This window comes from Falco rusticolus, chromosome 19 (genome assembly GCF_015220075.1).
Source record: "Falco rusticolus isolate bFalRus1 chromosome 19, bFalRus1.pri, whole genome shotgun sequence".
NCBI classification, from domain to species: Eukaryota; Metazoa; Chordata; class Aves; order Falconiformes; family Falconidae; genus Falco; species Falco rusticolus.
This window is the reverse complement of record NC_051205.1, coordinates 5,224,292-5,362,746: the sequence shown is the minus strand read 5'-3', so window position 1 is coordinate 5,362,746 and position 138,455 is coordinate 5,224,292. Positions and strand designations below refer to the sequence as shown.

Below are 138,455 nucleotides of genomic sequence, written 5' to 3'. Positions count from 1 at the left end.
GCAGTCTAGCACCGGACGATGGGTCTTGGCAGCCTTTTTAGCTCAGAAGCAGCAGAAAAGGCAAAAGCAAACTCATCCAGCCTTTGATTCCGTAGCAACAGCAAAAAATCTGAATGGCTCTGCGGGAGCAAGGACCCTCTTTGGTCCCTGTGCAAGCCTATGGAGACCTTGGTGGTGGACCACCCTGGGAGGCAGCAAGGGGGCACGAGGTGTGGCAGCACGTACCGTAGTTTTGGCTTTAAAGATCTCAGAGGTTGCAGGGACCCCTGTGAGGGCTGGAGTTCTGGAGCTGATAGCAACAGAGGAGCTTGCAGGATGAATCACGGTGGTGGTGATGAGCCTGGTGCCACTCATTCTGCAAGCAGTGAAAACAGTCAGAGCATCAGCAGAGGTGAAAGCCCCCAGTGCTGGCATGGCTCGGGAGCTGAGTTATCTGCAACTATGAAATACATAGATAAAGAAGAGAGAAAACACACCTGCTTTGCTGATAAGGTAGGAGCAGGAGTTTTGCTTTATTCCACGGTGAATTCTTTCCCAGTCAACCCCAGCCACATCAGAAAGATATGGTTTGGAATATCCCACATAAAAAAAAAAAAATCAACCTGAATAATTTCAGCTTTTTATCCTAGGTGTTAATAAAAGAGTTTAAATAGCTCAGAATTTCCTGGAGGACAGAAATGGCATTTTTGTGACCTGACAAAGAAGATGTAGATTTATAGCATTTCTTTTTTTACTCAGAGAATTATTATCAGGGATCACTTGCTTTTTTTTTTCTTTTGTTTTCCTTCAGTGATCCAATTTATAAGCTGCGCATCCAGCTCCCAGAAAGCACAGTGGTTTTATTTGCCATTTCTGACCCCTGGACCAAACGAGATGGTCTAGCTCCCCTCCCGATACCTTGCTTTCTGTTCTTTAATGAACATACCATTGACTATAATTATTACTGCGTTCTTATTATTCCTAGCACTCAGAGCGGGCAGCCAAGTGGGGTGTCTTGTGGCTGCACAGAAGGAAAATCTGAGGCTGTGTATATATATATATATACATATATATATATGTACACACACATCTGCAGCCCGAGGAAGTGGATAGACACTTTGCATGGCAGGTGGGAAAAAATGATACCCAAAGAGCCTGCCACAAAGCAGATTGTGGATAAATACATGTAAGAAATTAGCCAGTAATTAGTTCCTCCTGTGAACACTCATTCCTTGCAGCCAGACGGCTCCACAATCCACGTTATACTCAAAAGTAAGTTGTTTCTTGTGATGTGGTCAATATTAGTAACGGGAGGGAGGGGGAAGGTTTGAGTCAGAGGTCTCTCTGGAGAAAGGATTGATCAGGGCAGGAGCAAGAGATTCTGGGCTTGTGGTCCAGGCTCAGTGTGTGGGTGGAGGATTCTCCACCTCCTTGGGTGAGAGTGGTAGAGGATCCTCCACCTCCTTGGGTGAAAGTGATAGAGGATCATGATGGATCTTCCCCACCTCTGCTTAATACAACTTCTTTTAAGATGATTTTAATGGAAACTCCAATTTTCTTTGGATGCGTCAAATCAGCTGCACTGGAACAAGGTGAACGTTGAACACTTTTTGTTTGGTGGCTGAACCAAATCCGTGGGTAAATTCTGACCTGGCTGTCCCTAAGTATTTTGGGAGTTCAAAGATTTTCTTCCACACTGAGGAAACCTTTGCAGGTCTGCTCTTCTCCAAACACAGGCTAGCAGATTTAACTTTCCTTCTCCAGTTTTGCTAGGCTTGTGTCATCGAGGTGGCTCGAGGAAACTCCCAACCGCAGACGACATGATCTGCGAGTCTGCTGAGAAGAAATGAAGGGCACCCAAACCCAAACCAGCCATGCAAACCGACTGGCTAGTTGGGTGTGAGCTGCTGGGTGTCTGCATGCAGCTGGTCCCGCGTCAGCTCCTGAGGAGCTGGACGGTGCGCGCCGTGCCACGACAGACCCATGGGGCAGGGTGTCTTCAGAGCGGCAGGAGCTGGAATTGCTGAGATGTGTGTTTGAAGAAGTAGCAATTCCTCCCTTTCTGACTGCAGGGAAATGCAAGTTATATTTTTTTCCTGGAAACACCCTCGTCTTTAGCACAGTTTGGAGCAGACGGAGCAGGGTTTCAGACCTGGACCGTCTACTTATCCAACCTATTGACTAATAGGGCTTATGTGCTAGTTGCACATGGGAACAAAAATCCCACCGGTATTCTTCAGGTGAACCCCAACGGGGAATCCTCTGTCTATACCCAGCGCTTACTGGCCACAGTCCAGTTTAGTAGGCGGATTTACCCTTTTTTCAGGATTAAAGGAGGCTCGGTGTATTCCTCAGTGGTGAATCACTCCGGGTCAGATTGTAGCTGCAGGATGAAGACTCACATTATACAATTACTTCTGCATTTCCCCAAAAGTGATGCAAATGAGGGGGAATCGCTCCAGACGGCAGCTTTTTGCAACCTTTAGGCACACACTTTGCAATGCCTCTGTCACTGTGCAAATGGACAACCGCTGGGACACAGGCACTGTCAGGAACCCTGGTGCTGAGCAGGGCACGGAACACAGCAGGCATCAAGGATTTGTACCATCAAGAGCCCCTCAGCTGCTCAGCACCATTGCACAAGAGCAACTGCCCGCTCGGAGGAGCCCAGATGTTGACCTAGAATAGCATAGGAAACAGAACCTCCACCAGCTTTCTTGAAGTGGGCTTTTTTGTACAACAGAAATTAAATTAACAGTGTTATTATGTGAAGAAAGCAGCCAGGTGGAAGGTAGTGGAAGCATAAAAACCTTTTTGCATTTTAAGGTGCTTTTCAGTTCTGGGTTGCACTGGTTTTGGCTGGGGTAGAGCTAATTTTCTTCATAGTCACTAGGACGAGGCTGTGTTTTGAGTCTGTGCTGGGGACAGCGTTGATTACTCAGGGATGTTTTTGTTATTGCTGAGCAGCACTTACACAGGGTCAAGACCTTTTCTGCTTCTCACCCCACCTCACCGGCAAGCAGGCTGGGGACACAAGGAGCTGGGAGGGGACACGACTCACCGAAAGGGTGTTCTATGCCATATGGCACCACGATCAGCATGTAAAGCAGGGGGGAGCAGAAGGAAGGGGGGGATGTTTAGAGCAATGGCATTTTGTTTTCCAAGCCCCCATCAGGCATGCTGGAGGGAGTCCTGGGGATGGTGAGCCCTCACCTGCGATGGGAAGCGGTGTATGAGTTTCTTGTTTTGCTTTGCTTGCGTGCGCTGCTTTTGCTGTACTTACTAAACTCTCTTCATCTCAACCCACCAGCTTTCTCACTTTTACTCTTCAGATTCTCTCCCCATCCCACCGTGGGGGAGTGAGTGAGCGGCGGTGTGACGCTGAGCTGCCGGCCGGCATTAAACCACGACATGGGGTCAAGAGGACCCAGTGCACCTGAGAAACAGAGTCTGAATGCTCAGCACCTGGGACCTCTGCCTTTGGAGAGGAGACCATGAGCTTGCCCTGCAGTGCTTGGCTTGTGATGGTGATGAAGGGTTTGGGTGGGAAGGAGGTGCTAAACCTCTGCAGAGCAACAGGCAATTATGCCAAACCCAGTAGCAATCTCATAAAGCAACTGGTTCTCTTTATCATATACTCTTGGAGTAACTTGAAAGAAGTCACTCAAAGGGGGTATGACGTTTTGGGGACAGTGCGCCTCGGGTGTTTGTCAGTCCTTAATTGAAATGAGGACAATGAAGCCACAGTTGTCGTGCTCAGTAATTAAAGGGAAAGTAAAGCCATCTGTCTGTCCTTTGACAGGTAGCCTGTCTGCAGACAGGTATTTGTGATGCTGAGCCTCGTGGTGACGGCATTTGCAAAAACACCTGGGAGAAAAACCACCAAATGTTTTCTATGTTAAGCCAAGGAGGAGCTGGAATGCCAGGTGTGCAATTATTAGGATGTCTTGAACACCAAGCTGGCTTTTGGTCATTGAGATTTCCACATGCGTGCCATTTCTGGATGCAGAACAAGAGAGGCAGGTGCTTAACACTCCCTGGTATCACACGCAGCGCCCGGCAGGTGGATTACCCCATAGGATATTCAAGCAGAAAAAGCAACCACATAATAACAAGAACAAAGAGAATAACGAGGCAAAACACCGATGCGTAGATGTTGCTTCAAGAAATTACTCTGGAGTTCCCCAAAGGAATCTCCTCAGCATCCCCACTGAGCAGAGGAGGAAGACAGGTGCCTGATGGATCAGGATCACCTGGGTACAGAGCTAAGAGTAGCTGCTAAATGAAATCGTGAATTTCTAAGATCCCACTCAGTGCAGTTTCTTCTGAAAGTTGCAGATTTACCTAATAACGTATTTCCTTTTATCCTCCAACAGAGCGTGGCCAGGGAGTCTTGTTGGCACAGCTATGAAAAATCTGATTCCCAGGAAGATTTTCTCTTTTCCATTCCTCTATCCTGGTTTTGGCTTTCTTTTACAGTTGGTGAGCACTGGGTTTTCCTGCAGCGCGGGTTCCCAAGTCTGGTGCGAAGGACAGTGATAGTGGCCCAGTTGGATTTCAGACTCAGTATGGGACTTCTCCAGCCATGGAGGAAAGAGTTCCTTAAACCAGGACATTTAGGTCAAGAAGGGAAGGAATCCACCTTAGAAACACTGTGAAATCAAAGCGTGACTGTGCATCTCCAAAGACATGGTGATCTGGTGTGCTGGAGGACATAGCTGTGGCAGAGGCACGTTCAGCTTTGGGAGGAGGGGTTCCAGTCCGGAGGTATAATCATGACCGTTGCTTGCCTTCATCTTCCTGAATGTGTGGCTTGCTAGCAATCCAGCGAGTTAATCTCTGGAAATGGAGGTTACAACCCTATTGGCTTGCTGAGCTGGGCAAATAAAAGCTGTGGTGCCCGACGTTTCAGGTGGGTGCTCTCCAGGGTAGGTCGCACCGGGGCTCTAGGTACCTCTGGAAAGGGTGTTTCTGAATGTTGGGGCTGTGATGAATAGAAGTCGGTTGCAAATTCCTCTATGACAAGTACTGCTCTTTATCTCTAGTTAACCCAGTGGAGACACCCATAATACAGAGTTATGCACTAAGCTGCCACCTCTGGAGTGACACATCCCGAGTTTTTTTGCATGTTGGTGGCGAAATGAATCACAAAAGTGACTCCAACCATTCATTACGATAATAGGTATGTTCTCGAGAAGCTGTACCTGCTGTAATCTCCTTAATCTGAGTGTCCATCTGGAAAGTTTAATGAATAGGTGCCCATAAACACAGCATTGTTATTTCTCCTGGGTCGTATTTGTCCTTTTATTTTGTGGAGGCTGGTAGCTGTGTACAGATACCACCTCTGCTCTTGTATCATGCCCCCGTGGCCCTGCAAAGCATGACTCCTTGTGTCCGGGTTCTCCTGCGCTGGTGACTTTAGAAAACAATCTTTTGCTTGATGATATGAAACATTCTTATTGACTATTCATGGAGCCCATGGCTCCAGCTTCAACTCGGTGACTCGTTTTTAGGTAGCTGGATTCAGCTAAGAGGACTCCCACGCTGGAAGTGGTTTTAGTCTTCAATGTTATCTCACCTGCCAAGTCATTTTTACAAGGCCAGTCATAGGGTTCGCTCTCTACTGAACGTCTCTCCTTGTCCCTCCCTGAGGAGTGATGCTTTTCAATTCAACCCAGCACAGAGATCTTATTGTTGATAAAAGCTGCATTCTCTGCTCTGCTGCCAATAAACTGCACACAAGGTTTGTGCATCGCCTCTACTTCACTTTCATTTTTAGAAGAAACCTGTTTATAAATTTGCAAAATTATTTCATTAACCAGACGCACCAAACAGCTTGTTTCTTCAGTCGCTATTATACGTACTCATGTGCACACGCAGACATGGATTTACAGACCTATCGATGGGAACTAGTTGAAATTCAGTGGCTGAATTTCCCTCCTCCCACACTCTCCCTGTTCCCTCAGCTGCTGGAGGGCATCTCTGCAGTCCCTGGCTGCCTCGGTGCAGGAAGGAACATGCTTTCTGGTTAAAAAAGCCTGTACCGTAGCAGAGACAACTGTCCCGTCAAACAGCAGAGCAGCTGTCCCAGCCTCAGGACCCGGTGTGGTTCTCCTGGCAGCTTCTTACTGGGTTTTCCCACCTCTCCCAGCACAAACCTTGCTCGCGCCCTCGGCCCCCTCCTCAGTGACAGTTCCCTGGTCCTGGCCAGGACGCTTTCATCGTGACCCTGCCACACCGATTCCACCCCATTACTCAGAGCCCTAATAGTCCATCGGTCCCTGAGCGCTGGCACGAAGTTGGTCCGATGATGCAAAAGAGCCTTTACAAATTCCTGTGCAAAGGAGGAACATTTCAAAGGAAGGGGGTGGACACCTGTGGTGTTTGCTATGAAACCTATTTGTCTCTTGCAAAATAAGAACGGTAAATAAGAGCTATGAAGGAGGGTTTCTCAGCTTAGGTCACCTGGTAACACCATCGAAATAGAGATTTTTAAAAAAATCCCAACAGCTGCCCTGTGCTGCTGCTGGCACCCTGCCTACTGCAGCCAAACACCCCGCGGTCCCAGGAGCTCCGTTGGACAGACACATGGAGCTCAGCCTCCAGTGCCCAGGTTTCCCATCACACAAATAAAGAACTGCCCGGAATATGACCAAGTTGCTCTGACTGAAACACCTGGGTTTGCTGCCAGGGCACCAAGTGCGGCAGGTGCATCACAGCAGACACGGGCAGGGTGTGCAGGTTCCTCACATGAGACATTGCCTTTGGGAGCGATGCTCTCTTCTGCTTAGCTTACTGCTGTGATACCCCAACATCTCCTCATCAATACTGGTGACGTGACCGACACTGGTCACCCACGGTTTATAACTGTCCAACAGAAAGCCTGCAGGAGGTGGGGAAAGGTTTTGGCAAGATCTTATCTGGCAACACTGCAAATGCAGATGGTGCATCTGGGCAGTGACAGCTGATGCTCCAGGAACAGCCTGGAAAGAACCTCAGGAATTCTCTTGTCCATCTTTTTGCCCCAAAGCAGCATAAATGACCAGGGACAAGCTGGGCTAAGGGTGAACAGCTACTGTGGAACAAAGTTACTGGGAGGAAAGCAAGGTGCCCAGTGGCAATGGAAGGAGCCCAGACCATCATCTCTAACCTGGTCCCCACAAATCCACCATCTGCTTTGATGTGGGAGCAGAATCAAGCTGCAGTTAAGAGACCAGGAACAGCCACCTTTGGAGGGCTGGACCCACGAAACCAGAGGGAGATGTCCCAGGGGCCTCATTAGCCATTTTAATGGCGACTTCATGGTCCTTTTTGGAAGGAGCCACAAAAACTGCCCAGCCTGCAGGGAGAGAGGGAGAGCACCAGCGCGGCCAAGCCCTGCCAGCCCTGTTTTCTCAGGAGATGGTCTTAAAGAGCAGTTTTGTCCCTGGGAGAAAGCAGGCTTGGATGGCTGGGTTGTTACAGCCAGAACCACAACAGGAGCTTGGGAAACACCCTAGGCTCTCCTTATCTGCAAGGATGGCTTAACAAGTCCCAGTTCAGTAAGGTGCTTAAGCGGAATGAATTCATCTGGGTACATGTAAATCTCCAAGGCGTGAGTCTCATGGAGGACACCACAGTTCAGGGCTAAGGACCTCAGCGGTTTTCCCAGTAAATATTTGCTGTCAGCCTGAAAACAGCGGTTTCATCCCTTCCTTGCCAAGAGGAAGGTTAGTCCCTTTCTACAGCTCCTCAAACACTATCTGACCTGCAATCAGGCAGGCCAATGCACGGAGACATGTAGAAGCTCTCCACGATGGTGGCATTTGTGTCTGACTTGAGCCAGTGCTGTGCGTGTGTGAGGCCGAAGAAACAAAAGTGATCGCAACCCTTCTCTTCAGGAGACCAAATCGCATCGGAGTGCTTCCTCCTTTGAGGCTGATGTAACCAGCTCAGGGCTTCCACCGCGTGACTGTGAACCGGCTTTGTGAAAGCTCAGCAGATGGAAACCACAGGCGCTGCCCTGATGAACCGTCTGCCTCTGATGTGCAAGGCTGGGCACCGGGAAGAAGCCACTTCTTAGGGCTGCGAGGAGGAGCCAAAGGCTGAAGTGCAGGCTTGTAGCTTTCGATCCGTGGGGAAACAGCCTGGCAGCACATCATGTGTAAGAAGGGATCTCAGGGCTTGCAGCTGGTGGAGGAACGTGGATGGTTGGCCCATGGGTGGCATTTTCCCTGCTTTCTAACAAGACCGGGGGCTTGGAGGGTCCACAGCCCTCAGATGGTGCGTGTTTCACCCGTGCGGCACAAGGCACTCTGTGGTGGGGGGCCAGGCAGAGGTACGGAGGGTAGCAGGGACCTAACCCAAACCAGGTCTGGATTTCTTACAACTGGAAAAACCAGCAAGTTGCTGACCTCAAGGATGAAGGGCCGTGTCTTTCCTGCCATGCAAAGGAGCTGGAGTCTCCCTCTGTGCTCCTGCTGGGTCGCAGAGCTCGGCGCGGGGACTGCTCCTGGTCACATCCCCGATGCCTCGTCCCTGCTCCACCGCAGCTGCCCCAAAGCATATGCAGGGCTGAGGCAGTCAGAAAGGAGGACTACAGCCTCTGGTGCTGGTAACCTCACAGCCTGGCTTCTCCCCATTTCTCAGGTTGCCCACAGTTATTCCCACCAAAAAGAGTTCATGGAAGTCACATTGTATGGACCTCCCGAAATGCTGCACGATGCTTCAGCCCATCTGTGAATGCCCTATCCCCAGGCAGCGCCCCAGGCTGGGCTCCAGACCACGCACCCAACTGTCCTCTGCCATGCTTGCAGCAACACGTCAGCACAAAACAAAACAAATATCCAAAATATTTTCCCCCTTCACTTACTAGCAAGAGGTCCCGGTGCTTGGATTACCCCGGGCAAAATGGCATGAAGGACGCAGTGACCAAAAGCTCATCAGCTTTCTCCAACTATCTCAATCCCACAAATGAGAGTACATCTCATTGCAACATGTGCATCCTAATATACTCAGACCGATGCAGCTACAATAGAACTACTCCATGATTATAATTGCGTAGAGTATTTTGTAGTTAATTTCAACCCTTTATGCGACCTGTAAAAAATAAATAAATAAATCTCTCTACTTGGAGAGATTCCACAAATATTCTAAGTTGTCCTAATTCCTTTACATTACTTTTAATACAAGACAATGTATTTCAAGTAGCACTGACTAGGAATCCTCCCAGAACCAGTTATTTTTGCCCCAGAAAAGATGCAAAGACTTCTTAGGGCAAGCTATGCAATCCCTCCTGATTCTGTGATTAGACCCCTTTGTTAAGGCAAAAAAGGAACTTTATTTGTTTCCAAGCAAATTCAAAAAATCTTTTCAAGAATCTTAATTAACACTGTACAGTAGCTTCTCATTAACAGATATTACCAGAATAATTTAATGTCAAATAGGCGTGTCAGAGGAATGCGAGGAAAAAAGTTCACTCCGGCTAACATTTCTCAACCTGTTTGTAGCACTTTGTTGCATCTCCAGCTACCATCCACCTGAATTCCACGTACCGCAGTCACATCACACCGGGACACTACACACCATTATCAGCTTCCCCACGGCACACAATTCGGCAATAAATCGCTGTCTGCAGCAGCGCATCGCCAGAAATGCCTTCTCTTCCCTGCTGTGTATTCCAAGGGGCACACGGCGCCCAGCTGTGTGTGTGAACCCCCACGTGCCAGAGCATCCCCCTCCCCCGACTGAATCCATCCTTGGCACCATCTCGCCCAGCTCACATCAGCGTCCTCACTCCATCAGCAGGGAAACCGCCAACCCCATCCCGCTCCGCTCCCGACCCGCGAGCCGGCAAACAGGGCGAGACTCACAGCCATACCCGCGAGAGGAAGAAATGAATGCTTACAAGAACGCTCCCGACAACGTCGGTGCTGTGCTTTGGCAGATACGCCTTCCTTCCCTCCTATCGCCACCGGTCATTGCTCAAGAGCCAGCCTCGAGCTGTCGAGAGACCCTGGGAGAGGCAGCATCGCCACGACATTGTGCAGGAGGTCCTGAAACATAATTAAATGCTGTGGTGAAACCGAACCGTAAACAAGCCATGAATAAAAACCCCTTGAATTATTTTGCTAAACTATAATTACACAATAAGGAAGCAGATTAATTAAGTAAAATATAAGTCCTGAAACTGAAGCTTGCAAGCAAAGCAGTTTATTTTAATTTCCACATTATTTCGTATGAGATAGAAGTGTTTGCTGTGGGTTTAAAATGTTGGAAGCCATTTCTTGCTGCCAGGCAGACCAAACCCAGTGGATAAATTAAATTTTTGCATCTCAGGCACCTCCTGAAATGTATATAAGGAGAAGGGCTCTACCTCAGAGAAGCCAAAGGAGATCTCCTTCTTTCACTCCCTGCTCCTCTCTCGCTCTTCTGCTTTGCCGTTACCGCTTCACCTCCCGCCTCCCCCCGCCACCATGAGTCGACAGTGCTACACCTCCAGCTCCCTCCTGGGGAGACGGGGCTTCTCCTCCGCGTCCGCCGTCTGCGGCCTCGGCAGGGGCAACAGCAGCTCAGCCTCTGTCTGCCAGCCGGTGGGACGGAGATGTGGCATCGGTGGCTTCAGCAGCCGGAGCGTCTGTGACCTGGGGAGAGGGCAAAGGATTTCCTTCGGTGGCAGCTGCCGCAGCGGGGTCTACGGCGGTGCCGGCGTTGGACGTTGCGGTGTGGCTTACGGCGGAGGCCGCTTTGGCGTGGGCACGGTTGTGGGGTTTGGTAACTGCGGAAGCTACGGGGGCTTGGGCAGCTACAGAGGTCTCGGGGACGGCGTGGCTATCGGAGGCTACGGGGGCGGCATTGGCATCGGCCTCGGCGGAGGTAGATCGGAAGGGATTCGGGGCGTCAGCATCCACCCGGAGCTCCTCAAGCCCCTCTGTGTGGGGGTTGACCCCGAGGAGTGCCAAGTGCGGACCCACGAGAAGGAACAGATCAAGAACCTCAACAACCAGTTTGCCTGCTTCATCGACAAGGTGAGACCCCGCGTGTTGCCTCCCGTCCCCAGGCTCTGAAGGATCCACTGCCTCGAAAGAGGCCACGTCAGCAGCTATTTCTGCTGGCACCCTGGTATTGTAGACGCTTCTGATGAACCGTGGTGGTCCTGACCTGGAGACTGTTTGGATTTAAGCCTTGCACCGCGCCAATCACACCGGTCTTTTACCTTTCGATGGTCACCAGTCTGCTAAATAGCTAAATCAGGAGCAGCTCCTGGGATATGGTGAATCAAAACCTGTGAGAGAAGGGATGGAGACGTGGAAGCTTAAAAAGGCAAAATAGGAAGTTTTGTAACAAATGTATAATCTGCCATTGCTATCGCACCTCTATAAACGCCAAAGGACTTTTGCATTTTTAAAATAGTTTGTGTGCTTCATCAAGGAGCTGTAGATAGATGTCTAGCTAAAATGAGATGAACAAGTTTAACTTCTCCATCCCTCCATCCCATGGATGAAATGATTTGGTGATTTCCTAAACAGATGTAATTTATCACTGTTTTCTGAACTGAGCCTGAGGGGTTTTGTTATGTTTAGAGGTGTGCTATAGGAAATCATTTCTCAAAAGGCAGAGAAACCTTTGCTCTGCCCGATCTTGATTTTCCTTGGGAGTTGCTCTGCAGCTGGAAAAACCAAACCCACGTACGAGGAACGACTCCGCTTCCTCCCATTTGAAAAATGACTTATTCATGATCCATAAAGGTTCTCAAGTACTGGAGAGCTCTTTAATCTAGAAGTGAAAGGCATGATAAATACCCGCGGTTAGCGTTTAAATCAGATACATTAAAATGAGATCCTGGATGGAGCTTTTAGTGCCAGGAGACTCATTCCTGTGCTCAGCCCCTCAGGGGTGGCAGTGGCTTGGACGTGGTGTTTGGCCGAATTGAGCTTCAGGCTTGGCCTCAGCAAAGAGCAAACACCCTGGCGTGGTTCAGCTGGTGGTACGAACCCTGGGTGGGACTGGGTGTAGCTCAGGGAAGATGCTGGTCTCACCCAGGCTGCAGAGAAATCATCACCTAACCACTTGCGTTTCCGATTTTATTTTTGCTTTTTCCTTTTGGAGGTGGAGGAACCCAAAGCGCATTTGCCTGGGACAGGAGGGGGTTGCGTGACTCTTGCATCTCTTGCTTCCCCAGGTCCGGCTGCTGGAACAGCAGAACAAGGTGCTGACCACCAAGTGGGAGCTGCTGCAGCAGTATGTCCTGCCAGCTTCCAGGAGAAACCTGGAGCCCGTGTTCGAGAATTTCATCTGCAACCTGAGGAAGCAGCTGGAGTGTGTGCTGGGGGAGCGGGAGAGGCTGGAAAACGAGGAACGGTGCCTCAGAGACCTGGTTCAAGAGTACAAGTGCAAGTAAGTAGCGCGCAGAGTGAAGCTGCGGATGGGGTTCGCGCTGCCCTGAGCGGTGTTCCCAAGCGTGAAGCCGATGCAATCGCACTGGATGGGCCCAAAAACTGGGGCAGCACATGGGGAGCAGAGCAGGGCACACCAGTACTGGGCTGGTTGCCTGTACTGGGCTCCCACTGCTGCACCTCAGATGCTGGTGATGGACTGGGAGAGCTTTTCAACCAGTGTTTCCCTAGGGAGAGGGACAAGGAACCAATTTTTCTCTCCCCGATGCTCCTGTACACAACTGTGGTTTGCCAAATCTCCCACACCACCTATGCCTGTGGCTCCCCCAGATCTCGTGTTCCCAGTGCCATCCGTTCCCACAAACCCCCCTGCCTATTTGTCTCCACCCCACGCTTTATACACATCTCTGTTGGGGTTCATTCTCTCTTCCCAGAGGGAATGTGGGAATTGTTTTTTTAATTTCAGGTATAGATATTCCTTAATAGTTCCCCATGTGCTCTGCTAAGCCACGACCCAGGACACTTGGTGGCCGGTGGTTTACAGCACAGGATGAAAGAGTAACCCTTTCTCCAGAGGTCTTACAGCCACGCATCTCAGATGTTTTTTCTTGCTGAGGCACCACAAAGGAGGTCAGGCTCATAGAATCACCTTGTGAAAGTTCTCTGAGGTCCCAATTACTCGGCCATTACGCACTGACTTTCCTTCCCATTGCACCTGGGAGTTTCAAAGGTTGCTCAAGCTCCTGACCTCCCTTGGGGCACTTTGGCCACAGCCTCCCTGTACACACTCAGAGCCAGAGCACAGTTCTGGATGCTTCAGAAACACGTCACACGAAGCAGCAGGGCTAAACGAAGCAACCCAAGCCTTCAGCGGAGGTACAGGGCTTTGCATTTTTAGTGGTTTGGCCTGATTTACTGCCATCTCGCTCCAGCCACCGATCCTGCTGGCGAGGACTATTTAAAACTGCTGAACAAAGCCCAGTGGGGAGGAAAGAAAAAGCAACAAAGCAAAAAGCAAGAAGGAGGTACAAAGCAGATAGGGAGAGGCTTTGGTTTTACTCACACTCCCTGCGTTCTGCGTTGGCTGCTTGGGTGATGGGGACAGGAACCCTGGGCTCAGCATCCCTCCTGTCTACTTTCCTACTGCAGATATGAAGATGAGATCAACAAGCGCACGGCTGCGGAGAATGAGTTTGTGGTCCTCAAGAAGGTGGGTCAAACTAGGGACAATGCTGGGGAGCCCAGCTGAGGGTGGCAGGTGCATGGGCAACCCTGGGTGTGGGGCCAGGGAGGGACAGGGGGAGTCCTGGCATCATGACATGTCCTGAGTCCCAAACCAGAGGCACCCCAATGGAGTTGGAGAACCCCCACCATGTGGTAAGCACATAGAACACAAACCCAGAGAGTCTCGAGGGCTGGGAATAGGGAGGTTTCCTCCGCAGCAAACAGAAAGCGTGGGCTTTGCCACAGTCCTTGTTTCTTCCCCTCTTTTCACCCAAATCTTGGTGTCTCCCCAGGATGTGGACTGTCTCTACCTGACCAAGGAGGAGCTGGAAGTGAGGGTGGGTCTCCTGCGGCAGCAGCTGGAGTTCCTGAAGTGCATCTATGCTGAGGTAAGAGCTCCCAGCTCCGCGGGTGCTGCCCTGGGAATGATGTGTCACCTGCTCCCCCCTCATGCTCCCACACCAACACCAAGTGCAGAGAAAGGTGCCTTTTCTGAAAACCCTGAAAAAACACCCCAATAATCTATATATCTTGAAATCTATATGCTTTGATATATATATCTGTGCTTGATAACGACACTATTGGCACACCGGTAAAGGCAAAGTGTGCTCCTGCCTGTCTTCTATAAAGCTGGTCGCAAAGGGAGGGACCTTTGGCATGGAAAAGCCCCTGGAATTCTAATCCAAATCACCCCTGGGAACCAGAAAGACATCTCAATCTTCAAAACCAAAATTTTTTTTTAGCACTTAATTCCCTAAACTACTTTAGTCAAAATATTTTGGTGAAACTAACAATTTAGACACAAACAGTTATTAAAATGTAACAAGTTTTTAAGAAAACACAGAGTTGGGTTTTTTTTGCGTGTGTTTGCACACAAAAAAACCCCTCTTTGTGTTTGCACCTGTCCTAGCCCACCCCCAGGTGATGGGACCCAAAGCACTCACCCCTGAGGGATTCACAGCCCAGAAAACTGCTGGCGCAGCCAGAAACATCCACTTGCAATGAAGCGAGTTGCTCCACCAGGATTCCCCACCCTTCCTTAGGGAACTGCATGCAGCAATCCCATATTGTGCCACCAAAACAGGTCCCAGCTGCCGGCTCTTGCTCGAAACCAGTCACCCGCCTGGGGAAGCCAGTGCTCTAGTTGAGCGTTCGTGGGAGAACCTTGTCCCACCCTCCACCTTCTCCCCGGTCCCCCCTTTGCCCGGGGTACCCGCACACCTGGCTCGTACTGGGTGGGGGAAGGGCACCGACATGCGATGGGTCTTGCAGGAGAGAGCTCAGCTGGACTGCCAGCTGTGTGACACCTCTGTCATCGTGCAAATGGACAACAGCCGGGACCTGGACATGGAGGGCATCATCAAAAGCGTTGAGTGCTGCTATGAGGAGATTGCCCAGAAGAGCAAGGCTGAAGTGGAGGCTTTCTACCAAACCAGAGTGAGTATTCACACGACCAGCACAAATGGCAATAAAATCCCTTGGCCAACAAAACTCTTAGGACTGTTTCTGGCCTCCATGATGCAATTTAAACCTCCCCCACGGTGTGCATGCACTGTAGTTCGCTAAAGAAAGTCATGACAAAAAAACCCCAAACCCAACCTTAAAACTGTGGTTTGAGACATTCCTGTAAAACCAGAGTGCAGCAGGTGACTGTTGCTCCAGTGAGGTCTCTGCACCCATCAGGAACACCATCCCCTTCCCAAAAGGCAAATGCTCAGGACCTACCCAGGACTGTTGCCTTGCCTGGGCTGAGGTCACGTCTCGGTGCTTCCCTGGGAGCACCGACATCGGTGCAGCTCTGGAGAGTCACCACCTTCCCTGGAAGGGGTGACGGGTGCGTTAACGTCATCCTGTTCCCATGCAATAGCTGGAGGAGCTCCACAGCAGCAGGGGCAAGTTCTGCGATGACCTGAGAAACAACCAGAGTGAGATAGCTGAGCTGAACCGGATGATCCAGAAGCTGCAGTGCGAGTCGGATAACGTGAAGAAACAGGTAGGACAAAGGGCTGAATGCTGCACGGGCTGCGGGGAGCGCAGCCTCTCCAGCAAAGGGCTTAATCCCCCAGGTCCCACCCCGCTGAACTGCAAAGAACACCCCTACCCCAGCTTAAGGCTGTGTTTGTAGCTTCTCATCTTCTGTCCATGAACAAAGCAGCAGATTTTTTTGTCATTTCTCAAATAAGCAGAAGCCAGATGGTTTGGCTAGGAGAGAAACAGTGCTTGCTGCATGCTTCCTCCTGGGGTGCCACCAACAGATCCCCTCCCCTTCACCCCAAAAAGCTTGGCCATCACATGGGTCCAGCCCAAATCTAGGCTCTCTGGCAGTTCCTAGCTGAGAAACAAGGGGGTACATGAGCAACCCTGTGGGATGCCTATTAATATCAGCCCTGGCCACCCCCTTGTTTCTGTCCACAGATCGCAGCTCTGCAGACAGCCATCTGCGACGCCGAGCAGCGGGGTGACTGCGCCCTCAAAGATGCCCGGCAGAAGCTGATTGATCTGCAGACTGCACTGCAGCAAGCCAAGGACAAGATGGCATGCTTGCTGAGAGACTACCAGGAGCTGCTGAACGTCAAGCTGGCCCTGGACATTGAGATTGCCACTTACAGGACGCTGCTGGAAGGAGAAGAGAGCAGGTAGGAGCATCCCTGGCTGTACCTTGTCACGAGAGCCAGCAAAAACCCAGCAGGAGAAGGGAGAAGCAGTGAGAAATGCTGGGTGGAGGCAGGTCCCCATGGGTGCTGAGGGGAGCATCACCCCTTTTTCTTCCCATGGGTGCAGAGGGGAGCATCGCCCCTTTTTCTCCCCATGGTTGCAGAGGGGGGCATTGCCCCTTTTCCTCACCACAGATGCAGAGGGGGGCATTGCCCCCATTTCCTCTTCATCCTCCCAGGGCAGCTGGATCGCAGCGCACCAAGCACGCTGCAGTCAGATCCTCTGCTTGTGGTACGAAAAGAGGATGGGATATGAAGGTGTCTGTGGGATCTGGGGTGCCGCAGTGGGCAGTTTGGACCAGCAGATCACACCTGGGTGGACAGAAATGCTGACATTGCCTGCAGGGTTTCTAAGGAGGCAATGGCTGGGCAGCACCTCTGTTTGCTGGTGTGTTGGGGAATATTTCCCTAAATACATCTCTGATACATTTCTTTTCTCAACAGGATATGTACTGGCAACCCTGTGAGCGTTGGTAAGCTAACGAAGCATTCCCTTAATTTCCTTACAAGTCTTTTAAGCTTCTAATAAGCTGGGTTTTAGCTGCTCGGGGAGTGACTGAGCCTGTTTCTCTCCCACAGCTGTGGTCAGCGGTGGTGGCACCGTCGGGGAGTGCCGATCTCTATCAGGAATCGGAGGCAAATGCACCGTCAAGACAGGAGGGGCTGGTGCGGGGTTAGGGGTGGTCTCCTCCTTCGGCGTCGGTGGTGCCGGCTTTAGCACCCGGAGCGTGGATTGCCTCCCCAGGGTGGGGGGCGGCTTTGGGGCGAGGAGCGCGGTCAGCTGCATGGGGCGAGAAGTCATCCCGGGTGCGGAGGGGGTGCAGTGCGCCACAGGTGTGGGCAACCTGGGCAACCTGGGCAACCTGGGCAATGTCGTGTGCGCCGGCGTGGAGCAGTGCAGCCCGGGAGCCGTCATCATTCCCGGGGCAGGGGTCTGCGGCACTGGGAACAGGTACAGCACGGCTGTGCGCGTGGTCAGAACAACCCGGTAGAGACTGGGGGGGGGGGGGGGGGGGGCAACAACACGTCACATTTTAAAATAATCAGCATTTCTGCAATAAAACAGTATTCCCCTTCCTTCTGACAGCTGTAGGGATCACACAACCATGCGCTGCCCATGCCCACACAACTAGGCTAGTCGCTCTGCCAAAAACTCTTTGCATGATCAAAACCCACTTTCTCTTGCATGTCTGTCTTGGGGGAAACTTGCCCCCAGGGTCTCAGCCAGGTGAGATTTTCATTTTCATTTCAGACAGTCCATACCTGTCTTCACACATCCTTTTGGCTCTTAAGTCAGTCTCCTCTGCTTGACCGCTTTTCAGCAGGGATTTTCTTTCCCTAATGCAGCTATTGCAAAAGGATGAAAGGCTTGGTCATCCCAACTTCAGAAAGAAAAGCCACATTTTAATTGTCCGAGATGGAGCTGCAGCTATTATTTAACTTCTTTAATGACACCAGAAAATCCAATTTTTCCTGTTGACGAGAGGGTTGGTAATGCTTATGCAAATTGGTCCAAGTTGCTACACCAAGTTTGGTAGAGCAGATTTTAATTACACACCGACGAGCACCTTATATTTCTGTAGTTAAATGCATGCGTTGTTTTTCCTGTGTGTGTACTAGATAGACGGATTTAATGCTTTAATGTGTAAGTGAACAGAGTTGATTAACCTTCGCTTACTCCAAACTTTCAGCTGTACCTTCAATAAACTACATGCATAATTCATGCTTTGCTTCATGGGCTTTATTTCCCTCCCTGATATTACAAAAAGCACAGATATTTTCTCAAAGACGAATCTCCAGATGGGTGGGGTTGGTTGCTCACGAAAAGTGGAGCTTTAACAAAAGTTTTTTTGAAACTTTGCCTGCTCCCCTTCCTGATGCACTTTTGCATACCTTTATTCCATCCAGAGATTAGTGGGGCCACAAGGAAGTCTAGAAACGCGGCGTAACCCAGGATGTGTAACTGCTCGTGGGATGCGCAGCTCGCTCGGGATCTCTCACGCTGTCTGGGATCTCTGGAGGCAGAACAAAAAAGCAGTCAGGCCCTTGTTTAAAGAAATCAGTGAGAACCAGCTCAGGTAGTAACAAAAAGAAAACAATCCCACACCCCACCCCTGAAACCCTCTCACAAGAGTAGGCTAATTTTAAAAGAAAGCAAGTGAAAAGCGTGTCCTCCCGAAAGCTGTTCTTCCTCGAGCGCCCCACCTTCCTCAAAACACATGAACTTACACCGCGAGTAGGATGCGCCCCGGCATCCCCTCCAACACCCCTTGCAGGGAGGGGAACCCCCTCTCCCATCATTTTAGGAGGATGGGGTTTGGGTGGGCTCGGGTTGCCCCCTCCCTTTTCTCTGCCAGGGTGCCCAGTTTCCAAGGGACAGTGACCACCGAAACGTCCCTGTAACGTGGCTGGGAAGGGCTCCCCACACTGGTGCTCACCACAGCTGGATGCGCAGCTGGATGCTGGGAAAACCAGCCAGCCCGGCCAGCTTCTCCCCTCCCACAGCTCCCCTGGAGCCGAAAGCCTCTGAGACAACTGTGCTCCGAACCACCATGTGGAGGAACCTGCCTCTCCTCACCCAGGCTGGAGCAGCACGGGGGGGTGGGGTGGGGTGGGGTGGGCAACTTCATGTACTCCGTGAAAGGTGCCACATCAAAGACCAGGCGGTGTCACTTACTCCCTGACATCCTGCTCCGCTTCCTAGACTTCAGTGCTGACCCAGGTCTTGCCTGTCCCAAGCCCTCTGTGGCTGGAGGATGAGTTGACCCATCCTGCCAGGCTCAGGCTGTCCATGTGGGTGGGATGGTGATGGACCCAGCACCGACTGAGCATCTCCCTCTGCTCTGTTGTGCCGAGCGTGGTGGATCCAGGCTTCCCACATCTGCAGCACTTTTCTGATGGAAAACAAGACGGTTTATTGGATGCGATCAGCAGGTTTATTTTTTAATATTTTAATAATTAATAATTATTTTTTAATAAATGCCGTGCCTTAGCAACTCTGTCTGGGCTGGGGGGGCTGGTGAAAGCCAAATGGGTCAGCCCTTGCTGAGAAGGCAAAACCCACCCACCTAAAGAGGATGCTTTTTGAAATAGTTTTCTTCATCTTTTCCGTCTCAATGCGTACAACTCGGACTTCGTCTCATTTGTATGTAAATAACAAGCAGAAACACCCAGACGAGAAGCTTCCAGTGCCCCAGCAGCTCATAATTTATGTTGATCACCCTCCTGCAAAACAACCCCTGCACAGCAAACCCCAGCCGGCTCCCCAGGGGACCAAAGCAGCCCAGCAGCTCTTGCATTTCTAGGAGAAAACCTTTAATCATCCCTGCCCTTCTCAACCCCCAAGTGTTGCAAAACCCCTGTTTTCTGCTGCCTGCTTGAAGATGTTTGTGTCGATCAGGCTATTCTGGAGAGAAAAAAGGCCAGGAGCATGTTTTTTGGGGCAGTTTGGAGGCCATATCATGCTTGGTGTCACCCTGGACATGCTCCTTGGGTAGATGGCAGAGTCTATTAGGGTTGATCTGAGCTGACAAATGCAAAAAAGCCTCTCGGTGTGGAGCCCACAGGCCTCGGCTCCTTCACACAATCAACCAGCCCAGTACAGAAATGGTGCATTTTTCACCCAGCCTGTGCATCGCTTGCATACCTTGCAGACAGTGGGCTGAAGGAAGGAGTGTGGGAGCCTAAAATGACAATTCCCTCTTCCTTGTTGGCAGCCCCACCTTTAATCCCATTATATTCATTCAGCTCTAATATCTGATCCGAACCTGTTTGTCAGCTTCAGGACAATCTACCTTCACTGGGGTCAAGAAAGCATGAAGACAATCTCATTTTCCCATCACACCTGGGCTTTGAATTTTATGCAAATAGTCAAGGCAATAGATAGTCATGAATTTCAAGTGACATCCCAGGCAGATTCAGGCCAGCCTTCTCCAAAGAGAAACAAGCCGACCTGAACCAGCTGGGAGGCTTGCACTGCAATGGGAAATTTCAGTGGAGTGACCCAACTCTCCCGGTTTAAGCCTGCCTGGCAGCGTTTCTCCAAGGATAATCAGGTATTTGGTCTTCTGCATTCGGCAGAGCACGAAGCACCTGCATAATCTTTCTTCCAGAGATGCCAGTGGGATTTTAGCTTGTACTTAATGGTTTTGTAGCACTAAGGCACATGAATGTGTTCTGAAGGGCATGTAGAGTCCTGTCCTGCAAATACGTTTAAGCTCCAGTCATGTGCACAGCACGGGCAATGCCACTAGGACAGCAACATGCCAAAACTGAACGGAGCTCTTAAATGTGAAGAATAAAATACTCTAAACACTGCAGCTGAACAAAGTCTGAGATGCCAGAAAACATCACCACACCCTATTGCATTCGCTCCTCTTCCCAAGGACTCCAGGAAGTAAAACAAGGAGAATTTGTGGGAGTATTTTTCATGCTGGTTAAATCTTTGCTTTTGGCAACATTTTGAATGGAAAGGCTCAAAAATCTTTAAAAGAAATCACAACTGTAAAGATCTAGAAACTCAAGCCTGATTGCATCTTAATGTCAACATGCAAATAATATCCACAAAATATTTGTTCCACAAAGCTGGGCAAAGTGTTTTTCAGAAAATCTGCCTCCTTCATTGAGATGCTTTTTAGAGCGAGATGCAAATGCATCGGTCACATCATCAGGTGGCTGGAGACACTGCAACAGCAGCCTCAGGGGTGGGATGGAGTTGTCCTCTGGGGATGCCAATCTCTCTAGAAAGGAAGCCTAGGAAACCTGTCATAGACTAGATACCAAACACTAAGCAACCAAAATTTGAGGTGCCATTTAAATATAGCGTCTCAGAGGAAGATCATGGATCAGGACCTCTTTGTGCTGGTCGGCTCAAAAAGATGGTCTCTGCCTAGCTGGTGTGAAGAGGCAGGCTGGGTAAATTAGAGCGCTGAACGAGATGTCAAGCTTCATGAACATCACACCCACATGCTGCCTTCAGGGGAAGAAGCCCTGTGAAATATTTTTGGTCAGATTTAGCCATTTCATTCTCACTGCCTTTCACTCAAGTTAATTCAGAGGACTCTCCACTAAGCTTTATACCGATCTACTGCATCTTACAAGTTGCATAGGGGTATCCAGGTAGCTGTTTCTCTTTTTTTCACCCTTCTTTATCTCTTTTCTTTTGCTTCACAGCTAGGAAATTAAATAACACCTCTCTGCAAGCATACAGAGGCTCTGCACTAAGGCTGGGCTCTCCCTGCCAAAAATCAGGGAGTTAGATAACTCTTCTAGCTGAGCTGTTTGAGTGCAATCAGTGCTTAACAAGTTTCAATCAGACAGCTGGCTGCTTGGCATGTCAAAACCATGAAGGCACTAAATTGATCACTGGACTTCCATGCAACCAAGCCCAGATCCCCAGAGGGATAAAAAGGGCATCGCGTGCTCCCTTCCACCAGAGAGCTGCACTCGCCCTGTGTGCTTCTTCTCGCCACTGCCCGGCTTTACCTCCTGCTGCAATGAACCGGCAAACTTACGGCACGAGAGCGGGAGGTGGAGGCAGGTCCTACAGTGCTGCCTCAGCTATTGTACCAAGTGGTGGCAGGGCTGGCTTCAGTTCGATGTCTGTGGCACGGTCTGGAGGAGGTGGAGGTGGTTTTGGAAGGCTCATCGGAGGAGGAGGTGGTGGTGGTGGCGGTTTTGGCAGCAGGAGCCTCTACAACCTTGGTGGTAGCAAGAGGATATCCATTGGTGTTGGAAGCAGCTTCCGAGCTGCTTTTGGGAGTGGAGCTGGTGGTGGATCTGGCCTAGGAGGTGGTGGTGGTGGTGGTGGTGGACTTGGTGGTGGTGGAGCTTGTGGCAGTCTTGCACTTGGTCTTGGTGGTGGAGGTGGTGGCTATGGCTTTAGTGGGGGTGCTGGTGGGCTTGGTTTTGGTGGAGGTACTGGTGGGCTTGGTTTTGGTGGTGGACAGGGAGGTGGTGGAGGATTTGGCTTTGGTGGAGTGGGGGGGATGGGAGGATTCGGTGGAGGGCTGGGTGGTGGCAGGAACCCAGCAGGATTTAGTGGTGGCCCACATGGCGTTGGTACGATCCAAGAAGTGACTGTGAACCAGAGTCTCCTGGCACCACTGAACCTGGAGATAGATCCAGACATCCACCAGGTGCGAAAAGACGAGAAGGAGCAAATCAAGACCCTCAACAACAAGTTTGCTTCTTTCATTGACAAGGTGAGGCTTCATTGAGTGCTGTGGCATCATGGTAGAGAGCCAGACAGTCTTGTAGCTACAAAAATACAGCTTCATAGATCTACAGTCTGTTGCACGTTTCCTATCTGCAGGTCTTCATTAAAGTAATCAAAAAGAACATTCTGCTAAACAGTTACAAGGCAGAAGACGAGATTAGAAACTGGTAATAAGAGGATGAGATCTGGGTTTTGTGCCTGAGAAATAAGATATACTAGCTCAAATGGAGTAAGCCAGTTTCAAGTCCAGATCTAGCTGCTTAACCCAGCTCTCTCTGTGGGGAATCACAGAGGGTGCGTTGGTCCTTATTGCTTTATTGCCTGCGAGCTAAAGTCCTTTTTATATTGGCTCAGCTTAAGTCCTTCCTTGGCTTTTACCTGGGTAAATATGTAGTATATACGAGCAAAAGGAAAGGCAATTAAGTACTTGCCTTTTAACCTGTAGTAACCAGATCTTAGCTTTAATGAAGGGAGATAAATATCTCTTACAAAGAAAGAAAAACCAAAGGATGCTCAAGAAAGCAAGTGATGAAAGAGCTGAACCTGTGTTTTCTAATGATTGTTCATTACTTTGCAAAATTAAAATGTGTTTGAAGAAGACTGTCCACTGAGGGCAGATTTGCTTGGCTACTGAGTGGGCTAGCACAGCCCTAGACAACCTGGAGGGTAGTCACAGCTGGATTTAACGCTTTTGGCTTGGGATTTCCTTGGCTTGTGCTATGCATCAGTCCCCATCACTGATTATGGGCCATGAGCGTGCTGACAGGTATCCGTCACTCAGCCTTTTCTGCTTCCCAATGCTCAGGTTCGCTTTCTGGAGCAGCAGAACAAGGTGCTTGAGACCAAATGGACCCTCCTGCAGGACCAGGGTCAAAAAACCAACTCAGGCAAAAACAACCTGGACCCACTCTTTGAGGCTTACATCAACAACTTGAAACGGCAGCTGGCCAACCTGCTCAACGAGAGGGGACGCATGGATGGGGAACTGAAGAACATGCAAGACCTCGTGGAGGATTTCAAGAACAAGTGAGTGCCTGTTAGCAGCACATCCAGGCACCCTGGGGTGAAACGGGATGCAAATGGTTCAGGCTGTGTTAGGCAGTAGGATTAATCTCACTTAAATTTAGCTTTCTGAAAGTCAAACACCCAGCCTGAGATATTCATCAAACTTTCTGCAGGAAAGGGGAAAAAAATACCTCCAGCTGGTGCTGTAACCTGTAATGCCCCTCTAATACACCACTCCTGTGAGGCGCTTCTCCCTGCAGAGCCCACCTTCCTTGACAGCAGCAGAAAGGTGGTCCGTTGACGTTTTTCCAACGAGAAAATGCAGATTCAGCCAGGACACACTTGTGATCACATTTGCAAAGGAAAAGAACCTAAACCAGCTTTACCCCTCCTGTTCCATTAAAACAAAATGTCATTTCAACCCTTTGAGAAATGGGATTTTCCAAAATTTGAGCTGGGTGGTTTCCAGAAGGTTAACGTGGAAACACCGTATCCAGCCCAGATAACCTTGCCGTCCTACCTGTACAACTTCTCTGATTACTGAGGTAACAATCCAGCATGTCTTTCCCTTTATCCTTGCAGATACGAAGAGGAAATCAACAGACGCACGGCAGCGGAGAATGAATTTGTGGTGCTGAAGAAGGTGGGTGAGACAGGAGGCGTTACGGATGCTGAGCTACCCCCAGCCATGGCACAGGCTGGGACTGTCCTAAAGGGTGGGAGGGCTCATGGAGCTTCATGCTCATCCTTTAAAAGCTGTTGGTTGGGTTATGGTTTTGGGGGGAAAGGAGTGGAGGGGCTTGGAGGATGGAAGTGAATTCTTGTCCCACACATGCTTGCCTTGGCAAAACAGACCATGTAGAAACAAAGATGGTCAGTAGCACCAGGTGCTGCAGATGTCCCCACGGTTGCTCTTTTCCAGGATGTGGATGCTGCTTACATGAGTAAGGTAGAGCTGGAGGCCAAGGTGGATGCCCTGACTGATGAACTCAGTTTCCTTCGAGCCCTCTATGATGCGGTACAGACACCCTCCTCCCCTGATTCCCGTCCTGTTGTCCCCCTCGGACAGTGACTGCCATCATTCGTGGCATTTGAAGAGGTAAGTGCAGCTGATCAGGATCCCGTGTGCTTCCCTGCAGGAGCTGGCTCAGCTCAGCGCACAAGTGTCTGACACTGCTGTCATTCTGTCAATGGACAACAACCGGGACCTGGACCTCAGCAGCATCATCGCTGAAGTCAAAGCTCAGTACGAGGATATTGCTAACAGGAGTCGGGCTGAGGCGGAGGCGTGGTACCAAACCAAGGTGAACAGACCCATAGATACATTTCTGGGCAAAATCACTGCTGTCCCTGTTTGGGGCTGTTTGAGCCACTTCCTGTCCACCTGGACACCTCAGATGGCTTACTCTTCCTTCTGAACCACAGTTCGAGGAGCTGCAGGCCACAGCGGGGAAGCACGGGGACGACCTGCGCAACACAAAGGGGGAGATCGCTGAGCTCAACCGACTGATCCAGAGGATCCGCTCAGAGATAGAGAACACGAGGAACCAGGTAGGAATGGCAGCAGGAGCCCCATTCTCTGGTCCTTAGGCACCGCAGCTCTGCTTTACTAATTAGGGACTTTAGCAGCCACAGAATGTGAGGTAGCTCATTAAACATGTTAAATTCACTCCTGAAAAGGGCACCATGCTCTAACACATGTTAAATCATTTTTTCCAGGCTGGCGTTCCAACTTCAGCAATATTAGCTATAGATGAACAGCCTCAGTCATAACCTTTTTCATTAACACCCCACCAGAATGGTTTTCTTCCTTGGATAACACTTACCCCAAAAGAAAAGCAGCTTTTAGGAGTCCCAATCTCTCCTCTTGCAGTGTGCCACCCTGCAGACGGCCATCGGAGACTCTGAGGAGCGTGGGGAGCTGGCCCTCAAAGATGCCAAGGCAAAGATGATTGACCTGGAGGATGCTCTGCAGAAAGCCAAGGCTGACATGGCCCGGCAGCTGCGCGAGTACCAGGAGCTGATGAACGTCAAGCTGGCCCTGGACATCGAGATCGCGACCTACAGGAAGCTGCTGGAGGGCGAGGAGAGCAGGTGGGGGCAAAATCCCTGCAGGAATAACAGCAGCTGTCGCTTTGCCCCCACCAGTAGTTGGTCCCCTTGCCCGTCTCCCTCATTCTGCTCTAACATCCCCTTTATCTGCCCCCCCCAACAGGCTGAGCGGAGAGGGACTCAACCCCATCAGCTACTGTAAGTATCGCAGCGCTTGTCTTGCTGCGGGCCCGTTGGGAGCAGAGGCTGTGAGCAACCTCGGGGGGAGGAGGGTTTGCCCCAATATGAGGTGCTCAGAGCCCTCCACCAGCATTGCACAGGGGACATGAGCTGGGCTTGTCCTGTGGGTCAGGGTCCTGATGACGGTGCTTACCGGGACTGGGTGACTGCCAAGCAGATGTCCGACCTCTGGTGGTTTCTTCTTGCAGCTGTCATCAGCTCCAGCTCTGGCATGGCTGGTGGAGCTGGGTTAGGAGGATTTGGTGGACTGAACCTAAGCGGAGGAGGTGGTGGAAGCGGCTTTGGTCTCGGAGGAGGCGGTGGAAGTGGCTTTGGTCTCGGAGGAGGCGGTGGAAGCGGCTTTGGTCTCGGAGGAGGCGGTGGTGGTGGAGGTTACAGCTTTGGCAGTGGAGGAGGACTTGGACTCGGGGGTGGCGGTGGTGGTCTCGGAGGTGGATTTGGAGGAGGCAGTGGTCTTGGCATTGGAAGCAGTCTTAGCTACGGAGGAGGTGGCAGCAGCGGTCTGAGCACCAGTGGAGGGAATTTCAGCTCTGGAAGTGCAAAAGGCGGCACCAACCCAGGTGTGAAAATCGTCTCCAAAACCTCCTCCAGCAAAAAGAGCATAAAAAGCCAAAGCCTGAAGAGTGCTACACAGCCTGAGTAAAACCATCACCAGACCCTCCCCAAAACCATCGCTCCTGCATTACTCCTGCATCGCTCCTGCGCATCACAATCCCCTTCACCCACCTCTGTCCTGGCTCCTCGCACCATAGCTCTTAAGCTTTTGGATCACAGGAAAAGCAGTGGAGCACATGTCAAACAGCTCTCTCAAAGTACCTGCAACAGGATTAAAAGGAAAACATGGGCCTGAGTGATTTTCTGAATGGGGAATTGGTTTTTATGTTTGTTTGCTTTTAATAAGGCTGAGCAGCTTGTTTGTAATTGAGGCTAGCTGGCAGCCATACGCTCAGACGGATCAGATAGCAGCGAAGATGCCGTAACTTGGGTTTTCAGCTCAGTCCGGGCCCACAGAAGCCCAGGGTTGGGCTGGGAACTCGGCTTCGGTTCAGCCTGCTCTGCCTTCACCGCTGGGATGAACCAGATTCACCCCTTCAAGTTCAGTCACTCGTCTTTACTGGAGATGCGGGTTATTTTTCTGCTATGTAGAAATACCCCAGGAGGTTGCTGAAATATCCCAGGCAGCGGTTTGCAAGTGTGGGGCCCCTCTGAAAACACCCCTTATTACGGGAGCCCAGAGCCCGGTTAAGAGTCACTTCTGAGTCATGTCAGCACGACGGAAAATCCCTCTTCCCATTCACAGCTGAGCTTTGGAAAACATGTTTCTTCCAGATGTGCTGAGCATCGCAGCTGCGTGAAGTCAGGCACATGAGCCTGGCCAGTGGTTCAGGGCATCAGGTTAGGAAAGCAATTGGAGGTGCCTCCATCAGAAAAGTGCCACCCACAGGGATGCAGGTGCAACTTGCAATGAGCTTAAATAAAAGGAAACCCAAACTACTCCCCCATTCCTGTCCTTTCTCTTAAATGAAAGTTTGTCCAGAGTGGCACCTTACACATAATCTCATGGGTGTATTTTGTCAGAGGAGCCACCAGTGACTAACCGAAACCATGTGGAAAAGGGCTTGTTTTCTAAATTACAGGATTTTTTAATGCTAAATAATAACTGAGGCAAAGCATTCTTCAAAAGCAAGATAGGTGCTTGCAGTTGAATTGGATTGCTGTCCCGTCTCATGCTAAGTTCTGTTGGAATGGCTTAAAAAATGCCAAAATCATCCAACAGTCCAGGTCGCTCTGACTTTCCCCGCTGTCCTGGTCACAGCAGTGGAAGTGAAAGTCTGAGACAGTGAAAATTACACTGGAAAAACTGCCTGCAGGGCCACGGCCACACTGCTCCTGGGGGTATTTCAGCATCTCCATGATGTGTAGCTTTCCCTGCCAAAAGCAAGACACTTGGCAAACCCAGAAGGGCTGTCAAGTTTCAGCCCAGCCCGTGGGGAATGAAGCAGTCAGGAGCAGGAGCCCAAGGGCACACCAGTGCCCAAAATATACTTTCCCTTTTCTGATGGAGTTGAGCCCTCTAGCCTTCTACCATGTCTTATTTTTTATTTTTGTGAAAGTACCATTAAAAAAGAAAACTGCAGCTTTTTATACTTCAATGATAGTGATATGACACTGTGTTTTCCTTCTTCTCTCTGTTGGAACATGTCCAATAAAACTGGATTGTAATTTATTTGCTCCTACATCTTTTTATTCTGAACCAGAACCAGTAGCGTGAAATATCCCCAACCTTCAGCAAAGTGAGCTGGAGGGGGCTTTTGCTTTACTTTGGGGGAAAAGTTTCAAAGTTCTGATAAAATTATAATTAAAAGCTTGAAACAAATTTAAAAATGGAAGAAAAAAAGGAGAAGGAGGGTGGGGGTATATCCATTAAATGACAAAAAAAATTTAAACACTGTTCATTTCTTAACGTATGATCGGGGTTAATCCAAAAGCGTTTCTTCCATGGGAGGGGGGGGTTTCTTCCATGGAAGGGGGGGTGGGGGGTGGGGGGGTTGCAAAGCTCTGCTGCCTCGGGCAAAAACCTAGTGTTTGATTTTTGTTTTTTTTTAAAAAAAGATGTAGCAAAACCAAGCACATACAGGGCTCTGGGGGAGGATTTTATCAGGAAGATCTAGACTGAGGATGGGTTTCAGTGAGCTGGAACACAGCGACTCACCAAGCCATACAGGTATTTTGGTCAGCCGTCATTGCAAAAGGAGAATAAAAAAAGAGAAAAAGGCCGGGGGGGGGGGCGGGGGGGGAAGCCCATCAGACAAACACTCACCCCTTATTACATTTCAAAGAGTCAGACGCTTTGCTCTTCCCTGACCTCTCCACATCCCGGCTTTACATAACTTGCACAGCACATGGGAAGGAGACAAGCAAGTACACGCCAGCCCAGCGGGTTTGCAGGAGGCGCTCACAACCGCTTCAGCAAAACCTCGCTGAAACCCAGACGCACCGAAACACGGCAGCATCGGGTCTCCCTTCACCCAGAAAACCAAAGGAGCTGCAGCCAGAAAAACCAAAGGCTGGGGGCAAACCCCAGGTCCTCCATCCCTGCTGTCGCAGAGGATGTCACAGACAGACAGGCCAAAAATGAGTGAAGGTTAAAAATAAACTCTGAGTCACCTCAATTTCTGTACTCACCTGTGCAAATGCTGAATTACACGGCACAGGTGCGAGGAATTAATACAGCTAATGACAGCCTAACCTTAACTCACCTTAAAAGTTCTGAATGTCTGTCTTCCAGCCTGCTCTGAAAATGAATAACGAGCAGATAACACAGTGCCGAAGTGGTGCTCGCAGGCAGCTGATCTCCTGCAACCATCTCAGCTGGCCCTGTTCCTCCTCCCTTTGCTCTGCACCCCAACCCCTGCAGTGCCCCCACCCTCCAGGCAACCCCCCTGCAGCCTCCCAAACCCACATCCTCTCTGCAGGCAACCTGAGGGGGGGCAAACAGCCCCCCTGCAGCCTCAGGAGCACAGTGCATGCGAGTGACACAAGCCAAGCAAGGAACCTGCGTGGGACTGAGTGATTCTGCAAGAATTTCCCCTATTTTGGTGCCTAAACCATCATTTGCTTTACCCTTCCAAATCCTTTGTAATATTCTACTTAATTACCGTTGTCTGCAGCAACAGGCTTTCCTAGAAAAGCTGGGGAGGTAATGACTGCCTTAAACATGAATGCTTTCTCTTTGCTTTAATTAAAACATTTGCAGCCGGTGCCCTGGTTCCCAGGTGTGACTTTGCATAGTTCTTTGGAAGTCAAAGGCAGCTCCCTGCCTGGCCCCCCTCCACAGGATCCGGCGCACATACGCCAACTCACATCTACAGGCTTCGGAAAGCAAACCTCCACACCTCTGCTGTGCTTCTAACACAATTTATTTATTTCCAGTATCAGCATAACCTCAGCAGTGTTATCGCTGAGGTTACCCCGCTGCTGCGCATCACCTGCGCAACGGGAGCACGGGCACGGCTTTCCCGGCACAACTTGGCATTACCAGCACCCGGGAGGTTCCCACATCTCCACTCCCGGGGTGAGAGCACCCCCTTGCTACCGCCCTGCCATCTCCCTTCCAGCGGGAGGGTGCCTTGCAAGAGCCCGTCCAAGGATAGGCTTCCCGATAGCTCGCTGACGCGCCGCCAGTGCCAGTGACTCACGCTGCTGGCAATGAGCAGCGACAGCAGCACTTGCAGGAGGCGATAGCTGTGAGCGCTGGCTTTTTCTGATTGCAACAAGAGAAAAAAACCCCAACCAACAATACAAAACAAAACAAAAAAAACCCCTTCTGCTCAGGTTCTTTCAGGTTCCCAGACAGAGAAAACGGCAGTTGGAAACACGTCAACAGCAACAAGCTATGAGATGCAGCAGATACCCTTAAGCTGCTCAGTTTGGATTAAGCTCCTGTACTTATTGCTCACGTAGTTGATTTTGAGAATCCTTTTGATTTAGCTGCTCGGGGTGGTGTTCACTATTATTTTATCTGACGTACAGGAGGGCAGCCCTCGCAGCACAAGGATGTGGCTGGGCAGAACCCCATTTGCAGGAGTATTTTGGTTGGAGGGAGGAGATCTCTTCTACCCTGTGCCCAGCTCTTCATGGACACAAGAGAAGAGGTCCCCAGCCCTCCTGCCTTTGCACTGTCCCAAAGCACGACCTGGCCTCATCACGGGGATTGAAGCTCCTGGGAGAGGGTCCGCCCAAGAGCCCAAGATCAAGAAGCAAAGGCTATTTTAGGAAAATCTTCTGACTGAGTGATCTCAGCAGAGTGAAGAAGTGGGTGGGAGGGAGCCGGAAGAAAAACGCATGAATTCCCCTCTACAGAACATCTTGGAGAGCCAGCACTGATGTGGAAACTTCTGCTTAAATACAGGGGGGTGGAAAAAAAGTGATAAAAATACCACTTCACAGGGAGCTTTTGAACCCTGAGCTTGACAAGGAGATTCAAAAGAAAAGCAATCATGTCAAGCATCTTTTTAATAACTATTTTATCAGTCTCATAGTACTCCTTAATGTAACTTGAAGCTACTTTGGATTTACTTGCTGTCTTTGAAAGCAAGAAGGGTAGATAATCTTTCGGTAAGATCCCCAAAAAATACTGCCATGAGACACCTTCCACTCCACTCAACTCTGCAGGCCCACGATCATTTAGATCCCTTTTCCAAAATAAATCAAAAGAGCTGTGCTGATGAGTAAAACCACCTCCAGCCCCAGCTTTTCCAAGCCAGCAACGGGACCCTGGCATCCCGGAGAAGCCCCTGTCTGTGCTGCCTCGTTTGCTGGGCAGTGTGCTGCACCCTAAACTCCACCTTGCAAAAGCTTCAGTGCGAGGAACCTTGCTCAAGCGAGCGAGCCCTCGGCTCGCCTAAGGAAAACTGGCTCCCAGGGTCTCAGGAGAATCGTGTTGTATCCTGCCCCTGAGCGCAGACCTCAGCGAGGCGTCCCATTCAATTCTAATTTCATGACTCAGAGCGGCAGGCTTTGGTGGAGGGGGGAGCTCCCTCACTCCGTTACTTTCTTGCCTGCAAACAATGCATTTTTCGGCACCCCGCCGTAGCCTAGGTGTGTTTGACAAGGCAAGTTGCTGCAAGGCACGTCAAGTTCTGAATTCCTGTGCCAAGTTTTCCAAGCAGATAAAAGAGGAGGCTCCAAAGCTCTCCCATCACAGGGGTTTCTGTCTCCATTGCCCTCTGCTCTCTTCCTGCTGTGCGGCTTTTATTCACCAGCCTATTTTTTCCACCTCTCCTGCTCTTTGCATTTCCAATTGAACAAGCCACCATGAGTCGGATCTCTTTCAGATCATCTACTGGAGGGGGCATGAGGGGCTTTAGCTCAGGCTCTGCTATCGTAGGAGGTGGCGGTGGTACCAGAAGCAGTTTTAGCTCCGTCTCTGTCTCCAGAGTTGGAGGAGGAAGAGCCGGAGGTGGAGGCGGCTTTGGAGCTGGTGGTGGCTTCGGCAGCAGAAGTCTCTATAACCTAGGAGGAAGCAAAAGAATTTCCTACAGCTCGGTCGGTGGAGGTCTACGGAGCGGAGCTGGTGGCGGATACGGTTTTGGTGGAGGAGCTGGCTTTGGTCTTGGCTATGGTAGTGGAGCTGGCGCTGGTTTTGGCTTAGGAGGAGCTGGTGGTGGTGGCGGCTATGGGCTGGGCAGTGGATTTGGGCTGGGAGGTCCCGGATTTGGTGGTCGAGGTGGCCCCGGGTTCCCTGTTTGCCCACCCGGTGGCATCCACGAAGTGACTGTCAACCAGAGCCTCCTGGCACCCCTCAAGCTGGATATTGACCCAGAAATCCAGAAGGTGCGAACACAGGAGCGGGAGCAGATCAAGACCCTGAACAACAAATTTGCCTCCTTCATCGACAAGGTGAGAGTTTGGTTTAACATCAAGCTATGCATATTATCAGTTGCCTCTGGGAAAAAAGAGCAGGACGAAACATCCTTTGGATTTAAGGTCTTGGCTGAACTAACTCCAGCCAACGAAGAGCGCGGGTTTGGCTGAAAACTAAGAACTGTCTTATGTTCCTGCTTTGCAAGGATGAGTTTTTCAGCATCTTGTTTTACTGAAAAAGTAAATCCCCCACCTCCCTGTAAGAAACATCCCAGGGGCTGGATGGATCTTCTATACTGGTTGTAAAATGGCAAAGTTCTACACAACTCAATGGGATAACACCAGTTTAAACCAGTAAGGTGGGCTGAGCATCTGGTTGTGGGGTGGGGTGGGGAGAAACCCCTAAAGTTGCAAATACAGGTGTTTGGCCTGTTTTTTTATCAGTCTCATATTGCTCATTAAGCAATAGCTCTTGAAAAATCTTGCTAAACGTTTTGGCTACTTTTGATATGTTTGAGAATCCGGTGCCCTAAATTAGGAAGATCCTAATGATTTCCCCATGACTGTCCCAGCATCTCCTGATCTTTTCTATCTGTGTGGAATGACCCCTCTTTTTTTCCCTGGCAGTGTTTTTTTTTTTTTTTTTCTGTGCATTGTTCACATGGGCTTCAGCACGTGCCTGCTTGTGTTTCTCCCCAGGTGCGCTTTTTGGAGCAGCAGAACAAAGTGCTGGAGACCAAGTGGAGCCTCCTGCAAGAGCAAGGTCACACCGTCACCAGGAAGTCCCTTGAGCCCCTTTTCGAAGCCTACATCAACAACCTCCGGCGGCAGCTGGACAGTCTTATGGGAGAGAGGGGCCGGTTGGACTCTGAACTGAGGAACATGCAGGACATGGTGGAAGACTTTAAGAACAAGTAAGGAATCATGCTCTATAACATAAATGATTAACAGACGGGAAAATCCGGGCAGGTGGTTCATGGTGGCTGGTGCATACTCTCTGTTTGCACTGGGTTCCTCTTCCAGTTTGTAAAATGAACGTATAAAAGGAGACCCCGGTCTCAGAATTACCTCTAGTTAGGTCAGATTTCTGACGTGCAGGACCAGCGTTTAGCACAGAATTCATGCATCCAGGGGAAGCTGTTCCAGGGTGATGGAGGTCGCAGTCTGATGCCTTGAGTGTCCCAAAATAATACACCTGGAGACAGAAAAACACGTAACTGATGAGTACAATGGAGGTGCAAAAAAGGAATGACACCTGGCCATAAACTGCAAGCCCCAACTCCCCCCCCATTTCTTTTTTTGCAAAGGAAACCCCAGCCCTGCTGGAGGTCCCCAGGCCACCGGCCCCGCTCGGCTCCCAGCACGTGAAAGATGCTCAGCTCTTTTCTCTGACCATTGGCAAAGAAAATGATTTCCCTGGGGAGGCAATTAATCCCCTCCTGCGATGAGGCATCCAGCGGAGGTGGGATGACTCACCTTCAGGAGGTGCCGGTCGGCGCCTGCCGACTACGAGGGACATTTCGGTGTTTTTTTCAGGCGAGGCCACGCATCTTCAGTTGGCTATAGCCGGGCGAGAACAGTATCCCCCTTATTTGGCCAGGTCTGCCCAAGTGCAAATTTGAGAAAAACACACTGGAGGCCTGAAAAATGTTTATATTAGTTAGGCACGTGAGACTTTTTTTTTTTTTTTTTTTTTGAGTGGGGGACGAGGAGACTGCACTCATTGCTGACAGGGTGGACTGACGTAGCTTCAGGTGTGTTGCACTCGGGCGCGTTTCAGGTTTGGGTACGTACTATAGGCTTTTAGAAATACCGATCAGGCCAAAAATAACAGATGATACCATCTGGATTTCACAGCTACTGCCTGGGAAAGTGAACGCATTTTATTTCAAGTCTAGAGCTGGTTCCCAGTCCACCGGCAGATTTCCACTTCTGCCTGTGTCTGCTCAGAGATCCATCTGCAGGGATCTCTCTGCCAATATTGGTTAGAGACTGGCACAAACCTGCCTCTAAAAGCCAGGTCTTTGCCTCAAGAGCCTACATGTTTTGTCTACTCTCTAGCTAAGCCCTGCCCTGATTATCTGATGAAAGGATGTTGCTCACAGCCATAAAAAGTTCCACAGAAATACAGTCTGAGGCATAACAATCTGCTCTTGCACAACCGTGACTAAAGAGTCGTGGACTTTTTTTTTTTAATTAAATGCCCCAGTGGGTTATTCAAAGCCATTAGCATTATTATAATATCAAATATCAAATTGTAGCATTATTGTATATTTGTAGGCATTGTCATGCAGCTTTGTTGAAAGCCTTTTGCATAACTTTGCTTTGAGCAGAGGTCACCGAGGCTACCTGCTCCTGCTTCCTACCGAAACGAGCTCTGGATCTGCACACATTTATGTATGAGCTTAACTTCAAGGGCAGTGATTAAAATCTGTTAATTTTAGCTAGGACTACTCACACGATGAAGTCTTGCAGGTTTGGAGTCAGTAAGCATTTGCTCTGCATCTGCTCTGGACTGTAAGCAGGCGGGAGTAAGGAATATACCCGTGAGCCACAACTACTGGTTTGGGACTGGGGTGGTCCTATCTCTGCCTCCCATGCCGGCTTTGCTCTTCGTTTCCACCAAAACCCTCTCGCTCTTGTATCCTAACAGATATGAAGATGAGATCAACCGGCGCACTGGTGCAGAGAACGAGTTTGTGGTCCTCAAGAAGGTGAGTGAACTGGGCGTTATGGGATGGACAATGAAATCAACTGGGCAAGCACAGAGTTCAAGCAAAGCTGATGGGAGCTGGGGTCCTTCAGCCTCACGGCTGGGTCAGGTTAGGACATTGGCACGCCTGGGGGTACGTACAGGCTGGGCTATCCCAAGGCCATGAATGGGCAGAAGGTTCTCCATGCTGATGGAGCTGCCCTACTTTCTGAAGGTAGCTCCCTTGGCTGCAGTTGCAAACCACCCAGCCCACCCGGGCTCAGTTCAACCCTGTCTCTGCTCACATGCCCGTGAGTCAGAGCTTTGCCTTCTGCCCAAGAACCTGGTTCTGGCTCACAGCAAACATCCAAAATCACGTTAAAAAAAAAATTAAATACCTTGATCATAGCAATATAAAAACAAGCCTGAAGACTAACAGTCCTGGAAGCAGAGAGATGGTCCCATTGGTGTCCTGAAGTCCCTTTGGCTTGTGGTTTCGTCAGAAGTCTTTGTTTTCCTTTTCTTTAGGATGTGGATGGTGCTTACATGAACAAGGTCGAGCTGCAGGCCAAAGCAGATGCGCTGGCAGATGAAATTAACTTCCTGAGAGCTCTCTACGAGGCGGTAAGCTGAGCCCTCCCCCCACAGCACCCTGCCATGCAGCCCCCCATGCCCTGCAGCTCTGCCCGCCACGCTCGGTGCTGTGCAGCAGTGAAACAGAAGGCGGTCACTGCCTTTTGGAAATTATAACACAGGCATAAGATAGGAAAGGGTAGAGGCAGAGCAGGGGAAATGCAAGAAAATGGCTTGGCGGAAAGAGCTCCCAAGCCACCTCTTGCCCACGTGGTTTCCACCCCAGATACAAGACCATTAACTTCTTTTTTTTGCATCTTCTGCAGGAATTGTCCCAGATGCAGCAGCAGGTATCCGACACCTCCGTAGTCCTGTCCATGGACAATAACCGTAACTTGGACCTCAACAGCATCATCGCCGAGGTCAAAGCGCAGTACGAGGACATTGCCAACCGGAGCCGGGCAGAGGCTGAGGCTTGGTACCAGAACAAGGTGGGTAACCAGGATTTCTTTGATTCATGGGGTGTCACAGTAGCTGATGGGAGGCAGGACTGATGAGGAAGGATCACAGCATCACACCAGAGAGGAATTTATCTTCCTGTGTGCGTTGCAATAGGCTCTTGCATACAGATCCCCACTGCATGCTTGTGGACCACTCACTACGCTTACCAGCCTTATGTTCCTTGTGAAATACAAGGTGAAATCAAGGGGACAAGATGCTTAAATGCCTTGACCTTGGGCTCACAAAGGGTCACTGGTAGATCTGGCCTTAAACGCAGAGCACTCCTCTTTTCCTTCCAGGTTCTTAGTATTAGGTGACAACCCATAGATGCTCCACACAATGCAATAGCTGCCACCTTAGCATATGTTGATAACTAGGGCCAAATGCTGTTATCCCATGGGCAGGTTGCTCAGAGGAATGTTGTCCCCTGCCCTTTAACCTGCATCCAAACCCGTACTTTGTGCCCTGAAGTCCCCTCATCCTTCTCTGAGCCTCAGGGTACCTAACCAGTGCTCTCCTCCTTTCTGCACATCAGTACGAGGAGCTCCAGGTCTCTGCTGGGCGACATGGTGACGACCTGCGTAACACCAAGATAGAAATTTCAGAGATCAACCGGATGGTCCAGAGGCTGCGGAACGAGATTGAGAGCGTGAAGAAACAGGTAGGAGGAGGATGCTCCTGCAAAGCAGCTGCTGCACGGTGGAGGGCAGGTGGGAGGTGGTGGGTGGCGCGGCAGAAGATGCTCCTGGCATTGGAGTGGAGCTGAAGGCCAGGCTTCCCTCCCGGTGTTAGAGCAGGCATGGACACCTCTGTCTTTGCCCACTAGAGGAGGTCCCACGGTGCAAGGATGTGCTGTGGTAGCTGCTTTCTTGCTGAGGAAGCAAATGGTGAGGTACTAGCCTACACCAGCAAAGGTGTGTAGCAAAGCAAATGGATCTCAATGTCTCTCCTCTTCTTTGGGGACAGAATTATGGCTGCAGCTCCCCAGTCACCCTCACTACAACACCTTCCCATCATGAATTCTCGGTGCCATCCTGGCAGCCACCACCCAGTACCTGGCACACCGTCGCAACACTCAGGAGAGCAGTTTGGGGTAGCCCAAGTTAAATAACTCCTGTTCCCTCGATTGCAGTGTGCCAACCTCCAAGCTGCCATCGCCGAGGCGGAGGAGCGTGGGGAGATGGCCCTCAAGGATGCCAAGGCCAAACTGGCCGAGCTGGAGGATGCTCTGCAGAAAGCCAAGGCTGACCTGGCCCGGCAGCTGCGCGAGTACCAGGAGCTGATGAACGTCAAGCTGGCTCTGGACATCGAGATCGCGACCTACAGGAAGCTGCTGGAGGGCGAGGAGAGCAGGTGAGGGCAAGCACATGGACCTGTTGTGTGCTGCTTTTTGGAGCAGGACGCATCTCCTTGGGCTTAAAGGGACAGCTCACCCCAAGGGGCTGGAGCACCAAGTGATGTAAAACAAGGGCTGAGAGAGAGGGATGTTTTAAATAACGAACGTTGTAGGAAAAGATTTGTTTCTCCAGCTCTTGGCACTTGATGCACTAATAAAAATGAGCGATGTCACCTTTCATTGGTGATACCGACATAGCCCACCAGAGGAGAGTCCGTACTGAAGGCCATGAAATTAGATGATCCCAGTGGCTACCACTGTATCTCCTCTGCACCTCGGTGTTATTGCTTACCTTCCCCTTTCCTGACAGGCTTGCTGGAGAGGGAGTTGGAGCCGTGAGCGTCTGTAAGTATCCCCACCTTCCACCCCTGCTTGCTCACCCCGTGCCACAGGGGTGATGGTGCAGGTCCCCCCACCCCAAGGACCCAGCAGGACCCTAAAGCGGGTCTGCGCTGTGTCCCCTCCAGCTGTGGTCAGCAGCTCCAGTGGGATGGGCTACGGCGGTGGCAGCTCCCTGGGCATGGGTGGAGGTCTCGGCATGGGAGGCGGCGGATACAGCATGAGCAGCAGCGGTGGCGGCTTCGGAGGCGGGAGTGGAGGGTTCGGCGGGGGGCTCAGCTACGGTGGAGGCAGCACCTTCAGCTCCGGGAGCAGCCGAGGTGTCAGCTCCAGCACGGGAGGCAGCGTGAGGATCATTTCCAAGACCACCACTAGCAAAAAGACCACCAGATAAGGATGGCGAGCATGGGGCCCCCCTGTGGGGACAACGGCGTGTTTTCTGCCTTCTGAAAGCAAGTGCTGCCCTAAGAATCAATGGTGTAAATAGCTGCGCTAGACCCTCTCCTTCCTCCGTCCTTCACCCTCCACCTTTGGGGCAGCGGGGGGAGACCAGGACCCCACCGCGAGAATCTGGAGTGCCTCTGGCTAAAGCATAGGTTGTAACAGGTCACTGACAGGGCTTTGGAGAGCTGCCGTGGACCCTGGTGGTGGCCCTCTTTCAGCACAGTCCTTGTCCTTCCCTTGTTCCCCCTGGAGCCACGCATTGGAAGCGAAGTGGAAGCACTTTGCTGAATGGGGACCGCCACGCTCGGCCACGCGCATTCGTTTCATTCATCCTGAACCAAGGGTGACAGCCTTGTGAGCCACACTCCCGGGTCCTCAGCAATGAAAATAGCTCCAAGACGCTCTAAAAGCCTCTGCCCACCACACACGTTACAACCGCCAAATGTTTTGTCCGCAACTATAGTTTTTTTCTCAGCCCCTTCTGTTTTCTCAGGCACCTGTGGGAAAGGTTATTGCTTTCTGTGTATATGGATTGCCGCACTGATTTCCAGTTCCTTGTCCTCACAGCTACAGCCTCTCACTTCCAGGCCTGCCATGCTGTATGGTTCAATAAAAAGCATTTGTCATTTTTAAAATCTTGCTGCTTTTTGGCTTTTCTTCTCCGTTGGCAGCCGGGACTCTGTAGGCAGCTCACGAGAAAGCATCGTTGCCTTGAGGAAATAAAGCAAGTTTTGGGACTCAGGTTCTGCAGAAGGCTGGGTTGGTTTTTTTTGTGTGTGTGTGGAAAGGAGGGAGGGAGGGATGGAGAACCGAGGCACGAGGAGGAAAAGCTGCCTCAGGTCTGAGCCAGAAGCTGGATGAACGCCACTGTGGTGGTTTACTGCAAAGCTGCCCTTTCTCATGGAAAGGAGCGAGAAAGCGCAGGGGGGTGGGAAAGCAAGGTGATTCCCAAAGGCTTAGCTGGGAGTCATGAGTGAACAAATGGGGGGCACAGCTCAGTGGGGCCATTAGTTCATACCAACAGCAGCAAGTCCTGCAGAGGAGCCCAGCTCTGGCATCAGCACCACGTCAGTGATGCAGCAAGAGCAGCATCAAACCAGGAGAGGGATGTAGCAGTCGAACATCGCCATAAGCAGAAAGGGCAGCACGAGCAAAGGGGTGGGCGCAGGGCAACACGCCTAGCATGAGGCATGTGCAAGTATCTCACCAAATATCCCGGCTGATCCGCTGGAAGGGCTGTGGTAGGACCTCAACTTAATTTTGAATGAATCTGGGGTCTCCCAAGGTGCTCGCAACACCCAGCCTCCCTGTCCCCATCCAGCCCCCAACCCCTGGGAGGTGTCAAAGACTTGCCTGGACGGAGGGTTTCAGCCAGGCTCCCTCCCGTGGCTCCGTGGGCACCCCCTGGCTCTTGCTCCCTGCGAGGCCGTAGGGACAGGCGCAAATCCCAGCAGCAGCAACTGGGGAGCATGGTGCGAGGTGGGAACCCAGTCCCAAAGACAGGAGCTGGAGCATGGACCAAAGGTGGGGAAAGGGCCCAGGTCAGGAGGGGAGAAGATGCGGAAGGACCCGCAGCTCACTGGGAATGCTGGTCCCAAAAAGGAAACTGGTTGGTGTCCATGAACCAACCCCTCATCCCCTGCAAACTCCAACTGGGGGGGCACCTCGGTGGGGCCCCCAGGGAGTGAGGGGAGAGAGGGGCATCAGCCATGTCTGCAAGGCAAAAGCACCTCACGCACGGCGTGCTCACCGCAGGGAAACCCCTGCCGAGCCGATGGGACCCCGCGCACCCGTGGTGCTGTGCAGGGGTGTGCAAGCACTGGACACCCAGCCTGGTGTCTCCAGCAGGTGGGGACCCAGAGCAGGAGAAAGGCATGTGCCACCCTGCCTGGGTTCCCAGTCCCCATGGTCCTCCAGCGGGGCTACTGTGGGGCTCGTGCCCACGAGCCTCCCCTCCAGCGCAGGGCAAGGGGCAAGGAAACGATGGTTTTGGGAAGCCGGGACAGCCTGCTTGCATTGGAGGAAGGTTTGTGAAGGTTGAATGGGTTGAGCTTCATTCATTTAACAATTTGCATCAGTTTTCAAGCAGCTAACCATGTTTCTTAGGCTGTTTTAAGGAAATGAGAGCAAAGCTTGCAAAGCAGAGGCATTTGTAGCAGGCAGGGCATCCCAACTGGGCTGTTGTCACAAAACTATTTTTTGTGGGGGTTTTTTTGTTGTTGTTTTGTGGGGGTTTTTTTGTTTTGTTGTGGGTTTTTTAATTATTGAAAATGTCGAGTATAAGTTTGCTTTGTTTTTTTTAACAGAAGCATGTACAATATGTTGCTTTGCCTTCAGCACATGGACCACCACCACCACTGAACCCTCCATGAAACTCACTGGTGAGCCGTGCTGCCAAGACCTCACCCTCGCCCTTACCTTACCAGCTACGTACTTATGCAGCACGCGGGCGTCTCTGCAGCCTCCGTCAGGCTGCTGCTGGGTCCTTCTCCCACAGCCTGAGGATGTTACTGAGCCCGAAAAAGCACCGAGCAGCTCTGGGTTTCTTTCTTTTAAGATCCCACCTGGCACCTCTTCTCTGAGAGAGCAGACAGCAGGTGCAAAAATCATTTTCTAGTTACCTTCTGATTTGCAGAGACCTGGAAAACTCACATATTTAAATCAAACTTGACAAAGTAATTGTAGCTGGCAACTTAAACATTAGGCAAAGTACTTTTTTTAAACCCAACATTTAATTTCAACTTTTTCTATGGGAACAATCCTGTCTCTGGATTGCCTAAACATCTCCCCTTAGCATTTCCCAACCAAAACTTTGCAGCTTTTTGACTCAAAAGCAGAATTTTCATCAAAGAAAATTATTTTGTTTTAATTTGCAAATGGCTTACACAGCCTGCAAATGAAACAAGGCATGAAATGGCTGCAGGGAAGGTAACACAGGACACAGCAAAACCAGTGGCGGAAGAATATTCCCAGCTACCATCTGGAAGGCATGTTCGGTCTGAGTGTTGCTATTTAAACAGGGCAGCAATATCCCGCTGCCCAGAGCGCTTGGAGATTGGAGGCTGGCTGCACGCCGTGCCAAGCGCCGCGGGACAGCAGTGCGGACCTCCGGGCTCACAGGCAGCACAATATACCACCGCGTGGTAAATAAACATGAGGCCCCATCGAACTGGTGCACTGTGACTGGGTACACTTCCCAGGACACGTGAATAATCCTTATTTCTCTTACCAGCTCTAAGAACAGCATTGTGCGGATCCAGTTTGTTTTAGTAGGGAGAAATTAAACTCCACACAAGTGCTGCGGCTCTCCACAAGGAAACTTGAACCGGCAGCTGCACTTGGTGCAGGATGGAGCTGAGGGACATGCCACGTGCAGGCAAAGAGCTGATCCAAAATAATGGGACTTTCCAGCAACGCTGCTGCCAGGGCTCAGTTTTCTTTATCGGGAGAAAAGATGTACCCTGGGGCCGTGAGAAAGGACAAGATGCCACAACACTGCTGCAATGACCTTCGGTATTGAAAGATCTTGCTTTCTACGTGGAGCCTGGTAGAGGTCACGGCAGCCTTGTTCAGGGATTAAAGAGAGGCTCAGAAAGCATTACAACACAATTTGGGATATTCAGATTTCTTCAGGTACCACTATCTAAGCACCAGTGTTACACACAGAGCAGGATGAAGGAGGTATCAGCTAATTCCCGCCTAAGGTCAGAGGCTCTTCAAGATGCAACAAGCCACAGGGGGAAGTCAGACCTCCCCACCGTGTATAAAACATCTGACAACAACAACAATAATGAAGGCAAAGTTATTCCAAAACTCTGGGCTGCATCGGTGTCTCTGTGCTAGCCCAGAAAACAATTATCTGGAGAAAGCAGGTCACACCTACACTTCAAAGTCATCTAGTAGTTACAGCTGACTGGCCTCCAGATACTGCTGGGAACAGGCTCAAAGGACTGCAACACCCATCACAGGGCAACACCTATGGGAAAGCTTCTGAGGAGCTCATCCTAATTCATCCCTTCGGGAAATGAGATTCACGGACACTCGCCTCCTGCTCGGGAGGTCCCTCAGAGCTGCCCGTCCCCACAGCACAGGGATGCTGTGAGTTGCTGGTGCCCCATGGAAAAAGTTCAGGGTGACCAGCAGGACTTCATTAACTTGGGACGAAATAGTAAATTACGGTCAAAATGAGTAGGGTTTGAATTTAGGTTAGCAGCCCAAGTTTAACCCAAAGGCTTTAATTTAAGCAATTAACCTAAATTACAGCCTTGACTTTACTGATAATTAAACTGAGATTAGGTAGCACAGGTGAACCAACCCAAGTTAGTAAGACACACTCTAATTTTATGGATATATGTATTTTCGCAAACAAAACACGCAGAGGCAATTCTGAAATTTTCAGCCTTGTCCGAGAAAGGGCATCCATCACCCAATAAAGGTTTCCAAGGGGGATGCTGGAGAGGAGCAGCAGTGATGAAAAGCTGTTGGAGGTACTCCCTGTTCCCTGGCTAAGTACATAGAAAATGGTTCCAATTTCTCATGAAAGAGGCTGGAGTTGCCTTTATTGCCCCGATAGAGTCAGAACTCAGTTTCCTAATCTCAAAGGATAGTTATTACCTTCATGCCAGCATGGTGCTAGAACCAAACTCAGCCAAGACTTTACAACATGGTGCAGAGATCTCCTGCCTCTTGTTCTGGGACTTGCACCTGCTCCTGCCTGCCCCCTTTGCCTAGCCTGGTAGGAAGAAATGAGGAGGAGAAGGGGACAAAAATGCTTTGGAACCCACTCAACCTTGCAGACGGCCTCTGCCATGTCAGGGGGGCTCTCACCGGTGGGACCTGCCCAAACATGGCTCCCTTTAACTGGGGGGGAAACTACAGAGCAGCTTGAGCGAGCACAAGCTTTATCCTCTGGTGAAGGAGAAAAAGTCTGTATCAGAGCAAGCTATCTGCATCAGAGCAGAGAATTCATTACATGCCTAGAGCTGCAGGGTGCATGGGAGACACTCCCCCAGGAGCTACCTGGAAACCCTGTGTTTCATCAACAGAGCAGGGTGGGGGCCCCCCTGCCATCACCCCATACCCCAAACCTGTAGCTACAGCTCCTTGTGCTCAGAGTTCTGCCTTTTGTAATTACCTCTCAAATTCCTTCCAGATGAGTGACAACCACATCACCTCCACCCTAGTGCAAATGTGAAATGGAAAGAAATTAATTTCTTTTTACTTGGTTGGAGGAGCTGTATTATTACTATTATTAACAATGGACTCCAACGCAGTTAGCATATTCTTTAGCCAAAAAAAGACAAGTTTCATATGTAAAAGGAGCCTGAGGGGAAAAAGGAAAGTACTGACGCATCACGCTGTTAGTAACCAGGGTGGGTTTCAGCCTGGCGAGCTCCGCTCACACTGAGTCAGCCATCTGGTCTACCCACAGTGTGTTGCTGAAGGTGGGAAGCCATCTCCAGGGTCCTCTCAGCCCCCCTGCCTGAGGATGGGAGAGTCTGCTGTTTGGTGGTGCTCTCCACTGTCTACACAAGAATACAGAAAGGTTTTCAGATGGTCAAGTGCGACCGATAGCACCTGAGAGAGCAATTCCCAAAGACAGCATGGGCATTTAAGAAGGCTGGCAACTTTCCTCTGCCTTTGAGTATCTTCCTATCCAGGACTTGTATCTATACGAAACAAACACGCTATGCAGGGGGGGATCAATCTCATGCATTCAGGTCATGACATCTGTCAACTGGTAGGCAAAACCATAAGGCTGATAAATAATCCACTGCCTTTTGGGTGCAGACCTGCTGGTTACAATCCATCTACTTCCAGTTCCCGTGGATGCAAACGTGCAGACAGTCAGACCTGGCGAGACAGCCCCACTGGGCAAAAACTGCAGGATTAAGCCCTTCCTTACCATAAAAGCACAGTCTTGTAATAGATACCAAAATAAACTAACAAATACTATTTATTTCCCCCCTACATTTAAAAATCCAATTGCAAATGCAATCCATCTGAAAGAAAGCAGCTGGGGGAACAACGGGGACGCAAAGTGTTTCTGGAAGTCTCCTTTACCCAGCTACCTTGCAAGACAGGGGCAGAGTGAAGCACAACACCCTCCACCATGGTGATTCCTCAGGGTTACGTTATCCCTGTCCTGCAGCCAGCAGCCGCTCAGACTCACAGACATCACGAGAGGAAGCTGTTCAGGGGGGATGCACTGGCAGGTTCACCCTCTTGTATAAATAAATTACGTATGAATCACCTTTTCCTGAACAACCCGAAACACAGCGAGGGCCAGAAACACTTGCTGTCCTTCAGAATGAAATATTTTCCACATTTTTCTATTCAACTTGTTACTCAAACTGCCTGCCATAAAAAGCGCAAAGGGCTGCGTTGGTACCTGTGGCTGAGAAAGGAAAGATCCAGGATGTCTTACTGTGTCCAGATTGATGTGGATCTGGGCGGAGGGAATCCTGCAGAGAACTTTCCTAGTGGATTCAAGCAGACTGGACCACACTTTCAGGTGTGCAGTGCTGAAAGAGCTTGATTCAATCTTCGGGAAGTCTCATCGTGTTTGTAAAGCATGAGGTGGGAACAGCCCCAGAGCACCCCATTTCCATCGAGCCAGTGGATTCAAAGCAGTTCCCATTCCCACAATCTTTCCTCCTTTTTTTTTTTTTTTAAATAATAGATTTTTTTGTTTGTTTGTTTGTTTCCATCCTGCTAAAATACCAAAGTCCAAATCTTTAAAGCCGAGGTCCCAGCACAACTATTTGTGATAGAGCTCAATAGCAACTGTCAAAATCCACAGCTGAACAAAAGACCTTGTCAAAACACTCAATTTTCATTCACACATTTTTTTTTCAGCAACAGAAGAGTAAGTCCGCAGAAGCAGATTTTCAGAAAAGATCAGCTCAGGGAGCTGAGCCTTCATAGAGATGGAAGCAAAACTGTTTCTGCAGATACATTGGGGTGGCATAGAGGGGACCGTGCAGGACACATCACAAAAACCCCGAGCAGAGTGATTTACTGCCGAGCTTGCTGTGAAACGCTGCTCTGTGCGACGCAGACCCCTTTTGTCAAACACAGGGGACGGTGACTTTTCAGAGCCCTGCTTGTGAACAGAAAAGGGGCAAAAGCAATCCCAAGGGATGAAGTTTTCAAATGGGAGGTGTTGAGTGACAGGCATTTTGAACGGTGTTTTCCTCCTTGTGCCCAACGTGACTCATAGCAACTTTCAAACGCTTTGATATGGCGAAGAGTCTGGCTGTCTACAAAGACGGCAGAAGGCGACAGTTATTCCCAAACAATACCACTGTTGCTCAGAACCTGGCTATATTATTTCAGAAGGGCGTGTGTGCGGAGTGAGTTCACTCTCCAGAATGCTGTTGGACATGCCAAGCCTAATTAATCAGAAAGATGATCCACCTCATCAAACCCATCCCAGTCTCATACATGCATAAAAGGCTCTCCTGAGCCCGTGGAGAGCACAGGTTCACCTTTCTCCTTTCCCTCCTACTCCTTGCTCCAGGCCAGCACCTTTTCTCCTTTATTCTTGCTGTAGCATCCATCCCAATCCAAAAGCCAGCAATGTCTCGCCAGTCCACTGTGAGGATTCAGAGGGGAAGAAGTGGCTTCAGCGCTGCTTCGGCCATCGTCCCAAACACCTGCCGCACCAGCTTCAGCTCATGCTCTGTCACCCGGGTTGGAAGCGCCAATGCCGGCAGTGGGTTTGCTAGGGTTGGCGGTGGCTTTGGAAGCAAAAGCCTCTACAATGTTGGTGGATGCAAGAGGATCTCTGTGGCTGGAAGGGGTGGTAGCTTCTATGGATCTGCAGGTTTTGGTGGTGGCGCTGGTAGCGTGTATGGTGGTGGCTTTGGCGTGCCAGCTAACCTTGGCTATGGATATGGTGCATTTGGTGGTGGCATGGGTGGCCCCGGATTCCCAGCTGGGGGCATCCACGAAGTCTCCGTCAACCAGAGCCTTCTGAAACCTCTCAACCTGGAGATTGACCCCAGCATCCAAAGGATCCGAAAGGAGGAGAAGGAACAAATCAAAACCCTCAACAACAAATTTGCCTCCTTCATTGACAAGGTGAGACACGAGCTTCCCTAAATATCTTGTCCTCATTTTTTTGATGGGGACCCTTTCCTTAGCTGCTTTATGAGCACATAAGCTGATCAAGAAGGAATAGAAGTGAGGAGCGAAACTGGGAGATGCTCAGTCTCTGGAAACTCCAGGGAACGGTACCTGCTGCATTGTGGTTGCTATGAATTAATCACCCAGTATTCAAGGTCCTCCTCATTTGCTGCTTGACATCTCATAGGCAGCAGATAAAGAAAGCTCTAGAAGACAATCCCACCCTTCTGGAGATGTTGGGCTCTCCCCACTGAGCATTGTAGCAGCCTGGCTAACAGTTTTTTAGATGGTTAAAGTGGGATATGAGCAACCCGTCTGAAAAGACCAACAAAGGAATCACATGAATTGGCACTAGGGACACATAAGCTTCTCATTGCTCGATTTTCTTCAAGGGCGTTTAAAGCTATTATTGCAACAGTACCGGTGTGTTTGGACTGTTAGTTCAAAATAGCAAAATCTGATCTGACACTGAAGTCTCTCCACTTCATTTCCTTGTTAACTATATTAGATGCACAAAAGCATCTGCTTGGTTTCTGCTGTGGTTGAGCAGCTCCCCTTTGGTTTCAAGGAAAATGCTACATTATTTTGGAGCTTTTGTGGGGTGGGGGAGCTATGCTGAAGGAAGGAGAAATGGCACTTCACTGTTGTTTGCTTAATAAGAGTGCAAACTCTGGTTTGCTCTTTATCTGATTTTGCATGCGCTCCTCATGCAAAATGCCTGCACCTTGTCGCGATTTAGCAAAGCACCCAAGGGGAAGCATGGTGTGAGAAAATGAGTAGTTGTTCTAGAGCTGCTTCGCAATACCGAGCAGGGTCCCTGCAGTCAAATGGCAAATTTCTGCTTCTACCAGATGAGAATTCTGCTATGAAAAGCAGCTGGAAAGGGTCCTTTCACCACCTCAGCTAGTGCCGAGATCCCACGTTTGCAAGGGAAGCTCTCCATAACCTCTGCTCTTTCAAAACATCTTCAGGATGTTTCTGCTTGCAGGTCCGATTCCTTGAGCAGCAAAATAAAGTGCTGGAAACCAAGTGGAGCCTGCTTCAGGAGCAGGGCATGAAAACAGTTAGGAACAACTTGGAGCCGCTTTTTGAGACTTACATCAACAACCTGAGGATGCAACTGAACAGTTTGCTGAACGACAAGGGAAGGCTGGAGGGAGAGCTCGTCAACACGCAGTACCTGGTGGAGGATTTCAAGAAGAAGTAAGTCTGTTGAGCCAGTGCTCTACTTACCTAGGTAGGTGCAGCCTTTCTTCATTCAACATCCTTAAGCCAGCTGGGGGATCCAGGAGAATCCAGGACACAGGAATTCCTGACAGCAAAGGCTGTGACATTTTCTCAAGATAAACGGTAATGGAGTAACAGATCCAAATACACAAACATTTAGGGAATAATTTAGCATACGATCAAAGACTTATTACCTAAATTACCTACCGAGGGAAAAAAAAATAAAAAAATTACACAGTAGGTCTGAGAGTTTCAGGACAGCATGCTTAATTTGCTTAAGTCAGGCAGAAGGAGTATGACTAATGGCCAGAAATAGGAAAAAAAGAACAGATACTTTAAAATTTTTTTGATGTACTTGTTTTAACTAGTTTAGCCTAGGAACATGCTCATGGTCTCTTATTCAGGTGTTCTGTGGAAGAAAAGAACATTGTATGCAAAATGTTCTTAAGGAAGTTCATTCCAGCAAACTAAAATCACCTCCGTCTGTTACTTGCCTAAACAAATGCTCCTTCTGCCTCCCTTCATTAGGTATGAAGATGAAATCAACAGGCGTACCGTTGCAGAGAATGAATTCGTGACACTCAAGAAGGTAAGAGCATCTGATGACTATTGGTAGAGCCCTAATCACCTGTTCATTCACAAATCCATCCATTCACATTCCAAAAAGGTTGGAGGTTTTTTTGCAGTTTCTTCCCTGGACTGCTACTGCAGAGATATATTGCTCCTGACTTGCTAATAGGAGTTTAACGCACATTACCTAAACCTCTTGTCCTCCAGGATGTAGATGCTGCCTACATGAACAAGGTGGAACTACAAGCCAAGGTAGATGCGCTGACTGAAGAAATTAATTTCCTGAGAGCCCTCTACGAAGCAGTGAGTGCAACCACCCCCCAAGACTTTTCAGCCCTCACTTAAGAGCTTCCCTCCCTCCTTGCCTCTGAAAGCCTGTAATTTCTTCCCGCAGGAGATGCTAACTCCTTTACTTCTTTAGAGTTGTACCAACCGTCTTAACTGTTCAGATAACAATCTGCAGCCTCTCCCAGGTCTGCATGCTCACCTGAGAGGATGAAAAGGCATCTCTCAAGTGAGTTAGCTCACCTAACCCCCTGTGCGCTTTGCAGGAGCTGTCTCAGATGCAGACCCAGATCTCCGACACCTCTGTTGTCCTGACCATGGACAACAACCGAAACCTGGACCTGGACAGCATCATCTCAGAGGTCAAAGCGCAGTACGAGGACATTGCCAACAGAAGCCGGGCAGAAGCAGAGTCCTGGTACCAAACCAAGGTGAAGAACCCGGGGGTTTCCATGCTGTTATCTTCATGTCTTGTCTTGAACAGATAAAGACTGACTCTTCCAAGGAAACCTGCTGCAAAATTGTATCTTGCACAGCAGCACTCCAGCTGCTAGCCTGGGCTCGAGGAGGGACCCGTGCTTTCAGGCACTTGGGTGACTCCCAAAGTGACGGATTTTACCTTGACCAGTTGTTCCTCTCTGTGACAGTACGAAGAGCTGCAGGCTACAGCAGGCAGGCACGGGGACGACCTCCGGAACACTAAGCAGGAGATCTCCGAGCTCAACCGCCACGTCCAGCGGCTGCGGTCTGAAATTGACAGCGTGAAGAAACAGGTAAAGGGCAGCAAACCCCAGTTTTAACCAATTTACCCCCCGATTTCCAAGGGAGAGGAAGGAAAACGTCAGAGCCAATTTAGACAAGTTTTTCTCAGTTTGATCCTTTTTCTCTCAAAAAGAGAATTCTCGCTAAAAATAAGCTGATGGTGCTGGAAGGCGACCTTGTGGTTTCAGGGCAGATAAAGAACAAGTTTAGGTCTTGTACGGGGAATTTGACCAGGGGTTTCTCTCCTGCAGTGTGCAAACCTGAAAGCGGCCATCGCAGATGCTGAGGAGCGCGGGGAGCTGGCCCTCAAGGATGCCAAGGCCAAACTGGCCGAGCTGGAGGATGCTCTGCAACAGGCCAAGGCTGACCTGGCCCGGCAGCTGCGCGAGTACCAGGAGCTGATGAACGTCAAGCTGGCCCTGGACATTGAGATCGCGACCTACAGGAAGCTGCTGGAGGGCGAGGAGTGCAGGTGGGTGGGAAATGCAACACGAGTCCTGATGGTGCAAGGGCAAAGCGATGTGAGTGCTGGAGATGCTCAGCATTTCTGAAATGACAAACAGCATGTTAGGGGTTGAGGAGTGGGGCAGATTATCCTAGTTAATGGAAATAAGATTATTCAGCATCCCTGAATTACGCTAAGCTTTTTCTCCCCGAAGGTCTCTAGGAAACATACCCTATTTTTCCCCACCCACTACCAACACACTTATCTTACCTCGTTGTGTTCTGTCCCTTAACAGGCTGGCTGGAGACGGCATCCCAGTGAATATCTGTAAGTCTCTAAAACATACACCACTGCCCCATTTAAGCATTGCTGTGTCTCTGCACCGAGCCGCCAATACCCAGAGAAACTGAGAGCTTTTTCCTTCTCCCCCTTGCAGCTGTGACCAGAACAACTGTGGGAACGGGATATGGAGGAGGAAGCAACCTCAGCATGGGAGGGGGAATCTGCAGCATGGGGAACAGCTTCAGCTGTGGAAGCGGTCCCGGGGTTAGCAGCACCACCCTCGGAGGCGGCAGCAGCTCCAGCGTGAAGTTTGTCTCAACCTCCTCCACCAGAAGAAGTTACAGAAGCTAAAAGTTTCCTTTCAGATGCCTTCCCTCGCCAGAAAACACCTTTGCGCTGGTTCTTTACTAAAGCATAGTCGGGGTCAGGAGGGTGAGGGCCACCTGCACCCCGTGTCTTGTTGCACAGGAGCCCCACTTTAGGAACCCTCTCTCCGCCGTGTTGTCTAGCATGCGTCGTGCAGGGCTCTGCTGTTGAACGTGGGTCCAACTGTTTTAAATTTGCAACTCGCTTGTTACAGCTCAGCAATTTTTGGCCGGATTTTGTATATAAAATATGTCCCATGACTGTTTGTCTCTCTTCACTTTCTGGTGTTTGTCTAATAAAAATGCATATGTAATTTATTCTATTTTGTGGTCCTTTTAATTAAAGGCAGGGAACAGCAAATGCAAATGCAGATAACAAGCACTTTTCCTGGGGCCCTGCCCAGTTGAAGGCTCAGACTTTTGCTCCTTGTCCACATTTCCTGAATCGCTCCATCAGCAGCCAAAACACACAGGCACAGCGGAGCACCCAGGGGAGGTTTGCCCTTGAATTTCGATGCTCTGCCCATCGTGCAGGTAAAACACCTGGAAGCTAAACACAGGGCACGCCAAGGCAAGAGTCAGGCTCAGGGGAAAAGGTCTGCGATATATTTACTGTGCAGCTTCCAGCCAACACAACATCCAGCAGCCTGGCTCCCAGGGGGTACACAGAGGGCACTGCCAAGCGTGTGATGTACCTGCATAAACTTCTAACAATAGGGAACTAATTTCTAGGGGAGTCAGAGCAACCACCCAACTTGTTCAAGTATATCAGTCCATCTCAAAACCCCTTTTACTGTGAGCCGTCTCACCTGAGCATAGGTGCCAGCAGCGCAAACATCTGCCCGAGCAGGTTGAAAACACTCCCTTCCTCTCCAGAGCACTGGCCACCCCGATTCAGGTGCTCAGCTTGGATCTCAATGCTGATGTTCCCTCTCCTTTGGGTATAAGCACATGGGGGATCTGGTCCATACACATTCGACATGCTACGTTGAATTAGATGTCACTCATCTGACAGCTATAAAAAAAAATATCCAAGAATGGGATAACTTGTTGGAAAGTGAAAGTTTTCAAGAGTCAATGTTTATTCGCATTCCTAGAATACATTGGAGACAAGATCTTGTTTTGAAAGAGTGGAGAAAACCCTGAGAGGTGTAGCAATCTCAGATGTGGCTCTGATTAATCAGGAGAAATTAATTGACAAGTAAAAGCAGAGCATCACCTGGCTGAAAGCTACAGAGTGACAGATCTCATTGCTGGAAGATCAGCTGAACAAATAGATGTGATCAGAAAAAAAAAAAGTCCCAACCCTCATCCCACGTAGTTCAGCAAGTTCGAGTAATGGATAGAGAAGTGCTCTTAGGAAAGTACTCGAAGAGGTGGGCAAGTAGGAGGGAACTGGCCTGAATGAGAGGCTGTATTCGGGTTTTCCTTCGAGACCAGCAGTTTCCCATAATTTTCTAGGATGCCCTGAACTCTGCGTGTCCCTCTCTGTATCCCTCAGGACATCTTCCCCAAAACTTGCAGGCTTGGTTATGGGTCTGCTGCAGCTCTTTCCTCCTGCTCCGCCACCTCTCCCTGCTGAGTACCCACAGCACCTTCCTGGGAAGGAGCGACACCCTCACTCTGAGCAGCAGCCTGGACAACGTTAAATGATGGTCTTCCTCACTGCTGCCCAAACACACCCGCTAACCCAAGAGGACAGAATGTGTGTAGCCAACGGGCACGTCAGAGGGATGCCACTCATTGCATCAACGCCCGCGTCATAGCACAGAGATTACAGAGCTCTTCACCTCGCACGGAAAAGGCTGGGGCCAGAACGTTTGTTCTCCCAGGGCACCTCTTTTCAAGCAAGACACAAAAAAACACCTGGGCAAAGGTTTGCATGTCTGGATGCTTGGCCAACGTACAGCTGCTCTTGCTCCAGAGCAGGGCTCTGGTCACTGTGTACGTAAACTTCTGCGTCTGGACAAGTTACATAGATACAGCGATGACCTGGGGCTTATATTTCAGTGGGAGGGGACAGCCCTCGTTAATTTGAGCACATCCCTGATTAAAAACTTAGTCATACAAAATGAATGGTGCTTACACTCAGGGGCTTGAATTTGCAGTGCATGGAGGGACTTGATTGCTAATTGCTACCCATAACATTTTTACAGAGTTCTTTAGGACAGTCAGTAGCTTAGTCACAGAAGCTCCTTTCTCTTAAAAAAATGCTGCTTGCTGTAACGCACAATAGCTGAAACACTCCCAGAACAGTTATTTTAGTTTTGTTCCAGAGCGTGTAACGGAAACATTAGAAGAATAGAGAGGAAAGGAGGAAGGAAAAAAGCCCCATACCCCAGCATGGCTGAAAGGCAAAAAGAGATGACAGGCACCTGCCAGTCACCCTCCTGGGACCTTCTGATCAAACTCACTTGCCTGCCCAGTATCCATGTGTGAAATAGCAAGCACAGGCTTGAAAGATGCACCTCTGAAGACCTGCGCCGTACCCTGCTGCCTGTGTGCGTTTTTTCAAGGGCTGGGGAAAGCCGTGACCCCCCAGCAATGTTCTGCAGGGGGCTGCCCCCTCCTCCGATGAGCAGGTTGGGCACGGGCCCCCACGAGAGAAAACCCAAAGGGCTGCAGGGTCCGAGAGAAATGTCCATCCCTGGGCATCCAGGCAGGACACTGGGAACGACTTCCAAACCTCTTGCTTGCTCTGGGGTGAGTGCCTGGGCATACAGTGCTGCCGTGCAGCGTGCACGGGGCGAGTCATGACACAATGTGTCTTTCACCAGAAAAATGCACTATTGGGCTTTTCTGGGCTGCTGTGGGAAGGAAGAGTAAAGGGAGTTGTCTGTGAGCAGTGTCGTAAGCCTGGATCCCAAGTGGTGAATTTCCTTGTGAGTAGGAGTTATCTGAGGGGGAAGACAAGAGGTGTGGGGAGGGCAGCCTGGGAACAGGCTTCGCACTGTGCAGAGACGAGGTCACCCGATGAGTCAGGAAACAGACCAAAAATCTGTGAAGGTGAAGCCCTGAGAAATCGCCAACTCAGGTTTTGTATCATCACAGACAACAGTAACTGCCTCCCAGGTCATATTCTGGCATTTCATCATTTGTTGTCAGTCTGAATCAGGGTGAAACGTAGACACTTTCTGCAGGAAGAAAAGGTCTGGGAACACCATTCATGAAACCACCTTCTACATCCTTCCCCTTCCCCAGCAGGTTTCTGGTAGCCGATGGTCCAAGATGTCCCCTAATACCCCATCACCACCCCAGCTTCCCCTCCATCCCCTTTCCCCCATCTGTATCAGTTCTGGTTTAAATCACTCTTGTTTAGGCACGAGAATAAGAGTCCAGAAGTTTTGACAAGTCGGGGCCTGAGGTGCTGATGTCCCACCCAGGTTTACTGCAAACCACAGACCCGCAATAACAGATTTCTCAGACCTTGGACCACCACACCATGAAATAACGTGCCTTTACGCAACAGAAGGGTTGATTCATCCATGAGACGGAGATGAGCGAGCACTTGCCCAACTTAAGGAACCATCTACTGCAGAGGGGAAAGGAGGGAGTGGGAAAGGGGTGGCTGCAAACAAGAGTTGAGCAGGCAGTATTTAGTGTTTTCTCAGATATTTCGACAGCCAGATCATGACTGTCACCAAAAAATGCAACTCCTGCACTTTGTGAGTGCTTCATAGATGCTGGTGCTCACGGTGAACTCACTGCCTGCATTGCTGGGTGTGCCAAGCCCAGTTAATCAGTGGGATGAGCACCTCGCCAGACCCATCCCCACCTAGTAAGGGTATAAAAGGGCCAGTCCCAGCCTGGGGGAGCACAGCTTCACCTTCCTGCCTCATCTGCCTCCTTGCTGCTTTACTCCTACTGCTCTGCCCCTGCTCACACCAGCTGCTATGTCTCGCCAGTGTGCTGCAAGGAACCAGAGCAAAACTGGCTTCAGCGCTGCTTCTGCCTTCATCCCAAATGCCAGCAGTACTAGCTTCTGCTTACGTTCTGCTTCCCAAGGTGGGAGCTGCAGCACTGCTGCTGGGTACGGAAGATTTGCTGGAGGTTTTGGAAGCAGGAGCCTCTACGGTCTCGGTGGATGCAAGAGGATCTCTGTAGCTGGAAGAGGTGGTAGCTTCTACGGACCTGCAGGCTTTGGTGCCGGCACTGGGATCTCCTGTGGCTTTGGTGGTGCAGTGGGTGGTGTCTTTGGGTTTGGTGGTGGCATGGGTGGCCCTGGATTCCCTGCTGTCCCAGCTAGAGGCATCCATGAAGTCTCAGTCAACCAAAGCCTCCTGAAACCTCTCCACTTGGAGATTGACCCCAACATGCAGAGTATCCGTAAGGATGAGAAGGATCAGATTCAAACCCTCAACAATAAATTTGCCTCCTTCATTGACAAGGTGAGACAGCGGACTTCTCGGTTGTGTTGATTCTTCAGTGGGGGAAGCACAAACAAGGTCACGTTATACCTTTAGCAGCAATTTGGCTGCTCCTGTACTATCACTTCTAACATCAGCAGCCTGGGAATAAAACCTGAGGGGTTCCAGCTTTGAGACCATTCATTCCTCGCATTAACGCTGAGATGAGACCAGCCAACAGGGGGAAAACCGTGACATAGGGTGTGAGGAAGCAGAGTTTGCAAAGAGAGCAGGGATGTTAACACCAGATGTGCAATTCTTGCTTGCTTGTATAAATTGTCAGCTGCTCCCCAAGGGCTGAGAGCTGCTGCCTTTCAGCAAGTGAATCCTTGCAGGACTGTACCTTGCCCCTCTAAGGAAAAACATCCTAAACCCCCTGTTTCTGAAACATCTCCTTTCTCTACCCAGGTCCGATTCCTTGAACAGCAAAACAAGGTCCTGGAGACCAAGTGGGCCCTTCTGCAAGAACAGGGCAACAAAACAGTCGGAAACAACATTGAACCCCTGTTTGAGACTTACATCAACAACCTCAGGAGGCAGCTGAACAGCTTGCTGACAGACAAGGAGAACCTGGGAGGGGAGCTGGACAAGGTGCAAAGCCTTGCAGAGGACTTCAAGAACAAGTAAGTCCATTTCTGGTCTGCCGGGGGAGCGAAGTGGGCTGCGACAGACGCCGGCTCTTTGTTGCATCTCTGCAAGCAAACAAGGAAAGGCGGCATTTTGGCTGGTAACATGAGTAAGACCCAGGTTTAATGTGAGACACGCTCTGTTTAATGAGACATACCGTCTCACTTCCCCACGGCTGGAAGTCACAGGCAGAAAGTCATAGGGCTAGGAGACCGAGGTACAGAACGCTACATATAAAAAAATAAGAGGCTGGTCCTGGAAATAGGAATTAACTTGTGTACAGGCTTAGACCAATCCTCCATTTCTATCCCACAGATACGAAGAGGAGATCAACAAGCACACAGCTGCTGAGAACGAGTTTGTGATCCTGAAGAAGGTGGGTGCACGTGTGCTGTGCCTCCCAGCCCTGCGCGAGCATAGCAAGAAACACCTTCTCCAGCTCTTGCTCTGCTTCTCTGAAAACCACTTTGTTTCTGTGATGTGTTTCCTCTTCTAGGAGGTGGACGCTGCCTACATGAACAAGACAGAGCTGCAAGCCAGGCTGGACTCCCTTATGGAGGAGATAGATTTCCTCAGAGCCCTCTATGAAGCTGTAAGCACCAGCTTCTAAATCCTTCTCCCAGTTTCCAATGTCCTCACCTTCCTTTCCCACTTCAGAGGCTCAGGACTGATTGTTCCTGCTCTGTTGCGCTAAATAATTCAATGCTTTTTCCATTTCACCCACTGTCTTATCTCCGTCTGAAACAGTCTTGGAAAAATCACCTTGTACACCCCCAGGAACACCTTGGGGGGGTTCCTCCCCCCGAGCAATGCTTGTGTCTCACCTGCGACTCACTGAAGCACCCGCTGCTTTTGCAGGAGCTGTCTCAGATGCAGACCCAGATCTCCGACACCTCTGTCATCCTGACCATGGACAACAACCGCAGCCTGGACATGGACAGCATCATCGCTGAGGTCAAAGCGCAGTACGAGGACATCGCCAACCGGAGCCGGGCTGAGGCCGAGTCCTGGTACCAGTCCAGGGTAAGTACCTGGGAAGGCTTCTGCAATGGGGAAACCCCACTCTGTCCCCCAAATCCCCATGGGAAGGTGGGTTCCACTGTGGTTTTCACAACACAAGATGTCAACAGATTTAACAATCCCATGAAGTTCGGAAGTGCTAATTTGGGATTGAAAACGTGCACATACTTCTGAGTGCAAACACCCACATCCCACCTCCTGCCTGACTCTAAAGCCAGTATATTTTACCTTGGGTGGTTGTTCCTCTCTGTGACAGTACGAAGAGCTGCAGGCTACAGCAGGCAGGCACGGGGACGACCTCCGGAACACTAAGCAGGAGATCTCCGAGCTCAACCGCCACGTCCAGCGGCTGCGGTCTGAAATTGACAGCGTGAAGAAACAGGTAAAGGGCAGCGTAAGCACCTGAGACTTCACTCCTGCTGCAGTCTGACCTCTTGGTTGTCCAGCCAGCTGCAGGGAATAAAAATAAATGCATCTCAGTGAGCTGTGCTGCATCAGGAGTGAATATGATAGTGTTTATCTCAGGGCAGTAACATCACTAAGAGTAACTTAATGTAATAGTAGTAAACCCAAGGAGATGTTAGGAGGTGTGGGCTGAGATTAAACCCAGGTTGTGACCTGGCTCAGAACATGGATCAAAATTCAATGATGGGGAAGATCACACCTATAGACGTTAACCCAAAGCCTTCTGCATCCAGACCAGGCATCACGACCTCAGCGTACAAAGAACCAGCCTACGCTCTAGACAAGGAATGCAACGACTATTTTTCCCCCACAGTGCGCCAGTTTGCAGACGGCCATTGCGGATGCCGAGCAGCGCGGGGAGCTGGCCCTCAAGGATGCCAGGGCCAAACTGGCCGAGCTGGAGACAGCCCTGCAACAGGCCAAGGCTGACCTGGCCCGGCAGCTGCGCGAGTACCAGGAGCTGATGAACGTCAAGCTGGCCCTGGACATTGAGATCGCGACCTACAGGAAGCTGCTGGAGGGCGAGGAGAGCAGGTGGGAACAACTTTATATCCCAGTTTCCAGAGGTGCAATGGAGTTGCGGACCCTTGTCAGGTTTAGAATTACCACATCCAGAAGACCTGAAACCTTTCCAAAGGCAAGCACTTGCCCGTGAAGATGAGCTATTTGGGAAGATGGTAGCCCTCCATGCAAACTTCCCAGCTTCCACCAAAAATATTCCAATGAGATTTTCCTGCCTTTTCAACCAGCTTCAACCAGTTCATGGGTTTCCCTTGAATTCTTACTGGCTCATTTTTCTCCCTAACAGGCTCTCTGGAGAAGGTGCTGGTGCAGTCAATATCTGTAAGTAACTTTTAAAGATGTTTATCTCCCCACCACTTGGAGCCCACTGCTTGTGGATGCCTCTAAAGAGGGTGTTTTCCTCTTGCAGCTGTGACCAGAACTGCTGTAGGAACGGGATATGGAGGTGGAAACTGTCTCAGCTTTGGAGGCAGCAGCAGTGTCGGAGGTGGGGTCTGCGCTGGAGGAATGAGCTTCAGCTCTGGAAGCGGGCAAGGCACAGCTGGGTCAGGCATGGTTGGTGGAAGCACTTCCAGCACGAAGTACGTCTCCACCACCTCTTCAACCAAGAGATGCTACTGAAGTCAGACATCAGCCCTGTTAGCTAGAGTGTGCTGAGCTCCCTCTCACATCGTGTGCAATCCTTACCCTGTTACCTGCAAAAGATTTGGAAGTCAAAGCTGTTTGCCCTTATTTATATAAAACGTGCCATACTCCTGTTTGTTCTTTGACTCTCTGAATTCCTCGTTTCCCAGTGTTTCACTAATAAAGGCATATGGAATTAGTTCTGTCACATTCTCCTTTAAATTCCAGTTACTTATAGGACCTTGGGGAAAAGTGGTTGACAGAGCAGAGCAGAGCTGAAGGTAAACAAAAGTCATACACATCAGAGCTGAGACCTTTCCTTTGCACTCTGCAACACCTCTTATACCCAACAGGAATATAGCAATTGGGTGTTCCATTCCCATTTGTGTGAGCAAATTTTTTTTAGCATCAGTATCTTCCACAAGATGGGAAAATATCTACTTTTCCTAGTAGGCACTATGGAAAATGTCCTTCTATCTTAATTTCTACATTACAGCATCTCAAACGTTTTCATGCCACCTTGATTGCACCCAACCCCTGTAATCTTTCAAGGTTTTATGTGATGAGTCATGTAGGGATATAAATCTAGTTTTCCCAAGAAAGCAAGTCCTTCAGCTCATGCTGTTCTGTACATGTCTCCTACCCTGAGACAGCTGGCAACTGGGGAGCAAAGTCAGTTTTTTCTTTAGCAAACTGCGTCAAACTGGCAGCTTCAACATCTCCAGATTCCCTCTTGTGGCAACTTCAGTCCCATCAGCCCTAAACTAAACGGGTCTTGACACCATTAACCAAGTTAACAGCAAGCCTAAAGGGAACTTCTGGATGTAAACTTTCCTCCCCCCACCCCACCACCAGTAATCCCCACTCTGAAAAATACAGGTTAGAAAATTTGGTTTACTTTTATGAGCCCGAAGGTTGCCAGCCCGTTGCATTAGTGAGCCTGGGGATTAACGGGTTGGGAAAGGTGGCCACGTGCCAACATACCAAACCCATTAGCTCAGTCAACCTGAGCGCGGTCCTCTGCGGACAAGCCCAGCTCTCCAAAAGAATAAAAGGCAGATGGGACTCCAGATGCAAACTCCCAAAGATTTCTGCTCACCTGCCATCTCACCTTGCCGTCCTAGGCTCTCGCCAGCGCCAAATGTTTGCCCAGAATTTCATCAGCATTGGGTCAGGAGGAGTCACTAAGAGTCTCAGTACTGCTGCTGCCACCATGCCTGTTAACCGAAGCAGCTTCAGCTCCATGTCCGTGTCCCGCAGCAGCAGTGGGGGCATGGGACGGATCACCAGTGGTTTTGGCAGCAGGAGCCTTCACAACCTAGGGGCAAACAAGAGGATTTCCATGGGTGGAGGGTATCGTTCTGCTAGACCAGGATACAGCTATGGGTCAGGTCACGGCGCGCTGGCATACAGAGTTGGTGGAGCTGGGTTTGGGTTTGGACGAGGATGTGGCCCTGGAGGTATTCAAGAGGTCACAGTCAACCAACACCTCTTGGTACCTCTTAACTTGGAGATCGACCCCAACATGCAGAGAGTGCGGCAGGAGGAGAAGGACCAGATCAAAACCCTCAACAACAAATTTGCCTCCTTCATCGACAAGGTAAGACACGTTCCACTTCATCAAGCCTGCCATGTTTGTCATTGTCTGTGGAGTAGGATCAGGATTGTTCTCAACATTGTAATTTACTTCTAAATCCTTAATGCACAGAGTTAAGGATTTTGTTGAGCTTGTTACTGCCGTATCCAGACCGTCTGTACAGCTCGCTTTATCAGACATCTGACACTGTGCAAATTATTTTTCCACGTTTCTTTGCAGTTGAAAATTGCTCCTGATTTCCAAATCTTCCTACCAATGATCTTTAGATGACATGCCCATCTCAAGCCCATTTTAAATTAAATGAAAGAAAGAAAAAAACCCCAACAACCAACCAACAAAACTCCCATTAAATTCTCCATCTCAAGAAAAGGGAGGCAGGCTTTGAGCTGACGATCCCAAATGACTTAAATTGTTCTGATGGGTTTCAGGTGCGGTTCCTGGAGCAACAAAATAAAGTACTGGAGACCAAATGGAGCCTCCTGAAAGACCAAAAAACCGTGAAAAATAGCCTTGAACCTATGTTTGACGCATACATCAGCAACATGAGGAGACAGCTCGAGGCGCTAGGAGGGGATCGGCTGCGGCTCAGCTCAGAGCTGAAGGCGATGCAGGATACTGTTGAAGACTTCAAGATCAGGTAAGCAACACACACAAAGAAACCTGTCCGGTCTTTCTTCACTCTGTCTCCTTGCTGGATGAGTTAAAAAACCCAAGGCAACCCCAAAACTGTGGGACCTCAGGAAGGACCGCAGCGACGTGGTTCCCCTCGCTTTAGCTGCTATGTAAATTGTCCACAGCAGCACTCTACCCATGGCCAGCTATACACAATTTTTTTTGCAGGGACAGGTGAACTTTTTAAAAGGCTCAGATGGTCAGTCATCTACAGGAGTTTGGGCTTCTCAAAAGCTTCATCTGTCCAGTGCTTAAGCTTTCCAGATGGTTTCAGCTCCTGCGTAGTCATTTTAATACAGACCAGGATGAAACCTGAATCTTAACAAGACTATTGAGCACTCTGAACACGCTCATTTCTTACTGATGGGTGTTCCTTTCCAGCAGAGAAAAATTGAAAGAAGAAAGATTAATTTTAAGTTTGTATTTAAGTGTTCCCCCCCGCCCTTTTAAAATTAATATAATACCCCTTAATATCGATGTATTGGATAGTTTTAGCACTTCTGAAAGTCAGGTGTTACCTTCCACCCCACAGAAAGTCACTGAAATCCTGGGTGAGGGTTTCAGCTCAGCTTATTAACCCTTCGGGCTGTCGGGAGGAGGCGTTTCCTCTCCCATCCACTCTTTGCACTTTGGAAAAACATCTACCAAGCGTTAGTGTCTGCTACCATGCCCACGAGGGATACACGGCTTAATGGATGTGAATAAGTAAGGAGCTTAAATTGTCAATCTGGAACCAGAAAAACAGGAGATGAGAGCGAGGTGCAGGCTGCGATTGCAAACAGGGCACGCGCACTCTGCCAAAAATCCCTCCGTCTCTTGTTCCCAGGAGAGCGTGTCTGACACTTTCTGCCACCCTCACCAACAGTGCCTCTAGCCCAGAAGTAGCATCAGAGCAGAAATGACAGCCTTGGGGAAGAGAAATCACCACCCACGGTCTACTGTGAGATGTTTTTTTATAGTTCTCTGTGCCTTCAGAAATGTTTAACACAGGAAAAAAAAAAACAAAAAACAAAAAACAAACCAACAAAAAAAACCAAACCCCAAACCCAAAAACCTGTCCTTTGCCATTTTGGCCATTAAAGACCTCAGGATATGCTACAAATCAGCCATCCAGATTTCCCCAATTCATTTTAGGTTGGGACAAATGATATTCTGGAGGTAAATCTCTTTCTCCATCAGCTCCAGAAGAAACCTCAAAGAACGGAGCCTGGCCAAAGCAGCCAGGCTCCAGGTAGCTGGGTGAGATGAGATGAGCCCCAGGTGTAAGCATAATGCTGCTATTAATCAGGTCAGAGAGTGTCCTGCTTCTGTCCTTGTCACACAATCCATGACAAAAAGATTTTTAAATTTTGAAAAGCAACTTCTAACATTAGCCCAACCTGGAGCAGCAAAGCGGCGCCAGGGATCGCTCAGCTGAGAAAAGACCCTTGGGTGCACCCAAGACAAGAAATGCTTTGAGAACCAAAGGTCACATCACAGAAGAGGTTCAGACTTTAATACTCTGCCTGCATCTGACAAAGCAGCAAATATCCCTTCTGCTTCCAGATCAGGGGATCTCTGGGCAAAACCTGTTACAGCACACGCATCGCTGGGCAGGGAGCATCACCTCGCAGCGTGGCCAAAACGCCTGCACTCACCAGGAGGATGTCACTGCTGCTGCCCCCACTTCCTAGGAATTTGTTCTTCTTACCTTCATTTATTTTAAACTTTGTGGATCCCAAAGTATTCTTCCCAATGCTTTGCTCTTCTGAGTCAAACACTAATCTGTACAGCAATTAGAAATTAGACATATGCCAAATTAGTTTTCCTCTTCTGCATGGCTAAGAGCTTAGAGACTCACAAATCCACATACAAGCTAGGACTTTGCTTTTAAGGGTTGGATACTCCTGAAGTGAAGACATCTTCCCCCATGAAAGGGTCATGAAAGGCTAATGTTTTATTCGCTGCACGGACTCCTTCCTTTGAACTCCTGTCTTTCATCTCCCCTGTTTAATCATTTCGTTGGAGCTGGGCACCAGCCCATGGCTATTGCTGGTTTTTATCCTTTCCCAAGAGCGGGACCGCGTGCTGCTGCTGGTCCAGACCTTGGCATTCCTTGGCCAGGCCACCCCCCTCCCTCCTCCCCGGCCATCCCCAGCCCTCCCGAAGCCACCACGGGGGCTGGCGTCAGAGATGCCGGCTCTGCTGACTAACGCAGGCGCGGCGGCGATGAGCTCAGCCACGGCTCCACCCAGCCCTCCCGGCTTGAGAAAACAGAGAGAGCACCAGGCTCCCGTTCACAGCGAAAAACTCTGGGAGGATGAAACGTGCTTTTAATGAAGGCCTGCAGCTTTTCTAGATGGCCTCCTCCCACCACCTAGCCCAAGGGTGCTCTTTCCATCATAATCTGTGATATATCTATCTCTATCTAATGATGCTACAAATAACATGCACTGACAAAGCAAGGACGTAGCGTGGTTAGGTGGCTATTTTTGTTGTTCCCTCCAAAGATCGGTGGTAAATGATCAGGAACAGGCTCTGCAGCCTCGCCACAACGTCCTACAATGAATGCACAGAGAAGGGGTTTCCATACACCCATGGTGGACGGGGTGGGTTGAGTATGGAAGCTGTAAAGAGATGCTCCTCTTCCCAACAGGTATGAAGAGGAGATCAACAAGCGCACAACTGCAGAGAATGACTTTGTTTTGCTCAAGAAGGTGAGGCACCAACAACAAAGAAGAGACACACTTTTTAAAGGCAAAATGCATTTGAATGCAAATAACCCTTTTTATCCGGCAGTGCCAAGCTGGCAAAGCACTTCGCAAACGCGTAGTCATCCCTCCTTGAAGCAGAAACACCCAATTGTGCCAGTGTGTCAGGCCTTAGCCATAGCTTGTTCTTGTTTCAGGCCCCTCATCCAAAATTCAGGTGAGTCCTGGTCCCCCCAGGTACCAGATCAGATCTGGGTCACCCATACCCTGTGGTGACTCCACTAGATGCTCTGCCACTCCTGCAGCCTTTCTGTATCCCACCCCACCCTCCACAGCCCCCCCGGTCCCACCTGCAGGAGACACAGTAAGAAACTTTCACTATTTCAAGCGTTGTCCAAAATACCTGTCTGTGCACTGGCAAAAAAAAAGGGGAATTCAGTGGCTTCTGACATTTCAAAAATTGCTCAGATCGATGGACTCCTCCAAAAAAAGGTGGAAGGAGGAACTTTTGGCTCTGTTTAAAGGCATAGAGGTCAAGAAAGGCTGCAGATCTGGTTTGTCTCCAATGGTTCATATTAAATTTTGTACAAGGATGCAGATAGGCAAGGTTTGGTTCACTACCTCTGTTGTCACGGTTCCAGGATGCAGATGCTGCCTACGTGAACAAGGTGGACCTAGGGACCAAGGTGGATGCGCTGGCAGATGAGGTGAACTTCCTGCGAGCCCTCTACGAAGCAGTAAGAATCTCATAACTTCTCCAGTTCTGCTGTTTCCCCATTTCCCTGGTACCAACAGGATGAAGCCAGCTTGAGCACACTGTTCGGAGATGCAGATCCTCCCCATTCTTCCCCCTCCACCACATCACCTCTGAGACCAGCACAACAGGGAAACATTTGGGACTGGGAATGAATTTGTTTGACTTACAGGAGCTGTCTCAGATGCAGTCCCAGATCTCCGACACCTCCGTGGTGCTGTCCATGGACAACAACCGAAACCTGGACCTCAACAGCATCATCGCCGAGGTCAAAGCACAGTACGAGGACATCGCCAACCGGAGCCGGGCAGAGGCAGAGTCCTGGTACCAGAGCAAGGTGAGGATCTGGAACTTAACCAGGTGAGCTAGAAAAAAATTTGTTTAGCATTTTCCAAAGGTTATTTTATACTGGAGAGTGTAAGCAGAGAGAGCAGGGGAGTACGGTGTAAAGTTGATTTGCGCAGGATTTCATTTAGTTTCTTGACCATTAGACAATGAGACAGGAGTGGGGTGAAGGAAATATGCTAAAAGTCATAAGGAAGAGCTTGGATTGAGTACAGAAAGAGGCAGAAGAACTGACCAAAACAGGATCAGAGCAGGGTCCCATCTGTACCAATGAGTTCAGGCTCCTGCCCAGATCTAACTGTGCCCTTGCATCTCACCTCCCTGCCTGTCCCAGTACGAGGAGCTGCAGCTCATGGCTGGCCGGCATGGGGACGACCTCCACAACACCAAGATGGAGATCTCAGAGATGAACCGCGTGATCCAGCGGCTCCACTCAGAAATCGATAGTGTAAAGAAACAGGTACAGCTCACGGGACCCCTCCGGACATGGGGGCTCCTTCACTACCTTGCTGTACCCTTGCAAGGATGCCTGGAAATCAGGGGCCAAGCTCGCTGCGCAGCCACCAGACCTATTTCCATTTCTTGCAGTGCACCAGTTTGCAGATGGCCATCGCCGATGCCGAGCAGCGTGGGGAGCTGGCCCTCAAAGATGCAAAGCACAAACTGGCCGAGCTGGAGGATGCTCTGCAGAAAGCCAAGGCTGACCTGGCCCGGCAGCTGCACGAGTACCAGGAGCTGATGAACGTCAAGCTGGCCCTGGACATCGAGATCGCGACCTACAGGAAGCTGCTGGAGGGCGAGGAGAGCAGGTGGGGGCAAAATCCCTGCAAACCAAATAATGTCCAAACCCAGAGACGCTTCCACATCTGCCTTGCAACAAGGGGGGGGGGGGGGTTCGCACAACCTTCTGGTGAAACCCACCCCCATCCCGCGCAGTTACAGGTGTTATTTCAGGTCCTGTCAGACACTCCACCAGACCTTAACACCCCAGACCACTCCGTCATCCAGCATCCCCAGTGCCAAACTGATGCTTGAAATTATCCTACATAACCAGCCCTCCTCTCTTCTCTCTTTCTTCCAGGCTGGCTGGAGAAGGCGTTGGTGCAGTGAATATTTGTAAGTATGCCGGCTCGTAAGCGATAGATTGAGTTTCATCGAGTTATTCCTTAAGTGTACCTGGAACTGTGGATCAGACCGTGAAAACGAGCTGTGTGGCTGGTAGCTACCAGCACAAAAACAGGGTGTGCTGAGGGGGTTTGCAGCACTCTGTGGGACTGGGGGAGGCCAAAACTCTGATACAGCTTTTCTCCAACCAGCTCTGAACTTGAAAGATTTTGTACGTTGAGATTGTCCCTCCGAGACTCGGAGGTCTAAGGCCAGCTCTGCTACAGGACAGGGAGGAAAGCCAGAGAATGAGATGTATGAAATACAGGCAATGACAGACCATCCAAGAAAAAACACCGATGTGTGAAACTAAAGGTTGAAATTCCTTTGTGTTATTCCAAGCAAACTAACCCTCTGCCCATGGTTTCCCATCACAGCTGTGGTCTCATCCAGGAGCGGCTGCGGAGGTGGGAGCACGCTGGGGCTGGGGTCAGGCTTCGGCAACAGGCTCAGCGTGGGGGGCAGCGGTGCCAGCTCCAGCAGTGGGAGCTGCCTGGCCGGGGGATTCAGCTCTGCTGAGGGAAGCAGCTCAAGCATGAGGTTTGTATCAAAAAGCACCACCAAGAGCAGCTATCGGAGCTAAGCCGCAGCGGCACCCGGAGCAGAAGAGGCTGAGCACCACCTCCTGCCGCCAGCACAAAGCCTGTGACACCACCCAAAGAGCCACACTTGTCACTTTCCCATTAAGGGAAAACATTCCCAGCGCTACTTACTGGCTTGGGGGAGATGCCTCTCCAAGCCCAATTAATTCCTCTGCACGAAGCCTCACCCAGCTGACCAGAAGCCCAGGCTGCTTGTCCATGAGCAATCAGCCCTGCCGCTAATGGTGCCATTGTTAAGAGCTCAGCTTGCAGCTCCCCAGGGCTCCCGTTGGCTCCAGTGCCCTGGTGCAAATCCCGAGTAGATGCAGGACTTCGATTTGCACCAGCACACACAAGAGCAGAACGTGTCCCTTCACCTGCTTATGACAGAAACCAGGAGGTGTGTTGAGGCCACGGGCTCCTGTCCTCCCCCCTAACCAACACTGCCCCTGCTGCTGGGCTTGCTCTCCCCAAAGGCTTGAAGAATCAAAAAAGCAGCATCTTTCAGTACAGAGGCAGCTGCTCTGCTTCCCCATTCCTCTAGCATCGCTGTTGTTCCACTCCAGGGCTCTCTAGCTCTACCCACTCCCAAAAACACAGCCTCGGTTTTCCATAGGTGAAAGAGGTTGGCTCTCTATAGCGCCCAACTCCTCAACCACCCAGAACATATATAACTTCAGCAAAAAGACCACAAAACCTACAGGTTGCTGGAGCCTGTCTCAGCAGCAAACCCCCCTCCTTTCCACCAGCTGGAGTGAGCTGGAAGTAGAGGCAGGGATTAAAAATATAGGAAAAACAAAAAGGAGGAACAGCAGGCTCCGGTAACATAAATTTTACATAACCTGGAAAAACATCTCTGGTTTAACGCCTTTGTTCTTAGATTATTAATTTTTTTTCCTTCCCTTATATGGAAGGCAGAGGGAGGCAAAGAGGAGGGTTGGAGAATTATGTGCCAAGATGTAACTAGTTCATTTCCACATCTTCTGCTCCCGTTGAACTGTATGACTTTTACGAAATTTCTTCAATAAACTGCCACCAAACTTACCATGAGCAATGTGGGTCTTCTGTGCCATTATGAAATTCACCTAAAAGTGTAATTGTAGAATAACGTTTAGAAGGTTTGTGCTGTCACTTGGAGCCTTCCCATCCCCAGCTCAGTCCTGGAGAGGAGGGGAAACATTGGAGCGAGGGGTCACAGGGCAACAACACCCGAGCACTTTGGGAGGTTTCCAAGTTGCACAGGCAACAGAGCAAGGCCAGAAGGTGGGGCTGGTTTCACCTGGCCACAAACGCCTACATCTGAGCCAGTCAAAGGGCAGAAACAGGCAATTTTGGGTCAAACAATTTGTTCCCCAGCAGCACCTCCCTCCTTCCCTCCCTTTGCGGGACTGAAAGCGCTCCAGGCAGTTGGCTGAAGATGTCTGCGTTGCAGGAGCACTCCACTTTTTTTTTTAAAGTCAGGAAAGATAGATCCCATGCGTGAGAGCTAACCTCGGGCTCGTTCCAGGCCTGCAGCTTGTGCAGGGAAAACGGGGGATTTCTCTGTCCCCTCCCTGGAACGGCCAACAGAGCCATCAGGCCAAGCGCTGGACGAGGATGCGATCCTAGCACAGCGAGATGCTCCTGAGCTGAGGTTTCTGTTGGGTCAGCAGATCGGAGCCGGGCTGGCTCAGACAAGCTGGCGGTGCTGAGTGCCGCTCAGGTCTGTAATTAAAAACCCAAGAGAGAGAAAGTGAGAAGAGAAGCCAACATGACTTCTTCCATTTCACAGAAGATGCCAACTATCATATGTAGCAGCTGTTCTCCAGCATCCAGGGCACAATCATGAAAGATGCTGAGCTCTCTGAACTCCTTTCAGGCTGAGTCCCAGAAAGTGCTCAGCACATACAACCCCCACACGGCTTCGCCCTGGATAAATGCGTGGCGGAATGAGGCAGGCCAGCTTTCAGGCTTGCATGCATGAACTTCTCTCCGATCCTTTTCATGGAGCAGAACGTGTTCTCAGGCCATGGTGAACGCCAAGAAAATCACATAAAAGCAAATCCACATTAGAAAAGGCCAAGATTCTCAGGGCTAAGCCCTCAGTGTTATCCCGCTGGAAGCAGAAGGATTCAGAGGGTTCCCACCCACGGCACAGAACCCTTTAAATATTTCAGCAAAGATGGGACTGAAGATCACCTGTTTAATTTTCTAGGAAAGACTTATCTACTTTGTTGGGTCTTTGTCACTCTGAACCCACCTCCTTTGCTGAAAAAAAAAATAAAAATATATATATATTATTTTTTTTTTCAAACTTACATTCAGAGGGATTTGCCAAACGATTTCACCACAAAGGAGTGACCAAGCCCAGTTCTCCTGTAACCTGTTCCCCGTGGCAGATGCTTCTGCAAGCAATGAGGTGAGAGGCATCGATCCACCTGACCGGTGTCAGTCACGCTGTCCCCAAAACTAGGGACAACAGCAGGCTCCCTCCAGGGCATTCCATAGAGGAGGGAAGCACGCAGGTAGCTTGAGAGATCACCTCGATCTATTCATCCTTTGCCTTTGGGCTTTTTCCTGCTGGAGCAAAGGTCTGAGCTGGAAAAGCCGTTCATCGCCCTCCCCTGCTCTCCCCCCCCTTCGCTGCACCTGTTTTCTGCTTGTAGTGATGGAGCAGCAGAGCCCTGGCACCCAGGAACGCACTTGCACAGGCCCATCTCCACTCCCCAGGGAACGAAAAGATTGTTCTCGAGGCCAACAAAATCACAGAGGTCAAATGGAAGAAAGAAAATGAGTAAACTGTAGAATCAGGCTAACAAAAGGAGCAACTCCGGCTGAAGGCTAATGTAACACCCAACCAAATCAGCCTCAGTGTTTGGATCCCTGGAATATTCGCAAGGGTTTAACTCAGATTCTTCTTTTCCCACATGTAAAACAAAGCAACGCTCCTTCCCTCATGCCCGGCGCCCTGCAAACATCAAAAGATCAGTTCTGCTTCTCCCTTTCATACTTACTATAAAAAAAGGGAGGTTTGCAAATGCAGTTTTTATGGGACCAGGGATTCCCTCCCATTCCAATTAGAAATGCAGCCTGTAACTCAACAAGAGGTGTGTGCTTAAAAGCAGCTCAGGTCACTGTTCAGCAGAAGAGATGAGTGGGACATTACCAAACAACCTAAGCTCATAAACATCTTTATAAATGGTCTTTTGGGGCTGGTTGTGCAGCCAAAGCCCGTTTTCCTGGGACATCAAAAGGTGATGGCTCTGCTTTTATTGCAGAGGGTGCGTGGCAGGGTTAGCTCACGTGCATTGCCTCCCGCTCCTGCGTTCCCTTTTGGGCTGGTCCCAGCATCTTGCTGGTCCCACCGTGTCTGCTCCAGAGCTGGGGGCACGTGGAGCCTCAGCTCTTGCTCTGCTGTGGTCCTGAGAGGTGTGAAGAGACACCCCACCAGTGCTGTCTCATGCCGGGGATGCCTCAGCAGCAGAAGCCTTGGTGGCAACAGAGGTTGCAAGCCCGAGCTAGCGGTCAGCAGCCTTAAAGCCTGAGATCTGGGACTGCGGCCCCAGAATCACACAGTAGGTTTAATTACTGACTCACCTCCTCACTCTGGTATTTATTTTCATTGCGTCTTCTCTCTCCTCAGTATGAGGAACTGAGAGAAACCACCGGCAAACACGACGTCAGCTTGCATAACACAAAGGATGAAATTGTGGAGCTGAATCGGGTGATTCAGAGTCTGGCTGGAGAACATGGAAACACCAAAGCCCGGGTAAGGGTGACTCAGGGGCAATCATGTGTCAATCGCCATCCAAGGTTGTGGCTTTCCCGAAGTTCTCCGCTAGAGCAAGGGAGCAATAGACAGTTTTGATGAAACGCACGTCAGCTGCTCGACACTGAGACTTGCCTATTGCCCAGAGTAAAATGCTCTGTCGTGACTAACAACTACACTACCATCAGCAGAGACCTGCAGTAAGAAGACACAAACCCCAACACCCACCAGGTCCCAGCTAGGCAGAGAGAACTGTCCTGGAGTTAGAGGTTTTACCTACAGAGGCTGAAAATGCAAAGGTGCAGGTGGGTGAACGCACCGACAGGCAGAGTCGGGAGCTCTGAGCTATTCAAAGCACGTGCGGATGAAGAGCAGTAATTAAAATCTCCTACCTGCAGAGATGCAAACGGGAAGGGGCATCGCTGAGGAGCACAGGGAAGTGGTTGTTGAGGATGCAAAGTGCCAACACTCCAAGCTGGAGGCATCCCTGCGGGAGGTGAAACAGGACACAGCCTGCGTGTACCAGGAGCTGATGAACATCCAACTGGCCCTGGACATGGAGCTCCTGACCTGCAGGAAGCTGCTGGAGGGCGAGAAGAGCAGATAGGGGCTGGCAAAACCCTGCAGGATCCTTGCAAGGAGGAAACAGTAGCACATGTCACCTCACAGCTACCTGATGAGCATCACCTCTGATGGCAGTAAATCCCACCGAGAGCCGTCCTGGGGAGCGGCGCGTCCCAACGCGCTTTCCAGCACTTATGGACCCAAACGCCTGACGAAGCCAGAAACTCCTAATGCAGTCAGGCATTGGGTCTTCTGCCAAGTGACGGACCTCACAGAAATAAAGATGATGAGCTGTGCAGCCTCAGGTCTTATCAAGCCAAAGACTCAGCTGCAGCCAGAACGACCGGGTACCTATTCACACGCGAGCCAACGAGGGGACGGGGGCAATCCCCCGGGGGGATCGCATACTGACCCCATGCTTTGATGGCAGCAACTCTTCCAGCAGCAGATCCCAGTCCAGAAGCAGAAAGCTGGTGACCGGAGGAGGCATCAGCAGCAAAGGCATTACCACCTCTGGGGACACTCGTACTCTCATACCAGCACAGGTGGATAGTGCTGTGAGTGGGAAGATCTCCAGTGTCAAACTGGGATCCTCTACAACCTCCTACAGGTCAAAAGACTAAAAATCAAATACTAAAAAAACAGAAAGCATTTGAAAGGAGGGTCCTTGCTCCACCAGTTCACGACAGCAGCAGCCTGCTAGCAGCACACACAGGGCACATGGGGGGGGGGGGGGGGGCGGTGTTAAAGCTTTTGATCCATGCCGCATCACTTATTCCCTTACTACCATTAAGAAACTTGGTCTTTTCGTCACCTCATGCTACAGGTTTACAAATCGGCTCTTGCCAAAGTTTGCCTGTTCCTCCTGGGCTGTGTAGGTCTGGCAAAGCCTGGACGGCAAAGCTATTTTACCAAGGCAGCGCACAGCTAGCACAGCATGTGCACTAAGGAACCCCTTGCCTGGAAAGATAACTGGGTTAAAAATACTGCGGGAGAGAAGTTTCTGCTCCTCCAGTGTATGGACATGATTGCGACGAAAAGGTAAAAATCCAGGGGAGCAGAGGAGTCTCAACTAGATCATCAGATTCCTCTATGATGCTTGTTGTTGCCTTTATCTTGTTTCTCTATTTCTCCCCAATAAATTGACACAGCAAGTCTGAGATGACATGATACAGCTTTTCTTTTTAGAGTTACAAAACACATGCTAATGAGACAATTTATGAAAAAAACCAACCCCAAACTCAAACCCAGGCCAAAGACATCTCTCTTTAGTGTCCCCAAGAGAGCCACTGGCTTTTGGAAAATGCAAGGTGGAGAGCTGGTTCCTGGGAAGAGGGAGGGGTGAGGACATCAGGTCACAACATCTCCCCCACCATGCTGCTCCTGTGTCCATCACTCAGCAAACATCACACCCCTGACCTGATCCCCCCCCAGACCAGGATGAAGGAGGGAGGGATGCTCAGAATCACCGTGGCACGACAGACCCACTAAAAGTGGCTACAGCTGGGATAAAAGAACATAACAGGAACAAACCGGGTGATACTTTTGTCCTCTGAAGACTGTGGTAGGCTGGAAAAGGAGGAATTCTCCCATCAAAAAGGGGTTTTTTTCTGAAACAAAGGCTTGTTTTCTTTTTTTAATTGAGATTTTTCCGTTAAAAAAAAACACTAAGTAGCACCAAAAGGGCTCATGCTCAGCCTGATTTGGACTATTTGGCTTAACTGAGCTAGCTCAAAACATCGCAGGTTTTTTGGAGTCCATTCAATAACACATTCAACTGCCTTTTTGCCCTGTTGCATTGGAGAACCTGCAGCCTTATCCATCACCTCTCTCTCTTTCTGGGTCACCTCCCTGCAAGCCCAGCCTCCTGCAACCCCCCATTCTCGGATTTCTGTCCAAAAATGCTCTACAGTCACATCTGGCACCAGTTGTCTCATCCCGAGCAGAAAGTGTTTCCTAGAACAACAATGCGGGTGGAAGAGATGCAACCAGAGCACCATAAAATACATCTACAGTCTGGTGCAACATAGTCTGACACGTGAAGATTGAGGACGATGGCAGGATTAACTCCAGATCTTCTCATGCTCCGTTCCCCTAAGGACGCCTGCGAGCCCGGGAGCTGCAGCGTCCCAGCGCTCCCAGATCCTAGCAGCAAAGCTGGTAATTTTGGCTTGCAATTGTAACCAACCACTGAATAGGGAAGGGGAAAGAAACGCAGTAAACAAAGCAAAATCATTAGTTGGAATCTTCCACCCTGCCCCTACCAAAGACGCTGCCCTCCCACACAGGTCCTTCCCGGGACCCGCACGCGCATACCAGTGGAGGAGGCGAAGGACCAAGCCTGGCCCTGCCCCACACCAGGCGGGAACCCAACCCCAGGCTGAGGGATGTGGGACAGGAGACGCCGGTTTTCTGAGGATTTGGCCAATAAGTGTCTGCAAAAAGCTACCAGGTTCCAAGTATCGGTTTCAATTTCAACTGATCAGCAATTCCCCCCAGATAAATTACCATGTTGGAAAACACTCGTATCAGCAACCTGCAGAAAAATCACCTTGAGAAACACATGTGGCCCCATGGATATTCGCCCAGCGTTAAACCGTGTCGCCTTTTTGTAGGCAGAACCAACAAAACACGGTCATTTACCACTAACCTGCCTGCAAGACTTTGTTCGTTAATTCTCAGTAAATTCACATTTATTACTGATAGTTTTTATTAAACAGCAGGCTGAATCACATTCTCCTTCAAAGCTCTCACTGGCAAGCTGAGGTACCAGCAAAACGTCAAGACACCCTTTGATAGAAAAGGATTTTCCATTTCCAAAGTCTGAGATCCGATTCATCCAACCTATAAAAAGGGAATCTGCAGTTTTGATCACGTCTCCCGAAAGCAAATCACCCAGCACAACTCCCCTCATTTTTGTTGCTATTACACAAGAACTAAACACGACCGCTCTGCCTTAACAGCGTCCTTCAAGCCTTTATGGGACAAACACACTGCCGCGTTCTCTGCTGGTGAGCACAACATGCTAAGCAGTTCACATTCTTTGCATCACAAAATATTTGGTGGAAGTTTCACGCAGCCTCGCCCCATTTTCCACACAAATAAAAGGAAGAAGGTGCTCCACCGTGGTCAGAGGGAAACACACTTGGGATCTGCTCCCAGCGCATCGCCTGCACCAACCCCTCTCCCACCAGCATCCATGTCTTGCTGCTCCTACAGCAGCAGCTCTGGCCATGCCATCAGGAATTCCTGCTCTTCCTCCGTAGCTTTTCCCAGGAATCGACGCAGTTTCAGTGCTGCTTCGTGTCACTGGGGTGGTGGCATGGGCTACCGTGGCTTGGGTTACTCCAGCAGCAGAAGCCTCGGTGGGGTGGCACACTCCAGGACCACAGCAGTGGCTGGAAGACGTGGATGCGGCTTTGGTGCAGCCAGCACAGGGCTTGGCTGCGGAGGCGCTGGCTTTGGCTACAGGGCTGGTGGGGTCTTCAGGCCACGCACCATCACACCCATCACCATCAACGAGCAACTGCTCCAACCGCTCACACTGGAGCTCGACCCCAACGTGCAAACGGTGAAGTTCCAGGAGAAAGAGCAGATCAAGGCCCTCAACAACAAATTTGCTTCTTTCATTGACAAGGTGAGCTAAGAACCCCCTCCCAGTCCCAGTTTGCAGGCACTGGAGTCCACGGGAGGTGCCTGGTGCGGAAAGGGCACGGAACCCGTGTAAGACAACTCATTTGAGACATTGAGGACAATTTCCTAAGGGTGCCAGCTGAGCACCAAGGGGGTTATGAGCAACTGGGGAAGCTTCAGTGTACAGGCACCATTGCTCCGATCTCTGTGCCTCACTACAAGGAGGGAATAAGCTAAAACTAGTTTCATCAGCCTCCCAGTCCCTTCCCATTCCTCTCCACTCATCCCAAGTGTATTGCAAATCTCTCCTTTCTAGAAGCACTTTGTTTGCTTGGTGCATTTCCACCTGGGTGGCCCAGAACAGAAGCACACGGGAACAGGACACACTGCACTCGTGTAGCAGCAGCAGCAACAGGTTTCCCTGCTGTTGCACGGACACTGGCTCTCCTGAGCTCTTCATCCTCATCTCATTTCCTATTTTGCTTTCTGGGATTCAGGTTCGATTTCTGGAACAGCAGAACAAGGTGCTGGAGACCAAGTGGAGCTTTCTGCAGGGTCAAAACCCCTACAAGAACAGCATCGTGCCCACGTTGGAGGCTTATATCGGTTACTTGAAGAAGCAGCTGGAAGCACTGGGGAGCAACAGAGCCCAGTTAGAAACAGACCTGAAAACTGCACAGCAGGGTTTGGAAACCAACAAGAAAACGTAAGTAAGAAACCAAGAGATGTGAACGCAGGGCTCAAAATGTTCACAATTTGTAAGCAGGCACAGACCGTGAACTTTCCATGGTAGTAAATGGTTCCAGGGAATGAACAGGTGGATGGAGAGATCTACCAGGATCTCAGTATACAAGACAAGGTCCCAGCTGACAGAGATGGAGGGAACAGAGGATGTACCTCTTTGAGGTTCTCTTTCTCTCCTTCCTAATTCAAGGAATTAGCATTTAGAAACACTCAGCAGGTATTCACTGTTGCAGAGGTCAAACGAAAAAACAGTTCTGCTGCAAATTTATAAAGATGCAGAAACCTCCCTGAAAACACATTTGCTTTCCCATGGGCTACGAAACAAGACCAAAGCAACCCAAAACACTGTTTGGGGAGAGGGGAAAAAAAAAAAAAAAAAAAAAAAAAAAAAGAGTTTCACTTCTTGAGAGAAGGCCTGAAGAAACCCAAACAAAGGTGTAATTGCACCAAATTCAAAGATCTCCCGTTTTCCCATGCAGGTACAAGGATGAGCGCAGCCAGCGGACGAGCACCGAGAGGGAGTTTGTTGCCCTGAAGAAGGTGAGCAAGGGGCTGTTTGAACTCTCCTCCTCAGGTTCAGGTCTTTGGGCTGCACACAGTGATTTATTTCCCCAAAGCAGCACACGGGACAAGTACAAGCAGGAGCTGGTGCGTGGGTTTGCTCGGACTAAAATCATCAGCAGCTGCGTAACGGGGCGCTGGCGCAGTCACGGCACCAGCAGCGAGAGTCCCTCACCCCAAGGGCAGCCCCAAGCCTGCTCTTGCCAATAACCTTCCTTCTTCTATCCCCACCGCCTCTCCAGGACGCGGACTGTTTTTTCTTAAACAAAGCAGAGCTGGAAGCCAAGGTGGAAAGCCTGAAAGAAGAGGTTGAATTCCTGAGAACGTTCTACAAGGAGGTAAGAAGCCTTAACATTGCACCAGCCGTGGTTTGCATTTCCCAGCTGGGTTTTGGAGGGGGAGGAAGGGGGGACGCAAGGCAGTGGTCACCCCTTGTGGTGAACGATGAGCATCAGCAATTCACGTCTGCATGGTCACTGCAAAGGGGGACCAAGCGGTGCAACGCGGGTGATACCCCGGCTTGGGGCTGGACTGGGAGCACAGTGGGACCAGTATCTCTCTGACCAGCTCAGCTCCGTGTTGCCACCAGGAAATCCACCAGCTGCGGGCCCAGATCGCAGATTCCTCAGTGGTCGTGCAGATGGGCCACAGCCAAGACCTTGATGTGGATGGCATCATTGCGGACATCAAGGCTCGGTACGAGGATGGTGCCCGCAGGAGCCGGGCAGAAGCACAGGCGTGGCATGAGAGCAAGGTAAGAACACTGGGCAGCGGGAGGATCTGGGACCAATTTCAAATCCAGAGAAACACCCCCCACTCTCCTGATTTGCTCTGATTTCACCCAGAGCACGTGTTTTGGGGATAGGCAACGATGTCTTTTGAGTGTTTTTTTAGTTTGAGGAGCTGCGAGCCACTGCAGGCAGAAATGCTGACAGCCTGCGAGAGACGAAACCCAGGATAGCTGAGCTGAACCGGGTAGTGCAGAGGCTGGACGGAGAAGTCAAAAGCGCCAAGGACCAGGTGAGCACAGCCAGGTCTGGTTGTTCCAGCAGGGCACAGAGGGAATTGCTGTTCCTACAAGCTCCCACGGCCAAATTAAATGGTGCTGTAGCACCTCGCAAGGGGCGTTCATGAGCTGGCTCTGCTGCTCCAGGTCGGGCTGCATGAAAGCCCAACTCATGCAGCACCTGAAGGCAGATGCGGTTACAACACCCCATCCTCCGCCAGCAACACGGGGGGGGGGGGGGGCACCGAAACTGCATCTCCGGCTGCCCCAAACCCCTGCCACAGGGGATCGCATCTCCATCTTACTGCTGGGCTGAACGTGCAACCAGGCTTTAAACCCGTCTCTCGGTAACACGTTACGCTTGAAGACAGCAAGAAACAGCCAAGACTGATGGTGTCTCACTCCCTGTAGCGCTGCAAGCTGGAAGCTGCTGTGGCCGATGCGGAGCAGCGTGGGGAAATGACCCTCAAGGATGCAAAGCAGAAACTGGCCGAGCTGGAGGATGCTCTGCAGAAAGCCAAGGCTGACCTGGCCCGGCAGAGCTGCGAGTACCAGGAGCTGATGAACGTCAAGCTGGCCCTGGACATCGAAATCGTCACCTATAGGAAGCTGCTGGAGGTCGAGGAGAGCAGGTGGGTGACAGACCCCAGCAGGGCTGCACAAGCTGCTCTAGGTGCCTGGGTTGGAAGAAGAAACGTCTGGACGATGCTATCGCAGCTGCCACACTGCACATCGCCACACAGCCCTGATGCAAGATCAGTTCTCCCCATCAGTCCTGATGGGCCTCCACCAGTGCAAACCCACCCAAACAGCTGGTCCTGCTGCCTCCGAATGGTGGGACAGGCTCGGGAGGGTCAGGCTCGCTTCTGAGGCTAAAGGGCTTTGCACTTGAGGACAGGCTGGTGACATGCAACCTTCTCCCACTCCCTACAGGCTCGGTGCAGAAGGCTTCCCCGTCAGCATCTGTAAGTTATTCGCCTTCCACCAGACCCACGCCCCTTCTGCCTTTTCTCCAGGGAGTTCCCTAAGCTGAAACTCAGCTCTGCTCTCCTTTTGCAGCTGCTTGTGGTTCGCAGGGAGGTCTCCCCTACACCCCGGAGCCTGGCTTTGCAAGTGCCCATGGATCAGCCAACAGAAACACGTGCTGGACCAGCAGCACGGCGCTGAGCTGCTGTGATGGCGTTAGCAGCAGGGGCACAAGTTGCTCCCACATGACGGAGGGATCTGTGACCAAGTCAGCCAGGGCCAACATGTGAAGAGCCATAGATAAATGGCAAGGCTGGAAACGAAGCGACACGCACAGCAACAGCCGAGCCAGAGCCAGCGCACATCCTGCTCCCCAGCACCGCCTGCGCGTTCCCCGTTACGTGGGGGTACAGAAAGCAAAGAGATCTTTTCTATGCTCGAGAGTTTTGCTATTGCTGCCAGGGAATCTAGGAGCAAGAAGGGCTAAAATCCCCCTCATCGTGCCCATTGCTCTGATGCCTTTGGTGTAGCTCCCTGATCTTCCCACTCCTACAGGTTCAAGGATTGAAATGAAGTGGGAGAGACGGCGCCTTCCACCTCAGAGCGTTTTCATTCGCACTTTATCCATCCCAGCTGCCCCAGCAGCTCTCACCCTGCACCAACCCAGTCCTATCACTCAGCCTTTTAGCTACAGATACACCCTGGCACGAGCAGAGCCCCCCCGCAGCTGCCCAGCTCGCAGCTCCCTCGCACGCCACATCGATCTCATCGATTACTTGCCCCAAGGGGTGGGTTTCAAGGGCTGCTGCTGTCCGAGGCTGACGTACTCGCGTTACCTGTTTTGAAACCGATCCACAACTTTTCATCTGGGTTTTTCAATGGTCTGGCTCATCCGTTGCCACAAAGGGCATCGCGACCGGACGGCCGGGGGACCAGGGTTCCGGTGCGGGTTCAAGGGGTTGATCCGTTGACACGCTGCCTTAAGGCACAAAGCTCCTCTGCGATCTTGTTCCAGGGATCCAAACCCCACCTGAAACATGTGAGACCAGCACCAGTTGCCTTCCCAGTCACCCAGCATCAAGGGCGCTGAACTTGGAGTTAAGTACATCGACCCTGTTTGAAGGGAAAGGGGAAGCAGAGATTTATTTCTGATGCCCACGTATTTTGCCAGCAGCTTTTATTCTCGCTTTAGTCTTGCGTCTCCAATAAATTGACATAGCAACTCGGTTACCTACACCCACCTTCCTTTGGGGAAAGGAGGGTTAATTCTTGTGTCTGCTCCCCGATCTCAAATGCCAAAGCTTACAGGGGTCTGCAGCAGGCACAGGCAAGCCTTACACCCGATGGGGGCTCTTCCTTCGTAACCCAGACACCCCAATGGTCTCCCACAGCCCCCAGCACATCCATTCCCATGCAGATGAGCAGCTACGCAGGGAGCGGGGTTATAACCTCTCCAGAGCAGCACCGAGCTGAAGGCACAGCCCTCTTCTCCCTCACACCTGCGCACGAGGAGCAGGACCCATTCCACCCAAAGCTGAGCCGTTATGAGAGCTGGCTGCCAGCGAGGCACCAGACGCGGGTGCTTCCCAGGTCAGATGTCTTCGTTACGACAGGGTGGAGCCCCAAACGGGTTTTTTCCCCCAGGAAAACCAATGCAACAAAAACATTTAGAAGGCACTGACTAAGCAAAGATGCTCTAGCAATTTGCATAAAGCTAACTGAAACTTTTCATTGCTACCATTGATTGCTAGATCCCCTTAAAACCGTCACCAATTGCCTCGACTTACCTGGCAGCTCTGGGTGGTGTGACACCCCCTCGTCCTTCCCCTCACTCTGGTGCTGACCAGGTCCCGGCTCAGCTCATTGCAGGACCCCCAGGGGCAGGGCAGACCCAGCTCCTGGCCTGTGCCATGAACCCCTTCCCAGGCTGGAGCTGCCCCGAGCACAAAGTCCCACCACCTCCCTCTGGAGTAACCTCTTCTCATCTCCAGTCTGTGGGGTGTTGCCCTTTATAACCTCATCAAGCCAATTAGGCTTCCCATCAAGCTAGTTAGGCATCTCAGGTGGAAGCCCTCCCAGGACTGGAGTTGTCTCCCCCGCACCTTACCCAGTGGAGCTGGGGACTCAGGCCAGCCCATACTGGTTTTGTGCCGTTTAATTCCTTTTAAACAGAAGATGAAAATCTCAACCAACCTCGGAGTGAGGTTTTAGCCTTAGTAGTTACTGAAAAAGTGATGGAAACTGAAGCAAACGCAGCTTAAACATGGGGGAACTGAAGAACGCTCCCCACCGTCTGCAGCTTCCTTCCCAGGCCTGGTTGCACCCAAACGCTCACCCCTCCTCTGCCTCAGTTTCCCCACAGAACAGAGCAGAACTCACTTCCTTTGTAAAACCCTCTTGCCATCCGCGGGCGAAGGAAGCGCGTTGCCAGTGACCTCAGTTATCACAGGAACACACGTCCAGCCTCACACCCCAGCGCTTGCAGCTGGGGGTACGGCAATGCCGTGGCGGGAGGCGGATGGAGCAAAGGGACCCCATCCGGCAACGCAGCCCAGAAGGAACCACCAGAGATGGTCCAGCAGGAACACAGTGGGGCACTTACCAGAGAGAAAATCAGGACAGCTCACGAGGTGGGGAGAAATACAGAGGCCGGGAGCAAGCAGAGGTGGCAGAAACACTCAAAGAAGCATTACGTAAAGTATTAGATAAAAAACTTATAAAGTATACATAAATAAGGTATAATTATTGTGCACTTTAGCCTACAGAGAGCAAGAGGCAGAAGCTGAAGTGCTCTGAGCCTTGGCAGGGAGAACCAGGCTTTACACCCGCGTGGAAACCAGCAGTGCCACGAGAAGGAGAGAAGGAACATCGCTGCTTTTATGAGCTCGGGAAGCAGCAAGGTTTGCTGGCGGAGCTGGCTGGGGGAGAGGATATATTACTGACGGTCCCAAACGCAACCAGATGGGCATCTCGAATGCCTGTGAGTAAAGCCCATGCAGGGGGCGACCTGCCCAGCTGTAACAGCCTCACCAGGGCAGAGCTGCTCAGGTATTTCAGTGATGTGATAACAGCGACGGGCTTTGGGGTGTTCCAGCGATGAAGGCATCAGCTACGGAGCTGTACTGAGGAAGGCACAGGTGGATGCACTCCCGATCGTGCACCGTTACCTGCTAAACCATAACGGGAGGGAAAACAGGGCTGGGATGTCCCAGCCTTACCCTGCCCCGATGCATGAGCAGAACAGTGTCCCTCAGGTGGCCCCAGGGTCCCCGGCAGCCAGACCAGGCGCGTTCCTGGCCCCGCACCGACACCAACACCCTTTGCCTGGGTGGGATTTTATGCACATTTCAGATGCTGCTTATTTTTCTTAGTCACTGCTGCAAAGCAGGGAGGCCAAAATAGCCTGCCTTCTGCGCCGTGTTACGGCTTCTACCTTTCCGTACCTCGAAGCCCGTGTGCTGCCATCGTGGTTCTTCTTGTGCCGCTGTTCTCCCCAGCAGCGACACCCAGCCCACCAGCGCAGGCAGCTCAGCGGCTCTTCAGACAGGCAGTGGGAGGCGAAGTCTGGCACCCAGGAGGCTCAGCCCCGGCGAGGAGAGAGGGGTGACAAGGAGAGATGGGTGACGGGCGGCAGCACCCCTGCAGCTCAGTGCCGCTCAGCCTGTTGGTGGTGGGGGGCTCGGCAGCGGGCGGCAGCTCGGTGTCTCAGTCATGGCTGTCTCGCTTCTCTAGAAGTGCTAAAATCTCCCCCATTGCGAAGAGCTTCTGTTATTTCCCCTGAATCTAACCCAAGGACAATGACAGTCAACAAGGCACCGAACACGCCTGCTTTTACACCAGCTCAGGGCACTTTGCCTTGGCAACGCCAGCAGCCCCTCCAAGCAGAGATCCAATTTCAACCAGCTCCACGCACCAGCCCAGGCTGAGCCAAGGTTGGACCCCAAGAAAAGCACAAAGCACCAAGTCCCCCCATCCCCACGGACTCACAAAGCTCCTTCCCGCGGTCCCCCGAAGCGCGTAGACCCTTGTCCCCAGCACCACGACGCACCGTGTCCTTCCGTGGACGCGGCAAAGCTGCAGCCACGCAGCTGGCACGTGCTCCTGCCCAGGCCACGCTGCAAGCCCGAGAGCCACGAATTCGAGGGGCAGCGACGGAGCTGCTGATCTCCTGTAATGCCAAGACCACCCCACAGCTCCTCACCAAGCGCTGCAAAGCCGGGCAAAGGACAGCAACCAGTGCCAGCCCCCACCAAAAACATCTGGGCAACGTCTGTCTGAGCTCTTCATTCCAACTAACTTCAAGGGATTTTTTTTTTTTTTTTTTTTTTAATTTTGATTTTCTGGCTGCAACATAAAAGCCGCGAGCTGGGTATGCTGGCTCTGCTGGGCAGCCTGGCTTCCTCCCTTCCTGGCCGTTAGTGCTGCACGTGTAGCAAAGCCACCCACAGGCTCAGCACCACGCTCACTTGGCCGTGAGGTGCTGGGCTGCGTTGGAACGGGGTCTGGGTAGCACACCGGCAGGTGAAGCATCCTTCAGGGATGCCATCCTCGTCCTGGAGGGAAGAGCTTTTCTCAGTGGCTACAAAAGCTCTGCCTGGCCCCAGCCCCGCTGCGGTGATGCCCTCTGCGGCAGCAGCTCCCCGGAGGGCTCGCCACACATCTGGGGGGTGGGAGCAAGCACAAACCACCCGTGGGGTGAGCCCTTCTTACCCCACAGCATCCCAAAAGGAGCAGGAATGAGTCGTCTCCACACAGGAAGGCTCAGTTTCACCTCTCCGAGTTTTGGCCATCTGCAGGAGAGGTGTCTCCTCCAGCACGTAGCTCCTCTCCTTGAGGGGAGATGGTGCTCAGAGAGGGACTGGTTTCAGCCCTGATCAGGAGCTGGGCTCAGGCAAAGTGCTGGAACAAAACCAGTCCCGTCCCGCCACTGCCCAGACGGTGCAGAGCAGGCAAGGTAACACTCACCCAGGAACGAGACTGCAGGCAGCAAACCCTGACCCCTGACCCTGAGCAGAGCGTGGCACTGCTCCGGGGGACACAGCCGGAAAGGGGTGGGTGACATTGGGATTTTTTCCTGGGCAGCACAGACAAGGAACTCCGCTGGGACCGAAGAAGCATGCAATAGGGAAACTTTATTAGCGGCCTCATGACAAACTCTCAGACCACAAAGGCATAAAAAGTCAACCAAAGATACACTGCTAGGACATGGCTGAGCACGCGACGCGACAATTCTGCGCAGTTTCTTGGAGTTATTTATCTAACAATTCTTCCTACTGCAGTAACGACCTAACTATTTCCCTGGCATGTTTAAGTTGAAGACACATTTTGGCAGGAACAAGTGGTTATTGTAATGATGCATCAACAAAACACGCTTTTTCCTCGCTGTAGTACAGACACCAGGTATCACTACACTATCACAGACACACTTTAAAATACAGGGTGGTAATCAGAGACACCCGAGGATGGGGAATGTTACCTCCTGTTTTAATGTGCTACTTATCATTTTAAGCAGCTTTGTATCCCTTAAGCTTCGGGCTTCTCTTAAGGAGAGGGAATGGGCGGGGGAGCTTCTTTATGAGTTACTTTCCTATAAAGAGCCTGCAAGTACATTTCTCTGCATTGTTTTCGGTGAGAAACCAGCTTCGTTTGGAGGAAAATCGTTGAATTCCATTTCTGAGCCCATTTCCAAAGAAAATGAGAGGCCCAGAACAGTTTCACTGTTTACTTCTTGGTATACTTTAAGAAAACAAACCCAGGCTGAAATCTTAACAGGGGTTGGCCTTCTCTGAGAAGCCTAAGGGAATAAAGTCTTCCAAACCATATTAAGAGGGAGATAATCTTCTGGTCTCTTTTGTAAAACCACAGCAAGAAATGCAGAATAGCTTGCCACTCACATGATTACTTTGCCCTTCAAAGGGTGAAATCCAGCCCTGAGCAGGGGGTACCAAGCACACAAGTAACAAAAGCTTTATCCCGCCTGCTTCACTGGATAAATTTCACCCTACAGGCTTGAACCTGCTCTCAGTGGAACGGTTCCCGCCAAGTTCAACAGTGCAGGATCAAGCCTTAGGCATGAGACGGCAGGGTCAGGTGCTCTGATGTGTCTTATTCCAATTCGTTCATCACTGCAGAAATGTTGCAGCCAATTTGTCCTATAAAAGGCAACACGACTTTTCTTTTTAAGGTTTCCCTCCTCCCACGTAACTGATACCCCGCTGCTCTCCACGCCTGTAGTTACTTCCTGAAGCTTCTCCTGCTGGACGAGGTTGTGGTGACGGTGTAGGATTTGGAGCCACCCCCAGAGGAGAAGCCGAGCGCCCCGCTGCCCATGCCTGCTCCCAGGCTAAGGCCTCCTCCGATTCCTCCTCCCAGGAGTCCACTGGAACCGGAATAGCCACCTCCACCGCTGGAGCTGACCACAGCTGTGGCACAGAGAGAAGGAAACAAAATGTGAGCACCAGGAAACTTCAACCCCGGCTTGGCGCTCCCACAAAAATGGCTTTTTTAAATTGCAGCAACCAGATGAAAACTCTCTACAATCTCCCGCAAAACACAGGGCCTGGGACACTAATCCCTTTCACGTTTTGGCCCAGAGCATTTATTCCCTGTGCTGAGCCAGATGCACGTGGGGGCTGAGCAATCCATCCCCTTCTCCGTCACTCGCTCTGGCTCAGGACCAGCTGCAGCACGGAGAACCCCGTATCATAAACACACCCAGCTCATCTCTGGGTGCACCCAAGAGGCTGTGGGCATGCGGCTCACCAGCTATCGGCAGCAATGAAGTGGATGAAAAGTGCAGCCAACTGGTTTAGAGCTGCAGACAGCTTCCCCGAGCCACCAGCACCCACCCAGTGTCCAGGCACGGTGATCACTCGGTGCCTCCCAAGCTGGAAAGACACCCTCTAACATCACCTTTGTGCTAACCTCCGATTAGGCAAGGCATTTTGTCATTAGTACATTTTTCTCTGTCCAAAAACAGGAGGAAAGAAAGATCAGCATTCTCCCAAGTTAAATTTCTAACAGATGAGTTCGAGCTGAAGTCCACCACGGAGCCAAGAGCACACGATTAGCTTCTGTCTCGGGGGGCTCCTGCTTGAGAAGGGGCTTAACTGGGCTGAGGAGCTAAGGCAGGGCGCGGCGAGGCCCCACCACACCGACCCAGCTGGTCCTCACCTGCATTTTCCATAGGTGTATTTAACACACACGTTACCTATGTGTAACTGTTACAAATTCTAAAATCAACTCACAGATATTGACGCTGCCAACTCCATCACCAGCCAACCTGTCAGGGAAGAAAAACACAAAGGCAGAAAGGAAAAGGATGGGTGAGACTCAGCATTACTCAGTGCTCCCCCAGGGCCTCGGCGCTGGGGATGGAGACAATGGCAGTGAGTTATTATTGCTGTTGTAAATAATTCAGACAAGATAAGTGTGCCATCCAGCGCTTTGTTCTGGCCCTACATTTACAAGCTCTGTTATCACCCGGGGGGAGCTGGAAGAGCATGGAAGCTCTGTCCTAATTCCGTGGGGATTTGAGCCACTCGGAAATTCTCTGCCACAGTATTGAATATGATGGAAAACAACTTTTCTCCTCTTTGCCTGTTTTCACCGTAAGTATCAAATTTTCCCCAGGATTTGCCTCTTCAGCCAAAGCATTTTCAAGACCAAAACTCAATTTCAAAAGCAAGGTTTCTTCTTCTGCATTTCCTTGCAGAAACTGGAATTGGGCCCCCACAGTGTCCCCAAGCAAAGGGAACAAAGGGCTGGACCCTTCCCCACGTAAAGCCCACCAGTTGCCCCCACCTGCTCTCCTCGCCCTCCAGCAGCTTCCTGTAGGTCGCGATCTCGATGTCCAGGGCCAGCTTGACGTTCATCAGCTCCTGGTACTCGCGCAGCTGCCGGGCCATGTCCTGCTTTGCCTTCTGCAGAGCTGCCTCCAGCTCCTCCAGTTTTGCCTTGGCATCTTTGACAGCCAACTCGCCACGTTCCTCGGCTTCAGCAATAGCCGCCTCCAGCTTGGCACGCTGCAAGGACGGAGCAGGGTATGTCAGTGGGCATCTCACCTCCTTGATGGAGCACACCACTGCCCATGGACTCCTGACATCTACTGGCCAGACCATCCCTGTGTATCTGCAGAGCCCTGGAGCCATCTGCTCAACTCACATCCCTAGGAATTCACGCCTACACATTTTTGGGGGCACTGGATGGAGATCAGCCTACAAAGGAAGCTCATCTCACCCCAAGATACGTTCTTCCATAAGGCAGACCCTATTTCTCTCCACTGGGTACATTTTCAGAAGACTTTCTTCAGGTGTTCCTCAGCTTCTCAGCCCACCCACGCCGCACACAACAGCACAACACTGAGGGTTACTGCAAGCTCAGGTTTCCTCTCCTGTTTTGCCCCACAGCTTGTTCAGAGCCAGCTGGTCTCCAGCAAGCTTTGATGCGAGGCAAGCCTGGACTGGAGCAGCCCTGCAGTTACCAAACAATGCAGACTGACCCCAAAAGCATCCCTGTGGGGCCGCATTGAGCTGGCAGTCCGATGCACCCTCAGCTGTGCCCCTACACCTCCAAAAAAGCCCCATGTTTGGCAGGAAGGGCTCACAACGAACCTGTGCTTTATACTCTCATTACTCAAGAAAGCTGTGCTGGGTCAGCTCCTTGCTTGTAAGTGTGTGTTGAAGCCTCCCTGCCCTGAAACCAAATAAATATGAACGCATGAATCACACTGGCTTATCTCCAGCTTCGTGCACCCTGGTTATTCACAGCCAGTTTTCAGCCCTGAACATGGTCTCAACCACTCACTGGTCTGGCTTTCACCAGCCTTTTGATAAACCGATAAGAGCCCCGGGAGAAAGCAAACAGAACTCCCGTACAGCTGGAAAATTCTTTTATACGCCCAAACACAGCGTTCCTTTCTGCAAAAAGGGAGTGGACAAAGCTCCCAGAAGCAGGAGGGCACAAGGAATGTGTGTGGCTGGGAGGGGGACCACATGCAGCCTTGCCCTTTGGAAGCGGCTCTGCATCACTCCCCTTCTGCGCTGCGGGGTGGCCTGCGGGCTCCTTCTCACCAGCTGTGCAGCTGCCTGTCAGCATCCTGTGGCTCACAACTCTCAGCCGTGGGGGTGAGCACGGCAGCCACCCCCAAAACGTTTCTACCCATGTTGTGTTACGCCCAGATCCCTGGCACAGCTGCTGCTGCTAAATCCACTGCTCTGCAGCAGGAGAAGGGCAGCTCCTCACCTGGGCCTTCACGTTTTCAATTTCACCCTCCAGCCTCTGGATCATGCGGTTTATCTCTGAGATCTCGTTCTTTGCGTTGCGCAGGTCATCTCCGTGTTTCCCAGCAGTGACCTGCAGCGCCTCGTACTGTGACATAAAACAGGGCAAGAGAAAAGGATGGAGTCAGGCCGGCAGTCAATCAGCTGGCTGAAATCTCTCCCATAAACATGTTTTTTTCTGGCTAAAAGCAGAAGCTGTCACTGCCTTTATCTCTCCCATAACTCACCTTGCTCTGGTACCAGGACTCTGCCTCTGCCCGGCTCCGGTTGGCGATCTCCTCGTACTGCGCTTTGACCTCGGCGATGATGCCGTCCAGGTCCAGGTTTCGGCTGTTGTCCATAGACAGCACCACGGAGGTGTCAGAGATCTGGGCCTGCAGCTCACGAAGCTCCTGCCAGTCGAATTAAAAACAATACCATTAATCACTGACTTTTAAGGGACCCTTTTCCGGAAGCCAATTAAAGAGAGAATCCAAGAAGAAAAGGGGAAGGGAGGCAGATAAGAAGAATTCAGTCAAAACAATCATTAATTAGTAGGAAACCATCTGAATCCCATCAACCTTGCAAAGCACAAAGTAACAAACAGCAGCAGAAATGGAGCTACTCACCACCCACGTTTGGACAGCAAGGTTAGTTTACCTCACTCCTGAGGTAAGAACACAGCACGAAATGCCAGTCCAAGGAGCTTAAGCATCAGCTTCACAACAACAAGACGGCCAAACTCCATCACCTCACCCAAGGATGCAATGTGACCTGTTCAATCAATCTCTTACCTTGCAAACAGTGGGTAAGGTGAAGGAGTATGGGATAAGGAGCTTTCCTTTCTTTCTCTCACACAGCACACACCAGCACTACAGCACTGGCTGCAATACACTGGTTTTCCTTGTTTTCATACTAACAGCATCAAAAAAATAATGCATGTCCTGGCTAAATTGGCAGCAAATTCATCTCATGTTCCAGACAGAGAAATCACTGTGACTATTCACAGGTTACACACTCTACTTGCAGGCTTCTTTTTCCTTATGTAAGGGAAGACTCCATGTCTCCATCACCCCTCTCATCTCTGGTAACAGCACATTAATGGTCTCAGTCACCATTCACTGTTCTTCACCCGCTAGTGGCGCTACACTGCAGCAGCTGCAAGAAGCAGAAGGGACCTTACCGCTTCATAGAGAGACCTCAGGAAGTTAATTTCATCCGTCAGCGCATCCACCTTGGCCTCCAGCTCCACTTTGTTCATGTAGGCAGCATCCACATCCTAAAAAAGAGTGATAATCCACTGAGAATGCTACAGCTTTGGTGACTTAGCTCACCCAGCCTTTGACGGCTTCAAAAGCAGCCATGAGCCCACCAAGCTCCCTGAGCCATCTGCTCTCTGCCCAACGACCCACCACGTCCTAAAACTATCTACTGATACTAAATATTGCTGGTGTGCAGGATCCCACATGTTCTGCAGGGTCCCCTGGGCCTGTGTTTGCAAGTCCACTGTCAGTTTGAACCGTCCAGGGAGCCCTTAGGAAACACCCCAAAGGAAAACAGAGCCATAACTTCTGGTACCCCTGGGATCCAGCGCTCCTGCCCAGCTCCCTAGAGAGACTTTGGTGCCTCCAGAGAGGCCAGAAATGAGAGCTGCAGTTCTTCACCTGCAGGTCTCTAGGCACAGCTGGAGCAAAGGGAGTGTAGGGGCAGAAGGGGGAGACGGGCTGCAAACATCTGTGATCAGTCCCAGCCAACCCCCATGGCACGCACCTTCTTCAGCACCACAAAGTCGTTCTCTGCTGCCGTGCGCTTGTTGATTTCGTCTTCGTATCTGCCAGAAAGAAAAAAAAAAAAAAAAAAACAACAAAGGGGTTGGTGTGAAGTCAGAGCCTGGGTAAAAGGAAAAAAACATCACAGTGAAGAGTTGCCCCGATTCTCTTCCCTCTCCCTCCGTTTCTCTTTGTGAGCCACCCCAGCAAAGCCTGTGACCTCTCCAAGCAAGCCAGCCCCAGGCAGAGCCTTGCTGGACAACTACGATGTGTGCTTTGCACCAGAGGTACCAGCTGTGCGCCACAGTTCCAGGGTACTGGTTGGACGAGCTGATGCCTGAAAGCTACTCTGGTCCCACACCGCCAGACCACTAACCTGGAAAGCATTTCTCACCCCTGCTTTGCCATATTCCTTAAAATTCACTGCACTTAGGAAGATTTCTGTGCCTCGTCCTCACTCACGGACAGCTGAGGCTCTCTGCTTTTTCACTTGCCCCTTAAGAGAACAAATACAAACGCAGAAGAGACGCAAGCAGACTCAACGCATTTCTCTAGGCTGATCAAAGCACCTGCTAATGCCACTTTCACTGCACGCTCCCTTATTCCAGACTTTTGAGAATATTGTGCAGGTGTCGATCACATGCCATTGTCCTGGTAAGAGTTAAACGGAATTATCCTCACTCTGAACCGAGTGGCTACGCTTCAAAGCTGCACTGACTTCTAATAGCGGCTACAACCCTCCTCTAGGTGTTCACCTTTAGATGGAACGAGCCAGACCCACAGCAGCTAAAAATCATGTTCCATTGACTTTACGGAAGGATTGCGGATTTGCACCACTTGCAAACCTGGCCCTCAGAGCCTGCCTTCCACCAACCTGTGCACAGCCAACCCGCTGAAACCAACAGCAAGAATCTGCTGAACGAATCCTGAAAGTCATCCCAGGAACAGAGCAGGAACCACTTGCTCCGGCTGCGTCAGAACTGCTGCTGCCGAAGCTCGAACACTGCTCTCTATTTACACAGTCCCTGCGTGGCTGGTGCTGTAATTTGCCTTCCAAAGTGTGAGCCACTTCACTTCCAACGGCCTTCGTGTGCCTCCCCTGCTGCTCCATGCTGGAAGCTTGCCCACCCACACTGGCATAGATGGACACTGTCCCTTTGGAACCAATGACCTGCATCTGTTGCTATTGCAGAGTAATACATGACCTGGGAATTACGTGATTGTGCTGCGTAATACTGCACAGCCTGCAGCGCAGAATGGACGGTCTGGTAAATATATATAGGTAAATAAATATATCTGATATATAAATAACAGGTAAAAAGACTGAATTATTCTTAAATTGTCTGTGAAAGTCCTCATTTCCTGGGGGAAGCTCCACCAGGGATCAATGAACTACCAAGTCACGCAGCGTTCTCCGCTGGCTCCCGACGTGCCTTGGGAAGTCCGGCACACCTCAGCACACCTCAGCACACCCGGCCAGCGCGGACACAGGCTGCTCCTACCCCTGCTTGCTGCAAACCGCACCCCTCATCAACGCAGCTTCCGAGTAAGGGACTGAGCCCATCCCCTGGAGCCTCGTGCGTAGGAATCTCCTTCCTGACCCCCCGATGTAAACTGAGAATTACTGTGTAAATTACACATTACAACCGACACACAGAGCGCTAGTCATGTTTTACGTATCCTACACAGAAGATGGTATTTTCTTCGTACAAATGGGGAGAAGCAGGTTCTGAGCTCGTTACTACTGCCTCACTCCCTCTGCTGCACTAGCATCTCAGGCTCCCAGTTCTTGCTCCCCTTCTCTTAGCACAGACAGGGTTGGGTTTTACGTGGACCTGTAAGCTGAAGGAATAAATATGCACCTGTGCACCTTGCAGTCGTGTGACATGCAACTAAAATTAGGGCTACAGTTCCTCTGGGTGCAAACCAGCCCCGTGCTGCTGCCTTGCAGAGATGCAAAGTGCAGCTGCGGGTGGGCACAGGGTAGAAGTGACTGAGCGGGGCGGGGGGAAACATCATTCCTATGCACCTCCTTGGGAATCACTGGCTATTGACTTTCCCTAAACACACCCTGGGGATTATCAGATCTGTTTGTTTTCAGTTCCTGCTCGATCCAGTTTGCCAGCTCCCTCTTTCTTTCTTTTCCTTTTTTTTTTTTTTTTTTTTTAATTAAAGGCATTCCCCTTTACAGCTGGGTTGGGCACAGGCTGGGACAAAGGCTACTTTCTTCATGGGACTCCTCCCAAGCGACACGATTTAGACTGAAAAAGTTGCTTAAAAATAACAGCTCACCTGCTCCATTACCCACCCACAGAACAAGCAGCGGCTGGCTCCCCGCCTGCCAGCCTGCTGAGCTCCCGTGGGGTTCCTACAGACCCAAAACGGCACATCCAACCCAAAGCCATCCCTGAGGAGGCCCCAAAGCAATGGAGCCACCAAAGACCATGTGGGAAGAACGTGCCAGGAACAGCGAGCGATCCAGCCTGGACAAATCCAGGCAGCTTCCCTGGCCTGGCCAACCTAACTCATGGCTGGAAAAAAAAAATAAATCTCCCTGCCTAGCAGAAAAGCTGGGGACATCTCTGCCAAGCTCCTGACCAACCTGCCAGCTCAACTACCCTGTTAGGTGGGAACATTGTACGTTACTTGGTCTTGAAATCCTCCACGAGATCCTGCATGTTCTTCAGCTCGCCCTCCAAACGCCCTTTGTCGTTCAACAACCCATCCAGCTGGCGCCGCAGGTTGTTGATATAGGTCTCAAACATGGGGGCAATGTTACTCCGGGTGGTCTTCTGGTCCTGCAGGAGGGTCCATTTGGTCTCCAGCATTTTGTTTTGCTGCTCCAGGAAGCGGACCTGGAAAGCAACCAGGAGGTCATTTGTGAAAGCAGGAGGAAGGGGGAGCTGCCACTACAGAGTCTGCAGCCAGGGGAAGGACAGCTCTGGCCGGTATCTGAGGAATTTAGATTGCTCATAGGAAGGACCTAAACTCTGGAGGGTGATAAAAACATGAGGGGGAACTGCTGCTCTGGGGCTTGCTTTATGACTTCAAGGCTTTATATGGATTAAAGATAAGCAGATTCTGCTTGCCTGACGCTTGACAGAAGCTATCCACAGACCTCAAAAGTCAGCCAATTACTCAAACTCCAGGTCTGGATTCCTTGCATTTCGGGGATGCCAGAGCTGAAGTTTACACAGGATTAATTAGTGCAAGAGAGTAAAGCCACAGAGGTACAGGGCAGTGCAAACAAACACAGCGAGCCCTGACTTAGGTAAAGGTCTGTTCTACCGGGAGGATTACCCTCCTCCCCGAGTTTGGTGGTGCTGTGCTTGGGTGCAGGTTTGATCTTTAAACCCTGCACCTGCACTGGGGGCAATGCCAGCTAAATAAAGGGGGTACAAAGCCAGCCTAAGCAGGGCAAACCCCTTCACTGACAGCAAAGCATGCAGGGCTTTAATTAAAGAGTTACTGGGTTGCAGCAGGCAAATCACACCATGCTCTTGAGGACCTGATCCTGACCCCGCTTATGAATTTCCCCCGGGGTTAAGTGAGCTTTGGGGCAGACCTGCTTTTAGGCAATGTCCACGGAGCTATCAGTCTTTCCAACATCTCACCTTATCAATGAAGGAGGCGAATCTGTTGTTGAGCGTCTTGATTTGCTCCTTCTCCTCCTTGCGCACCCGCTGGATATTGGGGTCAATCTCCAGATTCAGGGGCGTCAGGAGGCTCTGGTTGATGGTGACCTCCTGAATGCCCGTGGGGCTGAGTGTCCCACCAAATCCCATGCTTCTGTAGCTGGTTCCAGCGGGAACGCTGTAATAGGTAGTACCCACATGGGAGATCTGCTTGTTGGAGCCGAGGTTGTAAAGGCTGGAGCTGCCAAAGCCACCTGCCCTGCCTAAGCTGGCACCCCCTCCTAGTCCGCGGGTCGAGGAGACGGTGCTGAGTCGCACTTGGCTGATCCCTGGGATGGCGGCAGAGCGAGAGCTGAAGCTCACAGAGCGGGACATGGCTGCCTGGTGAGTGTCGGCAACACCCCCCACCACTCAAAAGCTCAGGGAAGCTGGGCTGGAGACCAGGAGAGTGAGCTCTCCCGACTGCTTCTCCTTTTATCCGTTAGAAAAGCTGGGCTTGGCCCAAGGGCAAAAGAGGGATCATTTTACTGCCCTGGAGGGCTGGGTGTGCCTGGCTGCCTTCCCACCCTCTGTCAACCTGCGGGATCGAGCAGAGGAGGAGGGAAGGGCCAGCGAAGGGACAGGACACACCTGGCGCCGTGTTCCTGCGGTCGGACCTGGCATTGTTCCGCACTTCCCTCGGCCTCTGCCGCAGGCACAGCCCAGGGACGTGAACCACGGGCTCCTCCGGGCGCCCTGGGCAGAGCACTGTGACAGGACAGGTCCCGTCCCTGCTCCCTCAAGGCTCCTCCGGTCCCCTGCGCTTGCCTAAATGGACGGTGAAATGAGAAGAGGGGGAATATGCGTTGATTTTTCACTCTTGCAGAGCAGGTAGCTCCCTGGAAAACAGCAGAAAAGAGATAAGGGCCCTGAGCATCACGTCCAGCCTAGTTTAATATAAACCAAAGCCAGCTGCAGCCTTGGACACACACGCCGTGCTCTGCCAGCAGCACCCAGCGAGCCTGTGCCATGCAGGGCAAGGAGGGCAGCACACAAGCAATGCCAAGCTATCCCCGGGCACCGTGGTTTTGCTTTCTCCCTCCTGTTAGCACTAAAACAAAGACTGTTTAGGTGGGCTGCACCCTGCATGGGGAAATACCCAACATGCCCGTCCACACTCAAGAGGAAACACGACAGGTTTCTGCTTAAATGTATAGGTTCCTATGCAGAAGAGGCAGTAACAAAATTATTTTTATGGGCTTTCTGCATTTTCAAATAGCCTTAAAGGGACAGGTCTCTCTACCACAGGTTTACTGTCAGGTGTAAATCCCCCATGAGATTTCAAAGTCTGGCCTGAATGTGTCACCCTTTGGCTTTTCCCCTCACCAGGACAGCAAGACAGGGCTGGCGACGTATTCCTGCCACAGCCTGTTCAAAGTATGAGCTTCCTTCTTTGTGGGAGGAACACCAGTTGGCTGGAAATTGCAGCTGCTAAAAGAAAATTCTCTTTTTGAAGAAGGGAAAAGGGGAGGACTGAGGCAGACAGAGGCATATGAGGCAAGATTCCTCCCTGGCCTGCAAGCCGGCTCAGCTTCTACCAGCAAAAAAAAAATAGCCTGTTCAGTGTAAAGCAAACTCGCATGCTATGCACGCCCAGCTACGCTTGACCTGATGCCTGATGTAGAGAGGCTAGGGTTCCTTCCATCCATCACTAGCAACAAGGCAGAAGCCTCCAGCTGCTTTACATATAGCTGCAGGTGAGTTCACAGAGAGAGGCAGGCTGCTCTCCCGCAACTCCCCTGGGCCGTCTTGCGAAGGCAGGGATTGAATCCGAATGTGTGATGTAAGAGTCAAGAACAACTCCCACCGAGGTAAGCCGCGGCTGCTGGAGCTCATCAGGTTGCATTCCAGCCTCAACCCCTTTGTACCAGCGGACAGGGATTTTTTACACACCATCACACGCGAACCAGAAGGCAATCCAGCCGGGTAAAATACAAACCTGCTGTCAGATAAACTGTCATAAAGGCAAAGCTGTTCTCAGCAGCCTCGGCAGAAACACTAATTCAACGGTAAGAACCGAACTTCACCCTGGTTTGCACTATCAAGGCCCAGATCAATGAAAAGCCATTTTCTAATCTTAATTACTGCCATGAAGCACCACTGATTTTAGGTAAGCATGGCTCTGTCTTCCATTCAAAATTCAAGCTTTCTTTTCTGTACCATTAGCAACCCAGCCAGTGCAGCAGACTCAAGAAAGCCTCGTTCACCTTGCTGCTACGTGCTCTCGGTGTCCCAGAGCCAGTTTAGACCCCTTGCACCCATCCTGCAAAGTGAACATTCCCCATTGAAATCCAGTTTCAAGTCAGGTTAAGTCTGAGCAGGATCCAGGAATCCAGAGATGACAAGAGCAGAGTTTGCTTGTGTTGTTGGGATGCCACGGCAACGCTGCACACTTGCACAACCGCGCAGGCTGGTAAATACTTCCAAGCCCCGGTTAATGACCCCCAGGGACTCGGGTTTGGTAACACAGAAGACAACACTGTATCAGCTGGTTAAACACCCTGTCAGGGAACAGAATGCTTTGTGACACTGCTTGTTGTTTGCTGTGCTTGGTGCCACAGAAGCCAGCCCGGTCCCTGCACCCCCAGGAACAGCCCCTCGCTGTGCACCAACACTCACAAAGCCAACGCAAGAGCCACAAACGATAAATCCCTTCACAAACCCTCGGGAAAATGAAGCAAGCTCTTAATTCTAGCCCAGAAAGCGTGTGTGTGTGTGTGTGTGTAATCAAATATGGTCACGTCCTAATGGAAGAGGGGAAAACCCTCTGCAGGCGAACAAAATTGTGTAAATTTACCCAGAAAAGTGTAAAGAACATGTTACTACGCTGATTAGTGTCAGCCCATTGTTCCCACATCTTCTGTCGATATCCCATGGGATATCTCCTGCTGTCTGTTCAGATTGCAATGTTTGGATGGAAAGCTGTCTGGAGCAGGGAGTGTCCTTGGGTTCTGTGTTTGCACAGTGCGCTCCTTGGTTGCGGTGACTGCTCCGAAGGGCTTCGGCAGTGAGTCACACATTAATTAGTGCCCTACCGACAAGCAGTGTTTTGGTGGTCTCATGACTGGGGTCTCGCAAGAGCAGGATGGGGCACGGATGGGGCTCTTGCAATGACATCCTCAAGCTGTTAACTCTTGCTAACACCACCCCAAAGCAACGCCAACACGGCGGCACCTCCACCAGCACCTGCCACCACAAAACTGCCGTGCTGAAGGTTCCCCCCATGCTGCAACCACAGCTCCCCCCTTTCAGGATCTAAGTAGCCTCATTCAAACTTTCTAGCTCATCAATAATTCCTGCAAACATATAGAGCTTGCTCCAGAGGGAACTTGTTCTCTCATTGTCCCGAATGCAGGTGCCTTATGTCAACAAAGTGATGCACAAATGAGCCACGTTAGGATGTGGTGGCTAGCTATCATGAGGGTTTATTGACTTTAGTCCTCCTTCCTGTGTCACTTGGGCTATAAAGCTCAACATGATGACGCAGCTCTTCAGCCTAGTATCTCGATGACAGGAAAACGGCTTTTCCAGAAAGGCCACGGCTGGCTGATCTGAAGGATCATTTGTTCTAAAGGTTGGTACCTTGGTACGGTTCATTGCCTTGCAACAGCAACCCTCCTACAATAATCAGAGCCTGACATCTCATTTGAAGTTGTTTAATTGGTGTCTTTAGTTTCTTTCTTTCTTAACTAGTTTTCTAGTTAAATGCACTTCTGAAGCGCTTAAATGGCTCTCTTGAACCTGGTGTGATTCCCCTATTAACGTTAAGTCACTGCCCTCCCAGTCTTACTTTGGATGAACGGAGTGGGCTGAAATCATCATGTATTTCATGCACAAGTGGCTTTTCTGAGGACTGGAAATCCCTTCCGTGGCCTCTCTGCTCCAGCGCCCTTGACACACACATCGGCATTGTCTGCACTGCGACTTCATGCAGTTTTACACACGGGAACCTCATTTTGCTCCCAGCTCTTAGAGCCCTGCAGCTGCAGCGGCCTCAGGTCTCACCTGAACTGCGCTCCTTTTTGCAGCAAAGCAGCACAGCCTTAGCATTCAAGGGGCATCACAGGGAGCAGTAGGAATAGCTGGACACAGCTTGCCGGGGTCAGCTTGCCAGCTGCTGCCGAGCAGAGGCAGCTCCGCATTTAACAAGGCTTCCAGCAAGCTCCTGTCCCCCCAGCAGCTCATCTCACCTTTCCTCCTGCCTCTGCCGAGGATGGGAAGCTCTCGGCTCAGCTCCGTGCTGCCTGGCCACTCCTGGGAAGCTGCCTGTTGCTGGCTGTGTAATCCACTGCCAAAAAGCTCGGCTTCTGGAGCTCAGAATCGGCCGTACTTGTTCTGTGAGCTGGAACCCAAAAAGAACATCGGTCTAAACCCCACGGCGTTTAGATAATAGCACAAAACCCTTCGCCAGCACCTCCAGAACAACTTGGGACCCCAAAGGAATTGCTGCTGCTGGTGTCTCCCCACCTCCAGCCTTTTTCAGCAGCTCCCCACGGATGGAGCCCCACGCGCCTCCTGCCCTGCTCACAGAGGGAGCGTTTACACCCCACGCTGTGGCTGCAGCAATGGGAACCTCTGCTCGTTGCCATGAGCTCCCGGACAAACAAGCAAAGCCAGCCCACGCCGATGGGCTGCAGGAACCTTCCCGGGGACACGGCGTGTGGTGGGGCACCAGCTCATCAGAAAAACTCTCTGTGCCTGACGCATGGCGGAGGCATTCAAGCTATGGACTTCCCCCCCCCTCCAGCCTATTTTACATGCACCTAAAGCTGTTTTTTTTCCCCTCTCCCCCAAATTACAAGATCTTATGATTACAAGAAATCATGAAGGAATAACTATAAATATAGTTATAATTATGTATAACCATAATTACATGGATAATTTTTACATGAAAGTTGAGAGTCACTCCCACAGCTAAAGCCTTAAGGAAAACAAATAAACAAACAAACAAACAAATTAAAACATTACAGTTCTCAGAGCCGAGGTGAAATTGCCAGCCCTGCTAACGCTGGGCTCAGTTTTTCTGGAAACAGCACGTCTCGGGAGAGAATGGAAAATCCATGTTCTGTCCCCACAAAATCACACGCGACTTTTGAGTCCTGCCCATTGAATCTGTTCGGTTTCCTAACAGCTGATCTGATCTAACCTCTGCGGATACTCACACGCGACGGCGCAGGCAAGCTGGGTCAGATCAGAGTCCATCTATCTCAATACATGCTGGCCAACCCCAAAATACAGGGCAATTATAAAGTGATCCTTCCTCTGGCCACGTTTCTTCAGCCATCAGCTGTTTAACCCTTCCCAAGTTGGAAGTTGCATCCTAACCAGCACCATTTAACTGCTGCTGCTGGTCCTCTCTCCCCGTTACTGGTCCACTCTAGTTAAACTCATCCCTGCTCACTACAGCCTGCAGCAGTGAGATCGCATGTGGCCTGAGATGATCTTCCTGTGTTCCTGTTTTAATTAACTCAATGGCAAACTAATGTGTCCCATTCAGAGCAGATGGAAACTGTGAAGTCATTTCACTGCAGTCAAGCGAACACCACCAGTTTATAGCAGCTGAAATAAAACCAGTGCAACAGTACTCAGTGTTATTACAGGAGCTTGCAGGCCTGATTCATGCCTAGGTTAAGGGATAACGAGTGGAGCAAGGAAGGAGAGCAACAATCTAGCACAGTCATCAATGAGCAATGCTCTTATCAGAATTCTGTTTCATCTAATGCAGCTTGGGCAGAGTCAATGGCACAATGCCACTTTACACGAGCTAATCCGCCACCTCTGACTCCAGGAAGGATTAAGTTCTTACTTCCCCCAAAATACTAAGCATTCAACACTGCAGCCATCCTAACTCAGCTGTGTTTGTACAGCCCTTGGCGCAGCGTTAATTGTGGACAATGACTGGGTTTCTTAATAGCTACCACAACACAAATAACCATCTTCACCCTGGTGACTACATAGGAACAAAGATGCTCTGCAACCTCTGACCCCCATTACAAATTCCAAGATCTTTTGCAAAATCAAAGCTGTCCAAACAGACCTGTTGCCCAATAAATGCTCCTAAGGAAGGAAAACAACAAAGAAAAACACAGAACTGTATGCGGTGTTTTAGAGATAAACTATCCTGCAGGCAGGAAGCACGTGGGAGAGGCAGGAGTAAAACCCGCAGTGCCTCCCTCCACCCCCTACGCACGGGGCGACACGTTACCAAACCTGTGGCTGCAAACATTCCTTTGCATCTTCAAGCCCTGGGACTGCAAAAACTCCATCAGATTCAGTGTAAACTGTCCTCCTGCTGCAGAGGGTGGTTTGTACCAGCCAGGGCTTCCAGCGACGGTTTCTCCCAGACAAGCACCGAGGATGTCAGCAGCAGGGACGTTCTCCATGTGCAGCTGCGGGAGTTTAACACATTAAGTGGGATCTACCAAAACAGCTCAACCTGGGAGCACACAAACGATTGTGTGAAAAGCAGAGGGGCTAAACCAAAGAGGTGTGTGACCTCCTCCCAGATGAGTCACTGTCAGAAGAGAAGGGCAAAAAAAAATTTAGATTATTAGTTTGTTACAGGTATTTTATTTTGGCTATAATCACCAAGCTGAGACTGTTATCTCTGCTTATAGAGGGGCCAGTTCAGCTCTCAGGGAGACAAGGGTTTTGTTTCCTACAATTACAAACAAGGGAAATGCAGAAACAAGGAGAATCGTGCTCCCGAGAAGTGGGCTTCAGTACTTCCCACCCGTCTGCAGCTGCACCAGCCAGGTATAAACTCAGCATTTATTTATCAGCCAGCAAGGCACCCTGCTTCAGCACCCAGCTTTTAAGCCAAATACGACCGAGCTGGAAGCTTCCAAAAGCCAAAAAGAAGGCGCAAGCTCCCCCCTCCCTTTGGTCTTCCTGGGACCTGGTATCAGGTGCTGCAGCGTGAGCAAAGGACACAAGCACAGCCCCGGACTGATGGGGAGCCAAGCCCTGGGTGCTGATAGCAGCAGAGGGTGTGGTGGGTCTGCGTCAGGCACCATCATAATCAATACATTCAACCATGACAATAATAATTAATTATAATTGCCTTGCACCTGCCCACATTGAATGAATCTTTCCAGGTCTGTGGGAGGGGAGGGAAGATCAGGTCCAGCATGGTGTGGAGCTGGGGCTACCCACGGCCATGCCTGCTGCTCGGAGAAAACTCCTCCAGCCCCAGCACCCAGCTACCTCCTCCTTTCACCCGCCAGCACCCCGAAGCCACCTCCAGTCATCAGCTCCACTCGTGGCAGGTTTCCACGTTACACAAGGACGGTGTGGGAGGAGAGAGGCTTGGCAGGAAATAGAGAAGAGGAAAAAATAGTGCCAAGAGCAAGAACAGCTCTCCATAACACTGAGGATGCTTCCTCCATGCGTACCGTGGGCTGCACAACGCCTCAGCGAAGGGAAGAGCTTTACCCGGTACGGAAAAAGGTGTAAGGACCTTTCAGGGCAGGACCGAGCTTCCAGCTTACTGCATTCACCAGGCATGCACCAGGCATGAATCAGTCGTGCAGAATTTGACCCCAGGAATTAAAAATCAGGATGAATCAGATCTGGTACCCGATTTAACAGGGATTACAGGCTCGCTGCTGGGCTTAGTGCCGGGGTGGCCCTGTGTCGCACGCGTGGCGTTGTGTAGGGCCGTCGCATGGGCACGCGCAGCCCCAACATGCCACCTCACGACTGTCCTCGCGCAGCAGAGAAAAAGCAAAGCAAGCGGGCGATGCCTCCCTCTGCCTCAAGGTGCTGACTTGGGCCCGTGCCTGCACCTCGTGCACCCTACGAACCCGTTGAGCTACGCTACAGGGCACACTGTTTGCTGCCAAAATTTCCCTTGCAGACATGTCAGGACGGCAAATGGGCTCCCGACCGCTTGCTGCACTGCTCAGAGGCGGCTCCAGGAGTTAACCGGCCCCTGGGGTTAACCCAGCACCAAAACCATGCAGGCAGCAACGGCCCCTCTGCAGCAATTCCAGCGGTGGCCAGGCTGTGCCCTGCCCCTCTCTGCCCAGGCTGCGACGGGGTTGGATTGCATCATTTAGGAAATATGCAGCAGGATAAACTGCCCCAGGAAAGCCATGGTGAGGCATAGGCACGGCCAAACGCCTGCTTTGCATTTATTTCAGAAAGGTGTTGGTGGCACAAGGCAAAAAGTGGGAGACCGAGATCCGATCCACGTAAGCGTCCAGGAGAAAAATAAAATGAGACCTTCTGCCTGATGATTTGGGCACGTGGCCTCCAAAGAGCGTGGGCACAAGGCAGCTGCAAGTGAGGGGGCATGGAGGCACTGGTTCTCCAGCACAAGTAGCTCCCACCCTCATCTTTGTGGCATCCTGTGGCAAAACGTCCCTCAGTTTGTCCTAACAGAGCTGCTGCATCCAGCAGTGACACCGTCCCCTTCTCCCATTCCCACTCCTACCATGTCCTCGCTCCCAGCTTGTGGCTCCCACCTGATGACAAACACAGCGAAAGCCCAAATCCCTGTCTGTCCTCACCAAGAAAAAATACACCCAAAGACATCCTACCCGATGTGCCATCCCTCAGATTTCTGGGCTCACTCCCACTACGCTAATTTTAGGAGAGAAGCCACTGCAGGCTGGGATTACTCCGATCAGCCTCCAATCCCCACCTCGGTGCAAAATGATCTGTTTCTGCAATTCCCAATGCAAACCTTCTATCACAAACTATCACCTTGATGCCTTAGGTCTTCCCCCCCAAAAAAACCAAAAAAGATCCCAGTGTATTCTGGCCTCAGAACCTGCATGTTGCAAAATAGGTAGATAGCCTCATAAATATCCAGGCAACCTCATTAAGAGCTGAAGGTTCACAGCACCCACTGAAACACAATACATCATTATTTATGCTGCAAACCATGTGAGAATGACACAATGCAGAAACAAAATGCCTAATTAAAAGTGACACAAGAGCACAGAGCCAGATGGTAATCAGTGGTGGATACTGGGTGCTGTCTAAACGGAATGAAGTCATTTGTTCAAGTGTGGATTGAGAAACACTAAGCAGTAAATCCTCACATTGTGCGTCTCATTTATGCTCTTTTTATAAGCAGGGATGTTGAGAAAGGAGAAGCCGTTTGCCAAGGTAACAGGACAGGTTATTAGAAAGGGAACTGGCAGCCTTCGGGCTCCCAGCATAGCTCGGAAGAGTGGGCTCAACACAAGGACAAGTGGGGATGAGGGACAGCTGAGAGCACACAGAGATTCACAGACTTCGGGACAACCTTCGAGAGAATAAAGCAGCGGCTTCTAAGATGAAGCAGAGTCCCTTTATTTGGGAGGTGATATGAGGCAGCTGCCTGGGGGAGGTCTAGTGCCCAGCAGTTGCTTCCCCAGCCGGTATCACCCAGCCTCCTCGTACAGTGGGAAGGGAAGAGCCTGTAGCATCCCAGCAGAAACAAGTGATGTCACCACCACTTAGTCTCATTTTTTTCAATACCTGAAATTTCCTGCAAACTACGTGAGCAAAAGCGCAGCAGATGGGTTGGAAACCTTCCTAAGTGTGAAGCAGATGTGGGCACGTCCCATCCTGCCTTCCAAACCCTTCCATAAATTCTTTGCAAGTGATGTCTATTTGGGGGAAGCGATTTAGATGGCTGTGCTCTAGCTACTTTCACCCAGAAATCAAAAAGGAGGAAGGAGGGAAAGGGGCTGGCAGGAGGAAGGGGATGTGGATGGCTCTGGGCAGGCATACGAAGGAATGGAAGGAGGAGGTGCGAATGGAAATGTGACCCTAAAAGGGTGGATGAGCACGGAAAGAAGGAGTAAGTGGGACAGAAGGAAAGAGCAGGGATGGAGGGGAGCTAGAGAAGGCTGCAGAGCTGTTCACAAGCACCCCCCAAACCAGGGTCCACAAAGACCCACAGTCTGGGGTGAAATTCTCCCTTCCCCGGCCACTGTGCCCCGATGCCATCGTGGGCAGGGTGGCCGCAGCGCTTCCCTCGGTGCCCACCCACCGTCTCCCGGAGTTGGAGGGGGTCAGACAAGGAGAGCAATGGTAAACCACAAGCGTGCCCAAATTAGCGTGCAGCCCTGTGGTCACTGGCGTGTCCCTGGCTGTCCTACCACAGCACTGGTCCGGGCATGCCTCCAGCCCAGCCCAGCACCTTCCCTTCTCCACCGGGCACTGCAGATGGGCTGGGAGCAGAGCTGAACTCGGGCGTCTCTGCAATCAAAGACTCTCACCACAAACCCAGCTCCGGGCAGCGCTGCTGGCTGGTGACCCTGTACACCGACCCCGTCTCCAGCATACACCACAGAGCAGGGAAATGCCTCTCCTGTCACAGCATGAGGGCCAGCAGCTAAATTTAACACCAGCAAATCACACATTCAACAAAATAGGCCCTCTTTTTTTTTTTTTTAGACCTGAAGTGAACTCGGTGGACTGAACCTGGCTCTCTGGAACCTGCAGCTGGTCTGCCTGGTCCTACCTGTGGCCACAGTATCAGCCATTCTCCTGCGATGCGTCATTCGGCTGAGCACACCGCTCCCGCTCCAGACGCTCCTCGCGTGCCTGACGAGGCTTAAGTCAGTCCTGCTGACCCACTCGTTACCGCCGCAGCTCTGCATCCCCCAGCCCGTCTCTGTCTTGCTTAACCTTAATCATTCAGATTCCTTGGGGCAAATGCTGATTTGTTGTTTACGCTTCATGCGTTACCCATACTTAATAAACAGCAATTACTTATGGAACCTTGATAAATAAATTATTCTACTATGCATACGCGTATTGAGCCAATAACCCTAAAAGGTGATTTTCCAGCTGGCCAGGATAAATCACCGTATGTCAAGGGAAGGGTGACAAGACTCTCTAGGTTTGCCTGCAAAGGTTTAAGCACCCCCAAGCCACCCTGTGCCCACCCCCAAACCTCAGCCCACCACAGAACCACACCACAAACTCAAAGCAACGTGTTGCCTTACTCCAGGTGTATCCAGAATGGGAGATCCTGGGACCACTTGGCATCTTTGGATGGCGATGACTCCATCCAAATGGATCAGGAGACAAGCTAGACCACACTGCAAGGACACAGACAGCAACACTACGGGAGTAGGAGGACACAGCAGTTTAGCTGGAGGTGACCGGACCCTTCACTGCAACCTCCAGAGCCTTCTTCACCCTGTTACCACCTTCCTCTTGTCCCCATCCTTTTTTGGCTTGTTTTCCCGTGTAGCCAAGAAGACTGGCACCAAACCTTAAAGCCCAGTTTTGGAGACCAGCCCATTCCAAATTGAACCAAATACCTGGCCGAGGAGGAGCATCGAGAACATCAGCAGGAAGGGAAGAAACACCCTGACTCAGCACTGCCTCTCCCATAGGGCAGGGAAGACAGCAAGGGAGAGAAACATGCAGCAAGGCCTTGGCTGCCGCTGTGTGAAGCAGCCCTCCCTTCTCCATCCTCGCAAAGACAACACGGGGTGACAGGTTTCTGCACTGCTAAATGCGCCTACGACACCAAAGGGCAGCGTCAGTTCAGCATCGGGCTTTCGGGTGCTGCCATGGGGCAATGCCCTGGCTAGACTGAAATTAGGGTCCCCCTAGGGCCCAGCACCACGAGCAGCAGTGTCCCCCCTTAACTGGCCATCCTTGGATCCCCACCTTGCCCCTCTGCCTAGGAGGCAGGACCAGCAGGAGCTTCAGCCTCGGTGCCTAGCAAGGAGAGAAGAGAAAGCAGGTTAATCCTTCTTCTGCAAGCTCTTCCCACACATCCTCACATCACCTGCCAGCAGAGATGACCACTTGCAAACACTTTCCTTAGAGGGTTACTGCAAATTACACCCATCTCTTTAGGAGGAGGCAGGACTTTGAAAAGCCTGGCTCATCTCAGAGCCGAGCGAGCCCAATATTCCCACTGAAAGATACTTTCCACCCTGTCTTTACCAAGCATTAAAGGCAGCTTTAATCCTAAGCCATCATCCTTCTGGGGCAGAAGAATTCGTTCGACCCTGCCTCCAGCACCTAATAGAGAGGATGTGCATTGTAGCACAGGATGCTGTGCAGGAATTGGGACTCAAAAGTCATCAAGCAACATGTTACAATTAGATCTGGTCACCTGGAGATGAGTTTTTTGTGCCATTCTGCACTGGGAGATGCTATTTCAGCCAAACTGGATATCCTCACAGGCTGGACTCCAGATTAGAAATTTCATTTCAGGAAAAAATAAAAAATAAAATAAATAAAAAAAAAAAGAGGCGTGCGAGAGAAAGAATTGATACTTAGAGGAGAAAGGAGTAGGGGTTGATGCTCAGGCTGCGACGACCAGCGGTGCTTTCTCCGCGGCAGTGCCTCCTGGGATCTTGCAAAACATAATCGTGCCACATCCCGCCTCGCTGCGTGCAGAACACTGCTCCCAGCTGCTAGTAAATTGAACTAGCCCAATTCCACCTCCATCTCCTTCCCTCAGAGGGATCATGCCTACGGAGCCATCACAACTGCCCTCGGTACCAGATGAAGCAAAAAACTTGCCAGATGACCCCATGACCTGATGCTAATCAGGAACACTGATGTGCCGGCAACCGCAAAGCCACAAACGAGCAGCCCACAATGAGATAGATAATCTCACCTCACCTTGCAAGAGCCACGAGCTTTGACATCTCCCAGATATAAATTTTGTTTTCATCCTTAAAATAAACCATCAGGTTTAAACTGCAAAGTCCTGACAAGGATCCATCAAGTGCAGGACTTGGATCAAATGGATCATCAGGGGAAAGAAACACTTTCCCTGGAAACAGTGTTTTGGCAAGATGGAGATGCCACGTGAAAGCACGCTGTTCTTGGCAAAATACTCAGACTATGCTTGAAGAAAAGGTTAACCTTACTGGAATGGGTCACCTGCCATGCAAAGTCCTTCTTAAGACAAAAACTACTACATCATCAGACACGTTTCTTGTTGAAGCAGGTCTGTGACAGATCCAAGCTTTCTTTCCCTTCACTTGGCAGGGAAACTGTCTTCCAATGTGGGGCAGAACCAGCCCATAAACCAGCAGCTTTCCCACAACACGGCAATTCAAAGTTTCGGCTGGAAAAGACCATCCCTATCCTGGGAACACCGATGCCAAAACCAGAGGCAGAAATGGGTGTTCTGTCCTGATTTTTTTCACATGAGAAACTGAGTTAAAGGAGGAAAATGCTTCCAAGAAAGCCACGTCCAACACTGATTTATACCTAGGTCCGAACAAGCCTTTAAGGGCGTGCCAGCTTGGCAGCCTCAAATTCATTAAAAGCCAGTGGGTTTTGGTGTCTCCACCAAAAACCTTTTAAAGGGCTTTCAAGGAGCGGGAATGTGGCGGCCAAAGATGGACCCGGGCACTTTTGAGATCCAACTCGGTGTCTACAGGTTTTGAAAGTCTCTGTTGTTGCCAGACCAGATGCCTGAATAACCTCTGGACCCTTGGTCCCCACACCCAGGGGCCTCAAAAGCAGACCTGTCATCCCTAAAACACTCAGAGTTCCAGAAGCTTCTGCAATGTGCCCACGCGGGCAGAGGAAGACCACAAGTGCCTCTAATCGTGATGAGCTTGAGCTGTGTTTCCAAACCCCTGCCATTCTTAGCCCATTCAGACTCTTGCTTTACAATTTTCAACACACCCCCACCAAAAAAAAAAAAAAAAATCACAATTTCTTCCTGCAGATTTTGGCTGGAAACCAGCCAGGGGCTGAACCCAGGCTCCGTGCACCGAGTGCTCCCTGAGCCTGCTGCAGCCCAGCACCTTTGCTTTCTTCACCATTTAAGGATGAGGAAAGCAGCTGCTTGGGGCCTGGCAAATTACCTGCGAGTGATTTGTTTTTGCTGCGAGTGCCTGTGCCCTCACCACACAAACAAGCTCCTGAAGAAAGGAGGGTACAGACAGAGGAGGGAAGGAAAAAAAAAAAAAAAGCCAACAGGTTGATCTGGATTACATCAACGGTTACACCCTCCTCCGTTTAATGAACATAGGAGAACAGGTGCTTGTAATTCATTAGCCAACCCACAAGCAGAGGAGACAGGAATTAAGCCGACCAAACTCCTCAGCGTGCCACTACTCTCCTTCCCTTTGAGGCAGCAGCAGCAGCAGCGAGAAAACTTCATCTCTTTTTTTTTTTTTTCTCCCCCTTTCCCTCCCCTCGAGCTGCAGAGCCACAAGCTGAGCATGACTAACCCCTGCAAAGCCTTCACCAGTGGCTCCCTCTCCTCCTGGGAGGTGTCAGGGAAGATGAGCAGAGGAAAAGCAGCCAGCCCGTCCCCGGATCGCCTGGGCCGCTGCAGTCCCAGCGGGTTTGCCAGCAACGGCTACAGCTCTCTCAGCCTCCATGGAGATGCTGGTTATGGATGCTCCCCCTACCCCTCCTTCTCCATCAACGAGAGACTCCTGGCCCCCGTGCACCTCGATATCGACTCAGACTTCCAAGCCATGCGGCAGCAGGAGAAAGAGGACATCAAGTTGCTCAACAACCAGTTTGTGACCCTAATTGAGAAGGTAAGGTGAGCTACCATGGTGCAGCACGGGGAAAAGGATGGTGGTGGGGAAGCAGGCACTAACCAGTCGCTCGGGAGACTTATCAAGGCCTTCAGCTAACCATTGCCAGGCTCTGAAAATTAAGCTAATTGCCTAATCGGTTATTCCTTCAGCGCTATCTGCTTTAACAAGGGCCTAGCATCACCTCTTGGGGAAGCCGGGCTGCCTCCGTGGTCAGCAGCATCGGGCAGCCCGTGCATCTCCTTCGCTTGCCTGTCACCCCACGGGTCCCTGGGAGGGCAGGCAGCTCTGTCCTCGGGGACACAGCCCTGCCCGAGCAGGCACGGCAGGGCCACAGGCACGGTGCCGGTGACAGCAGGCCTTGGATCCCGTAGTGGACAAACAGCCATGGGCGGTGACGCCGATTAAGGCGGCAGCTCAAATTCTTCTCCAACTGCCAAAGAGAGCTGGAGATTCACCTTCAGAGCAACGTGGTGGGCAGGGGACAACCCCCACCCACCTCCCTCCGCTGTGGTTTTTATTGCGAGGGGTTGCATGCTTAGCCAAGAAAGTGTCGCTTTCATCTCTTAAGATCCATGAGAAGGCAGAAGGTTTTCTCAAAGGAAAACAACTCATCTAGCTGGGGCAGGTTTCTGCAAAGCCCTGGTGCTCTGTAAACAGATGGTAATCTCCTAGGAGGATTGCTTCACTGCAGTCTACAATACAGGCACTCAATGCCAAGCTACTATGGCTTGGGATTATTTTATTTTTTTTTTAACTCTACCTCTAAGAGGACCTGAATTTGCACTGGAGAGGAAGGAGAAGGGCGGGGGAACCTACCGTAGCATCTATCCAAACTGAATAGCTGTGAACCAACCACACCTACCTGTGCAAACAGGCCTGTGGTGGTAGCAGGGGGCTGACCCTGGATGGAGGGGCTTGGCAGCCTTCACCTCCGTGCTTTTCCAAACATGCATCCTTGGCAATGTGGATTTGGAGAACCCCTGGTTTGGAAATCACCCAGGTGGGTCGTGTCGCACATGCTACAGGACTGGTCCTTTGACTATCTGGACCCAGAGGTCAAGGTTTGTGTGGATGTTAGCCCTGCTCGGAAACCAGAGCTCAGCAGAAAGGATGGCGGAGATGGAAAAAGACCACGCTGCGACAGTACGTACGTGAGCCAGGCCACAAGCACTAGCCTGTTCCGTGCAAAGAGGGATGGAAGGAGTGGGAGAGCCTCCAGGTTTCCTGACAGACCCAAGCGGGCAGCCTGCTGATAAGCGTGCACTACAGGGCACGATGGACAGAAGATACAAACACCCCACCTTAGCTGGGTGGCTTGCAGCGCTAGCAGCTCCTGCGTTTAGCTTGGAAGGCTGCAGCTTCAAGTGGCAAACTTCAGCCATCTGCCTCAGGCCCACATTCCAGAGGAAATAATGACACCTCCTTGTCAAAGAGAACTTGGGGTTTGATTAATCAGGAATTCGGATGGTCTCAGGCCTGAGCAGCTAATTCCTCAGATGAATGACCACATTAACTTCAGGAGTTTGCTGTTGATGGCTTTCCAGCAGGCTGTTCCAGATCTGCTAGTATCTATTTTCCATCCAGGTGGGAGAAGGGGAAAAGCCAAGTCATGGAGCCCCTGTTGGAAGCCCTACCTTTAGCCTGCACAGCACAGAGGTAGAGGCCTCTGAGAACTAAGCTTTCGTTGTTTCTGTGTTCAGGCATGATTTTCCAAGAAATGAGGCCAGATCTGGGTGATTCTTCTGCTGCAAAGCTCACATTAAAAGGCTCTGCAAGGAAGAATTTCTGCTAAGATGGACACAGCATAAAAAGCCAGGATGTAAGCAGTTCAGCCCAGCGGACAGGTACGGTTTGGGAACAGGAAAGAAGAGTGTCAAGGATGGAGAAAAAGAGCAGCTGAAGATTAGGAGCAAGGTCAGGACCTGAGATTTGATTGAGTGTCAAAGATGAACGTAGAACAACAGCTAATGCATTCGATCGTTTAGCACCCCAGCAGCAAACGGGGAAGCTGCCTTAAACGAGAGGCTGTTTGCTACAGCCCAACCTGCAGGCTGACCCCAGCCCCGCAGAGGGATGCTCTGTCACAGCCCCCGAGATGTCTCAGACCGAGAGTACAAGTGGCCCAGCTAGTTCCTGACGGCCCTGGAGGCCACCTACTTGTGCCACTTGCAATGCCCCTTCCTGGCTCTGTGGCAGCAGCATCCTCTTGGTTCCCAGCCTGACGTCTGCACACACACAGCATGCTGTGCTGGTTTTGTACCAGGACAAAGCAGCCAGTCAGCAGACTGGACGACTGATGGGATGTCTACAGCCACGGGTTAAGGTATCAGGAAGAAAGGATGAGGCCTCTGACACCGAGACCTGTAATATCCAAACATTCTCATCCCTTCTGCTGGGAACTGACTGTGAGCAGCCGAGTGCTTTTGATTTGCTCGGCTCCTCTCTGCTCCTGCTTCTCTCTCTGTCCAGACAAGAAGTGTTTTGGGAAAGATTCCGTCTCTCACCACGTGCATCTGTGCAGCGGTCAGCAGCTGGAACTCTGCCTCTTCATTGCACTGATGCTGCTTCAGGCCACAGAAAGTTAATGTCAAAGCTGATGGTCAAGGCCAGATACCATCTGCACCCCGCACAGTGACGGTGTCAGCACTGAATCATCCCCGCAACAGAGGGGAGGACACTGGCGGAGGCAACTCGCACATCACCAGCCAAAACGTGGCTGAAGGAGTTTGGTTTTGTTCACAGAGCAGTAGGAGAGAGAGGTAGCAATTAGATAATTAATTGAAGTTAACCAAGAGCTTTGAAGATGAAAACTGTCAAATACTGAGCGTTACTGTTAAGATTGTGAATATTAGGAAAGAAGAGAGCCAGATTCATCAAGCAGTGGGTGGATGAAATGTGGTGTATCCTCTCCAAGCAGACAGGCGCATGCACACACAGACCTCACGTGGAGTCTGTAATTATTTTGCTTATTCTCTCGAGTTCCCATAGGCCTCGTCTCTGTTGCTTTGCAATACAAACTAGGGCTCTGATTCATTACTCCAACTTCACCATATAATCTAACAGATTTGACAGCAGTTATCTTTGTGCCACTCCGAGGCAGTAAATCTGCCTTTCTCTCGCTCTGGACATCCATGTGTGACCTGTGGTGGATTTTCAGCCTTTGCTTCGGTAGGTCCACAGGCGAAGGGGACTAGCATCAAGCAGTCCTTATCTTTCAGTGACTTAATAAAAGATGCCAGTTTGATGTGAACATGTTCAATCAAGAAATAAATTAGTAGGTAATGTGCAAAACCTCTAAAAGCCCCTATAACCCTCCATCCTCAGGCCTAATTTTCAGGGGATTTCTCACTTTTCCCTGGAAATCTCTGCTGATTCCAGCAGCTTCTCACTACTCTCAAGGTCTCCAGTTCAGTATCTCCTGCCCTGCCAGGAGCCAATGTCATGAATGTCTCCAAAACTTCTCCTGCAGGTCCAGTGCCTGGAGCAGCAGAACAAGATCCTGACGACAAGGTGGAACTTCCTGAAGGATCAAGACAACTCCCACTCAGAGTCTGACATCAAGGCCATCTACGACCAGTACATGAGCAAAATGAATCAAGAGATGAAGGCACTCAACTACGAGCAGGAAAATCTTGAGGCAGAGCTAACAAGGGTCCTGAACACCATGGATAACTTCCGAAGCAAGTAGGTGCCCAGCCTAGCTGGCGGTTACAAGGGGGGATGTGTTTCAAAGGTACCTGTTCAGCTGTGGGCACAAAGAGGAATGTGGGCTTGATTTAACAAGGATAGACTGGTATTCCCAGGAAAAAATTCCTAGTTTGGTGTGCAAAGAACTGTGTATTGGAGAAGTCAGCACCTTAGCCTCTTCTAACTAGAGATGAAAGCAAACCCATAAAAAGCAAAATACCAAAGAGCTCTCGGCATCTGACAAATGCCTCAGGCTCTGAGGAACAGTGTTATCGGGAATGACAGCCACAAACACAGAAATGTTTATTCTCCACACTATTATCACAAACTAGAACTTTCTTGCCAAACTGTTTTATGGATCGAGGCTGCTTACTATTAACAAACATCCCCTTCTTTCCCCCTTCACCCCACAACATTTAATACAAAACTCTGCTTTGACCAAAAAGTCAGACTTTTACCCAGAAAAGCTCTTGACAGAAAATACTGAGGGAGCTGAAAGTTTAAGGGAAGACCAGCTGCCATGTGCTTATCGATGCTTTTGCCAAGAGCTTTGAGATCTTTAGATAAAAGCATCTGAGATGTGCCATGGCTCATTCAAGAAGACAATGCTTTTCTTATTATCACTGTCATTTGCATACCACAGGTGAATCCACAATTAGATGCTTTCCCTTACACTTACACCCATCTGCCTGCACAAGATCACTGGAGTCTTCCATGCTGATTTTGTAGCAAAGAGCCGCCACGTATGGGCACTCTCAAATAAAAACCATGATGCTAAGGGACTACTGCCCTTTCGCTGGCACTGACAGACATCACGGCAGTAATAGCCCAAACCTGTTCCTGATGTACAAAGTGATGCACAAATAATAACAGTGCCCCCTCTAGAGAGTTTAGCCCCAGGGTCTTACAGCTCTTTGCAGACTTTGATTAAACTAGCTACCCGATGTGCCTGCCAGTTGGGGGAAGGACTGATACCTCCACTTTACAGATACACTAACGGAGACACAGCAATTAAATGCCTGTCTTAAGCTCACAGAGCAAGCTGGTGGCGGAGCAGGAATAGGAACTAGGAGTTTGGTTCTCGACCTTCTCTGTGAAACCATCATACTCAGCATCCTTCCAGAAGTGACACGCTGATACCCAGGTGCCTAGAAATACCTGAATTCTCCACAGTGGGTGTCTGTCTTCTCTTCATTGGGATGTTGGTTTCACTGTAAGCCCGGGGCTCTCTGACGCTTGCTTTGCTGACAGGTAGAACCCTGAGCTTGGATCAAAGCCACAATATGGACTGTGCCATTTACTCCCGGCCTTAAAAAGGTTAAGACCTGCCTTCCCTCTCTGGAGCACTTGGTCTTCCTTGCACTTCCCTGAGGAAGTAACTGTTCCGCAGCCCTGCAGTTATAAATGATACTTCTCGGGTTATTCCCTGACAGTCAGGAAAACCCAGCTAGGAAATGGCTGGGCTGGTGGAGAAACGTCAGATCGGTCACCCCTGTCTGCTCTCACGGTTTGTACTCATACTTGTACTCAGTAATTGCCTCGTTAATTGCCTATGCCTGGCACTTACTTATTTTTCAGCCTGATTTCTTAAGGTGCTGACACACACAGGCTGGCTGTGCGTTTCCCCCTACCTTTTGATTTTCTTGGACAGTTACTACCTAGCTGGATAAGACATGATAGGGATGCTACATCCCTCAAAATTAAATAAAGAGAATGACTAGAGGAACAGGACCTGTGCCACACCCAGCACAGAGAAGACAAGGATGTGCATGTGTGCTGTATTAGACAGCAGAGAATCCACAATAGCTACCAGCTTATGGCCACCTCAACTATCATTCCTGAGAAGGGTTCCTACTTTGTGGAACTACAGGGCCACGGCGAAAATACCGTTCAGAAATGACACGGCTCCTCAGAACACTTTTCCTTCACTTGCAGAGCCTTCCCCTTCCGCTTTCTCCCGTTTGTGAGCTGTAAGGCACAAGCCCTGCCAGGGGCGACCTGAGCCACGAACAGGCAAAACCCACCCTGCCACTGGGCGCTGTTAACACCCAATGCCAGCGCAGGTGGATTTCTGTGACTGTGACAATCCACTGCGCTGCTCCCAGCGGTTAGTGATTCATGGGGAGAGAACTGCTGCTTCTGCTGAGCCTTCTCCAGGCAGCAGTCCAACCCCGTCCTAACCCACGCTGGCTCTGTCGAGTCCTGCACGCCACCTTCGAGAAAGCCGCCTCTGCCCAGTTGTTTTTCTAGAGCAAACGGTCTGTCTAGACCATGCAAATTTTGGAGGCTTCCAACTCCTCTGGAGGCTTATTTTCCCAAGGGAAAGTTTTTCTGGGGAGGAAAAGCTAATAAATTAACTGGTTATGTTCTCATCAAAGCTGGGGTGCTCCACATGGAACGCGCCATACCTGTGGTGACCACTCAAGCAGGCTACTGCCCAGCAATACATCACTTACAATGTGAAACGTGCCTGCCCGTGCTCCTCTGTAAGGCCTTAATCTGTTTATCTTCTCCATCCAGCAACTGCTTTCCAAAAACCACACGGGAGATTTTAGTTGGGACACTCGCACCCCCTCCCCAAATTAGTTGCCACTGACCAGCAATTCCAAACGCAGAGGGGAGTGGAGAGGGGACAGGGAAGCAGCCTGGAGACTGGCACAGCATCTCAAACCCTGCTTCTTTAGGAAGTCAAGCTAAAAATCAAATACCAAGCCACACCTGAGTAGGGACGACTGCCCAGAGGTGCACCATCTGCACAAAGCGTTTGCTTCAGCTCCCCACACGTGTGATTTCCACATGCAAAGAGCCATTTGAATAAGGCAGGGAATTTTTGCCTGTGCTGACCTACCCTGCGGTGGCACTGGGGATATACAGCAGGGAAATATGGGGCATGCAGCCCTCAGTCGTTGGATCTCAGAAGTGGATCCTCTACGTTAGTCAAATCTGAAGACCAGACAGTTGACAACCCTCTACCTTCAACCTCTGCAGCTGGTTTTCAGCTGCTTTCTGCCCCATTTCCTTGCTCCACAAGAGGAAGACTGACTTAAAGTCATGCTACCAGGCTCAGATTCATCCCACCGCTCTATCTTCACCCTAAAATAGTCTTGAAGGCACATCCAGAGAGGAACACAGCCTGCCTGAGATTTGGTTCACCTCTGATTTTGCTTCACTGCCTATGGAAGGAGCCCAAGGCGACTAGACACCTGTCTCAGGTGTGTCTTAGGCGCATGAATCGAGATGGGATGGATTTACACCGTAATGCAAGACTGCTTAAGGATTATCTCTAAGGAGATAAATCCTGCAGTGTGTTTGTGGAATGTTCCATCCCCATATGAGTCATCTCCCGGCCGCCAGGTCCCTCCAGAGCTGAGCAGTGAGCATGTTTGGCTGGCTGGGCCTGCTCTCTTTCAGTCAGGAGTGCTGTTTGTTCAATATGCAGGATTATGTCAACGCTTGGCAATGCGTGAAGGTGCCTCGGCAGGCTGGGACAGACTGGGATTGGGCTGAGGTGCAATGAGGATGGAGGAAGAGTGGCAGGCTGTAATTAAGCGCAGTACATAGTTGCTGGCAGCATAGCTAACATTCCAGCTAAAGAGGAGAGAAACCAGACAGGTAAATCTCGTTAGCCATGCTACCTGACATTATAAAAGCAGGCAAGGAGAGGGTGAGTTTTAACATCACGGGGGTATTCAAGAAGAACCTTAAAATTGCCTAACTGTAGAGCTGTGACTGTCAGGTCCCCTCCCTGCCCTCCCTATCCCCTCTGTCGAGGGAGCAACAGCTCCAGGGTCCAGGGAGCTGGTTTTGATATTTCAGGCCAGCTCCTGAGCAGGACTTAACCCCTTGCCCCACAGCGTGATCCCCTGTGCTGCACTGCCAACACCTTCTCTCTCTCTCTGCAGCGAGGCACAGCTCCTCTTTCTCCTAAAGGTTTGTACAACAGCAGGGAAGGCTCTTGAGAGTAACTGGAGTGACGATGGACCAAACCACCAAACAACAGAATATGGCTGTCATTCCCAATTTTACCATCATCATCACTCTGTTAGGAGATGCCATTTTATCTCATTCTCAAAGGTCTCAGCCTTCCCCATATCAACTTGGTGGCATCTGTAAGTAGCACTGAAAGGTTTAATTCAAAGCCTGGAAATGCTATGCACACATTAGGGTCGGAGGAGCATGAGGTATCATGGAAAGCAGGGAAGCCACGACCTCCCTGAGAGCACAACCTGCCCTGGTCTCAGCAGAAAAGCCAACATTTCCAAAGTGTGTCCAGCAGCACCACAGGAGATACCAAACACTCATCACATAACGCTCCTGCACAGCAAACGAACAAACCGCTGCTGGCCATACACCAGGCCCAAAAAAAGACCTCGTGGCTTCCTGGTCAGACACCTGCTTTTAGCAGCCTTAGGGCTAGCCACACGCTTGTCCCGAGAGCCAGCAAGGGTTGGCGCCTTCCCTAAGCTACCCTCCCATATCTGCTGCTGGTCATCCAGAAATGCATTTGCCCCTGGACTGTGTCTTTGCTATCCTGGTCCTGCCTTATCAAACCTCTTTTTAAACACCTGCAGGGTTGGTTCCTCTGCTGGATATTTGGCCATTAGGACTCCACCCTGTCCTATCCGGGTTTTGTTACCTTCTGCTCTGTGGGCACTGTTTTCCACGAATTGCTTTGCCAGGTCCTGCATTACTTCGCAAATCGCACTACGTTTAGGCTAAGTTATGACACCACACCGGTATTCTCGGAATTTTCACAAGCCAAAGTCTTCTCGCTGAGACGACTCTCGGGCTCTGGAAATTAAATGCTGAGGATACCTGAAAGAAAGAGAAGAGGAAGGCTTAGGGTGAAAATTTGGGAGTCTTTGGGCATGCGACTGGGTTTCACAGAATAACTCACCACACCCCACTTCTCCAAGCCTGCTCTCTCTTTCTGTAGCAAACGTGAGCTAACCTGAGGCTGCTCAGCCCTCAAATTAAATGAGAATTAAAGATACCTGCTCTCTACTCTGGGGCTCTTCAGCCTTAAAGTACTCGTGGTGTTAGTACAGAGCAGCTGGCATGTGGCAGCTTGTTGTCCTCTCACTTGTCCAGGATGCCCACACTTAAGACATATCTCTCCCTGCTGTCTGGCGCACATCAAGGAGGTGGGACATCACAGTAAAAGCAGACAGCTTTGATGCCAACGCTTTTTGGGGCCAGCAAGACAACCTTAAGCATCCCAGAGGCTCTCGCCATGTGTAGTTTCTAACTGTTTTTTTCACTCTCCTTAGATACGAGGATGAAATTCGCCTCTGTAGCGGCATGGAATACACCTTCACGGAGCTCAAAAAGGTCAGTGGCAAGAGCAGCTTTTCATCCGCACACCTCTACAGCCACCAGCTCTGTGTAGTCACAGAAGAACTTGGAGAGGCAAGATGGTCCAGGCTCAGCTAGCTCTGAACAGAGTCCTTGTACCACAGAGGTTTTGTGGGGTAATAAGGTCTTGAGGAGGACAGCAGAGCGGTGAACACAGTCACCATTTCAACAGAAAAAGTCCACATGGGCTGCCCGCGGTTCCAGAAAAGCCCCGTGGCTCTTGGTGGAAGCACCAGGGGGTCAGACCATGCCTGCACCCAACCACGCTGCAACTGCACTGGCCAGACCTGGCCTGGAGGGGTCTGCACCCAGGACCCTCTGAGGCAACACCCCTCCTCGCTGGCATGTTTTCTCTCAGAATGATATCGTAGGTTGGGAAAGGCTGGAAATTGATAAATGTGTTTGCTTTTGTTCCCTGTCACATGGCCACGTCCTGTTTAAACATCCCACCCCAGGAGTAGGTGCGTTTGAGTATCAACTGGAACGGGAGGCTTTGTGCACAGCCTTTACATTAAAAAAAATAAATAATCCAAGGTGCATGAATGCAGGGTATTATTAGACAGAGGAAACGTTCTCCGCAAATTATTATTATGGCTAATTGCATGTTTTCCCTGACACACTCATCGACCAGTAAGGGCAGTTCTGGTGACTTTTGTGGATGGCATCAGAGTTTTCAATAACCTGTGCTTTTTGTGGTGAACAAAAGATGAGTGGGTATGGACCTGCCCTACCTGTTTCCTTCTCCACCCTACCTCATTTGAGACTTCCACCAAAGATCTCACTCAAAAAAAATTTAAAAAAGCAGAGGAAAAAGGTCTGCAAAGCAGCCACCCTACTTGCAGAGCAGGAGAGCAGTTTCATAAGTACCTGCCAATAAACAGCAAGCAGGGCACTTGCTGGGGGAGGAGGCGGCAGTGGGAAAGACTTCTGGCTACTAACTCAAAGCCAAACCATTGATTAATATGCTTTCCATCTCCTGTAGGATTTAGATGTGAGCTCCTTGCACAGAACTGAGCTGGAGGCAAAACTCAATGGGCTCCAAGAGCTGATGGAATTGAAAAAAACCGTCTATGAGCAGGTAAAAATTCAGTTGGGAAAGTGGCCTGGGAACACACAAGCTACTATGCAAAAAGAGAAAAAAAAAAAAAGGGGGGGGGAAAAAAAACCCCAACATTTTTGTGGCCTGTTCCACTACAGAGAGGGCATTCTTCCAGATTTACACCAAAATGAGAGCTTGTCCAGGGAAGTTGCATGGTGTTGCAGACAACTATTAAATGGCTTGAGGGTCTCATGAGATAATCCCCTTCCCTTCACTAAAGGAGTGCATTTTAAAGTTGACCAGGAGGGTCCTTTTGCCCCGCAGCTCCTGCAGGGAGGCTGCTCCAGCAGGTCCCCCCTCTAACAGCCAGGAATCCCCATCCAACACCGGAGCTGGCTCAGCACCTAACCCCCAGCGCCCAGGCTCCCCAGGTCACAAGCGAGCGGAATATTGTCCGATTCAGGCTCAGAGGAAGGGATCACAACGAACGGGGCCAAGCCACCGTGAGCCTGGGTGAGGTGCTGGATGCTCTTTAGCACAATCCAACATAACGCATCCCACCTCATGGGAAGCACGCACTCAGGTGTTATGTCACTGAGGGGGGCAAGGACGCAGAGGCTGCAGCCCTTCACACAAACCCAGAGGCTGCAGCGTGCCTGTAGCTACTCAAACCCAGTAAAGCCATTACAGCCACTTACTCAGAGCCTGTAAAATGTTACCAAGCAGGCTCAGCCGTGTTTTGGGAATACTAATGATTTGTCTAAATTCTACCAAAACAATTAAAGTGCTTGACAGAGGAATGTCAACATTCCTTGTGGGGAAACTGAGACACAGAGAGACAGAAGGACCTGCATAATATCAGAACTGCAAAGAACACATGCCCTGCCTGCAACTAACCATGAAACCTTACTTTCTCTAAAGTTCTAAGATTTAAGTTGCCTTGCACCAGGAATACAGGGGTAGATGGAAATCAGATCCTGCTGTCAGGATCTTCTTCTTGAGCTAATTTCCTCCAGGTTCCACACTGCTGTCCTGGCAGAAGGCTGCACAATTTTTTTCACCCATGCTTCATACAAAGAAATTACACTCCATCTCTTCCTCTCTCTCTGTGTCCTCTCAACAGCTTGTTTTCAGGTTAGTCATTTTCTCGCCTGTACCTGTTGATTTGACTGACATCAACATATAGGCACACATACCCAGTGTAAGGGCAAATGAGGAAAACTGCTTGACAGCTTTGCTCACAGCACGTTGGTGTGAATCAGAAGAAAATCCCAGCCTCAATCCTCATTAATGAGACACCAGGTTTTTTGGTTGGGTTTTTTTTTCCCCCTCCCCTGGCAGAGGATGCTCAAGTATTTGCAATACACTTGCATCTTCTCATACAGCTATTAACCTGCTCAAAGATTAACAAAGAGGCTAAAGGATTTTATACAGAGGGGGGGAAAAATACATTGATAATCCTGGTCTTTGGAAGAGCAGAGAGGTATTTTTCTGTTATTCATGAATCACTATGTCAGGGTACCCTTTGTTTCCCCAGTCAGGGGAAGGCAAGGCAAACAAGGTATACAAATGCTTCTCTAAATAGAAATCAGAGCCCTCAGCACAAAAGAGAAGAACAAAAACATCAAGATGAAAGGTAAGAGATGGGGAGAGATGGATGCTGCTCTCTAACACCGGTGTAAATCAGAAGCAACTGCAGAGATACTGATAAGGGTGACACCCCTGCAGGAACAGTCTGAGGCTGGGCAGGAGCTGCCAAGTGAATGTTTACACCATCTGCTCAATGTCAAGTCATGTCTTGCCTGGATACAAACCACCCAGGAGTGCAGTTTACAGGCATGGATTAAGGGTCCTTTTTAGGTTCACTGAGAGGAACAACTCCTCATTGTTTGGCTCCTTTTTCTAAAGCTGTGACCGAGTCAGCTATCAAGAGCAAATATCCCAGTCAGTGATACTGCAGCTTGTGTGTGTGCACGTTCCACCTTCCCCCGTGCTGGCTGAAGTTTGCCCAGCGTAGGAGAGCAGCTCTGGGGAGTGGGATAGGTCTGCCAGCGGTGGATGTGTTCAGAGAAGGGTCCTGTCTCTCTCCTCTCTAACTAGAGACAAAGCAGACTACAACACCACAAGCGGCAGCCACAGCCTCTCCAGGTAGCGAAGCAGAGCTGGGCAAAGCCATCTTCCCAGCACCACCAGCCTGCAGAACGGTTCATGCTGCCCTGTCTCTTGCCCAAGACGCACATGCCCACCATCTGAATACCGGTAGAGACTGAAGCATGGTCACCAGTTCAATTAACTTGCTGTTGATGCAGTACAAATGCACTATTTTACCAGACTCTTTAACAGATTGTATCCAAAGGTCCCGAACCAACACCTTAGCCCGAGTCTGGATTTTCCAGAGAAAGTACCAGCTCCCAAACTTCAGAGACTGAAAACCTAGGAAGTTTCACCATCTCCATACTGCGTATGGAAGATGTTTTGCCTAGCTACCTGCCCAGGTCCAGCTCTCTCCCAGTTCATAGCTTTCTTGACTACTTGTATCTCAATCCTATTCTCTCTTTGCTCTTCAGGAACTCGAGGAGCTGCTGACAGAAATTAAGGACATTTCTGTTGTACTGGGAATTGACAATGCATGCAAACTTGATCTGAGCAGAATTGTGGAAGAAGTGAGGGCCCAGTATGAAGCCCTGGCTCTTCGGAGCTGGGAGGAGGCTGAAGCACTTACCAGGAGAAAGGTATTTGTCTCCTTATCTGATTGATACTGGGGAGAGGCAGGGAAAGAAGAGGGAGAGAGATCAGCCCAGAAACTACAGGAATCAGCAAGATGTGGAGGGACAGACTACAGCTGGGAACTGAGGGAGGAACAGGGTGCTAACCCAGATCAACTCCTCCTAACACAGGTGTGTAAATTAGTAGTTTCATCGCTCTAGGCTCTCCATACTGTCAGTGGAGAAAGGCAAGGCCATCTCCCTGTCCCTCCTAAGAGGCAAATGACCTTCCACTGGTGCCTCCTCCAAACAGGGCAAGAATGCGATTAAGCTCAAGAGACAGAGTGCTCTATACCTGCACAGCTACAGCCAGACAAGGATATGAGAATGAGCCCTAAGTCCTTCCACACACCCATTATTTTTCCTGCTAGGCATTTCTCCTCAAGGGCAGTGGGAATCCTTGCAGAATCCTTTGCTGCAGCAGAGGAGGCGCACAGATAACCCAGTCTTCCACCTCTCCTGCAGCTGAATGAAGGAAGCACCCAGTCAGGCACCTACAGCAGTCACCTCCTTGACAGCCGACGGGAGATCGCAGACCTGAACATACAGATCCAGAAACTGAGGTCCTGCATTGTGTCCCAAAAGAGCCAGGTGCGTCCTGGGGTGGGCGACAAAACTCTGACACACAATCTGAAACTACAGCATGCCTAACACCTCCACCACCCTTTTCCCTTTGCAACACCAGTGCCTGTACTTAGAGGAGCATATCAAAGAAGCAGGAGAGCACGGTGAGATGGCCCTCAAGGATGCCAAAGCCAAACTGGTCAAGCTAGAAGAAGCCCTACAGAAGAGCAAGGAGGATATGGCTCACCTGGTGAAAGAGTATCAGGAGCTGATGAACATCAAGCTGGCACTTGATGTGGAGATTCTCACTTACAGGAAGCTGATGGAAGGGGAGGAGAGCAGGTAAGCTGGGCTTCCTTGTGGCTGAAGAGGGGAAGGGATGCACCCAAACACCTAGGAGAAAGCAGACATCCTGAGCTTTGAGTCTGGTATTGAAGGTTCGATCAAGGAAAGAATAAATCCCAGCAGTCCCCACACAGTTCAGCCCTGTTTCTCACTCTGAAGTTTTTCTTAGACTCCCCAGACTGGAGGGCTCCAGCACTTCTCTAGATGATGCTTTGCCCAGGTGCTGCTGAGTTAGCCTTTCACGATCCAGCTCTGCACTTGGCTCTGCCCACATAGGCCAGGCTCACATGGGCCAAACTCGAGTCCTCTGTACCTCCCCGGCATCGCAGAGGTTAATACATGTCCTCATGACTGTCCTTGTGTTCACAGCATGGAGCAACCAATACCCACAGTCATCAGCACCATCCGCTCCAGACCAAAGCACCGTAAGTGGTTTTATTCATACAGCTTGCTAGAGCAGAGTGTGAATGAAACGTTTCTAACCCCCCACCCTCACTCCCCTGCCCCACTCCTGCAGTTTCTGCCAGCACCTTGAGAAACTCCAAGCTGTTTGCCAGAGGAACACACAGCACCAACGGTGAGACGAAGCCAGACGGAGCCAGCACAAAGATACTGCCCTCTAGAAGCCACAGTGCCACCACAGTGCCACCTGAAGCAGATGCCTTCATCAGCAGCGCCCGGCCAAAGCTCAGCTCCTTGCCCACTGAAGAATGCTCCTAGGAGAAACGGAGCCTCACAGCATGAACGCCAGGCCTGTTGGCATCTGTAGCCAAATGAGGCCAAAGCACTTTCTCCTGAACTCAAGCCAACATCTGGAGTGGACTCTGGTCCTTTGTTCCTCAGGCTGTCTCTTTTAGTTTGCCTTTACAACATCCCAGCTAACAGCAACATTATCAGTTACAAGCATAAACCAACCCAGTATTTTAGAGATTCTCCCATTTTTACATTAACCACACCAGCATCTTCCTCCCTAGGTCTGTTTCCCCAGAAGATCTGCATTCACAGCCTCTGACACCTACCTACAGGAAGCCTGGCAGGAGGGGAAGCATCGTTACACCAGCAGCCAGGCGCCCCCGGCCCAGCCATTGTATCAGTATTACAAAATCACTCTCTCTGCTCTGTCCCTGCTCTGTGCAGGTCTGTGAGGTATCCACCGATGTGGCTTTCACAGGAAGGCAGCACCAAGCTTTCCAAACCCAGCTGGTGGGGAGATGCAGGTGAACAACCTGAGCCAGGTGGATTTGCATATCTGATGACAAACATGCTGGCTGTAATGGGGGATCCTTGGCCACCTCAGAGTATTTAACTGATTTTACTGCCTTTTGGGTGGCCCCTTGTTCCTCCCCATGCCGCCAAAGCTAAAACTCCTCAAAACTTCTATTTAAGCTATCTCTCTAACAGAGAGCATCTGTTGGTCTCCCCTAAAGGCCCTCCAGACTCCACACACATGGTGCTAGGTCCTACAAACGGCACGTTGGTTCCCATTTACAACAAGTAGGACTTGTCTTTGTATTTATTGAACTTACACAGCAGCTTTTACCTTACCTGGCTGACACTTCCAACGCACACCAGTCCCGTCACACCAAAGCTACTAGAGCCAACTCTGTAGATGCCATGTCGCCCTGCGAGCTAGGTGGGGGGAATGTTCTGGCCTCAACAGACATTTCCACAGCCCTCTTGCACAAACCAGCGTCGACAGTGCCCTGCAGCATTTCCTTTTACGAGGCCAGGCTCTGGCCTCAGCCGCTGCCATGCAGCCCCACTTGAGTTCCCAGATTTTGAGTTCACAGGAGGAGTTGTTAATAGTCTCTTGGCATATTTCCATTGAGTGCATCACAGTATTTGCGCACTTCTGTAGGATAGACTACTAACATAGTGTCTATGTAACCAGAACACTGGCTCTCTGGGGTTATGGCTGTTCTAATAAAGTACAGAGTGTCATACAGCACGCATTGGAGTGTTGGGTTTCTCTGAATTTCTTGCCACAGCCCACCTGAAACAGTAATTCCTTCCCCAGTCACCAGCACGTCTCAGCTGAGGGCTCCGGCTAAACTCTGGCAGCCAAGTGCAGCTGAAATCGCTTCCCAGGTGATTTGTGTGGTCCATGTGCGCAGGGAGAAGTACATGGGGCTGGAAGGGCAGACAGAGCCAGCAGCCAAGGCTCTGGGGAGCTCGCTGCTCCTCTGCCACCAGGCTCCCACGTGGCTTTGAACCACAGAGCAGCTCAAGCATGTTTCAGGAGGTGAAGGGTCACCGCACAGGCCAGCACAGGCCCACCACTGTACGCACCTCCACAAAGCCTCCCCTTGCACCTCTGCAAAGGGGAACTTCTGCACACGTGGGGCCCAAACCCACCCTGGGGAAATGCACTTCCATGCAGCCCCTCATCTCAGAGGTGCCCTTCCCGAGCACAGGGGTGTTCCTGGGGCTCTGTGCTCAAAACCACCCACCTCCAAGGGACTTATCTGGGAGATCCAACATGGACAAGGCCCCTAGAGGTGCTACGAGACCTGAGATGGGGAGCATCTCTGCTCTGCTGTTTTGCCCATCTGAAAGAAACACCGCGCTTTCAGGGTTAGCTCAAAGGGTACAGAGACAGAGGATGGGGGATGGGAGGACAGTCCAGACCAGCAGAAAGAGTCCCCACCTGTTAAACCTGGTTGCCCAAAGTGGCAGGGATGGGAAAGGGGGAAGCTAAGAGTGAGCTCCCAGTTGTACAAGCTACTCCCAGCTTCAGAAGTAGGCAGCACTGTAGTGCAGAGCTTCCCCTGGAGGCAGGAGCCAGCAGAACCCTTCCAGCTGGAGGAACAATGCTGGGTTTGTGCAAGGCTGAAGGGACACCAGAGGTGTGTGAGGCCCAGGAGATGAATGACTGCTCTGAACAGCCTGGCATCCTTGTAAGGCAGGGTGGGGCTGAGGCGGTGGGGGGGAAGGAAGGAGGAACACAGAGCTAGTGTTGCCCAGAATGAAAGCTGAATGGAAAGGGAGGCTTTGGGAGACCTGAACATTCAACCTGGGGGAGCGGAAGGAGAAGGTGGTCAGAGACGTGTGCTCACAGGCCAGGCCAGAAAGGGCAGGGGTTCAACAGCAGCCCAGTCCTGCAAGAAGAGAGTTTCCAGCTGTTCCCTCCCTGCCATATGGGGGGTTTGGGGTTTTTTTTTGCTGCTTCTGAGCCTTCACCACTCAAAGAACTGGGAAAGATCCCCGAGGCCAGAGCAAGGGAAGCTGGACTCCTGGGTTCATCTGCTGCTCCAGGACCCAGGAGAGAAGGACCCAACTCGCTGTTTCACTGTCTCAGTCACTTCACTGCTCCGTGCCTCTGTTTCCCCACTGACAACTGGAGAGTGTACATCAAGCCACATCATACCAGGGCAAGGATTTTACGCAGCAGAATAATTCCTGCACTGCACTGATGGGAGCCGAGCTATGCCAGAGATAGTCACACTGCTTTGGGACACTCGTACCTGCCCATGCAGGTATCCTTCCCCCTCCACCATACTACCCCTTAAGCACTGACTTCATCTGAAGGACCAGTCCTTCCTCAGCAATAATTTCTGCAGCTGTTCTCACACCAGACACACAGACAGCTCTAAACCCAGCTGTTTAACCCACTGGGGAGTTCTGTATGTTTTTTCTTTGTCCAGTGAAGGGAATCACACCCCTCGCCCCCTTCAGAAACACCAGGCAGTACCATCAACTGAGGATCTCTGATCCCCCTTAGGTTGCTGGGGGACAGCCCTACAAGGGCAAGGATGCTGAGCCAGCACAGTAATCAACACAGTGGCCAGATTTAGTTGCTGCTAAGGAGACTGGCAGAATAAAGGCAAGCCCATCTGCGTTATCTGGCAAGCTACATCTCTGCAATCCAAAGCACAGCCACCTCCAGGTAAAGCTGTATCAATTTCAACTGCAAGAGGCTTCCCAAAGATGATCTCAAACCCTGTCTGGAGCCAAAGATTGGAGCATCTGCCCAAGCGTGGGGAAAGGAGACATCAGATGTCCAGGACATGGCCCAGTTGCGAGACAAAGCCCAGGGGCAAAACGCAGGGACTGATAAATCCACGCACTGAAAGCAGGGGGCAGAGCCGATTTTGGTGGGGCAGACTGGCAGGGAAGATCACCAGGGAAATATTCACATCTGCACAACAGCAACTGGGCTGGAGTCCAGAAGACAAGCCAGAGCAGACAAGAGGGAAGCAGCAGAGCTCCTCTGCTGTCTTCCAAGCAGGGAGAGCCTGAGCCCCAGACCACATCTAAGGGTAGCGCGTACCCGGGCAGCGGAGCGCCCAAGTGTGAGCTCCAGGCTCCCTCTCCTGGGCAGGTGACTCCACTGCAAACGCCTCCAGAGGAAGCGCAGTGGCCTCCACAAGCCCTGGATCCCATAAGCTGCCACATCCCAAACAACCCCCTCCTCCCTTCCAGCACGCCCAGCCTCCCAGGGAGAAGGGAAACAGCTCCCACACAACAAGAGGACACCATGGTCAGGATCACTCCTTGGATGCTTCATGAGACTACGAAGGGAGTAAGGCACAAAGCTTCGCCCAATCTAAAGCAGTTCCTCACCCACGAAGAACCCACGTCCTGGTGGAAACCATGCCTGTAACCCAGCCTGGCTGGCCCAGATTCATTTCACCGCGCACAGACGGAGATCTCGTTCCTTCATAGCCCACACACACTTTGAATCAGTCTGGGGATCTGCTTGAGGAAGGTGAATTAGTTCCCAACAGAGCTACCAAGAACGAGAAACACCTCCCTCAATCAGATCCCATCAGCCCAGGGAACAGACCTGTTACGTTCCCCTCCTTAGTGTCTGGCTTTTGTGAGCAACACCGAGAGCTCTGGCTGGGGAGCGTACTGCCAGCCCCACGCTGAAAAAGGCCAAGGACCCTTTCTGGCCTGCAGACACACACCCCTTTTTTGTCCCCTTTGGGCTAAATCCTGCAAGAAAACACTAAAAATAACTATATAGAGAGACAAACCATGTTTCCCTTTGGAAGCTCAGCTTTCAGCCCATCTGCTCCCCCTGAAATAGCCATCCGGCTGCATGTGGAAGGATTTCTGGTTCTTCTCCCACCTCTCCTTTCCCTCCGGATGTAGGGATGCTCTTTTGCGCAGACCCAGAGAGCACCCACCAGGCTCATACCAGAACAAGTCACAGAGCTGGTCTTGAAGCAGACACCCATCTTCTAGTCCCCCCCTGGGGCGCTGAGCAGCCAGGCTCACAGAGACAAGGAAATTTAGACAGGGGAAATATGGCTCATGCTCTGTACCCAAGCTGGGGGGGAATACCTCCACATGTTCCATGTTGTAAAATGTGTAGGAAGAGAGATGGAAATGTGTTCCTGGGATGGAGAAAGGATGGCCTAGAGCGTTAAGAGACTTTCCACTACACCTAGTCCCACTGAGTGCAATTGCATTCTTCCAGAAACACCCTCAAGCTCACTCCACTTTCCAGCCCCGTTTAACCTGCCAGTCCCACCTCACCCACAGCTGCTCCCCCTGGTTCTAGCTCAGGTCTGAAGTGAAGCCAAGAGACAGGGCACAAGACAGGAGGAGAAAGATGGATCCTCCCGGCTCATCCCCCAGGCCTGATACCTGGGACAGGCATTTCCAGGGACTGAAGCAGTTCACCCCAAGAAATCGGGCGCTGGGAAAAGGAACTCCCAAGTCTTGGGCAAAGACAAGAGCTTTATTTCCTTTCCCTATGCGGTCTTGGAGAAAACTGTGCCTCAGTTTCTCCTATTCATTTTTGCCTGCAGCCTAAGATGGGATCACATTGAGGGGGGGGTATAATTTAGTTTTCCTAACCAAATACTCCGGCCCAGGCCAGAGAGCAGGCAGTTCAGCAAGCAGGAAGGAGGCTCAACCAGGCAGGCAGTGATCTGTGCCGTCCCTACCGCCTCCCCGAGCTTGAAGAGATCTCCAGCCCCACCAAAGGGCACCCTTGCGGGCCCACCCGTCACTTCCCTGGCTCTTGGGGGACACAAAACCAGCCGCACTCGCTGTGGGGAAACAGCCTTTTTGCAAGCCCCAGAAATCAGCCACGTGGGCTACAAAGCCAAGGCAGAAATCATCTCCAGGGCACCTGGAGAAGGGAGGGGAGGACAGGGAAGGGCGGAGGAAAACATGCCCAACCCCATCAGCTCATCCACACCTCCCCACATGTCCCTCCTCGGCGCTGGCTTTTTTGACCGTATAAGGCCCGATTTTTCTCCCCGTGGCCCATCTGGGGAGGAATGGGAACACCTGAGCCTTACCCGCTCTGCCAGGCCCTGCCCTGCCCACAGCCTGCCTCCTTGGCCAGGTGTGCCCAGCAGGGGAGGGGAGGCCACCTCCACCCACCCACCCCACACCTGGCACAGAGCAGGGGAGAAATCCTGCCTGAATTCACCACAGCAGACAGCACCCCAGCCCAGGCTCTCCTCTCCCGCAGCGCTTCAGACTCCCCAGGGTGGGCAAGCTGAGTGCAGGTTTTCTGCTGCAAGGCTGGGTTGCCCCTTTCTTTCAACTATTTCCAGTTTTCCACCACCCCAGACATGTGAAACACCTCTTCTTCTGTCCTGCAGCCATCCCTGTTGCTTAGTTTTCATCTCCACCTGCGCCTGGCTGGCTCAGGGCAGCCCTGGGGTCTCTACCTCCCAGACAGTGCCTGGGAGACAGAAACCTGCTAAGGAAGCTTCACCTTTGAAATGTCCTCAGCCTGGCTTTGGTTCAGGGGAACTGGATCACGGAGGGACTCCATGCATCACCCCGTCGCAGCTGGGACTCCCAGCAGTACCAAAACCAGTGCGCAACAGGGCTGGCAGCCTTCTAGCCCAATGGCTCCTGGTACCACATCTCACTGCCCTCAGCCCAAGGTGAGAAGAGGAATGAAGGACAAGGCTGGCTCATCACTTGGTGGCCCCAGACTAGTAAAAAAAGAAAAACAAAAAGCCACACAAACCAAAAACAAACAAAAAAGAGACCGAAGCTGCTACCAGCTAGGAAGGACATAGGAGAGACCCCGAGCTGCCAGCCCCCAGCCCCACAGGCCTGTCCCCAGGCCTCACCGCCTGCCTCTGCAATACCTGTGCCAACTCTGCCATGACTCCGCATGCCAGCGCCCTGACCAAACGGGCCCAAGAATTTCAGAGAAACCAGCATTCCCTTGTTCTGCTGCCAAGATTCGGTACCCGCCTGCCAACAATCCTGGTTAGAGTGGGACAGATTCCAGGAGAGTTGTGTCAGCTCGCTGCCCTTGGGCTTACAGGGTGGGAGTGCCAACAGGTCCCACACCTCCGCCTCCGGGCACGCCAGGGACTCGCACACGCAGCGCAGTGAGGCAGCAGCAGCTGCTGCTTCAACACACTCCCCACCCAGCCCAAATTCCTGCATATCCACAAGGCCGTCACAGGCCTGGAGGAAGCCTCACCTGAAACAAAATGGCAATAAGGTTGGCCATTTGATGTTTGCCCATATTTAATCTTGCACAGCCCTCCAGGAGGACAGAGCCCTGGTGTGGGGGCAAAAAGGGTGGGGAGCAGCGTGCGTGGGAGGGCAATGTTCCTTTCCCTGGAAGGCATGAGTCAAACCAATATTTCCCAGCACCTCCTGACCCGGCCTCCCCTCTACACACACGCCATTTACGCTACAGAGCCACATCACCCGGTGGCACGGGGAGTCTCTGGGACCCCAGGGCAAGAAGCAAAGGGGCACGGGGAAGAGCAGCAGCTCTGCCCACAGGTGGGGACACGAACACTGCCCGGCAGGAGGGGTGCGAGGTTGTGGCCCACGCTAACCTCCATATCGGGTCTCGGCAGAGATGGGGACATTCCTTCGCAGCGTGAAAAGTTCATCAGAGCTTGGAAAAGCCAGCCTGTCCAGAGCGCAGTTGGCATGCCAAGGATAGATGTGCATGAGCTGGTGTCCATTTTGCTGAGCAAACAAAGGAAATCAGAAAGAAGGTCAGGTCAAATCACTACCAGTGACCAGGACTGAGACTTCGCAGCTGAGAGCAGGGCCTGCCTGTGCCAGGTTTCACATGCTCCAAGCTCAGCATGGTGCAGAGACCATGTCCAACCTCACACCCATCATCTTTGCTCTGCACAGATGCCAGCTGAGCCCGAGACAACTTTCAGCTGTGGAGCTTGACAGCACATCATGGCAGGGACTGCAGACCTTCACTGGTGGCTTGACCTTGCTAGCAGGCACTGCGAGCACAGAAGACCTGCTCCCTTAAGCCTCCGTAGACTTTCGCAACCAGAGCTTGCAAGTGGGCTTTAGAGTTTGTTGTCTACTCGAGAGGTCTGAAGTCTCAGCTACTGCATCCTCTCTGCTTAGCTTTAAGCATGGCTACTTAAACCACACAGCCCTCAACATCCTCACCAGCAACAACCAAGCGCTCGTGGCGCGTTTGAGGAAGCAGAAGAAGCCCAACACATGGCAAATGTCCACCCTCAGGAAAGGGAGATGGTTCAGTCCCAGACCACCCAGCTGTGCCCCCTCCCAGCCCGACAGATCTCTCCAGTGCACAAATACGCCAGGCAGCCTCCAAACCTGATGCAGCACATCAAATCGAGACCCATGGAGGGGCCTGGGTGAGCTGAGGCAGTGCCCAGTGTGTAGGGCAGGGCAACAGAAAATATTTGAGATTGCAGGTTGGATGAGGTGAGTCACACAGGAGGATGGGCAGTCCAGCTGCTGGAGCTGCCGGCTCAACTCTCCACCCCTACCAGCACAGTACTCTGGGAAGCTGCTAACCGTGGGAACTGGGATATCGCAGCAGGCCAAGTGAGTACAAAAACATGGCTGTTGCTGAGAGGAGATTAAAACTGTCCATCTCTGCAAAGAAATGACTTAGCGAGAGGAGCAAAACTCCAGAGCTCAGCAGGTATCGGTGCTCGAGATTGGCTGCTCAGCCTGGCAGGATCCCCGTGGCAATCAGCCAGGTATTCATAACATAATGGGAACAGTGCTCACCCATTCCTGCTGGGGCCTGCGCATGTTTGCAAGATTTTGTAGACACACCCTTCGATTCAAGGCTTTGGAAAAAAAAGCTCAGCACCTGGGGAGGAGGGGGAGAAAGAAGAGAAGGAACCACTTCAGAGCTGAGGAATCCCAGCTGTGACTCAGTGCGGGGCAGGCATGGGGGCCTCTGACGCAGGAAGCGCGCGGGGCTGGGAACGCTGGGGAGAGGGTCAGGGCAGGCTGTCTGTAGCCCTGCAAGGGGCCCCTCCGCTAGAGTCACCCAGCATCCAGCCTCCTCATGCAAAGCGGGGCTGGTGCCATCACAGACCAACTTCTGCTCATGGAAATGGGCCTGGCTATTTTTTAGCATTAGCAAACCTGGCCTGCACACCTCCCAGCTCCCTAACATCCATGTGCCCAGCTTTACCCACGTCTGTGGCACTGAGATCAGCTCCAAGAGTCCCAACATCTCCTTTGTCTCCGACATTTCTCAGGCTGGTGACATCCTGGTGCAACACCAAGATCTTGCCTGGCTGACAGTCTCTGCCACCCAACAAACACTGGCCCTTTTGAGCTGCCCCACCAACACATGCACAGAGGAAAAAGTTCACGCTTTAAAAACGGAATATAAAACATCTGGAGCTTGGTTTCCAACTCTTCCACAGACTTATCATGTAGCCAAAGTAATTGTGTCAGCTCCTTTCCACAGGGTAAGTACAGCAGGACTGGAAGATACCACTATCAACAGAAGAATGCCGATTTGGAGCCTTTTGTTCAGTTTGCAGGGTTAGAAATACAAGACAAGGCATGAGATAACACCAATTCAGATCCATAGCTGCAGATCCACTCTAGATTTACACATGCCTGTCCCACTGCCCTCAGCAAGGTGTAAATCCAGCATTCCCTCAGCATTTCACTGGATAGAAGCCTGTGTAACTTCACTGAAGTCAGTGATGCTGCACCAGTTTATCCCCCCCAGTACCAGCTCCCCCCAGAGGGTGACACTGCCTCAAGTCCCAGCTCCTGAAATCAGGGCAACATGGAAGAAGAGTTGCTCTCCTAGTTCAGAGCAAAGCTCTAGCCTACCAACAAGAGGAAACACTCAAAACCCGAGGCCCCAAAAGACTTACAAACTAGACAAGAGGGAACAACTCCAAATGCCTTTATCTTTTAAAGCAGCGGACCACAAGGCACAAAAAAAATAATATATCCTGAAGTTTATTTCACCTTGGATTTGCCCAGGGGGAACCAGAAACTTAGCAGCATGCAACGTTTACCCCTCTTAAGAGCCAGACCTGAGCTAGCATCAGACAAGCCATTTGGTCCCGCAAACAGATTACTGTTCAGCTTCCACATCAGTGCTTTCTCCAGCCCAGTTTGGAGCACACCAAGGTGGTGCGGAGTCTCTGCATGGAACAGAAAGGCTCCATCCATACATGCCCCGCTGGCAGCTTCCCGGACAGCCAGCTCATACTCATGGCAACAAACACCTATGGGACATGTTCTGACCTGAATGCTGAATTCAGTTCTCCCTGGAGGATTCGCCCACGTACATATCTGGAGGGTGCTCTGCAGATTATACAACACATGTTATCTAGGGCAACAACGGCAAGGGGATCCAGAGAAAAGCCCCTGACTTTGCAAGGGCCTGGGAGATCCCAGTTGGACCAAGGTTAAGGATTCAGTGGTTGGCAGGACTGAATTTCAATACAAAATGCCTGACTGTAGCCCAGAAACATGAACTTCTGCCTTGCTGGAAGCTTGTCAGCCCTTGGTGAGACCTTAAGTAGAGTAAGAAGCAACTCAGGGTCACATCTTTGATTTTATGAACAGCCCTTGACTGCAGCAACGACCCAGCCCTCTGCATTGGTTAAAAGACCCGGCTCACAACTGGAAATTGCCTCTTGGCCTCACTTCCTATTCACCACTTGGTTCTGGGAAGGGTCAGCATTTCAGTCTCTCCTCCTTCCCAAAGCCGGCTCATCCCTTCCAATCGTATTGCCACCCCAACCAGGAAAGAGCCCCAGTTCTTCACTCAAGCAAAGAAAACAACCCACAGCAGCCTGGCTGTGCTTGTCCATCCAGGTCTTCCAGCTGCACAAGGAAGAGGCAGCATCAGCATAGACAGACTTATGTTCCTTCTGAGGACTTACGTTCCTTCTGAGCCTCCTAAAATCCTGCTATCATCATAGCTCTGATCCCAAGATAAACCCTAGGTTTGTACCCAAAGCAGATACTTGACAGCGCTAAGATGACAGGGCTGTTGGGACCAGTTTCAACAGCATTGAGGATGCTGCTGTCCACAGGCAGAGCTGGCAAATTTAAGATCAACTTCAGCCTGACTTCAAGGCCGTGCCATCACCTTGTTCCTGATTTATGCCGCTAATCACAAATATTGGCATCTGCCCCTCTGCCACCTTAAACCTAAGTGGAATAAGCAAAACTTCAGCAGTACAGTGGGACTAGAGTCCCTGTGGATTTTATGGGACCTGGACTAGGCCCCTTAGAGTTACTTTTGTGCCAATTTCTCCACAATTTATTGAGAAGTTTGAGCTTTTTCAAACCATCCCAGCCATGCAAGGAATGGGGTGGGGATGTTTTGACATGGAGTCTTGGATCACTTACAGATCCCACCCAGCTCCCTCTGTGCTCACCTTTTAATGCTCTCTACGTGCTCTTGTTTCTCAATAACATCAAGCAAGGAGCAATTCAGATAGCTTAATTTAAGAGAAAACAGACTGCAGGGAGCAAACACTGCACAGACCAGCATGAATATGCACGGAATGCTGCTCAGGACAGACATGGGCAGCTGCTAAAGAAACATTGATTTCCACTACAGGCTGGAGGGTTTAAAAAAAAAATAGAACCTACCAATTGCTGGTTGGAAGGGAGAGAGGACTTAAAGCCCATAGGGGTCTTCTCTCTTTCAGGCCTCTGGAGTTTAAGAGAAAGTAGACTGCAAGGAGGAGACACTGCACAGACTAGAGTGAATACACACGGCTGTTAGGCCCAGGCACAACCTGCATGTGGATGCAGCATCCGAGGCTAAACCTCCACCTGTTCCCTGTGTGCACAAACACATCTACGTGTGTGGGAGCATCTCTGCTTGTTGAGCTTCACAGCCCATACAGACTCTAAGTAATGCCACCACTTAACCAGGATTCTGAGAGGCTTGGCCTGGCAACAAGAAAAGGGGAATGCTTGGGGCAGGTCCTGGCTGCTGGTCAGAGATGGAGGGGCTGCAAGGCCCCTAATTAGCCTGGAGTGAATTTCCTTCAGCAGCACCAAATACCCTTTGCACCACCAGCTGCTAAGGTGGTGCAAAAAACCTCACAAAAAAACCCCTAACAGATACAGAATTGTGCTGCCTAACCAGATGAATTTAGCACTAGATTCCTGACAGGTTAAGCTAATCCTGTGAACATCACTAACGTTATTAAAGCAGATCCTCATCTCAGTGCAGTAGCACAGCCCTAATTCACATTACCCCCCTTATTTAATTTGCTTCACATTTGCTGCAGGTGAGGTTGGAACCAAGGCTGACAACACTCCCTTATCCTTCAGTTAAATTCTACCCTGTAAGAAAAAAAAATTCAAATTCTTCCTACATTTTCACAACAAACAGCCGCTTCTCACAAAGCAGAACAGACACAACTAATGAATGCATACACGACTGCCCCTGTTCTGAGTGTTTATCACCTAAGAAGCCTTGCAGAATCACATTTGTTTAGTCTGCAGTGAGATCCAAATCCAGTTTCAGACATGGATCTGCATTTCACAACTGGCTTTTGTTCCTCTATCACACTATTCCAACCTTTCCACCTGAATCCAAAAACCTGCCAAATTCAGTGGGTCTTCAGATCCGGTGCTCACCTGTTGAGCCACGAACCTTGCACTGATACAGCCCCTGATGAAGACACCTGAAGCAGCCCTACGAAGCAGAGCTGCTTTCAGTCTTCACCAGTAAGAGCTTTCCAGAATTCACAGAAGTGTATTAAGAGCTAGTAACAGTGCCCAACTGCACTCCACGAACCATGCCAGGGGAGGGCAGAAAGGCCAGGAATGACTTTGGTACTCCTAAAAGGGCAACAACAGATTTCATTTTGTATGCTGGGGTAGAAGTAGCCTCCTGGCACACACCTGGGTACCCCAGTCCATGCAAATACTGCTCTGAAGGTAGGAGAGTGATGGGGGCAGGCGGATGGCCCTTGGGCTGGGGAACCTCAGGAGACGCAGCCAGCTCAGGCTTCTTTTTCCACCTCGCTGGGAAAGGAGAATTCAGAGCCCTGGCCGCCCAGCCCCAGAGGGCTTTGTCAGCATTGTTTGCAGCAGGGAGCAGGCTGTCAGCCCCGCCTGGCGCTTCCCTTTGTGCATTTGCTGAGCTCTGATCTTACTGCGTCCATTGCCGTGGGGAGGGAACTGCTTGCAACCAGGGCAGACGGCTCCAACCTACTTTCGCTGGGTTTTGCACAGAAGGCAAATCTTGCAGGTTTCAAAGTTTCTACATCAGCAAATTGTCTGACAAGTGTCTTACCTGACGTATTGTCAAAGAAATGCCAATGTAAGGGAAGCGCGGCGGGGATGTTCTCTCATACGTGGAGGTGCCCAGCTTCTGTATTACACTCAGGAATAGCTCATCTACCGCCCCTTTCCTTTCCCTCAGCCCCTCAGGCCTAGCCCAACCTGCTCTTTGCCATCTTCACTGCCCCCCAGATCCTGTTTTGCCATCGTGCAACCACAGCGCAGGTGCCCCTGCCTCACAGCAGGTGCCCATGCAAAGCAGTTCCTGTGATGGGGGGAGAATGGGCCAGTCTCCCGTCTTATCACACAACCAAGTTTGTATTTCTGCTACATGATATCCATAAACAAATCACAAAGAGGAATCAGGGTGAGCCACCCTCCATGACCTCCCTCTAAGGGATCTGAAGGCCCCTTTGTGCTTCTCTGCTTTTTAAAAAGAGTAAAAGTCGTTAAAGACTACCCCTTAAGACAATACTACACAAGGTGCTGCAATAGCAGCTGAGGGACTCTGTGAGCCCACCTGCCCCAGGCTCCGAAATTGGAGCAGGGAGTTTAAAGGAACCAGGTTCTGCATCAGCCAGTTGTTCCCTGTAGAAGTACGCGGATGACTGTCACAGTTGTCATCAGTGGAACATCAGGCCCTCTGGAAACCTCCAGGTATCTTGGTATGTGCCTTCTCTCCTCCCTGTCTCTGCGTACACACCTGCACATACACGACATTATCAGGTTTACTAGTGGCTTTATGAGCATTTACACACTCAATAAACATTCTTCTGCCTTGCAGATGTGCTAGCTGTTTGTAAATCCTTAATACTCTTCCTTTTGAGCCTGGAAGGGAACCAGGCCACCTCTACCAATACCATTCACTGTGGTTTATAGCTTGCAACTCCTTAAAAAGACTTTCCTCCCTCTCCCCTAAATCTCTACCCTTCTGAGTCATGCTCTGCGCAATGCCTGAAGTCAGCACTTCACACAAACCAGCTGAAGCTGGTCTCGGAAAAAATGCAGACACACACACACAGAGCAGGGAACAGCTACCAGCCGGGACCTGCAGCCTTGGCAAAGAGCGGAGCAAATTTGCTGGTGACAGCACCAGCTAGAAACGCAGATCAAGAGAGAACTTGGAGAAGCAGAGCAGCTCTCTGCTCTCCACCTCCCCCGAAGGCAAAGATCAGTGTTTGGGACACTAACTAGTCACCTGGGAAACTTGCACTGGGGGAGAGAAAGGCCTAGCACAGGCCTGTTTTTATCTTTGCATTACTCTATTCTTCAACCTACAGCCTAGGTAAATGCACCCTTTGGCCTTGGGAATGTCCCCCAAATCCATTTTGCACTGATGTTATTCAAGGCCAGATGAGATTCCTACTTTCAGCATCAATAGAACAATCCTCAGGAGAAAACTGCTCACAAATACAAAGGCCAGGAGGTACCCCAGGAATACCTAATTTGATTCCCAAGTCTCATCCACAGTTACTCTCCTCTTCCCTCCTCCTCTCCAAAGCAGCTACGAGGCTCACCACTCCCGTGAGGTCCCTGTTCCCTTTCACTGAGCCGTAGCCTCTCAGACAGTATCTTTTCCACTCAAGGATGAATACTCCATTACGCATTCCCATGCTCTCAGGGCCAACACCTCTGCTCTCTCAGGGCTCTTCCATGAAGGTAATGCTTGCCCTGAGCACTCTACCAAATGTCACGGAAGAAGCCACACCATTTTGAGAAGTCCCACAGGCTGGTTGAGGCAAGGTAGACAAGGTGCTTTCACAGGTCACTGCGGCTGCCCTGATCCAAGGACAAAGTTGTCCACTGAGGTGATCTGCAGTGGGCTCAGAAACAAGCCAGGGCAAACCAAAAGCAGTTCTGTTTTCTAGTATTCTAGTCCTGAGTAGCTGTGGGTATTTTGAGGAAAAGACTAAGCAACACCTGTTTAAGTAATGGTTAAGATGTGGAGTTAAAACTCAACCTGAGTCAGTAAGGAATGCACTGCAGGTCCTGCTCTAGGGGCTGGAGGACAGTAAATAATTCAGCATCTGCCCTACTTAGCCACCCTGGACAACCAGAGTCAGTGCTGGTCAGGCTAGGAATGTCCAGACAGGGAATGCAGCGGTTACACGAGTAAATCAGTCCCAGGAGATCCAAGAGCCCTGGATAATAGCCACCACACACATCCTGAAAAGCCCTCACAACTTTCAAATACAGCCCTGCCAATTCACTTGCCTCCATGCACTGGCAGCAGCGAGGTCTAATCCCTGACGTAGTGCGACAGCAGCCCCGCAGAGGAGCCCTCCTGCCCTGGTACCATGGAGGCACCGCAGCTGCGGAAGGGGATTGATGTCCTCTCAGGAGGGACTGACACCGGAGCCCACACGGGGCAGCTCATCCAGCTCCCCTGCACCCTTTTACGCTCGTGCTGTGTCACCTGCTCTGATGGGACATGGAGATGCTGGTTGTATTAGAAGGGTATGTTAAAACCTTCGCTGTCGTGCATGCTTTCTTCACAAAGGGCAAGAGAATTCTTCCCCAACATGCAACCAAGGACCACTTCCTCACACTAGCCACTTCACAGAGGAGCTTTTCCCACCACCATCTCACATGCTTGAAACTGTGATCTTCTAGGAGGTAACTGAGATTAAAGGGACGTGGAGAAAGAGATGAGCAGTCTCAAGGACCAGCCAGGAGAGGAGCCGCCCTGCTTACTCCCTTTTGATCTCCACAGAGAACACCACGGAGCTGCCCTTCTCTTTTGATGTGTCACCCTGCAGCTTGTTCTCTGGCAGGAGGGCAGGCCTGTTGCAGCATGACTGCTCCTGGATTTCAGCTGCTGGGGTAACAGTTGCATTTCAGCAGCTTCTGTGTGTTTCACAGCCTTCAGAGTCTCTGGGCTGACCCCAGGGGTGAAGGGGAACTGGGAAGGCCAGAGGGACACCACCCTCAGACTCAGCTCTAGCTAAACCACTGTCACTCGCATGGAAGATGCATAAATGGCTAATGTGACAATAAAACAGCATTATTTACTATGGAATCGTGAAGCACTCCACACGCTGAAACAGAGCAGAGGATCTCAGTGCCATGTCTAATCCTTGGCCCACCAGATACTGCTTAGATTAAGGGGCTTTTAATCATTTACAAAGGCGCTTACTGGAAGTGCATTCTGCTATGGAAACATGAGTAAGATCCCTCCTTACCTTCCTTGCTTCACAGCAAGGTCCCCACACCACAGCAAAGGAGTTTAGAAAGCTCCACTACTCCGAGAACATTATCCCACTGAATAAAACCTTCTGCTCAGAGCCAAGCCGCCCTGTGAAGGATCCAAGGACGGAGCGGTTTTGTTAAAAGTCAGGATAAAAATCCAGACAGCTGATAATAAGCATTTTGTAAGCCTGATCTACAGCTGATTGAACTCTGACTGTCTGGTGATAACAGATCAGGCCTGTATAGCATTTCATACTCACTCAAGAGCTTATCGCACCAGATGTCAGGTTATGCTTCCCAGTGAAACAGAGCACAGGATCAGAGGTCCAAAGAAAGGAGCAGCTCAGCCAAGCTCTGCAGCCAGCTACTGACAAACCTAAGAAAGGAACCCATACTTCCCAACCTAAAATGAAGGTCCTTTAGAACTGAGCCCCTCCAGTTCTTGCCAGAGCATTATAAGCATATCCTGACCCCAGATGACGACCCCAAGCTTTCTTCTTCAAACTCAAGACCCCTCTGGAGTCTAAACCTAGTGGGTAACCAGCTCTAAGGCAACAAGGACACTCCCACATAATAAAGTCCAAGAAACTGAAGCTTGAGCTGATAAGAGAATTGGTGGCAAGGCTCCTGCCCGTCCAAGGGACTTTTGTGCAAAGGCCTGTGGGAAAGCAAACCTCCTGCCCATGTTAACACAAGCAAATCTAACGAGAGAACCGTGGTGCCTGCAACGAAACCCTGAAGACTAAAGAAGGATCCCAATGGCAGGAAAAACTTCCCACACACCACTTATCGATCACCTCTCCACTAGGCCCAGAGAGACTGCATCGAAGCTTTGGAGACTCAGAGCATTCTCATCCAGGCACCAAACTGAAGTGTACACAGCCGAGCTGCATCCATTTCCATAACCAAGAGGGCACAAAGAAGCCAACAATTAATCTTTTTGATCCCCTCTGACCTCCCCAGCGCTCCTCATTTGCAACAAGGCCAAACAGGACCAGCCTTCAGCACATCCAGAGTGAACCTCAGACTCACACCTTGGATTTGTGGTTGCTTTTCCCACCAAGCCCCCCAACTCTGCCAAAAGGGCTCCATTTCCTCATACCTCCACCTCGCCTAACAAATCAAAACTTTGCAAGAGAACAGGCTTACACCTGGAAGAGAAAAGATATGTGTTTGGTTTGTGGCTGTTCTTTTCTCAGGCTTCCACACTGCCAGAAACAGATGCCTCTATTTCCATGGGCTGACACCTCTCACTTTTGTCCTTTAACTCACGGGCAGCAAAGTGCCAGGAAGAACATGAACGAACTTGCCCTCAGCTGAGCAAAGGAAATCCGAAAATCTGCAGCTTCTGCCGTCCAAGCCTGTGGTGACAAGTTGCTGGGTTTCCAGCTAGAGGAAGCTGCTTATAGGAGCAGACAAGTTGCTGCCAACTTTGAGTTCCTAAACTTGATTCCTCCACTCTTGGGCTGGTCACACATTCTGGGGAAAGTTGAATTAAACAGTTTTTAAACCATGACACCATTTAGAAATGCTGATGAACAGCACCTGCATGTCTGTCAATACATATATGCGTAAGGGAAGCAGACAGCAGCGAGATAGGTGCCTAGAACAGTCATTTGTTCTGGCAGCTGTCAATGTTAAACTGATAAAATTGCTGCTGTTGCACCATATTTACAGACTAAACTAATCCCCACTGAGTGCAAACCTTGTATTCATCCAGCACAAGAATCCAGGAAACAACAAACTGTCTTCTTGGCATAAGCACGAGTTAAAGTTAAAAAAAATAAAAAATAATAAAAAAAGAAACTCTCATTGACTCCGTCTAAATCTTACTTCCTGCAAAGGCTGAAGGCAACTGCAGAATCATCCAGAAACCGGAACCTCCAAGTTCTCAGCCTCAACTTTGACATTAGCTTATGTGTGACTAGATGCTTCACCTCTTTTGCCTAGATTTTTCCATCCAAGGAAGGGGGATAGTTACCTG

At 50.8% G+C, this 138,455-nt stretch overlaps 8 protein-coding genes and 1 long non-coding RNA gene across 10 annotated transcripts; 8 read left to right on the top strand and 1 right to left on the bottom strand.

The window, feature by feature from the left end:
• Nucleotides 1-3,216: 3,216 nt before the first annotated feature.
• LOC119159186 lies at nucleotides 3,217-18,659 on the top strand. The gene is made up of 3 exons (XR_005108042.1): nucleotides 3,217-3,352; nucleotides 8,386-8,389; nucleotides 18,649-18,659. It is a non-coding gene; the product is annotated as an uncharacterized LOC119159186 (long non-coding RNA).
• Nucleotides 10,434-17,283, top strand: LOC119159148 (keratin, type II cytoskeletal 4-like). The gene is made up of 9 exons (XM_037411729.1): nucleotides 10,434-10,985; nucleotides 12,140-12,354; nucleotides 13,503-13,563; nucleotides 13,871-13,966; nucleotides 14,850-15,014; nucleotides 15,445-15,570; nucleotides 15,993-16,213; nucleotides 16,736-16,764; nucleotides 16,871-17,283. Exons 1-9 carry the CDS (start codon nucleotides 10,434-10,436, stop codon nucleotides 17,281-17,283), a joined length of 1,878 nt encoding a protein of 625 aa, XP_037267626.1.
• A 3,127-nt stretch (nucleotides 18,660-21,786) lies between the features above and the next one.
• LOC119140207 (keratin, type II cytoskeletal 5-like) lies at nucleotides 21,787-26,448 on the top strand. Its single transcript, XM_037371292.1, has 11 exons — nucleotides 21,787-22,096; nucleotides 22,364-22,494; nucleotides 23,314-23,534; nucleotides 24,096-24,156; nucleotides 24,436-24,531; nucleotides 24,653-24,817; nucleotides 24,939-25,064; nucleotides 25,387-25,607; nucleotides 25,729-25,763; nucleotides 25,994-26,071; nucleotides 26,237-26,448. The coding sequence occupies exons 1-11, from the start codon at nucleotides 21,787-21,789 to the stop codon at nucleotides 26,446-26,448; spliced, it is 1,656 nt and encodes a 551-aa protein (XP_037227189.1).
• Nucleotides 26,449-31,528: 5,080 nt separating this feature from the next.
• LOC119159143 (keratin, type II cytoskeletal 6A-like) lies at nucleotides 31,529-38,066 on the top strand. The gene is made up of 9 exons (XM_037411725.1): nucleotides 31,529-32,207; nucleotides 32,871-33,085; nucleotides 34,825-34,885; nucleotides 35,392-35,487; nucleotides 35,763-35,927; nucleotides 36,473-36,598; nucleotides 37,070-37,290; nucleotides 37,644-37,678; nucleotides 37,801-38,066. Exons 1-9 carry the CDS (start codon nucleotides 31,623-31,625, stop codon nucleotides 38,064-38,066), a joined length of 1,770 nt encoding a protein of 589 aa, XP_037267622.1. The 5' UTR covers nucleotides 31,529-31,622.
• Nucleotides 38,067-45,616: 7,550 nt separating this feature from the next.
• On the top strand, nucleotides 45,617-50,479 carry LOC119159154 (keratin, type II cytoskeletal 75-like). Of its 2 annotated transcripts, XM_037411738.1 has the most exons (10): nucleotides 45,617-45,962; nucleotides 46,056-46,201; nucleotides 47,235-47,449; nucleotides 48,002-48,062; nucleotides 48,251-48,346; nucleotides 48,595-48,759; nucleotides 48,976-49,101; nucleotides 49,342-49,562; nucleotides 49,831-49,862; nucleotides 49,972-50,479. In XM_037411738.1, exons 1-10 carry the CDS (start codon nucleotides 45,698-45,700, stop codon nucleotides 50,166-50,168), a joined length of 1,524 nt encoding a protein of 507 aa, XP_037267635.1. In that variant the 5' UTR covers nucleotides 45,617-45,697; the 3' UTR covers nucleotides 50,169-50,479. The 2 variants fall into 2 exon arrangements, with proteins under 2 accessions (XP_037267635.1, XP_037267634.1); XM_037411737.1 differs by having other exon boundaries at nucleotides 45,617-46,201.
• Nucleotides 50,480-54,075: 3,596 nt separating this feature from the next.
• LOC119140206 (keratin, type II cytoskeletal 6A-like) lies at nucleotides 54,076-65,651 on the top strand. Its single transcript, XM_037371291.1, has 18 exons — nucleotides 54,076-54,570; nucleotides 54,997-55,211; nucleotides 55,531-55,591; nucleotides 55,712-55,807; nucleotides 56,074-56,238; nucleotides 56,492-56,617; nucleotides 57,014-57,234; nucleotides 57,509-57,543; nucleotides 57,632-57,835; nucleotides 58,971-59,446; nucleotides 59,872-60,080; nucleotides 62,751-62,811; nucleotides 63,447-63,542; nucleotides 63,732-63,896; nucleotides 64,239-64,364; nucleotides 64,493-64,713; nucleotides 64,986-65,020; nucleotides 65,446-65,651. Exons 1-18 carry the CDS (start codon nucleotides 54,076-54,078, stop codon nucleotides 65,649-65,651), a joined length of 3,213 nt encoding a protein of 1,070 aa, XP_037227188.1.
• Nucleotides 65,652-73,283: 7,632 nt separating this feature from the next.
• On the top strand, nucleotides 73,284-77,161 carry LOC119140204 (keratin, type II cytoskeletal cochleal-like). The gene is given in 9 exon segments (XM_037371290.1): nucleotides 73,284-73,598; nucleotides 74,092-74,300; nucleotides 74,818-74,878; nucleotides 75,142-75,237; nucleotides 75,489-75,653; nucleotides 75,794-75,919; nucleotides 76,317-76,537; nucleotides 76,839-76,860; nucleotides 76,922-77,161. Coding segments are annotated over 9 exon segments (1,455 nt in total).
• Nucleotides 77,162-81,988: 4,827 nt separating this feature from the next.
• LOC119159157 (keratin, type II cytoskeletal cochleal) lies at nucleotides 81,989-91,936 on the bottom strand. Its single transcript, XM_037411744.1, has 9 exons — nucleotides 91,515-91,936; nucleotides 90,547-90,755; nucleotides 87,902-87,962; nucleotides 87,315-87,410; nucleotides 86,380-86,544; nucleotides 86,115-86,240; nucleotides 84,675-84,895; nucleotides 84,119-84,153; nucleotides 81,989-83,293 (listed from the first exon to the last, which is right to left on the bottom strand). The coding sequence occupies exons 1-9, from the start codon at nucleotides 91,908-91,910 to the stop codon at nucleotides 83,106-83,108; spliced, it is 1,497 nt and encodes a 498-aa protein (XP_037267641.1). The 5' UTR covers nucleotides 91,911-91,936; the 3' UTR covers nucleotides 81,989-83,105.
• Nucleotides 91,937-105,605: 13,669 nt separating this feature from the next.
• On the top strand, nucleotides 105,606-121,631 carry KRT80 (keratin 80). Its single transcript, XM_037411748.1, has 9 exons — nucleotides 105,606-106,057; nucleotides 109,530-109,744; nucleotides 115,018-115,078; nucleotides 116,085-116,180; nucleotides 118,709-118,873; nucleotides 119,372-119,497; nucleotides 119,592-119,812; nucleotides 120,185-120,240; nucleotides 120,333-121,631. Exons 1-9 carry the CDS (start codon nucleotides 105,731-105,733, stop codon nucleotides 120,533-120,535), a joined length of 1,470 nt encoding a protein of 489 aa, XP_037267645.1. The 5' UTR covers nucleotides 105,606-105,730; the 3' UTR covers nucleotides 120,536-121,631.
• The last annotated feature ends 16,824 nt before the right edge of the window (nucleotides 121,632-138,455 follow it).

Bases quoted from the DNA above. Each gene is read 5' to 3' on its own strand.
- LOC119159148 (XM_037411729.1), top strand. From the start codon at position 10,434: ATGAGTCGACAGTGCTACACCTCCAGCTCCCTCCTGGGGAGACGGGGC. The intron at 16,214-16,735 runs GTAGGAGCATCC...TTTTCTCAACAG, and splicing joins CTGGAAGGAGAAGAGAGCAG to GATATGTACTGGCAACCCTG. The intron at 16,765-16,870 runs GTAAGCTAACGA...TCTCTCCCACAG, and splicing joins TGGCAACCCTGTGAGCGTTG to CTGTGGTCAGCGGTGGTGGC.
- LOC119140207 (XM_037371292.1), top strand. From the start codon at position 21,787: ATGAACCGGCAAACTTACGGCACGAGAGCGGGAGGTGGAGGCAGGTCC. The intron at 22,495-23,313 runs GTGAGGCTTCAT...CCCAATGCTCAG, and splicing joins TTGCTTCTTTCATTGACAAG to GTTCGCTTTCTGGAGCAGCA. The intron at 24,818-24,938 runs GTGAACAGACCC...TCTGAACCACAG, and splicing joins AGGCGTGGTACCAAACCAAG to TTCGAGGAGCTGCAGGCCAC.
- LOC119159143 (XM_037411725.1), top strand. From the start codon at position 31,623: ATGAGTCGGATCTCTTTCAGATCATCTACTGGAGGGGGCATGAGGGGC. The intron at 32,208-32,870 runs GTGAGAGTTTGG...GTTTCTCCCCAG, and splicing joins TTGCCTCCTTCATCGACAAG to GTGCGCTTTTTGGAGCAGCA. The intron at 37,679-37,800 runs GTAAGTATCCCC...TGTCCCCTCCAG, and splicing joins AGTTGGAGCCGTGAGCGTCT to CTGTGGTCAGCAGCTCCAGT.
- LOC119159154 (XM_037411737.1), top strand. From the start codon at position 45,698: ATGTCTCGCCAGTCCACTGTGAGGATTCAGAGGGGAAGAAGTGGCTTC. The intron at 48,063-48,250 runs GTAAGAGCATCT...CTTGTCCTCCAG, and splicing joins AATTCGTGACACTCAAGAAG to GATGTAGATGCTGCCTACAT. The intron at 49,563-49,830 runs GTGGGTGGGAAA...GTCCCTTAACAG, and splicing joins CTGGAGGGCGAGGAGTGCAG to GCTGGCTGGAGACGGCATCC.
- LOC119140206 (XM_037371291.1), top strand. From the start codon at position 54,076: ATGTCTCGCCAGTGTGCTGCAAGGAACCAGAGCAAAACTGGCTTCAGC. The intron at 56,618-57,013 runs GTAAAGGGCAGC...TTTCCCCCACAG, and splicing joins TTGACAGCGTGAAGAAACAG to TGCGCCAGTTTGCAGACGGC. The intron at 65,021-65,445 runs GTAAGTATGCCG...TTCCCATCACAG, and splicing joins CGTTGGTGCAGTGAATATTT to CTGTGGTCTCATCCAGGAGC.
- LOC119159157 (XM_037411744.1), bottom strand. From the start codon at position 91,910: ATGTCCCGCTCTGTGAGCTTCAGCTCTCGCTCTGCCGCCATCCCAGGG. The intron at 87,963-90,546 runs GTAACGTACAAT...TCTTTCTGGCAG, and splicing joins GTGGAGGATTTCAAGACCAA to ATACGAAGACGAAATCAACA. The intron at 84,154-84,674 runs GTGGGGGCAACT...CTTCCCTGACAG, and splicing joins CTGGAGGGCGAGGAGAGCAG to GTTGGCTGGTGATGGAGTTG.
- KRT80 (XM_037411748.1), top strand. From the start codon at position 105,731: ATGACTAACCCCTGCAAAGCCTTCACCAGTGGCTCCCTCTCCTCCTGG. The intron at 116,181-118,708 runs GTAAAAATTCAG...TTTGCTCTTCAG, and splicing joins AAAAAACCGTCTATGAGCAG to GAACTCGAGGAGCTGCTGAC. The intron at 119,813-120,184 runs GTAAGCTGGGCT...TTGTGTTCACAG, and splicing joins ATGGAAGGGGAGGAGAGCAG to CATGGAGCAACCAATACCCA.